The sequence below is a fragment of the Anarhichas minor genome, unplaced genomic scaffold (assembly GCF_050575085.1).
Source record: "Anarhichas minor isolate MPS153535 unplaced genomic scaffold, ASM5057508v1 ptg000011l, whole genome shotgun sequence".
NCBI classification, from domain to species: domain Eukaryota; kingdom Metazoa; phylum Chordata; class Actinopteri; order Perciformes; family Anarhichadidae; genus Anarhichas; species Anarhichas minor.
In genome coordinates, this window is record NW_027466457.1 from 3,290,725 (window position 1) to 3,431,802 (window position 141,078).

General features: G+C 41.5%; 11 protein-coding genes across 15 annotated transcripts in view; 6 read left to right on the forward strand and 5 right to left on the reverse strand.

The window, feature by feature from the left end:
- Nucleotides 1-2,472: 2,472 nt before the first annotated feature.
- On the reverse strand, nt 2,473-5,957 carry ube2na (ubiquitin-conjugating enzyme E2Na). The gene is made up of 4 exons (XM_076088897.1): nt 5,852-5,957; nt 3,268-3,514; nt 2,860-3,000; nt 2,473-2,676 (listed from the first exon to the last, which is right to left on the reverse strand). Exons 1-4 carry the CDS (start codon nt 5,879-5,881, stop codon nt 2,630-2,632), a joined length of 465 nt encoding a protein of 154 aa, XP_075945012.1. The 5' UTR covers nt 5,882-5,957; the 3' UTR covers nt 2,473-2,629.
- Nucleotides 5,958-8,656: 2,699 nt separating this feature from the next.
- Nucleotides 8,657-9,818, forward strand: c1qtnf13 (C1q and TNF related 13). The gene has a single exon (XM_076089852.1). It carries the CDS (start codon nt 8,690-8,692, stop codon nt 9,719-9,721), a length of 1,032 nt encoding a protein of 343 aa, XP_075945967.1. The 5' UTR covers nt 8,657-8,689; the 3' UTR covers nt 9,722-9,818.
- A 1,609-nt stretch (nt 9,819-11,427) lies between these two features.
- On the reverse strand, nt 11,428-22,171 carry nr1h4 (nuclear receptor subfamily 1, group H, member 4). Of its 2 annotated transcripts, none has more exons than XM_076089853.1 (9): nt 22,075-22,171; nt 18,288-18,665; nt 16,225-16,365; nt 15,143-15,285; nt 14,912-15,010; nt 14,486-14,585; nt 14,218-14,364; nt 11,769-11,882; nt 11,428-11,666 (listed from the first exon to the last, which is right to left on the reverse strand). In XM_076089853.1, the coding sequence occupies exons 1-9, from the start codon at nt 22,169-22,171 to the stop codon at nt 11,428-11,430; spliced, it is 1,458 nt and encodes a 485-aa protein (XP_075945968.1). The 2 variants fall into 2 exon arrangements, with proteins under 2 accessions (XP_075945968.1, XP_075945969.1); XM_076089854.1 differs by lacking the exon at nt 22,075-22,171 and adding an exon at nt 20,164-20,194.
- A 4,673-nt stretch (nt 22,172-26,844) lies between these two features.
- Nucleotides 26,845-36,163, reverse strand: slc17a8 (solute carrier family 17 member 8). The gene is made up of 12 exons (XM_076088898.1): nt 36,063-36,163; nt 33,599-33,854; nt 33,238-33,356; nt 31,917-32,031; nt 31,570-31,657; nt 30,790-30,876; nt 29,866-30,008; nt 29,308-29,457; nt 29,072-29,204; nt 28,601-28,711; nt 28,191-28,318; nt 26,845-27,174 (listed from the first exon to the last, which is right to left on the reverse strand). Exons 1-12 carry the CDS (start codon nt 36,161-36,163, stop codon nt 26,845-26,847), a joined length of 1,761 nt encoding a protein of 586 aa, XP_075945013.1.
- A 3,353-nt stretch (nt 36,164-39,516) lies between these two features.
- LOC142947870 (uncharacterized) lies at nt 39,517-47,526 on the reverse strand. The gene is made up of 4 exons (XM_076089739.1): nt 47,373-47,526; nt 45,550-46,685; nt 42,299-42,425; nt 39,517-41,611 (listed from the first exon to the last, which is right to left on the reverse strand). The coding sequence occupies exons 1-4, from the start codon at nt 47,524-47,526 to the stop codon at nt 40,719-40,721; spliced, it is 2,310 nt and encodes a 769-aa protein (XP_075945854.1). The 3' UTR covers nt 39,517-40,718.
- A 6,974-nt stretch (nt 47,527-54,500) lies between these two features.
- On the reverse strand, nt 54,501-66,304 carry LOC142947365 (uncharacterized). The gene is made up of 3 exons (XM_076088899.1): nt 66,097-66,304; nt 64,638-65,411; nt 54,501-54,964 (listed from the first exon to the last, which is right to left on the reverse strand). The coding sequence occupies exons 1-3, from the start codon at nt 66,248-66,250 to the stop codon at nt 54,786-54,788; spliced, it is 1,107 nt and encodes a 368-aa protein (XP_075945014.1). The 5' UTR covers nt 66,251-66,304; the 3' UTR covers nt 54,501-54,785.
- An 11,956-nt stretch (nt 66,305-78,260) lies between these two features.
- Nucleotides 78,261-91,089, forward strand: bmal2 (basic helix-loop-helix ARNT like 2). The gene is made up of 17 exons (XM_076088901.1): nt 78,261-78,604; nt 82,262-82,388; nt 82,486-82,545; nt 82,643-82,684; nt 82,877-83,034; nt 83,987-84,066; nt 84,372-84,464; nt 84,993-85,110; nt 85,201-85,350; nt 86,034-86,277; nt 86,523-86,629; nt 86,997-87,147; nt 87,257-87,327; nt 87,448-87,562; nt 87,759-87,849; nt 88,311-88,410; nt 88,514-91,089. Exons 1-17 carry the CDS (start codon nt 78,547-78,549, stop codon nt 88,669-88,671), a joined length of 1,923 nt encoding a protein of 640 aa, XP_075945016.1. The 5' UTR covers nt 78,261-78,546; the 3' UTR covers nt 88,672-91,089.
- A 943-nt stretch (nt 91,090-92,032) lies between these two features.
- LOC142948077 (guanylyl cyclase inhibitory protein) lies at nt 92,033-95,775 on the forward strand. The gene is made up of 5 exons (XM_076089957.1): nt 92,033-92,103; nt 92,739-92,871; nt 93,791-93,940; nt 94,030-94,135; nt 94,861-95,775. The coding sequence occupies exons 1-5, from the start codon at nt 92,033-92,035 to the stop codon at nt 94,995-94,997; spliced, it is 597 nt and encodes a 198-aa protein (XP_075946072.1). The 3' UTR covers nt 94,998-95,775.
- Nucleotides 95,776-96,308: 533 nt separating this feature from the next.
- Nucleotides 96,309-116,902, forward strand: ppfibp1b (PPFIA binding protein 1b). 3 transcript variants are annotated; one of them, XM_076088904.1, is made up of 26 exons: nt 96,309-96,513; nt 102,038-102,119; nt 102,738-102,943; nt 103,833-103,922; nt 104,010-104,123; nt 104,362-104,487; nt 105,257-105,349; nt 105,891-105,983; nt 106,695-106,812; nt 108,620-108,681; nt 108,756-108,840; nt 109,188-109,327; nt 109,809-109,900; nt 110,094-110,154; nt 110,569-110,734; nt 111,843-111,984; nt 112,142-112,273; nt 112,530-112,680; nt 112,821-112,932; nt 113,102-113,190; nt 113,512-113,634; nt 113,771-113,896; nt 113,985-114,173; nt 114,940-115,104; nt 115,419-115,484; nt 115,587-116,902. In XM_076088904.1, the coding sequence occupies exons 2-26, from the start codon at nt 102,056-102,058 to the stop codon at nt 115,668-115,670; spliced, it is 2,889 nt and encodes a 962-aa protein (XP_075945019.1). In that variant the 5' UTR covers nt 96,309-96,513; nt 102,038-102,055; the 3' UTR covers nt 115,671-116,902. The 3 variants fall into 3 exon arrangements, with proteins under 3 accessions (XP_075945019.1, XP_075945017.1, XP_075945018.1); XM_076088902.1 differs by lacking the exon at nt 105,891-105,983; XM_076088903.1 differs by lacking the exon at nt 105,891-105,983 and having other exon boundaries at nt 110,097-110,154.
- A 2,353-nt stretch (nt 116,903-119,255) lies between these two features.
- On the forward strand, nt 119,256-122,353 carry endouc (endonuclease, polyU-specific C). The gene is made up of 8 exons (XM_076089855.1): nt 119,256-119,374; nt 119,590-119,640; nt 119,740-119,839; nt 119,922-120,033; nt 120,121-120,242; nt 121,328-121,440; nt 121,615-121,765; nt 121,876-122,353. Exons 1-8 carry the CDS (start codon nt 119,364-119,366, stop codon nt 122,152-122,154), a joined length of 939 nt encoding a protein of 312 aa, XP_075945970.1. The 5' UTR covers nt 119,256-119,363; the 3' UTR covers nt 122,155-122,353.
- Nucleotides 122,354-122,942: 589 nt separating this feature from the next.
- polr3b (polymerase (RNA) III (DNA directed) polypeptide B) overlaps nt 122,943-141,078 on the forward strand; it is a 21,956-nt gene continuing 3,820 nt past the window's right edge. Inside the window, exons 1-23 of one of the 2 annotated variants that reach the window (XM_076088905.1) lie at nt 122,943-123,104; nt 123,439-123,471; nt 123,864-123,920; nt 124,004-124,068; nt 124,195-124,270; nt 124,731-124,831; nt 125,536-125,627; nt 125,709-125,826; nt 126,654-126,762; nt 127,568-127,690; nt 130,628-130,744; nt 130,828-130,962; nt 132,128-132,289; nt 132,918-133,118; nt 133,710-133,872; nt 135,276-135,429; nt 135,720-135,794; nt 135,913-136,011; nt 136,128-136,255; nt 137,733-137,942; nt 138,091-138,249; nt 138,813-138,930; nt 139,077-139,219. In XM_076088905.1, coding sequence (XP_075945020.1) covers nt 123,033-123,104; nt 123,439-123,471; nt 123,864-123,920; nt 124,004-124,068; nt 124,195-124,270; nt 124,731-124,831; nt 125,536-125,627; nt 125,709-125,826; nt 126,654-126,762; nt 127,568-127,690; nt 130,628-130,744; nt 130,828-130,962; nt 132,128-132,289; nt 132,918-133,118; nt 133,710-133,872; nt 135,276-135,429; nt 135,720-135,794; nt 135,913-136,011; nt 136,128-136,255; nt 137,733-137,942; nt 138,091-138,249; nt 138,813-138,930; nt 139,077-139,219 — 2,710 coding nt within the window. In that variant the 5' untranslated portion in view covers nt 122,943-123,032. Of the gene's footprint in view, nt 123,105-123,438; nt 123,472-123,863; nt 123,921-124,003; nt 124,069-124,194; nt 124,271-124,730; nt 124,832-125,535; nt 125,628-125,708; nt 125,827-126,653; nt 126,763-126,793; nt 127,165-127,567; nt 127,691-130,627; nt 130,745-130,827; nt 130,963-132,127; nt 132,290-132,917; nt 133,119-133,709; nt 133,873-135,275; nt 135,430-135,719; nt 135,795-135,912; nt 136,012-136,127; nt 136,256-137,732; nt 137,943-138,090; nt 138,250-138,812; nt 138,931-139,076; nt 139,220-141,078 lie in introns of those variants that run through there. The other variant, XM_076088906.1, reaches the window with a different exon arrangement.

Here is a 141,078-nt window from a genome sequence, read left to right on the forward strand (position 1 = left end):
ATAAATAGCATTATTTTTAAAGGGGGGAGTGAGTGGGTGGAAGGGGATCACTTATGTTCACAAAAAAAGGCTACATACACTCTAACACACACATACATATACTTACATACATACACACCCACATACAGTACATACACACACACACATACATACATACATATCCAAACCAAAACTCTACCCTTTGCAGTACATTTGCAGTACCTTCACTGAACGAGACAGTGCCGTTCCCTGCAGTTTAAAGTCAGGGTCAAATAAACAAAACAACGTTCAGTTCAGTGAGGCAGCCTGGTGGTAACATTCTCTGGTTGTTTACAGCAGCATTCCTCTGGAAGTGAAACTTGTAACGTAACTACTGCTGAGTATAAATGTACCAAAGCTCAAGGCTTCCCTCTAGTGGAGGTAGACTGTCTCTAAACCACAGGATGTGTTCAAGGGTGAAAATGTTTAGAGGCGTTATAAAGTGACAATGTCTGATTAGCAAGGTGTCGCAAAGGGACACTGATATCTGGCAGAAACCAGAACAGGAAAGTGTTGTTTTTTAAATGGACAAAAGTCTTGATGGTTATGGAATAAAAAAAGTATCCTGACCTAGAGCAGCACTGTGGCTCAAATGAGGATAAAAAGGTACCATTCCATGTTCTGCAGAGATAATTACTAAAATGTCAGGGGCATGGGAGCATGCAGGCTACATCTCCGGTATTATTTATCAAGTTTAGAGAACAGTATGACTTTGGTTCAATTTGCATTAAGTACTACACCACCATATATCATTTGTATAAAGATGTGTTTTGTTGTCCATGGAATAGACCAGGGTCCATAATGGACACCTCTAGTACCCAGCAGGACTTCAGACTGGGCACATTGCAAATCCCACACACTGATGAAGTAATAGTTCACTGGGAAAGAGGAAGGAATCAACAGATAAAATAAAATAAATGTCAGTAGCTAAATAGTCAGAATTACCAGAATTAATTAATGTTTAGTACAAACTTACATATTCTATAATGTACAGTCTTAAATAAAAGTACCTAAAAGTAAAGAATTGTTGGTGTAGTTCTCAGTGGTTGAAAGTAACATTTGAATCACTTTACTTGAGTATTCAAATTGTTTGCTACTTTCACAATTTCTTTCTCACAATAGATGGGAAATATTGTACTTGTTTTTAAAAACAACTATACTTTAGTTACTTGTTTCTTAAATGTATACAAAACTTAGAAAGACCTGCACACCCACACAGGTGTCATCACTTATCATGGCTGGTTAGACATCAAGTTAATGTTGAGCAATGATGGGAATTATGTGGTTATGAAATCCATGTACTAAATAGGTGATTAAGGTGTAATCTTCACCCAGACTTTTCCCGTCTGTATACACCAACACAATCCTGAAAAAAAAACATGACATGTGTGTCCCATAAAGAATTATACCAAGACAACAATTTATTAATCAACAGATTTTATTTACAGAACATAAAAGTATGCAGGTGGGCTGTTTCATAGCATTGTGAGAGCACGAAAGCATATCCTCCGCAGATTAACAGAAACAAATGAATACGGACTTTTCAGCAAAAAAAACAATCACGGCGGTTGAGAGTCAAAGCCTTCATTGACCTTTTGGAATCTCCTCTCATCAGTTCCTTTAACCCCCCCCCCCCCCCCATCCACCACACTCTTGCCTTCAAACATCTGACAGCTCAAATGTAACCACTGCGTTGTGAAATAAATGCCATTGGAAGAAGTAAACCACAGTTTTGCAGCAGTACTGTGATGACACACGGGGGGAAAGCAGAAAAGTCAGTACGGCATAGCAAGAAAGATTCACATATAAAAGACTGGATATGGTAATAAAACACATGCTAAAACGAAGGCAACGTCCGCAATATCCACCCTACCCTCCACAAGCCTACAGTTTACACTTAGCTGAAAACGTTAATGTGACAGTGCCAGGCTTAGTTTGGTTTTTTTAGTCATATTATTTTGTATTTAACAGCCAGACGTGACTTAAAGAAGATGCAGGGCTACCATAGTTTTAAGCATCCTGTTGGGCTATCTACACAGCACAAAACTCTATTCAGCCTCCAGGTAAGTGTCTACATATAGCGGGCTAGTAGTAGTTAGATGCTTCCAATACAATACACAAAACAGCGACACAAGAAAACTCAATTAAAAGAAATGTAAAAAGTATACACATCCAGCCAATCCCTCCTCCCCGTCTATTCCACTGCCCCAGTACCTCCAAACCCACCCACCCCCCTAACGTGTGAAATGTAGGACTCTTTTACCCCCCCCCCCCCCTCCCCTTCTCGTGCTTGTTAAAGCTTCAGTTGGCAAAACTTTCCAAAAATCAATGGGCAAAGAAAGCCTGGTGAGTAGATCTAAAAACCTCTGACCATGCATTTGAACAGTAGTGAGTTCGGACAAAGACGAGTCATTTCATCCCTTAGCGAGCATTTAAATCACCAATTATCAGCAGTTGTTTTTTTTCCTTTACAATATATTCATGTTTATTGTATAATATATATGCATGTATATTTAAGACTGTGTCCTTTAAATACAAATGAAGTCAGTAGAGGTCTTGGCAGAACATAAGGAGTTATGTTCACACTTGCATCTCCACTTGCTGGGCTGCTCTACACATCATTTTTGCTTCCAGCATAAAGCCTGGTCCATGACTTGGCTGGAAAGTAGAACAAAAAAAAAAAAAAACCACATAATGAACATGAGTCACGTATATGATACCTATATGGCACGTTTACAAAGACTGCATAAAGACGTGTGTATAATCTAAATGACAGAGGGGGAAGGGAGCACTAGGCAAGCGCTGGATGGAAAGTTTAATAAACCAGATCATAGCGCTCACCTGTTTCTATAGCTTCGACTTCACTGGACTTCCACTTCTCTGCAACGTCATTTGCAAGGGGATCATCAGGGTTGGGTGCACTAAGTAACGCCTGGATCGATAGCAGCACTGTGCGAATCTGGAGAGCTGGCGACCATTTATCTGATCAAAATGAAAACAGAGGGATTATTAAGAACAAAATCGAGAGGGACAATAGAGAGTTTTAGGCTGCAGGGGCAAAGAAGAGACGGTGCCGATATGAGGTAGTAGCGGCACAAAGCTCCAGTTAGGGGTCACAAGTGTTACGAACAAGGCCCTTGATCTTTTGAGCAAGATGAAATCGGCAAAGCCCTCACTTCATCCACAGGCCAAACATCAGAGGACACAATGCATGCAGGCTTTCATACAGTAACAAGAGTATTGACGTACCTTTCAAAATGTCTAGACATATTCTCCCCAGCTTGTCTACATTGGGATGATATATTTTGGTCATGAAGCGTACTTTAGGAGCTGCCATGGGATATTCCTCTGGTAAAAAGAGCTCGAGTTTAAATGTGCCCCCCTCGAAAGGAGAGTCCTGGGGTCCGGCAATGACCACGTGAAAGTAGCGGGCGTTGCATTCATCTGGCTCTGCCTTGATGCCTGGGACGGGCTCTGCAATCAAACGTTGAGTTTCCTGCCACAGAACAAGACAGAGAAATGTATTGACTTTGAATCTGGGTTGAAGTGGCAGGAGATGGGCTGCTTGGCTTTCATCCTCTAACACAGAAAGGAGGGTGGCTTTGACCGCAGTAGTGGCTTGATGCTGTCATTCTGAAGACTCTCTCACTTCTGTCTTTTAGAGGTGACGCCGACTCTGCACCACATCAGTCACTGCAGCAAGGCCTCTATTAATTCATAGTGGCAGCCAAGGGACCTACAGAAACATATTATATACTATGAAAGAGTCTAAAATCAGAGTAGTATCCTCTTGTGTCTATCTGAAACGCAGGCTTGAGTTATAGATGCAATATGCCGGACAACAAAAGGAACAATAAATAAATAGCAAGCATGGATGAATAATAGCATCAAATACAGCTTGCCAAGAGCCAGCACTTGTTTTTGTCGTTCTTTTCCTGAATGAAACCGAGAGGGAGATTCCTGAAATGTTTCAGATAACCCATAGACAAAACCATGCAGTGAAAACACAGACTGGGAGGGGGCTCCCAGTGCCAGTCACACGCTCTGAAGGCTCAAGGGCTCCGTGCGCTAAGTACTGTTCCCACCAATGCTAGTCTGTGGTCTGCTTACTCAAGCACCTGTGCCACCTTCTCCTGAACACCATTCCTGTTTCTGACGCTTTTATTATTGAAACCTTTACAAATCGTAAGCTGTAATTCCAAAGAATATGGTTAATACGACATATAATAATACACAGAATGCATGACTGTTATTTGCAAAATTACAGCGAGGGTACTGTACGGTTCCCAAAAGAAAAAGGAAAGAAAGAGTATGAGGCTCGTCTATTAAAACAGTATTAAAAAATAACTAAGAATCAAGTAGGTAGTGGCTGAAAATTATAAATTACATAAATGTGGAATTGTGGCTGCTGGTGAGACGGTGGAAACACATCACCCTGGTCTCTGGGAACGTAAAGTAGACATAGTATGCTCATTTCAGGGTTCATACTTGTATTTGGGGTTTTTACTAGAACATCTTTAAATGCTTTGATCTTGATACTGTGATATCACAAACGTACTGTAATCCTGACGCTCATTTAAAGGCACAGTTTCTGAAAATGGGCTGAGTAATTCTCCATGGATAGAGCGTTTCGATACTTTCACAGTATTTATAAAACACGTGGCTCTGCTTTATAATAATAAAGACATGAAAATCTCACTTTTTACAAGATTAAAAGGTCCAGTGATTAGGATCTAATTCACTGGCAGACATGGGATATAATATTCATACCAATCACATGAAACTATAAATGGTTGTGTTTCCGTTACATTAGAATGAGCCATTCATATTTACATAGAGGGACCGCTTCACGGTGTCCGCCATGTTTCTACAGAAGCCCACAACGGACAAACCAAACACTGGCTCTAGAGAGGGCCTTTCGTGTTTTTACATCACCTGAAGGCCACCATAGTTCTCCAACACTCTTGTAAAAAGAGAGGTGAGTGGAGGGATATTTTCTTTACATTTTAGGGGCCAAATGATGAGCAATTTAATTTATATTAAATAGTGAAAACATGAATAGGGATGTGCAGGAAATACAAGACAACTCTTCTTCAAAGGAAGAGACAGCTCCCAGGCAACAGTACTGTGTCATATTGTTGAAGGCAGCGGATGCAACCAATCAGCAGCATCTTTAGTATGCTGAGCAAAGCCTCTTTGGTTACTGATGTTGGCCCATAAAGTCAGGTTAAAATGTCTGCTAATCACAGCAGCAAACGTTTCATCCATACCACTTAACACTAGTTAGGTCACCACATTTATGACTAACGTTAAGGACAAACTTAAGAAACTTCAATGAAACTGTAAGAAAAGACTGCAAGGGGCAAGCATCCTACCTTAGCTAAATACACGTATGCCTAAATGAAAAGTACAACACTAGGAGTATTAGGCTACCAGGCTAGCTTTAGTTTATTCATGCGTTTCCATCACTCAAACACAAACAAAGCTAATAGACTAGCTGGGTTTAGCATTGTTAGCTAGCATTGTTATCTAACCATTTAGTCAGCATCATCACAATCTGATCAGTAGCGGTTTGAGAACACTATTGTGCTTGAAAAGTATATTTAGAAAATATAATCCAGGTACACAGCACATTTATCCGCCATTTCCTCAAAGCGTTGGTGTATTTCTAACCCGCCGTGTCTCTAGGCTCAGATAACGGAAGTTACTTTAGCGAGCTGGACGTGAAGCGGGTACCGTTAACTCGGAGCATTGGGAGTTTAGACGGTGGATGTAGAGTTTTGCCCGTGACAGGAAAGTGACATATGCTGCTGTTTAAAGTGTGAAATATTACCTTAGAGATCCTGCGGGGCAGTCCTGCCATCTTGTTTTAAATGCGGTGTTTTAGCTCTCAGCCTCCTCTCTGTCGCTAGCATTGACAGCAAACTCACGTCTTCCGGGTTGTCTACGTCATGACAGTGGATGCAGCAGATGATGGAGAAAAAGCTCGTTTTTAAAAAGACAAAGAAACAACACATGCACTAAGTATTGAAGGTAAAAAAAAATGCACTTATATATCATCAACTATTTTGAATGTGATGATAACAGTTTATGTACTATTGTCAAAACATCTTATTTGGGAAATGTCATACTCATAAAGCTTAATTTCCTAATTCAACACCATCTTTTAAGTTGTTTTTAATTGAAATTGAAATTTTGTAACAGATAAGAAATGCATGTCAGCCACTGACATTTACTCAGAGATTTTGTCTGAAGAAGTCTGTCAGAAGACTTATTTTTTCCATTGTTATAACTGTTATTGTTGTTATTGTTATCATTAATATTATTATTATAACCTTCTAATGTAGCTTATTTTCTTCCTCTGTTATTTGAAATGGTATGGTGGATTGTTTGCACATTCTTATAACTCAATAAAAAAATGATCTGATAGAGCGAGGCAGCAATTTACCTGATGCATATATTTTACATGTATTAATAGAGGATAGTCATTTACCAACAGATAAGTCAGATTATGCTCTTTGGCCCTGCAACTCCTCATGGTAACTTTGGCCATATTAATTGGAAATTAATTTGTGAAACAGTGAAATACATTTTAAGATGATACATTTAATTTACCTAACAAACTAATTTGTCGATATAAATTCCTATATATTAACAATTTTTCTGAATGCTCTGGATTTTGTGATATTGTCAAACAAACAATACATTGATTTTATGAATTCATTTCGGGGAAACGTTTTTGAACTTACAAGGAACATGTATTTGAACTGCTGTGCTGAAAAAAGATTTTTGGAGATTTAGGAGATTTTATGATATTGACAGTAGTCAATTAACATCTTCTCATTTTAAATACAAAGCTGTATATACACAGCTTTGACAGTGACAGTTTTGTGACAGTGACAGTTTTGACAGACAAAACAATCACAAAGCCTTCAAAACTAAAAAGTAATTTACAGTCCCTCGAAAACCTTTTTTAAGTTAATTTTTCTTTTTTTTTAACCAGCCAAACATCGTGTCCAGCTACTCTATCTGTCATAGACATAACAAAGCACGAATTAGACCTTCAACTTCCACTGGCCAATAAGCATACGGTACAGCTGTATTTTCACTTTTTTTTTGCTCTGCAGGGTGAACAGGAGCGATAGATTGGAGGGGACTTGGAGCCCCTCCTCCTGACATGTCTGTGGGGACAGACGCTTTGTCCCTTTGGGTGTCAGGTCTGTTACATGGGCATTATCAGTGTGGCAAACTAAGAGGAACTATATTTAAAAAGCTGTCTAAGAAAACGAAGTCCAGCATGCAATTTCTGCTCCACCATAGTCCAACAGGTGGGTTTGATATTTCTGTCGGTTTCTTTTTTGAGCATGAAGTCTGTGCGTAGAAACAAAAGTGGAAAAAGGAAATGTGTGTATTGATCTGTTTTTTATTTGTCTTAGTCAATTCTATTAGTCTCCGGATACTTTTTGTCATATGATTCTCTGCTATTGTTCATTGTTTTTAAGCTTTATTTATTGCTACACAAATGTGGATTCAACTCAACGATAATACATTATGTTACACTGTAGATTGTTTAGAAATGTTCAAATCTTATTTTTAAAAGTGTATTGCAACCTGAAGATAACAGTTTCTGATAGCTATTCTTTTGCCAACTCACGTACTTCCTGACACTGACCTTGGCTTTTCCACCACAGTTTAGGGCTAAATATCTATCATTAGTGTTTTGTAAAATGTGTATATTACAGGCAACAGGGGAAACAGCCAGGTGTCAAATCTGAGCCTTTAATTACTGTCTGACACCTTACAGGTGCAAGGTTTCCGCTAATTTTGTTGTGATCATGGAAGCTTCTCAGACTAATCAGAGCTCAATTACAGATTCTGTACATGCATGCAAGCATTGAAATATTCTGGTAATGATTTTGTTTAAGATAGGTGATACCTTCCTATCTGAATCTGAATAGGGCATGCTCACCAATGTATGTGAAGGTAAAATAGCTGGATTTCAGGAATGTAAACAAACAAAGTCCCAAAAGAGTATTCAAAAACTACAATTTTCATACATTTTCAGATAATAGTAATAATAACAACTGATATTCAGCAAATGATCTAAGGGGTTTAGCATTCTGCCCTGTCTGACCCAACCAATCCTCCAAAGTTTTCCATTGTTGAACACACACAGGAACAGATGAACCAGCAGCTAATCTAGACCTTTCTCTCAGTGCACAGAGAGAACAGACAGTATCAGCCACATTACAGGGGCTGATGCTCACACAGTGCCTGATTTGAGTGGCAAGATCTATCTTGACAGGGCTTAGCAAGACTTTCTTATCAACTTAGAGTATTTCATAGAGAGGCATTATGGGTGAAGCTTAGTTTGATACACGTCTCAAACTAAAAGAAATGTACTTTACTGTAATATTGAAAAAATACTTGTACTGTATTATTTTTGTAATTAACATCCTCTCAGATTTATCTTGTGACCCCTTTATGGATCCTGACCACCAGGTTGACAACTATAAGACTGTACTTTTATTTTGTACAGCAAAAACATCTAAAATATTTAACTCTCTAATACTTTAAATTACTTATGTTTGTCATCTGTAAATGTCATTTCTTTTGATTTTCTTTTTTAGCTCAATGGAGCACACGGTGCTACCTGGCGTGTGTATTCATCATGATCGCCTGCTGTGGACCAGCTTCACCTCTTCATGCCCCTCCAGTAACAACAGGTGTGCGCTCTGCTTTCTCTGCCACACGAACCAGCAGCGTAGTGGGAGGCAAGCAGAAGGCAGTGACCTTCAACAGGCTCATGGTCAACATTGGGGGGGATTTCAATCCAGACACCGGTCACTTCCGCTGCCGCATCCCTGGGGCTTACTACTTCTCTTTCTCCGTGGGTAAGTTTCCAAAGAAAATGCTTTCTGTGATACTGGTGAAGAATGGAGAGGAGGTGCAGGCTATAGCGTATGACGACTACCGCAAGAAAGGAAGGAAACTTCAAAGCCAAAGTGTAATGATCAGTTTGAAGGAAATGGACACAGTGTGGCTGCTTTTACAGCAGAGTCCCGAATATGCTTTGTACAGCAATGCCGGCCCTTACATCACCTTCTCTGGTTACCTTGTCTTTCCGGACATTTCCCCAAACGGCTACGTCAGCAACCACCTGTCCCCATCAGGGCTGTCCTACCCAAACTGCCCCCCTCAGTCTGACCCCTTGGCCAGAAGTCAGACGTCAGAGCAGCCACGGTCTGCGTTCTCTGTGGCACGGACCTCCACACTCATGGGTCAGAGCATCAGGCAGCAGGACAAGCCACCTCTGACCTTTGATGTGGAATACGTCAACATCGGGGGCCATTTCAACAAAACCTCAGGCGTGTTCACCTGCCACTTCCCAGGCGCTTACTTCTTCGCCTTCACCGTGGGGAAACATCCTCGTAAGGCTGTTTCTGTGAAGCTGATGACCGGGAAGGGCGAAGTGCAGGCGATGGTGTTTGATGAGGACACATCGAAGAGAAGGGAGATGCAAAGTCAGAGCTTGCTGCTGTCTCTCCGCCGGGGCGACAGTGTGTGGCTGTACAGTCAGCAGGATGAGCGTTATGCTGTCTACAGCAACCAGGGGAGGTACACTACCTTTTCTGGCTTCCTGGTTTATCTTGATGCAGAAACACTCCCACCTGCCACCACTCAGGACAGAACGCACCTCTGAATGTCTTAACCCTTCAAAGCACATATAACATTTCATAACATTGTAGAAAACCTGTAGAATTGTTCTGTGTTGATGGTGCAGACAAAAATATACGATGGTCAGCATAGTGTAACTACATTTAATGCTTTGTTTGTTTGCTTTTTGTTTATTTTATCCTCAGTAAATAGTGTAACTCCACATATAACATTTGTTGCCAAATTACTCCACTGGATGGTGCTATGATACAATTATGGACACTGACCAGCAACATGGTTATTTTTGTCCTTTAAGTGCAATTAGCTGTAAGAACTAAAAGAAATTCTGTTTGTATAAAAACTTGTCAGTTAAATTGGGGTTTGGTTCATAAATATATTTACCTTTAAAATAATTTGTATTTAGATATTGCATGCCAAGAAATATTATGTAAATGATGTATAGTTCATTAAAATCGACTTACTGTAAACATGATATTTAGAAACACATCATTGTGAGTGGTGATAGTCATGATATGGAATTTTTATATTGTAGATATATGTAATGTATCTCTTATGATGTTTTATGTGCATTTCAGGAAACTAAATAAATTCATATGCTTCAATGAATTTAAAAGGTCTTGTTTCTTCTAAGTCCAAAGCTAACAGTACATGCTGTTGAGTATAAATTCACTGTCAGTTAAATTGATGTTGTCTGAACTCAAATGCAAAGTTAGCTGTAACTGATGACGTCTTCATTCCTCTAACACAGTTCTCAAAACATGGATCCTAGTACTCCAGGTGTTGCTGCTCCAAATATAGAAGCTTCTGCTAGCTAAAGCATCATTGCTACTACAACTACCACAGTTAATAACATCTACAGCAATAATAGCAGCGTATGAAAGAAATATGGATAGAAGTCTGTGTTGGATGTTCTTTAATTATATAAAAATGGCTAAAACATACAAAAACACAGTTACGGTATTTGTTCTGATACCCCACTGAAATTAAATATTAGCGATTCAAAAAACGGTTAAATGTGGGCATAAATAACGCACGAGAAGTCATTTTTTGCAGGTCATATAGTGGAAGACAGCATTTCATCAGGAAAACCACTAGACATTCTTAATCTAATATTCAGTCAATTGCTGTTTTAGTAACATCTTTGGTTTAATTTATTGTGATAAAGTTTCAGAAAGATATTATTTTCAGATGTATCGCATGTTATGTCTGTATGTGAACTCCTAAAGAGGAATATAACAGGCATGAAAATAATCTGAAGAATGTTCCAACGTAAACCTTGTTTATTGAGACAGAAAGGATTTATAACTTTACATTTCTCATGAGCACCATCTTTGCTGTGAATAAGTTTCAATTTGTACTTGTTGGACTTCAAGATGTTTTACATGATGTAAATAGTAAAAAGAAGTTTCCTCTTTGCACTGAAAACCCTGTCATAACATCTCAACAGTGAGACAACGGTGAGTTGGCTGCATCACACAGTAAATACACATAAAGATGTTGTGACTGTGAGTCATACGATAAATGCATGAGCAGAATAAACACAAGCAATAATCTAAACCATTCACTGAATCATAACAAATGCCATCAACAGGTGGTGCAGGGATTTAATTCCACATCCTCACATCATTCAAAATAAATATGCACTGTAGTTGGGCCATGACTTTGTCTTGCAAGTTGAAATGTTCATGTTTTCATCCCTACGTTACTGCTTTCTCCGCCTCTCCTGGTGTGTCACTGCACGTCCCATATCTCACAGAGCAGTGGCGTAAATTTATGGTCGTTCGTTCTCCAGGATGTGAGCATCTCTGCGTGGTAGTGGCTGAGTGTTCTCAGCTCCGTCAGACGGCCCAGGAGACGAGCAAAGTACTGCAGCTCCTGTGGGTGCTGCAGGACACACAGCTTCCTCAGCACGACCAGCATGGACTCCTGAAGCCTCTCGACAGCCTGATGATCCTTGACGTAAGGCCGATCTGGAGAGAATGATACATTAGCATTTTCGAATACAAAAAAAAAATCATAGTGTTATTACAAAATACTTTTGGATCATCGAAAAGCTGTTGATGCTGGCTCACCTGGCGTCAGGATGGTTATGGCAGTGAGGATAGCCTGTTCCTCCTGCACCATGTGGAGTTCACCGATGCTTTTGTAAAAGTTGAACATGGGTGTCATGAATTCATTGGGCATACCTGCAGAGAGAAATGTATGTGATTTTCAAAACACATGTATGGTGAAGTGACACAATCAAGCTCCCCTTCAAAACATTATGATAAGGTAGAGTCAAACACAGACTTTGAATCAGTGATAACACAATGGGCTGTCTTTTAAGCCCTGGTTTAATTACTTACACTCGTTTCAGTACATCTACAGTACTTCATTAACAATTCCTTAGTCTGGATCAAAGTGGTTACGACAGAAACAACATAAAAAAGCAGGAGCAAAGTTGTTATATTCAGGGGCAACTTTTGTTGTTATTCACCATGAACTTTCTTTATAACATTCTCAAATTGTACCTTTCATGATATAAGGTGATCTGTATCTGTATGCAGATGATGTTAGTCTGTATATTGCTCATGTGATGAACTAATCTGATGCAAATTTTGTGTCACGGGCGGAGCAGGACAGAGATCAGCTAACACAGTCAAACCAATGCTAAGAACACGTGTAGTTTTATCTGGTAAAATATATGTAGCGAACAATACAGAATGAAGAGCACGAGAGAGAGTAGAAGGGGCTTGTCTTACATAACAGTCTGCACTTTGAGCCAGGACATTCAACCAACTGTCCTGCCTAATCTGTAGTATTCTATGCTATGATCACGAGGAAAATAAACTCAAGTCTGCACGAAAGGAAAGCAGCAAGTTTAATTCTCCAAGTAAAGTAAGTATTCTGTTATGATTGTTATGACAGGATACATTTCTGGTACACTGATCATTCAAACAGAACTGGAGAACAAGAGAGGAGGAAGACATGTAAGAAAAAGAGGATAAAGAGTGTTTATGAATATACTGTACAATTTATTTATGAACCTCAGTGATATCCAAATTTACACGATTTACTAAGATAAAAAGAAGAAAAGGAGTGCATTTTAGAGAGATAAAAGTCATTTAAATTGTAAAATCTTAACTGTAAAATGAGGGGTTGGATCAGTGTTGTACTGTACATTATTCCACAAGAATATTACAACTGAAATACTTTGATTTTGCATTGTGTCTTAACTCAGCTTTGATCATATATATCCTGGTCATACATTTGCACAAATTAAAATACAATAGTTGCAATTCAGTAGAAGGGGGATCCGCCTCATTTATCTCTAAAGTGGGACACATTTTGGGGAGACTGGGTGCCAAGGTAGATCCCCTGTTAGAGTGGGCTCTCACGTACCCAAGTTGAGTCCTTACTGCAGCAGCCGGGGTTTCGAATCCGACCCCTGGCAATTTGCTGCATGTCTTCCCCGCTCTCTCCCCCCTTTCTGGTCTGTCATGTAAATCCTTAAGTGCAAAATGGCCAAAATATAGATCTATATCATATAATAAAATATAAACTACTCTGCTTTTTTTCTTTAAATCATTACAAACTGCTTTGTAGATCATTTCAAATGTTTGCATCCAGTTTGCTCTTGCACACTGGCAACAGTTCCTACTTCCGATGCTCTTTATTCTAGCAGAGTGTGTGTGTCTGTCTGTTCGGACACATCATCAAGCATTCAGAAATGCCACTGGGGCTCGGAGGGAGAGAAGTGGACAATGGCACTCTTGATGTTTTGATAAGAGACAATGGTCTCTTCAGACAGCTTTGCTCCCTTATTCTCCCAGACTGGCCTTTAGTGTGAATGTCTCTTATCCCCACCATTCACACCAGAGCTGCACCGAGGGACCCAGAGACTCACACACACACACACTGCTGCCATCACTGTCTGTCTAACTGTCCAACCTGGTTGACATAATGACACCTCGCATACATATAAATGACTCCTTAAACCCACCAAGCTGGTAAACTATTTGATATGGGAGTTATGTGTAAACAGAGACTGCAAAAACAGACTTATATGTGTGTGTTTTAATAAATGTAACCCAGTGCCACTGAAGAACTGGGTTCCCTCGTCCTCACAGTGAAACTGTACACACTAAGGGTGTGTGTGCATGTGTAACCTACACCCAGCCAGAGATCAACAGGTCAGCACACATCTCCACGCTACATCAGACAGATCAGGCAGATCAATTATTAAAGGATGATCTGACTAAACCTGGCTGCTTGGCTGCAGGTGGAACTACAAATGTCACGATGCTGCATGTGCAGCCTGCTGGTAGAGCAAAGCACGAAAGAGTCTTGAAGGTTATCAATTCAGAGCAAAGATATTCTAGTTAAGACTATTTTGAAAAATGAAAGTGTAGAAGGAATTTCTTTTGAAACCACAAGGGTTTGTGGGGTTGCACCATTTACATTTTTGATGGGGCTGTTCAATCCAAAAGTACAGTATGTTGTACCAGAGAGTGCCTTATATTTCCACTTCAGTTGACTCACCACTCTTGCGTATCCTCTCCTCCAAAACGTCTGTGTGTCCGTTGGGCATCTTTCTGCTGAAAACCTGAGCTGAGCGTAGAAACATGGCCTCTACGGCCGAACCCTTCAGCAGAGCGATCTGATCCTCACGATCCAGAGAGAGAAAGCCTGCCACAAAACACTCATTACATCCAGCAAATAATGATACTATCAGTGTGGTATGTCATCATCCATAGTATATACTATGCAAGTCTATATTCTATAATACATGCAAACTAGGGAACAATACCTGGAATATTCTTTGTAAATTCCACCAAAACTTGAACTTGACTTGTTGCCATTTCTGTCAATAGAAGGAAGTTTTCCTCTGGGCTGTACTGCTCTTGCAGCTGGAGGGACGAAACAAGAGTAAACAGCACTGAAAAATATCAGATCAACAGAGAGAAGACCCACCAAGCTGCATAAACTCCACCAGCAGCAAACTACCTTGTTTAATAGGTATAGAAGCATCAGAGGTAGCATGTCATGTGAACTTCAGTATATCTGAAATGTAGATGTCAGCCAAATTGTCCGAGTGTGGCGTCCTTCTGTACTGGCTTTGTGTATTTGAGCTGCACTCTCTGATGCTAACTTCTGGAACTCCTCTATTGGATCTTTAAATGTCACTGGTTAAAGTAGTTAAAGAAAAGTAAAGTTTAATATATTGAGGATATACCAGTTTTTTGGCTACGTCTTGAGGAATTTGATGTCTGTTGTAAGCATCTACGATGGCTGTCATGAGAGCCCGCTGCTCTTTGGTGATTTCAACTTTTTCCTGAAGAGAAAACAGAACACATCATTAACTGGTGAGTGACATTTGATCTCTTACAGTTTAAGTGACAGACTCACAGAATCTTTGAGAAATAAATGAAGGAAATTTCCACGACACGGCTGAAGATGTGATTACCCTTGACAGTTTGGTGGTTGAGGAAACCTGTTTGTTATCTGTGTGGTCCGCCCCCTCTGTCTCGTCTCCGGTCGACTGTCCCGGGGAGGCCTTGGTGTTCTTCCGCAGCCTTTTAGACTTACACTGGATCTCTGTCAGCAGGCCTGCCAGTGGTGATGAAGGCTTCACTATGTGTGTTAAATACCTCACAGCTATTCAACAGCATTGGTAAATGTTTATTTACATCTATTATGAGCCCATAATGGCATTAGTTAGTACCAATACTGCATAATGAAGCGAGAATCTTAACTTAAATTCTAACATCATTGCTGTTGCAACTTACTACTTCTATTTGACTTTGTAAGAATTTCTCTCAAGTCTTGAAGGGAAAGTGAGTGAGTACAAAATCAGTTTCTCCAGTAAATTAACATCTGTCTTTTTTTAATTTAACATGTTTAATTTACCTCAAAAATTTGTCTTGAAAAGCTCTTATCCCTCCAACAGGTAGAGTCATGAATGTCTGCCACCCTGCAATGTTCATCACAACTTGCCTGCAGTATTTATGAGCAACCATCCTCCGGCTGTTTTCAACCGACAGCTCTTAATAGACCCAATAATTAATCATCAATACTCTGAAAGTACATGTTCATATATGCAAGTTCCATCTTCACATTAAGGTATGCTCAGCCTGTGTAAATACAGAAGACTAGATTCCCAAATAGAAAGGGGTTTTCCATAGAAAATTTCTTGCTTTGTAGGTGTCAATTTCTCTAAATTGATCTTAAGGTGTCTGTTTAACTGCTTCTATTCCTGTAACGGTAACAAAGGCTGGACTTTTCTATCGTGTGATTATGTTACACCCGATCCTCCAGTTAAATTCAACAGGCCATCTCAGAATGGAAAATGAGGGCTCGCCACAGCAACCTTTGACAGCCTGTCTTGACTCGACTAAATAGACAATACGCTGTGTGCATTTGGAGGGTGCAAATCAGTTTGACTTGATGGTTGATAGTAAACCGAAATGTGTCTACAATTCTTAAATTTCCCATCCCATCAATTGTTTCTGCATCCTGTCTGCATCAACGTTGACCAGTGATACTCACATTCAGCCAGCATGCCCATCTCCTTGCACTTTCTTAGCCGACACTCCTGGCATTTCCTGCGCATGTACATGTCCATTTCACAGTTTCCGCCACTCTTGCATTTGTACACAGCGTTCTTGGTTATGCTTCTTCTGAAGAAACCTGATTGATAAAACAAGTTGTTGGTGTGAGCCAGGCACAGAAGATGCAGATACAAAGCCATTTTGTACATAATGGACTACTGACGGTGTTTTCTGTTGGGCCACACTAAAGTACATTCATATAAGTACTCTTTTTGAGTTAATTCACGATGTGATTTCCATGTAATACTACTTTATACCTCTGCTCCAATACATTTCAGATTAATCTTTTAATTTATGTTTCTAACTACATTTAATGCCAGTTGTAGTTATTTGCATTTATTTTATAGACATGATGCAATCCAAATGTTCTCCATCTCAACCAACAGCAACAGTAAATGGCTTCTTACTCAAAAAATGTATAAGGTATAATAATAAAAAAATGCTAAATATATATTGTAATACAACTCTTTGAAAGAGCCCATTCTGCATGTCGAGTGCTGGTGATTTTGATACTTAAAGCAGCAGTGTGTAGGATTTAGGGGTATTTATTGGCAGAAATGGAATATAATTTTCATAACTAAGTTTTCATTAATGTATAATTTTTCACATACACATTGTCATTTAAGTCATTGTTAATAGGAAAATATTAACTAAACTGTAGCTGCTTTTAGAACATTTAGTAGATAACCTGAGTACTGTTTTGAATTTGAGGATTTTTTTTCATTGTGCTACATCTATTTTTTACATAATACGTAAAGAGTTTGATCTCCTTCTCTCTTTGCTCTGTATGTATTTTATGCATATTTCGGCTTAACTAATAGGAAGGATCATTGAAAATGTGATATAAATAATAGTTGTAGGTTACACACTGTTCTAATAATGTCACAGAGAGAATCCTGTGAACACGGCTGGCAATGTCCCAAACAGGCACACACACACACACACACACACACACACACACACACACACACACACACACACACACACACACACACACACACACACACACACACACAGAATAACTTTGGAACAGTTATTAGACATTCTGACATGGAACATTAAGCTGAATGACATGCACTAGCGTAACTGAGCTCAGGTTGCTCCTGCATTGTACAACAGAAAGCTGAGAGGGAACCCAATCTGGCAGCAGTACCGGCTAGACCTGAGCCTATTCTCTGAGCCACTGCACTCTTGGCATTGTCCTACCTCATAGTGTGGAATTACACTCATATCCATTCACCCAGTGGTTTGGCTGGAATCACAGAAAATTCACGGGGAAACAAGGGGAGGTGCAGCTTAAGGCCACGACCCCAATGTCTCAATGACATTTTACATGGAGAAGGGTTGTATAGTTACTGTAATATTTCCTCACACATTCTTTGCTCATATTGAATCAGCCTTGATCTTTTCTTCAGCTCAAGAAGTCGGAGCTGACCTTGAGGTACTGTATGATTGCATGGATTTACTGCCTTTCCCTTGCATGTAATCAACATTATAAACAGTGTACAGCAGTAGTAATAGTTGTAAAGTGTGGTTGAACAGCCCTTAATCTCATTTTATCAACAGCACACAAACCGTAAATTAGATGCAGCACTAAAGCGTATTACTGACAGTCTGTCTGTTAGGCCTAATAAGCACAAACCACACTACCAAGGCTCTATTAAATGCAAATGCTCATGTGTCAATAACTCTTCACCAGCTACTGTTTGGTCTGTAGATATGATCAACCATGTAATGGTATGTCATGGCCCCCAAAGGCAACAGCTAAAGACAATACAAAAACATAATTTTTGCTATATGGGACAAATGCCATTCTACACAACCGCATCCTTCGTATGTGCCTGGACATGTACTTTAAACAGTACAAACCCAGACACTCAGACTTAACATGTTGCAAGCAAATGCAGGGAAATCTGCTTGAACAGAGGAGATTTATAAAATCACTGTTTGTTTGTCAATAACTGGCTAAAATCCAGCGAACTTGTGTCACTACTTCCTCACCTTTACATCCCTCACAGGTGAGAGCATTATAGTGGTATCCAGATGCCTTGTCTCCACACACCACACACAGTTCCTCCCCTTTGACCCTTCCAGCCTGCGACATGTGCCGGGTCCTCTTGCACATGGCGGGCACCGCAGTGGACACCTCCTCCATCTCAACATCGTAGCCGACCTCCAGGGGTTCTTTCCTCAGTTCATATATCCCCGTGTGTGAGAACCATTCGTCTCCATGGTACTGTGGGTAGTAGTTCTGACTGGAGTAGTATGGTGTGGAAGACATGGTCGGCTCCATGGACGAATACTGCATGCTGGGATAGCCTGTGAAGGGTAAGATGTCGGGATCCTGCAGGAGAGGACTGCCTTGATCTGCCAGGATATCTAAGACAAATAGGAGAGGGATTATAAAACTGCTTAAAAACTGCATGTACAGAATCTTTAACTCAAGGTCCATTTACTTGTATTTTTCTTAGATTCTTGCTGTGTATCATGGACTATTTTAGTGAATAGAGATAGCTCAGTTGTCATAACATGGCGTAAATATCGAACCAAATATCAATAGCTGAAGACATCTCCATTTCAGTTGAGAAATCTCCGACGAAGATTATGACATAAGGTTGAAAGCTTTGTAAAAGCTTGCAAATGGACCTTGACTAAAGATATATACCCATTTAAAAGTCAAGAATACACTTTCACACATTGGACTAAGCTACAATGTCACAAAGCAGTCAAATCCCAAAGGAAGGTTGTTTGGAATAATGTCAAGTCAGTTTTTAGATCCCAAAATAAAGACAAGTTTGTTACAGTGTAACAAGTTGCAAACACAACATTCATAGTGACATATACTCACCTTAAGATTGTGATGTCTGGCCACCGGAAGAATGTAAGTCAAATATTCACAATATTTTAGCTGTTTTTGGTTTGGTCTTCACCGACTCCTGAGGGAACTATCTGGTGCTAACTGCTAAATACTCCACTTGCACCAGCTAGTTGCTAACTTTGTCTGCCGTTTGGTGCAGGGCAGGTATTTCACAGTGGGTTATCATAGCTTTTTTGCTGAAAACAGCTGCCTGCTACATCTGGGACGGACGCAAATAAGAATGATGAGAGTGAGACCAGAAATTCAAAACAATGAGCTGAAAGATGATAAAACACTCCATAGAACTGTGGGGTGCAGAGCCTGATGATAATTGTCTGTGGGATCATCACTACCAGAGACTCCTTTCACATTACAGGTAGTGACTTGACCCATCGTTAGTATGAAATATTGATTAGTGCAGCTTTAATAATTTGGACTGGTTCCTTGAATAACAATGATGAAGCTCAAGTGTCAGACGCAGTCAAATAGCTTCAAAGGAAATCCATTTTCATTAATGTCAAGTCGAGTTACTTTTATTTTTACACCCAGAAATAATGTATGTTGTCTCAGGGGCTTTACAGTCTGCAATATGATACCTTCTATAATAAAAGCCTCTCATAAACTCCACAAGATTATTTATTATTTCAAGTGCTTACCTGCAGAAGAATAGGCAGTGGCTCAGCGGTAGCCGGTAACCCTCACAACAGATATTATAAACCCATAAATGATTAACAACTCGCTTTCCCAGAGCACACTGTGTCTTTCAGAATGACTTGTAACCTCCACTCCAAACAAGTTGGCACTTTTGAAACAGATAAAAGGATAGTTAGCATGGTTACAGTGCTGTATCGTGACTACTGCTTTTGAGAACAAGTGTTGCATATGCACAACATAATATTCCCTTTTAAAACAGGAGTTGGTGTTGTCGAAAAGATAGTCCCTCAAATCAAATCTGTCATTAAAGCAAACATGACACACCAACACGAATGCAACAGCTGTAAAGTATATGTACACGCTGACCTCTTGAAGACTTGTTCTGGACCATGGCCATCTCCGTGCGACCAAACACACAAACTATTCAGAGACTTTACTCCCCGCTCCCAACAGTCCAGCTGTGTTTCGTAGATCGGTCCTTCCTGTGCCTCTAACTAACAAACTATCGTCCATTTATTTCTTTTGTTGGGAAACCTTCCTTTAAAGATGTGAGAACCGCAGCTCAAGTACTGAACTCCTTGGCGCTTGCTTGAAAAATCCCAAGGGGAGCAAAGGTGGCCACGGCTACTCATTAACCACACGGTTACATTTCTTTACACCTACAAGTAGCTGGCTAATGTGTGAAGTAATTTCCAGATCTGGACAATGGTCCCAGCTGACTGCCACTGTATGGTGAGATGGATGTGAGCTGGTTCATGCAGCTATAAGAAGAAATGTGCATCCATACATTTTTTGCAGGTGTTGGGTGATTATTGCATGCACTCAGTTGATTTTACATTTGTACTACTACCACTGTCACCCACAAGAGACGGCAGATGGACATTTCAGTTATTTTTCGCTTTCTTTGTCACTTTTCTTCTTGCTTGCTAACTAGTTTTCACTCACTCTCAAGTGCCGCACGTGGTGTTATGGTGGTGCAACTCACTCGGACAGGTTAGAGGTGTGTCTGGTGCAGTCAGCCTATAATAGCAGGTAGTTGATTGGTTGTTGCGACAGTAAATTTACAGATCAGCCTCACACCATACTAGTTGTAATCCTATCTACAACTCTCTAAAATACCTTTTACTGTGTTAGTTTTCTTGTTTCTTTCCCTTTTGTGATAACAGTTTGGGTATATTGTCCTTTTGTGTATCTTATTATTGTAATTAGCTAAATGCCAGTTGATGTGTGACATGTCATCATAGCTCACCTATGTATGTATACAGGGGTGCTCACACTTTCATCTTTACCTGAGGAAGATCATTTGTGGTGGAAATGTTGTCATGTCTATGTAGAATAAATTAATCGGGAACGAGACAGCTTTGCGCCGATATATTTTTGTTGGCCCCTGACTTTCATCTAGCACCATCAGGTCAACATTTCAATTTGTTCACTAGGTTGGTTTAGGAGCAAATACATGCAAACATAAACTTAATTAAGATAGAGAACATGGTAAACATTTTGCCTGCTAAACATCCAACTCAGTCTCACGGCAGTTTGTGAAATATTCACAAAATGTAATCTATTGATTCGTGAACATGGACACGAATTTTCCTTTTTTTTTGTGTCGCTCAGCACGACTTTCAAATTAATGTATTTCAATTGGTTTAGTCGGGATGACATTACGCATTGAAATGAACGTTAGGTTTAGGCCACAAAATCCCTTAGTTAGGTTTAGGAAAACATCATGGCTGGGCTTAAAATAAGTGCGTAAATTTAGAGTTCAGCAACAAAATGAACGTTAAGTTTAGACAACAAGGAAAAACATCATAGTTGGGCTTGAAATAAGTATGTTAATTTAGGCTTATAGGCAACAAATCCACTTAGTTAGGTTTAGGAAAAATGCCATGAACGCGTCCCTTAGTATCAACACTTTGGGATTCTTTGGGTACACTTTGGGTTGAAAGTCCTGTGTTGTGTTGTTTGGCCCATCCAACTCCCCCGCAGCCCACCATAGTCTTTCTCACACACAAGGTCACGTGGATGCATTTTATTTGTGTTCCCACCACAAAAAAGGATCCTAATTGACTTTCCATTGGTATTGTTTTTGTGTTGGTTGGCATGTAATGTATTAAAATGACGTAATGCATTGTTAACAGGTCGTAGCTTTTTCTCGTGTTTCTCGTGTTGTCACTGTGAGAATGTTAGCATACTGATGTTAGCATTTAGCTCAAAGCACCACTGTGTGGCGGTACACTCCAGTCTTTCTGTGAGCTGGCTCCTGCCAAGTTGACTTACCGAACAAGTGGGAGCTCTCTGAGATGGAGAATTCATCGCTGGGTGGGATTTGCAGCGGTCCCACCACATTGATGTCAGGGCCCACCCACTCATTCATTCAGAAGGGTCGTCAGGGACCAACTCAGAAAACTGACTTGGACTGGGTCGTGGTCGTCGTAAGCCTCTGTTTACTCCTGTAACAATCATAACAATAGAGTGATTTGTGATCCATTGAGAAGATCTCCTGAACACCCCTATAGGTTTGCAGAATCCTCTAAAACCTGCACCACCATGTAATTAAACATCAGCCTGGCGGTCTCTACATTAACACTCCTGACAGGTCTTCTCTCCCACTCAGGGATGAGATGTTCAGTAGAGCTCTGCCTGCATGGAGGTGGGGGATGAAGGTCAGGCCACAACAAGGCCGCCTGTAAAGCGAGTCTTTTCTTTCTACCTTTCGACATAGCCGTTATTATATTTCCTCTCACATCACATATTCAAGTACACATTCGTTAGGGCTCACTTGACAGGATCTGTCAGAAGATTCATGTTGTCTTTCTTAATGTTACTCTCACTAAACATAATGTATGCAAGCCTTTCAGTATTAGATAGAGGCTCATTTAACAAAATGGTAAAATAGCCTGAAGGTGTCTCGTAAATATCAGACATGTTTTTAAACTTGTCCATGGCCTTTCTTTCTGGTGTCAAGACCACACATGGTCACATTTCATAGACTTCATCCGCCACATTTCGTTTTTAATTAACTCAGTGAAATTTCCCCTGAGATCCAAGAGCAACCCACAATAATTCAGAAGCCCCCAGTCCACTTTAACAACCCACACAACATCCAAACATGCCTCACACACAGGGGCACGCAGTGGACTAATAAGGAGTCACCTGCTCACTATTGAGCATGATATATGATCAGACTCATTCTCAAAGTTCTTACCTTATCCCGGTCAGTTGATGTTAAATTCCTGCCTGCTAACTTTCCGCTTTTCCAGCCTTTTTTCTGACATCCACTCCGTGAGCTACAGCTCAATCAATATTTGCTAATGAACATTTAGCTGCTTGTGTCTGGACAGTGAGAGCATGTTTGACCAGTTGAGGTCAGGGAGAAATGGATGGTGGTTATTAATTAAACTGTCCATTCCTGTCCATGTCATCACCCCTCCAAACACACTATCTCTCCCCTCCCCCCCTGCCCTCGCCCAACCCCCCGCCAAACACACACACACCAAAAAAAAAAATCCATCTCACACCAAGACAAGAGGCGGCCTCATGAATTCTCCAGCAGACCAGAAATCTCCCCACATGGAACATATATCCAGTTATTAAGAAACAACTGATGTTAGTGCAGGCAAGCCAAGTAGAAGCGCTGCTATCACTCCAAAAGTTTATATTGTTTATCTTTGAATGCAAACAGAACATCATAGTGTGTCTTCTTTTCACTGCAACTGTTAGACACTGTAAATCATCTGTTACTGTCAACATAAATGGTACACACTGTATATACTGTATATAGACTTATTTACTTGTCCATGCTGTACATAATCATCCAGTCCCTGTATATCCATTTAGTATTTATTTCTTTGCTCTATTTGGATTGTTTACAACTTATAAAGTATTATACTTTTTAGACATTTTATATATTTTAGTCACTGTTGCTTTTTACATCTATTTTTTCACACCTTGTGTGAATAACAATCCTTTCTATTTTTTACCTTCATCTGTCAAGCTTTTTTTTCCTTGTCCCTAGCTATGTCTGTACATTGAGAGAGATATAAAATATATATAACAACTGAGTCCAATTCCTTGTCTGTGCACACGCGTTGTGAATGTTTTAGTAATAATTTTGCAGAAGCACAGATAGAGGTTTTCATAGAAAACCCCTGGAAGCAGACCGTAGCGATCGTTGCCATCCGACCTTGAACCAATCAAAGTCATTTTATCATGTCAGTCAACACCAGATTTGTTTATATTGGCACTTTCATACCTCAGCGTACCTGCCCTCTTGTTTTCTTCTCTCTAAGATGGACACGCACACTGGAAATCAAATTCTTCTTGTCATTATCATCCTTAATTTGTCCCAAAGAAAACAATTGTTTAATCATTGATGGGTTGTTGCTCCATCCAAAGAGGCCCTTCTGAGTCAACAGACAGTCTCTCTGAAATAAACAGAACCTTTGCCGTTGGCTGCCGGCTGTTTGTGGACTGTCTGTTCTGTGTTTAAGAGCATGTAGGGAATGAGCTGGCAGCGATGGCCTCGAGAAAAAGGACAGACAAAACGCCACTGATTATGTTAACAAGTTACATGTACAGCAGTCAAAGCGCTCACAAATATTGATGGGGTTGATTTAAACCTATTCCAAATACCTCTCCTAATGTGGTTTGATGAGGACGGGAAAAGATCCGTCTATTGCCTTTCACTCTGGTGTTTTGTTACTCATTCCAGACATTGTGAGTGACGTAGGCAGAAAGACAGATAAGACAGAGGATGTTTACCAAAGGGTGATGGGAAACAGAGCAGCCTTTGGAATATTTAAAAATGTCTAAATTGAGCTCTCTAACATAAACAGACAGCATTAAGGACAGTCTATTCTGTCAAGCAGTTACAGAAGATAATAAACATCTACAGGGCACATTGTGTCTTTATGAAGGCTTTATGTTTATGATTTGAATATAAAAACAATGAGCTTGACGCACAGCTAGATGACATTGTTGGTCGGTCAGTCAGCCCACCTCTTTGATCCAGACTGACATATCTCAACAACTATTGGATGCGCTACCATGACATTCATGGTTCCAAGAGGAGGAGGGCATCTGACTTTGGTGAGAAGCAGGTTTGGCATTTGTAGTTGTATGTAGATCTGTATGTATATGTATCTACAGTATGAGGAGCTAGGTCTTGTTTTGCATTAAACACTGTGTGGAATTTGGTTATTAATTATCTCCGCCAGGCAAAAACCTGGGGAAAGATTATGCGTTAAGTTGTTTATGTGCGTGTGTGTGTCCGGGACCGTTACTGTGTGAGTCCATGACTGAGTGAGTGTGCACCTCTGTGTCTGTCCACAGCTGATCTCGCATTCGGCTGAAGCAAACTCTGCAATATATTTGGTGGCAAGTCATGGCTGCATGTTTAAGGACCTCTTGTGGTTCTGTTGACTCACACTCTCTAAAAACACCTTTTATTACCGGTTTTATACCACCATTGACTGCCTGCTTACTCCTCACTCACTACTCTTAGCCAACCACAAGCTGCTACTCTGCGCTCAGAGACACAGTTAGGGAAAACAGTTTGCACACTGTTATTGTTTTGGACAATGTGTTTGGCTAACCGCTAACATCTATCGAAACTACCAGTACACACGGCTGTACCTCGCCACCACTCAGCCGCTGCTAAGTGTCTAGACAGCTTGATGAGTTTACCTTTATGTTTTGGCACGATTATATTAAGTGTAATATACGATGTCTTCAAGCCCATTGCTTGCAAAACGTTACATCGCTGCTTGTTTTTGAGTTTGAACGAAGTCTGTTTGACGACGCTTTACAGCACTGGTTGCATTCATTCAACCACACAATACAGCAGTGGTCATTGCAGACACACCTGGCGGAGATCTTTACTCTGCTGAGTGCACCTTTGTAGTTATTTTTATAAATTCTTTGAATATACAAAGTAACATGAATGTTAAATATCCGCATACAAGGTAATCAATAATTCAGAACCTTCACAAGATTTTATGTCTCTAAACAATCTTAATACAGAATAGAAATGCATTACATCTCCAGTGTGTTTAAATAAAGTGCAAATCAAATCAATGCTCTCTCAAACAATAAGATACTAATTTACAGTACAAAATCAATTTTCTCTTCTTTAGCAGTAATGATAAACAGCGAGTGTAAATTTCCCATACTCTTTTATGATTAAACATTACAGTACATTTTTTTTAGAAACAAACTGGGTTTCTACGGGTCAAACATTGACAAATTGCAAAAAAAAGACAAACACCAGGAGAATATATAGAGTTACACTAAATGCATCATGGAGTAACGTCATCACTGAACTCACCATCCATTACGTCCCATTATGAGCTCAGAAGAGCATAAATAATGAAGATGATATAATGCTGGAAGAAGTGCATCACAAACAGATGGGGAACTAAGACCTGCTCAGACAAGGAAAGCGGGCTAAGCGGTTCAAAGTGCAATCATTCGGCAACAGCAAATACATCCAAGCAAAAACGAAATAAGGCTCATAACATTAACACTGCTGTCTCTTTTCACGTTGCATAGCTGACACAAAACATTTCAGAAACTGTTCATGTGGTTCTAAGTAAGCTACATAAAGTTCAGTCAACGTTTGCCGACAGACGAAATATGATCAACGCAGTTTGCAGGAAAAGTCGGGTTTGAAAGTTGATGTGTGTTTCTGATGTTCTTTTAACACAACACTAGTTTGTTCACAAATGTTCAAGTCTAAACTACATTTATTATTCAAATCTGTTTTGTTGATATTTTTGTTTTTAAATTTTGCCCCAATGGATTTCTAACAAAAACTATGGTTGATTTTTAGCATTTTTGTGTTGTGTTTCCACATGATTATTGACATGACAGGACATCACAGTTAAACTGGAGTATTGACCAAAAAGGAAAGGTCTTGAGGTACATGTGATGCTGCTGCTCCTCGTCACTTTTCCAATGTTTTTTTTACATTTCCACAGGTTTGTAATCAAATTTCTCAGCCTCAACCAGACTTGAGTGTTGTGGAAGTCCTTTGCCCCACAGGGCATCTCACTGGTACTGGTCCTGGTGGTCGCCATTCCCAAAATGTTCTTCCTCCTCTTGCATGGTCACCCCTCTCTTCTTTTTCCAGCCCTGTTTTCCACCAGATAAATTGTCTGTGGTTCCGTAACTCTTTTTGGGAGCCACGGTGTTCTCCATGTTGAGCTCTGATTCTTCAGCCAGCTCGTCCTCATCAATAATGCCACATTTATCCTCGCTGGTGCTCTCAGGTTCGGCCCAGTCCTGCTGTTCTCCAGAAGCAAAGATAGCGTAGAAAATGACCCCTGAGTAATGCACCATGGACGCAATAACAAAGACATTTTGCCACTCCAGACGAGTCTGTGGGGAGAGGAATAGAGTGAATCAATTTCCTGTCTGAAGTAACGCTGTAAATCCACTGCCTTACTCATGGCACTGCACCGGAAAAACTATCAACTACAACGTGTATAATACATTTTATGGTGCTATAAATTATTAACACCAGCCATTGATAGGTGCAAGATTACATACAGCGATTCTGTGTTTGACTAAGAAGAAAACCTGATATGTTTTATATATGCCATGAGGGAAAGCCACAGTAAAGGACATTGCGTTTCCTGTTATGTTTTATAGACTCATAATTAAGAATAAAATAATTTCATCAGAATAAGAGTTTGAAGGACTGAAGGTAAAGACAAGATAACTGGAAAATATCTGAGATGTGGAACAGACTAGCCTTCTGGAAGGTACGTTTTAAAGCTGAGGGTTCTAACCATGACGAACACTTTTTAAAAAAGACTTCTATTGTGCAGCTGCCTTGAACGTCCTGTGGACGGTTAATATGAAAAAGCACCGACTGTGGAGCCAGATCTGGGTTTCCAAATATTGCATTGTTTGAAGTAAACAATATAAACTAAGACATTTAGTAAGCTTTCTACTACATGTACTAACTGATTTAAAAAAAAAAAAAATGTTTATCTTTGTCCTTTTTAGGGTTGTCATAGCCACTGCTGTTTGTATGCTGCGCTGCTATCTGTACTGTCATTTTTTACGACAGGCCGATCGTATCACTTTCACTAGCATCTGTGGCAATGTGGCATTAACATTGTTTTTAGACTGTTGTGTTGTGCGACTGTGTATTGAATAAACCTGATTTTTGTTAAGTAACTGGTGTTAAATAAATTGTCCATTGAGAGTCAACATCCTCGTCTCTGTATTGTTGTTACTCTATCTGTGGGGAACCCATGTCAACCTGTTAATCTAGTTTTACTGGGGATTCCAACCCCAGAGTTGTCTATCCTTGAGGCCCCAGTAGCCTCTTTACTTTGCCCCGGGTACATAATAAACGGTTACTGTTACAAAACAACTTGTTATACCTTGTTTTTAGTCAGGGCTCCAACAATCAGAGGACACACCATTCCTGATAGCGTTCCCACCCCGTTAGAAATGCCCATCAGGATGCTGGCATAGCGAGGCGCAATGTCCAAATGATTTACATTAAAACCTGAAGACACGGACCACACAATACATTTGGTTAAGTGGAGAGCGACACAATTACAAAATACATTCTGCCAAAGCGAACATGGCTTAGATGCACTTGAGCGTTTAGAGTTGTTGGTTGCCTTGAAAATAATCGAAAGAAAGAGAACACAAAGTAAAAGGCACAAAAGGAAAAGGCAACATCCTGAGCATTTCTACCAAAACTCCCATGTTTTAGGTTTAGTATATAGCCAAACCAAAAGTCTTATATCGGGTGAAACATGTTTCTTTGGTGCAGATGTAATACCTGAGATGGCAAAACCACTGAACCCTACAGCCAGAACTAGGAAGGTGATGGCAACCCCTCGAGTGTGAGAAAACCCAACAACCAACAGCAGAGTGGCCTCCATACCAAATCCTGTCAAAATACAGGACCAGAGAATGTGAGTCATTGGCTCATGTAAGAAACATTTTCAAATGTATGCCTGGGATCTGTAATGACTCAATTCATTGTCCTGCACAATACCTGCATCATTCTAACAGGACTTTTTGTACACTCCCATATTTTAAATACTTATTAGAAGCTCAAGAGCAATGGCTGATTGTAATATTGAACTATTTTAACGACGATTGACATTTTATCACTACTGCTGGCTAAAGCAAGAATGGTTTAGAACCATTATTGTGCACAATAACGGTAAAACCAGAGTGTCTCTTAGTTTCCAATATAACTATGACAAATGACAGAACATATTGCTTCTAGTTTACCACGACGTACCTCCACAGTTCATGATTTTTCTCACATTTGTGGTAGACATGATTTTGTTACTGCGTAAGTAGTCAGCCAGCTGTCCTCCAATAGGAACTACTATTGTCATCACCATGTGGGGGACAGCGGACAGGATCCCCACCTGTTGGAACATGATGCATTCAGGAAGCCATCATGTAAATCAGTCCTATGATGGATATTTGCCATTGCTCGTTGAATAGCTATAGTGAAACTGTGAGGCTAACCTTGCTGATGGGGAAGCCAAAGACTTCCTCAAAATACGCCGGCTGGCTGATGAGGAGCAGGTAGAAGGTCCAGCTGCGGCAGAAGTTGGCCACGATGATGGCATAGACGGGCATGGAGGTAAAGAAACGACGCCACGGTGTCTTGAATTTCTGTGATTGGGAGACAGAAGCCAGTGTATGTTGTTTATTGTGTGTGTGTGTGTGTGTGTGTGTGTACGTGTGTGTGTGTGTGTGTGGGCATGAGTTACTCATGTTGTGGGGACGTAAATCTGTTTTACACAGTCGCATTGTGGGGATTCTACTTCTTTTTGGGGATAACATAAATCATTACATTTTAGGGTGGAGACTTGGTTAAAGGTTAAGGTAGGTTAGGTTTTGCTTAAAGTTATGATTAGGCAATTATGGTTCGGGTAATTCTCCAGGAAATTAATGTAAGTCAATGTCCTTTAAAGTGATGGAAACACAACTGTGTGTGTGTGTGTCAGAATTTCAGTGAAATGATGTTAAACTGAATGCACTATGATAACCTGAATCTGGCAGCATATTGGGCAAACACACCTCAGTGACACTCAGTTGGCGCATTGTTTCACCGATGGTGGTCTCGATGTACATCCTCTCCTCGTCTGTGATTGTGGGATGTTCAGCAGGACTTCCATATGCCAGCAGCAGCCACATGACATACCACATGATCCCAAAAACACCTTTTCATGAAATAACAAAAATGATTGCATTACTTTATACATACATACTTAAAGATGTTTATATTTGTATTGAAGGCTTTGTAAGGGGCGGGATAGACTAATTACAACAAGCCCGAGCTATTCTGGACCACAAGAATTTTCATTATTAAAATTAAATGAACAAGGTATGAGTCACAGAGCCCAGACAGGAAAATGCTAATTCACTTCAATAAATCATGAGATTATATCACAGCACAACCAGAGTAGATTTTTATTAAAACACATTTGGCAAAGCATGAATTTTATGTCAATGTTAATCATTTTAATCAAACACTAAAGCAATTCAGATAGCGCTTATTGTGCAAAGCATACAAAGTACAACCGCCAGAGCAGTAGGCCATTCAGGGATTACAAAGACACTTTACATGTCACTAAACTGGCACCTCGTGTATAAAGTGGCTCAACACCTGTGAACATCCTATACGTATGTGTGTATATATATCTATATATATATACATAAATCTCATGTACTCTTATGTTATTTTTGTGCGCTTGCGTGGTTCAAGGGAGATTATATATTATATTTGTCCTTATCAAATAAATGACATGTTTCCAGTCTTTATGCTCACCTTAGCTAATCGGCTGCTGGCTGCAGCTGCATATTGAAAATGGTATTGATCTTCCCATCACACTTTCTGCAATATCTTCGTCTTATCTTTATCTTTACATGAACATATTTTGCTTATTGCTTATTGTTTTGTATATGAGATAGAGTGACTGAAGTGTTTGTTTTGAGTCTTACCATAGATATAGAAGATCGAAGGCCATCCAACGTATTGAACGAGCACTCCAGCTAAAGGCATGGCGATCACTGCTCCTGCGTAGGATCCTGGGAACAATTGGTGTAAAATTTCAGTGTCAGGTATGATGACACCAGCAGCAACATCGGGACTCAGTGATAAATAACTAAAAATATATCATATATAGCCCAACTTATCTTTTTTTAAATATTATACAAACGAAATAGTTAACTGCCTTCAGTTTTACACAAGCAACTACACCATATAGTGAAAATGTGTCTTAATAAAAACAAACACATCAAAGAAACACATTAGTTGCATTGAATAAATGGCGAGTCGTTGGCACTGCCGAGACAGAGAGCGTGTTTTAATGTGTTTTTCTATTATCAGACGGATTCATGAACACTGTTGTTTTGAATAGAGCAGGGAGCATGAGAGTGCTTTTGGACAGAAAGCAATGTGACGCTTCATGTAGGTGAATGGAGGGAGAAGCTCCCTGTGAGCACGCAGGTGAGCCATGTTCATTTACAGACAATGTCAAGAGGGTTTTGATGTGTGGGTTGTCATGGCACCAGTTTAAAGTGCAATGTGGTTATTTTAATTCGGGAGAGACAGCAGTGGACTAAATCTGCAAAACAAAATGACCTCTCTCATGTCCATTTACTGACCAGCCCCACTATGACTGACACGGTTGTGTAAACTGGTTTGGATCAATGAAAAGCTCTGTGTTGTGGTCAGTTTGGGAGTATTTTTGACAAGAGTGAATTAGAGGCATTGCTCACCACAGAATGAAGTTGTGGCCAGTCGACTCCGCTCAAGAGGTGGCGCCCATTTGGACCACATCCCATGACATGCTGGGTAGGTGACACCCTAGCAGGCACATGGTGTGGAAGATGTCAAAGGTCAAATATTGATCTAAGAGGAAACCTGGGATTCGTCTGTTAATTGTCTAACATTTTGGGAAATACACTTACTTGCTTTCTTGCTGAGAGTTAGATCTGATGTTTGATACAGCTTATCTAACTCTCAACAAGAAATCAAATAAGCATATTTCCCCAAGATGTCGAAGTATTGCTTTGTGTATGTGGATCATTTTCACTGGTTAAACCCCCACCGTGTTTTTTCTTACCTCCACTAAGCCCTGCAGGATGCGCACAAACATGACATAACCGTAGTGCACCCTCGCTGCTGATGGGATGAACATGTTGAGCACTGACGTCAGGAAAATGGCAGCCCCAAAAACCCTGTAGAAATACTGCAATGTCATCATATTGTGTGTGTGTGTGTGTGTCTGTGGCTAACGTGAGGAGACAGCAACTTCCATGTACCTGAAGCACTTACAGACATAAAATAATGGGGAAATACAGACACTGTTAAATTCTATACTTTCAATTGATTAATTGCTAATGTAACCAATGGTATTTTAGTCAGTGCACAGCTTGTCATGTGAAATCATCATTTACTTGACTTTAAATGGAGCAGTTCTGTCGAGGAATTTCCTATTTTGCCCATAATTAGCACCAAACTGCAAAATTATAGTCCGTGAAAACTACTAATATCTGTCTGTAACAGGTAAAAACACAACAAACACATGCTACCCAGTGTCTAAGAGCTGCTGTAGATGTCTAATATTGTCAGGCCGTATTTCTCTAAATATCTGACGGTCAAAGCATCTCAGTCAGCCTTATAATGAGACAGATCTCACGCCTCTGCCTTTCACACACTGAGATAAAGACATCCCATTCAATCTGCAAGTTTTTGCTTCATCACCACCTTAGCTCCCATATATTTTCTTCTTCACCCGATCCCTCCTTCCTCCTCTTTTTCCAAAACAGTGTGTAAGTGACACTTGTAATATTCCAGTGGCTGGTGTTTCAGAAAGAAATCAGAGGCAGGATCTTTCATTATTAACTCTGTCAGTGGCGTGTCCTCTTTTCCTGTGAAGCTTTTATTACAGGACTGCTATCTGCTCCATCAGCAACGCTCACCACAGCGTACAGCTTTAACCCTTTAACCACGCACGCTCTCCCCCGAACCTTTCTTTTCCTACCTTTTTCTTTCTTTCTTGTGATCCTTTCTTAACATACGTGATCATGGCCGCATTGACCATGAGCTCACCCTCAACTCGAGGAAAAACTTCAAAAAACAAAAAATATAATCCGTCTAAGCGCATCCCACATTGAACAGTTTCTCTCTCATGGGCCGCATCATCTGTTGTCTCTGCACTGTTTGGGCTGCAACTAATGACTCTGTTCTTATTGATTAATCCTTTGGTTTTTATTAAATTAAAGAGAAAGGTTAAAAGTGGCTCTCAAAAAACATCATCATCAAATTACTTTTCTTACCAAAAATCTAAAATCTAAATATATTCAATATTCAATATTCAATGACACAAAACAGAGATTACAGTGTCACAGTGGAACTATTAATAGTCATGAAGTGCATGTCACCTGTTGGCAAACAGCTTGTTGGAGATGAAACCACCAGGGATTTGAGTGACAATGTAGCCCCAGAAGAAGGAGCCGTGGATCAGCCCCACTGTCTCTGGGTCCCAGTTAAACTGAGCTTGCTGGAGAGAGAGAAAGAGAGAGAAACAAACCAACATTTACCACTAAACTGCATTCATTTGGTATAATCTACCTGGCTGCATTACAGATGCATCCCTTAAAGAGTTGATTGAAATGGTTATACTGCAATCTAGTTTTCTTCTGTAAGGCCAGACTATCTTCTGAGCAACAAGAAAATAGACATATTATACAAAGTCCTGCAACGTCAATATCCCAGGGGTCCTGTCTGATTTGATTCAGCTACCTGAAGCACAGGAGTCCCATTGATATAGACAGTGTTGTTGTTCACCATCTCCACAATGGCCACACCAAGGTTGCAACGGATGCCAAAGGAGATGCAGAAGCCCAGGCCGCTGAGGATGGCGATGATGTAGCGCTTGGGCAGACCGCCGCAGCTACAGTCCAGCAGGGGGGCAGTACGTGGAGCTGATGCCACCGGACGCCCATCCTCTGTCAGCTCAATGTGGTCCTCTTCTTCTACATTACTACCGTCTATTTTCCTATGACGCAAATAGCAGCAAAAGAAATCACAGTAAGAGCATGTGATCGTCAGCAGTGCTAGTTGTTATCTGTTCAGCTTGAAATACTTTTTATCCATATTCGTCCTTCTTCTTTATTTTTCCATCCACAATATACCAAAGTGTTGGCTACCTAGAATCAGATTTTTTTTTAAGTAAAAATTGTCTACAAGTCATATAAATATATACAGAATGTATATCATTTTACAGCCCTCCCACTTTTGTCTGTAAGTTTGTAAAAAAAACTGTGGCAACAGAAATAGCACAGTAACCCAAGTCTAGGGGAAGGCAAGACACACGACTAAAAAGGTAACAGCAGTGCTGTTATCAGGTTGCTTTCAGGTGCATCACTCTCCACACCTGTTTTACTACCCAGAATCCATCTCTGTCTCGCTGTCTCCCCGATCCCATGAACTGCTTTCATCTGCCTGCAGCAGATCTCTACTGCAGTTCTCTTCCAGCAAGACACAAATTAACCAGAAACTGGGATCCGCTTATGATATCAAGCACTCAAATTTTCCCTCATTTCTTTACAGTTGGAACACCTGGTTTGTCCTGTTATATTATGTATTACAAAATAATACACTGCTATGGAAAACAGCATATTTTATATTTATGTTTTTGTCGTAAAGTAAAAGTTAATAGTCTAATAGCAGACTCATTGTGGACATGTCATGTCATGAAAGAATAGTTGATACGGTTGGAATTCTGAACTGCATTAAGATACAAAAGCCACATTTCAAGTCCTTTTTACTGTTAATGTAATGCAACCAGTCTCAAATGTATAAGTTGCAAGATGACAACAAAGAAACAACAATAAATAACAAAGCATGGCTAAGAGTTCATGTCTGGTCACTAATTCCATAGATAAAATGTGGCAAAACATTTCCACTAACTCAAAGTAACTTTCCAAGTCCTGAATTGTGCAGCCCTCTATGGAAGTCTGATTCTCAAGGATTTTTTTAAAGAAAGGTGCACATCAAATGAATATGTTTGGTGTAACAGGACGACATAATCAAAAACGAATTAACATATTGTTGGAAAAACTTAAATAATGTTTTTGTTTAGCCACTGTAATCTAAGCAGCTGGTTCCATAAAGTCTGTGTTCTTGTATGAACCAATCTCCACACAAGCTTTCTCAGCCGTGTTCTTCATTAAGTGTCTTAGTTGTCTTTCTTAATGGCTATCTCATCTGTTTGTTTACTTATGACCGGGCGTCAAGGGAAGATAGTAAATCTGTTGTGATCCAAAGTGATGTTCCAGACGTTATGCAAATTACTCTGTGCGAGCGCGCTTGCCTGTTATCTTCAGTATATATATCAGAGACTCAGAGACAGACCTCTGTGCAGCCTTGATGCATATTCTGTATGTGAATCAACTCTGTCTCCTTCTTGCAAGAATAAATGTCCTGTTTAATGATTTTTACATCGGTCTCCAGTGAATTTTTCTAACACATATTGATTGACATTAACATTGGATTTGTTCATTCTTCAAAACTGGTATAAAATCCACCTGGAAATGTTATAGCAACAGGTCCTTAAGCCCAAACCTGAGAAAGTGTAGGTTTATTATAGTTAGCTACATCATGACCAAAATGTTATATGTGAACCCCCACGAATATATATCTATATAGATAGATAGATAGATAGATAGATAGAGTATGAATACAAATATCTTAAATTCCCATTTTCCACTTGATTGTAATGTCAGTCAAGGCATTGCTATTATACATGACAAAAATACATGCACATTAACCATACATTTTTCCAGGAAATTGCCTACTTGGCCATAATCTTCTTTACAGAATGGGGGCTCCAACACCCCACACACATCTCACTGTTAAGGATGTATCGGATATGAAATATATATTAAGGTCTTAAAATAAAATCTGTGATTACATCACTGGCATTGCCTGGCGGCAAGCAGAAGAATCAAATATTTATTTATCGTCAGGATCTCTGAGAACACGCTGGGCTTAATGTGTTTGCTTCCAGGCTCTCCACTACAGATGTATCCCTCTTAGTTACAGAGCAATATAAAAAATAAATCTCAACAATAAAACAATAAGAGTGACACGCTCATTCCATGCACTCCAATAACATCTAAAAAACTGTGGAATGTGGATTAAACACCCTGCACACACAGTTTTTATGCCTCCTTCCCACCTCTCTCCATACAAACCCTCTCACCTTTGCAGTTTTCCTAGAGAGTCCCCCACTGTGCTTTTCACTTCCTCCTTCCCAGGTTTAAGCACCTGTTCCTTCAAACCTGCTAACCCACCAAAAGGCATTTTTCTCTGTCTTTTTTTTCTTTCCAACGTTATCTGAAAACAGTGTCTTGATACCTCACTAACACACTCTGTGAGTAAAAAATAAATCCACTAGAAGCCGTTCATCATCCTGAGTTTGTGGCACCGGGGGTTGGCTCCACCGTTCAGTGGTGCCATGCACGGGTCCCTGAGAGGTAACACAGAATTTCCCTCTCCACTTCTCTCTGGTGTGAGGGTTCACTGTTGAAGTGGAGGGAGAGATGATATTAAAGTATTCCTCAATGTCCAAAGTACCGTTCAGCCAGAGCCTCTGAAACTATTTTCATCTTCTAAAGATCCAGTTAATGAAAGTGTAGAATCCAGGTTTTAGTCTCTGGGCATTGTGAGCCCGCTCTTGTCTGCAGCTGATCCGAACGAACTGCTTAGATCTCCTCTCCGTCTCATAACGCATCCATTCGTGGTGAGGAGGGGCAGGTGTAGCTGCTTTTCATAAACCCAGCCCCCTCGCTGAACACATCATCCTCATCTCCCCAGCTCCACCCCTTCAGCTAGTAAGGCTCATCTGATAGCAGGACGAGCAGTTAAATATGCATGAGCTTGACAAGTGGCATTGAGAAGAGACAGGATAAGCTAGACTACTGTGGTGTAAAATGGGAGCAGGTGAAACCTAAGACAGAGCCATCAAGTTCCAGGTTCAGACTCCCACTTTTCCATGAGTACTATTTTTCTGGGGGTGTGACAGAAATAACTGCTGCATGAAGCTGCATAGTTCATGGACTTACAAACAACACCAATCTCTTACCTTTTGACACAGATAGGCATCCCCTGAATAACTTGTTTTGCCAGCAGGGCTAAACTCGTCAGTTTTCACAGTGAGTTTCCTTCATTCTAGATAATCAAATATGCAGCAGTTAAGGGAGATTTTAAAGTTTAAACAGTAGAGCGGATGGTGCGGGCCTGAGCCCCAACAGTCTCTTTTAGCGATGGGCTGCTGCAGAGCAACTGCTCAGGGTGATGCTGGTTCTCCAGGTGTTTATGCACTGCATAAATGAACTGAGAGCTCAATCCCCAGTGGACACTCTTTCAATAAATAAGGTTCTTTGTGCCAGGAATATCACAGCTCCATTACAGACAACCTGAATGGAACTGCCTTCTTTTTTCGTACGGCATCAGATATATCAGAAATGATTGAAATTAGATGTACTGTATATTCATCTTGTATACTTAATCTATTTAACCATTTATTTAACAAGGAAGTCCCTTGAGACAAAAATCTCTGTTTCAAGGGAGACCTGGCCAAGATAACACAAGGTTACAAAAGTATGTACTTGTGTCAACTAAACAGATACTTTATGAGGTGTGTATTTACCAGCCACGACAGCAACGCTGGTATTGTTTTGTGAGTCTGTGTGTGAGTCATCATGTTAAAACGTGGACCTGGAGACACCTACTGTAGCAGGAACTACCACAGAGCTGGTTGTCAGTACTTTGCAGAGTGTTTAAATTGCTGTCTGTCTGCAGACAGATTTTGTAACCGCAATAGCGTCGCAACCGTATAAGATGCACTTTCAGAGGAAACGCTCAACTAAATGTATATCCAACCTGACAGTCTTCTTGTTTCTGTTCGACTCTGCTCTACTGCTTCCCAGGAATTGTAACATTACCACAATAATGTGATTACTCAATTTGGCAAACAGTTGGTTTAAAGTAACCGAATGCCTCCTGATGCAACATTATTTCTGAATGTAATATCTGAACATGAAGCCAAGGACGTTTTGAACATAGTCTCTATAGTCTTTCCTTTTCTGAGTGAGTCGTGTCTACCATCTAGTGTTTGGAGGAGAAAGTAGCACATGTGATCATCAGGTGATTCTGCAGAGAGACACATAGATCAATACACTGTACCTCAGTCATCTACCCACTGAGGAACTAAAACTAACTTGAGAAGAGATTAGGCTTTGGCAGCTTCAGATAGAAGAGAAGGGCTAAACGCACTAACAGTTACTGCACCAGCACATCTGTTTTCAGTCAGATGGAGACTGGCTCAGGCAGGACTCACTTGACTTTACATGAGAGTGGACGCCAAAGTTAATCCATCCAACTGTAACTGGTTTTCCACACAAGTGGGTTACCTCAGGCATGTCATCCTTGCTAAGGGGAGGGTGGCAGATCCTACTAAGATGGAGGTAGGTAGGTATTGATTGCAGTTAGATTGCAGTTACATGAGTTCTGCGTTTTGGTAAAACTCCCAGCATGCACTGAGGCAATAGATTCATGGACATAAGTCTCATTTTATGTTGTCCTGCATTTTCTCTGGTTCTACATTTTGCTCCACAATATTTCCACACTTTCATCACCGTTAAACATTGGATATTACCAGTTGATATGGTTAAACTACAAGTTATGCCAATGTATGATTGGTGCATGATTGTAATGGTGACTTTAAACTGATATGTGTCAGATTTAATAATAACATGAACACTGTTCAGGTATATGTTCTAAAAATGAGTTCAACTATGGGGTTCACATTAAATACTAAATTGATCATATTCCATATAACTATCAATAAGCCTTCACTTTTCTGGGCTTAAGGACTTGCTGCTAAAACAACATTTCAAGATGGATTGAAGACAGTTTTGAAAAACCAACAAATCCAAATTAATGTCAGATCTTTAGCAATCTAATCTGGATATTTCTGTTACCGTATCTATGCATGAAGAACAGAGCCCTGGTAGTGGGTTAAAACACTGTAAACACAACACCATGCATCTAAAAAGATTGATCAGTGAAAATCTATGATATTTTGAACAGAACAGACTTTATTTTGGACAATGGACTATTTCGGGTAGGCTCATCCAAGCTGGGAGTTGTGCGCGACTTTTCCCGTATATTACCGTATACTGGTTTACGGTATGTGATAGGAAAAGCACTGATACCACTCGAGGGATAGGTACCTACTGCTGGACAACAGCAGCATACCAACGGCCACTTTTCGATCTTGGCATCACTCCCTCAGACACTGAATTAAAATAGCATCAAGAACAGTGTAATAGAACTGCATCACAGTCTAGCTTGTTAACAGGTCTTATACACATTTATAGTTAGATTGATTCTAAATTCTTGTTAAACTTAAAACAATGATTATGAATTTGTAAATGAACATTTGGCAAAACCAACAACTTACTTTCTATTACTTGGTCACTACTGTGCACTCACTGTGAAACTTTTTTTCATGATTGTGAATCTTTTACTTTACCTAACGGCTGGCTCAGGAACTGTTCTCTATCTGACTCGTGGTGAGACACCACAGGATCTCACTAGGAACTCAGTAACGAACACCCACAGAACACAAGAGAGATTGGATTTTCTTCAGTTCACGCAGATTTATTTGCATCACAAAGTATCCAAGTAAACCGAGCTGTCCGGAGTCAACTCGCTTCACAATAGCATTGTACATTATTTTATACCTTCATTCTACCCCAAGTTCCCCCGGCACAGCGATCAGCTCCTGTTCTTCTCCTGTGTTATAAATCTTCACCCGGGCTCCAAGGCCGCTATACTAGTAGACTCCCTGTCTCAGAGACGTGAAGCACATATGACAATGATACAGGCCATTATCACAGGATGAATGTGAATATACATGGATAGATTTCAAATTATGGATTTGATTGGTTTTACACAAATATATTTCAAGACACAAATACATTTTTCTCCCACATGAAAGTACTGTCTGCACACAGAAATCTAAGTAAAAGTCATATGACAGAAAAACCTTTCACTAAGACATTGACATCTAAAACCTTTTACATTCAGTTACATAGATGTAGCTACTTTCATTGAGTTACCACGTCACCAAGAGTTTCAATTCTACGGTTTCTCTAGTTTTCACAGTAAACCACTAGAAATAAATCATCTCCCACATTCTTTGCAAATACAATGCTGCAAGGCCCTTATGTGATCTTACACACCTCGCTAAATGAGACCCATAAAAGTATCTCATCATGTGGACCACTGAGTCTGAAAGCTCTTCCACATGTTTTACACGCATGTGGGTTTCCACGTGGACTTTCAACTCACCTTTACATCCAAACTCTTGACCGTGTTTTGCATCAATTTAACTTCTCGCCTGTATGGCCTCTCATATGGATGTTAAATGCTGATGTTAGATTGAATCTTTTCCCGCAGGTATTGTCATCTTGCCTGCATTGTATCTGTGACCTTTGCTTTTGTGGTGTCTCTTCTGTGGTTTTGGCTCTACATTTTAGGTGATATTATCAACTATAACTAATGTCAACTTTTATTTCCTGTTAATGGATCTTTTAATCCGTCAATAAAAACCTACACATACTCTGTTCAGACATAATGTGATGTATGTGAATACAAAGATCTCCTGTATCAGTCCTTGTGACAGCGGAGCTGGATGAGTCTGTTGGAGAAAGTGCTGCGCTGCAGTAGGTGGTGGAGAGGGTGGTCCGGGTTATCCAATATGGATAATAGTTTCTTTAGTGTCCTCCTCTCCACCACTGTTTCCAGAGTGTCCAGTTTGCAGCCAATGATGGAGCCGGCCTTCTTAGTATTAAGGCACCTGGACGTGCGTGCTTTTGTTCATATTTTTTGTGACTCTAACTGGAACGTTTGTGCTGCAGTGATACAGCTTTTCACCTGTGTGTATCTTCATATGGTCGCTAAAGTTACTGCCAAATCTGAAATCTTTTCCACACGTTTTGCAAGTATACGGTATCTCACCTGTGTGTATCCTCATGTGGCTTTTCATGTCAGTACTACATCTGAAAGCTTTCCCACATGTTTTGCAAGTATACGGTTTCTCACCTGTGTGAATTCTCATGTGGACTTTTAAATAACTGTTATATTGGAAACTTTTCCCACATGTTTTACAAGTAAGCAGCTTCGTACATTTGTGTACTATCATGTGTCTCTGCAAATATGACTTATATTTAAAAGCTTTCTCACACATGTCACATTTGAATGTCTGAGTATGACAGTGAATCGTTTCCATAGCGGGATTGTTTGCGTGATGTTGATTCTGTTGTTCTGGCTCTGCATCAGTTGATCCTGAGTCTCCATTCTTGTCTCCTTCCTGATCTTGGCTCTCAGCTTCATGAGAGTTGTGAGAGAGGAGCTGCTGGTCACCACTTGGTTCTGATACCACAGAGCTTTTAACTGGGATGTTGCTGAAAGGCTGAGTTTCATCGACACTAAAGTTTGGTCTGGTCTGGTCTTCACTGGGGTCACTTTCCTCAGAAGCAGGAATCAACATAAAGACATCAGTCTTCTGCTTCAGGACAAGCTGCTCTCCCTCCTCACTGGTCCAGAGTTCATCCTGCTGCTCTTCAATCTGTGGAGGTTCTGGGTCCTCTTGGTCCAGACTGGAGTTCCTCTCCTGAACAAAGAGCTGCTGCTGGTCAGAGAGATGCTCGTCCTCCTCACAGACATGTTGTTGTGGGAGCTCTGGAGGGACAAAGGATGAAAGGAATCTGATACTACTGTGATGATAGAAACCGTTGTCAAATCAGCTGACACTAAAATGGTAGTGCACCCATATTCTGTCTTACTTTATTTTCTTAACTAGTTTAATTGATAAGAATGTAGGATAAACATATAGAAGCATTATGCTTCTGCCTGTGTCTTTTCAGTCATATTGTACACTAGATTGTATTTGGCTACACTTATTGTATTGTGTGCGATGGCTGAATACAAACACTACATTCATGGTAAACGCATTCAAACGGCCCACAGCAGGATTGAGGGAGCATAGATACAAAATGCATAATATGGAAATAAGATTAATTGAATTGGAAACAGATGATTTCTCAATATTTGAGGTGCTATTAATAAATAATTCTCAATAATTACAGAAAATGACTGATATTTTTATGTTCAAGACATCTCTGACATACTGAAAATAAAAGAATTTTACAATACTGATTGAGACATTTTACAAAATAAAAGCCTCAAATGTCCTCCTCACAGACATGTTGTTGTGGGAGCTCTGGGGGACAGAGGATGAATAGAATATGATACTGTGATGATAGAAAAACTGAAGATACAACACGTGACGTTATGGTGTCAGACATGCTCCTCTGTTGGCTTTCTAAAGACTATAAAGGTTTTACATACCTATCCTGTTTAACTTACCTTCCGCTTTCAAAACGATATCCAACAGTCTGCGCTGACGATCGATCTGTTTCTCGTGCTCGACGATAGTTTTCTCCAAAACTTCGAATATTTCTTCAGCAGCAGCAGTTAGTCGCTCGTTGACAAACTGTCTCAAAACCGGGACTACAGACATTATTGTTTTTTAATAATTACGATTAAAGTTATTGTCTTCACTACATCTACAACATCGTCTTCCAGCTAATTTGACACGCAGCTAAAACTACCAGCGCGTGTGTGTTATTTACTTCAACGGGCTGTCACGCTGTTAAGTTTCTTCAAACCTGCTAACCCACCAAAAGGCATTTTTCTCCGTGTCTTTTTTGTCTTTCTTTCACCATTATCTGAAAACAGTGTCTTGATACCTCACTAACACACTCTGTTCGGACAACGAGTAAAAAATAAATCCACTAGAAGCCGTTCATCATCCTGAGTTTGTGGCACCGGGGGTTGGCTCCACCGTTCAGTGGTGCCATGCACGGGTCCCTGAGAGGTAACACAGAATTTCCCTCTCCACTTCTCTCTGGTGTGAGGGTTCACTGTTGAAGTGGAGGGAGAGATGATATTAAAGTATTCCTCAATGTCCAAAGTACCGTTCAGCCAGAGCCTCTGAAACTATTTTCATCTTCTAAAGATCCAGTTAATGAAAGTGTAGAATCCAGGTTTTAGTCTCTGGGCATTGTGAGCCCGCTCCTGTCTGCAGCTGATCCGAACGAACTGCTTAGATCTCCTCTCCGTCTCATAACGCATCCATTCGTGGTGAGGAGGGGCAGGTGTAGCTGCTTTTCATAAACCCAGCCCCCTCGCTGAACACATCATCCTCATCTCCCCAGCTCCACCCCTTCAGCTAGTAAGGCTCATCTGATAGCAGGACGAGCAGTTAAACATGCATGAGCTTGACAAGTGGCATTGAGAAGAGACAGGATAAGCTAGACTGCTGTGGTGTAAAATGGGGGTGTGACAGAAATAACTGCTGCATGAAGCTGCATAGTTCATGGACTTACAAACAACACCAATCTCTTACCTTTTGACACAGATAGGCGTAAACCTGAATAACTTGTTTTGCCAGGACTTGTTTGCCAGCAGCAGTTAAGGGAGATTTTAAAGTTTAAACAGTAGAGCGGATGGTGCGGGCCTGAGCCCCAACAGTCTCTATTAGCTGTGTCAGAAATGAACGTTACCCATTCGGTGAATATATTAATATCTGTTAACTTGTTAGTTTCAAGGAAAATAATCAATGTGTGTTGAAAGAAAATCTATTAAAAATCCTCGTCTGATAGAAACATTAAATCACCAATCATGCCGTGCGGTTAAATTACCCTGAAGCCAGACCTCCATAGTGTCAGGTGAGTGGTCTAAACAATTTCACCATAAAATAACGGCAACTTACTGGCAGCAGGGACGCAGTAATTTACCGTTTTCTTACGGTGAAGCTACCGTAATTTACATTTACGGTATATTACCATATACTGGATTACAGTATGTGATGGGAAAAGTACCGGCATACCACTCGAGGGATAGGTACATACCACTGAACAATAGTGGCACACCCCAACGATAGGTACATACCGCTGAACAACATACCACTCGAGGGATAGGTACCTACTGCTGAACAACAGCAGCATACCAACGGCCACTTTTCGATCTTGGCATCACTCCCTCAGACACTGAATTAAAATAGCATTAAGAACAGTGTAATAGAACTGCATCACAGTCTAGCTTGTTAACAGGTCTTATACACATTCATAGTTAGATTGATTCTAAATTCTTGTTAAACTTAAAACAATGATTATGAATTTGTAAATGAACATTTGGCAAAACCAACAACTTACTTTCTATTACTTGGTCACTACTGTGCACTCACTGTGAAACTTTTTTTCATGATTGTGAATCTTTTACTTTACCTAACGGCTGGCTCAGGAACTGTTCTCTATCTGACTCGTGGTGAGACACCACAGGATCTCACTAGGAACTCAGTAACGAACACCCACAGAACACAAGAGAGATTGGATTTTCTTCAGTTCACGCAGATTTATTTGCATCACAAAGTATCCAAGTAAACCGAGCTGTCCGGAGTCAACTCGCTTCACAATAGCATTGTACATTATTTTATACCTTCATTCTACCCCAAGTTCCCCCGGCACAGCGATCAGCTCCTGTTCTTCTCCTGTGTTATAAATCTTCACCCGGGCTCCAAGGCCGCTATACTAGTAGACTCCCTGTCTCAGAGACGTGAAGAACATATGACAATGATACAGGCCATTATCACAGGATGAATGTGAATATACATGGATAGATTTCAAATTATGGATATGATTGGTTTTACACAAATATATTTCAAGACACAAATACATTTTTCTCCCACATGAAAGTACTGTCTGCATACAGAAATCTAAGTAAAAGTCATATGACAGAAAAACCTTTCACTAAGACATTGACATCTAAAACCTTTTACATTCAGTTACATAGATGTAGCTACTTTCATTGAGTTACCACGTCACCAAGAGTTTCAATTCTACGGTTTCTCTAGTTTTCACAGTAAACCACTAGAAATAAATCATCTCCCACATTCTTTGCAAATACAATGCTGCAAGGCCCTTATGTGATCTTACACACCTCGCTAAATGAGACCCATAAAAGTATCTCATCATGTGGACCACTGAGTCTGAAAGCTCTTCCACATGTTTTACACGCATGTGGGTTTCCACGTGGACGTTCAACTCACCTTTACATCCAAACTCTTGACCGTGTTTTGCATCAATTTAACTTCTCGCCTGTATGGCCTCTCATATGGATGTTAAATGCTGATGTTAGATTGAATCTTTTCCCGCAGGTATTGTCATCTTGCCTGCATTGTATCTGTGACCTTTGCTTTTGTGGTGTCTCTTCTGTGGTTTTGGCTCTACATTTTAGGTGATATTATGAACTATAACTAATGTCAACTTTTATTTCCTGTTAATGGATCTTTTAATCCGTCAATAAAAACCTACACATACTCTGTTCAGACATAATGTGATGTATGTGAATACAAAGATCTCCTGTATCAGTCCTTGTGACAGCGGAGCTGGATGAGTCTGTTGGAGAAAGTGCTGCGCTGCAGTAGGTGGTGGAGAGGGTGGTCCGGGTTATCCAATATGGATAATAGTTTCTTTAGTGTCCTCCTCTCCACCACCGTTTCCAGAGTGTCCAGTTTGCAGCCAATGATGGAGCCGGCCTTCTTAGTATTAAGGCACCTGGACGTGCGTGCTTTTGTTCATATTTTTTGTGACTCTAACTGGAACGTTTGTGCTGCAGTGATACAGCTTTTCACCTGTGTGTATCTTCATATGGTCGTTTAAGTTACTGCCAAATCTGAAATCTTTTCCACACGTTTTGCAAGTATACGGTCTCTCACCTGTGTGTATCCTCATATGGTCGTTTAAGTTACTGCCAAATCTGAAATCTTTTCCACACGTTTTGCAAGTATACGGTCTCTCACCTGTGTGGGTTCTCATGTGGATTTTCAAGTGACCGTTAAATCTGAAAGCTCTCTCACATATTTGGCAAGTATACGGTCTCTCAGCTGTGTGGATTCTCATGTGGATTTTCAATGATGAGTTGTCACGGAATGTTTTCCCGCATATCTTGCAAAGGTACGGCCTCTCACCTGTGTGTATCCTCATGTGGCTTTTCATGTCAGTACTACATCTGAAAGCTTTCTCACATGTTTTGCAAGTATATGGTTTCTCACCTGTGTGGATTCTCATGTGGACTTTTAAATAACTGTTATATTGGAAACTTTTCCCACATGTTTTACAAGTATGCGACTTCGTACATTTGTGTACTATCATGTGTCTCTGCAAATATGACTTACACTTAAAAGCTTTCTCACACATGTCACATTTGAATGTCTGAGTATGACAGTGAATCGTTGCCATAGCGGGATTGTTTGCGTGATGTTGATTCTGTTGTTCTGGCTCTGCATCAGTTGATCCTGAGTCTCCATTCTTGCCTCCTTCCTGATCTTGGCTCTCAGCTTCATGAGAGTTGTGAGAGAGGAGCTGCTGGTCACCACTTGGTTCTGATACCACAGAGCTTTTAACTGGGATGTTGCTGAAAGGCTGAGTTTCATCGACACTAAAGTTTGGTCTGGTCTGGTCTTCACTGGGGTCACTTTCCTCAGAAGCAGGAATCAACATAAAGACATCAGTCTTCTGCTTCAGGACAAGCTGCTCTCCCTCCTCACTGGTCCAGAGTTCATCCTGCTGCTCTTCAATCTGTGGAGGTTCTGGGTCCTCTTGGTCCAGACTGGAGTTCCTCTCCTGAACAAAGAGCTGCTGCTGGTCAGAGAGATGCTCGTCCTCCTCACAGACATGTTGTTGTGGGAGCTCTGGAGGGACAAAGGATGAAAGGAATCTGATCCTACTGTGATGATAGAAACCGTTGTCAAATCAGCTGACACTAAAATGGTAGTGCACCCATATTCTGTCTTACTTTATTTTCTTAACTAGTTTAATTGATAAGAATGTAGGATAAACATATAGAAGCATTATGCTTCTGCCTGTGTCTTTTCAGTCATATTGTACACTAGATTGTATTTGGCTACACTTAGTGTATTGTGTGTGATGGCTGAATACAAACACTACATTCATGGTAAACGCATTCAAACGGCCCACAGCAGGATTGAGGGAGCATAGATACAAAATGCATAATATGGAAATAAGATTAATTGGATTGAAAATAGCTAATTTCTCAATATTTGAGGTGCTATTAATAGACAATTCTCAATAATTCCAGAAAATGACTGATATTTTTATGTTCAAGACATCTCTGACATACTGTAAATAAAATAATTTTACAATACTGATTGAGACATTTTACAAAATAGAAGCCTCAAATGTCCTCCTCACAGACATGTTGTTGTGGGAGCTCTGGGGGACAGAGGATGAATAGAATATGATACTGTGATGATAGAAAAACTGAAGATACAACACGTGACGTTATGGTGTCAGACATGCTCCTCTGTTGGCTTTCTAAAGACTATAAAGGTTTTACATACCTATCCTGTTTAACTTACCTTCCGCTTTCAAAACGATATCCAACAGTCTGCGCTGACGATCGATCTGTTTCTCGTGCTCGACGATAGTTTTCTCCAAAACTTCGAATATTTCTTCAGCAGCAGCAGTTAGTCGCTCGTTGACAAACTGTCTCAAAAACGGGACTACAGACATTATTGCTGTTTAATAATTACGATTAAAGTTATTGTCTTCACTACATCTACAACATCGTCTTCCAGCTAATTTGACACGCAGCTAAAACTACCAGCGCGTGTGTGTTATTTACTTCAACGGGCTGTCACGCTGTTAAGTTTCTTCAAACCTGCTAACCCACCAAAAGGCATTTTTCTCCGTGTCTTTTTTGTCTTTCTTTCAACGTTATTTGAAAACAGTGTCTTGATACCTCACTAACACACTCTGTTCGGACAACGAGTAAAAAATAAATCCACTAGAAGCCGTTCATCATCCTGAGCTTGTGGCACCGGGGGTTGGCTCCACCGTTCAGTGGTGCCATGCACGGGTCCCTGAGAGGTAACACAGAATTTCCCTCTCCACTTCTCTCTGGTGTGAGGGTTCACTGTTGAAGTGGAGGGAGAGATGATATTTAAGTATTCCTCAATGTCCAAAGTACCGTTCAGCCAGAGCCTCTGAAACTATTTTCATCTTCTAAAGATCCAGTTAATGAAAGTGTAGAATCCAGGTTTTAGTCTCTGGGCATTGTGAGCCCGCTCCTGTCTGCAGCTGATCCGAACGAACTGCTTAGATCTCCTCTCCGTCTCATAACGCATCCATTCGTGGTGAGGAGGGGCAGGTGTAGCTGCTTTTCATAAACCCAGCCCCCTCGCTGAACACATCATCCTCATCTCCCCAGCTCCACCCCTTCAGCTAGTAAGGCTCATCTGATAGCAGGACGAGCAGTTAAACATGCATGAGCTTGACAAGTGGCATTGAGAAGAGACAGGATAAGCTAGACTGCTGTGGTGTAAAATGGGGGTGTGACAGAAATAACTGCTGCATGAAGCTGCATAGTTCATGGACTTACAAACAACACCAATCTCTTACCTTTTGACACAGATAGGCGTTCCTGAGCCCCAACAGTCTCTTTTAGCGATGGTCAGAAATGAATGTTTCCCATTCGGTGAATATATTAATATCTGTTAACTTGTTAGTTTCAAGGAAAATAATCAATGTGTGTTGAAAGAAAATCTATTAAAAATCCTCGTCTGATAGAAACATTAAATCACCAATCATGCCGTGCGGTTAAATTATCCTGAAGCCAGACCTCCATAGTGTCAGGTGAGTGGTCTAAACAATTTCACCATAAAATAACGGCAACTTACTGGCAGCAGGGACGCAGTAATTTACCGTTTTCTTACGGTGAAGCTACCGTAATTTACATTTACGGTATATTACCATATACTGGATTACAGTATGTGATGGGAAAAGTACCGGCATACCACTCGAGGGATAGGTACATACTACTGAACAATAGTGGCACACCCCAACGTTAGGTACATACCGCTGAACAACAGTGGCACACCAACGGCCACTTTTCGATCTTGGCATCACTCCCTCAGACACTGAATTAAAATAGTATCAAGAACAGTGTAATAGAACTGCATCACAGTCTAGCTTGTTAACAGGTCTTATACACATTTATAGTTAGATTGATTCTAAATTCTTGTTAAACTTAAAACAATGATTATGAATTTGTAAATGAACATTTGGCAAAACCAACAACTTACTTTCTATTACTTGGTCACTACTGTGCACTCACTGTGAAACTTTTTTTCATGATTGTGAATCTTTTACTTTACCTAACGGCTGGCTCAGGAACTGTTCTCTATCTGACTCGTGGTGAGACACCACAGGATCTCACTAGGAACTCAGTAACGAACACCCACAGAACACAAGAGAGATTGGATTTTCTTCAGTTCACGCAGATTTATTTGCATCACAAAGTATCCAAGTAAACCGAGCTGTCCGGAGTCAACTCGCTTCACAATAGCATTGTACATTATTTTATACCTTCATTCTACCCCAAGTTCCCCCGGCACAGCGATCAGCTCCTGTTCTTCTCCTGTGTTATAAATCTTCACCCGGGCTCCAAGGCCGCTATACTAGTAGACTCCCTGTCTCAGAGACGTGAAGAACATATGACAATGATACAGGCCATTATCACAGGATGAATGTGAATATACATGGATAGATTTCAAATTATGGATTTGATTGGTTTTACACAAATATATTTCAAGACACAAATACATTTTTCTCCCACATGAAAGTACTGTCTGCACACAGAAATCTAAGTAAAAGTCATATGACAGAAAAACCTTTCACTAAGACATTGACATCTAAAACCTTTTACATTCAGTTACATAGATGTAGCTACTTTCATTGAGTTACCACGTCACCAAGAGTTTCAATTCTACGGTTTCTCTAGTTTTCACAGTAAACCACTAGAAATAAATCATCTCCCACATTCTTTGCAAATACAATGCTGCAAGGCCCTTATGTGATCTTACACACCTCGCTAAATGAGACCCATAAAAGTATCTCATCATGTGGACCACTGAGTCTGAAAGCTCTTCCACATGTTTTACACGCATGTGGGTTTCCACGTGGACTTTCAACTCACCTTTACATCCAAACTCTTGACCGTGTTTTGCATAAATTTAACTTCTCGCCTGTATGGCCTCTCATATGGATGTTAAATGCTGATGTTAGATTGAATCTTTTCCCGCAGGTATTGTCATCTTGCCTGCATTGTATCTGTGACCTTTGCTTTTGTGGTGTCTCTTCTGTGGTTTTGGCTCTACATTTTAGGTGATATTATCAACTATAACTAATGTCAACTTTTATTTCCTGTAAATGGATCTTTTAATCCGTCAATAAAAACCTACACATATTCTGCATATTTACAAAACTCCTTCAAACTCCTTATCTCAAGACCTCTAACATCTAATCGTTTCATGATGATTCCTCAACACTGTGGACTCTTCACATAAACAGCAACAAGCCACTATTCATTCTGAAATCTCTTCCCTTTAATTTCCAAGTAAATGACTACTCACCTGTGTGGTTGTGACTACAACTGGAACCTTTGTGCTGCAGTGATGCAACTTTTAACCTGTGTGGGTTCTCATGTGGGTGTTCACGTTACTTCCACATCTGAAATCTTTCACACATATTTACACATGACCAATTATTTAATTACAAAAGCGATGCTATATTCAGTTTCCAATCTCGTTTCCTGTCCATCAAACTATCAAGCTGTCAGTCTTTTCAACAGTGCACACTGGAACTACTTACAGAAAACCCAGGATGCTGGTCTTTTTAAAAATGACGTTAGACAAATGCTCTTATGCACACACAACAATCGGTCAGCCACATCACACCATTAGTTTAACAGCCACTTCTGTGTGAAACAAAGGCTCACAAGACATCAAAGACTGTATGAGTTCTGAGAAATCCTGTTCAGACATAATGTGATGTATGTGAATACAAAGATCTCCTGTATCAGTCCTTGTGACAGCGGAGCTGGATGAGTCTGTTGGAGAAAGTGCTGCGCTGCAGTAGGTGGTGGAGAGGGTGGTCCGGGTTATCCAATATGGATAATAGTTTCTTTAGTGTCCTCCTCTCCACCACCGTTTCCAGAGTGTCCAGTTTGCAGCCAATGATGGAGCCGGCCTTCTTAGTATTAAGGCACCTGGATGTGCGTGCTTTTGTTCATATTTTTTGTGGCTCTAACTGGAACGTTTGTGCTGCAGTGATACAGCTTTTCACCTGTGTGTATCTTCATATGGTCGCTAAAGTTACTGCGAAATCTGAAATCTTTTCCACACGTTTTGCAAGTATACGGTCTCTCACCTGTGTGTATCCTCATATGGTCGTTTAAGTTACTGCCAAATCTGAAATCTTTTCCACACGTTTTGCAAGTATACGGTCTCTCACCTGTGTGGGTTCTCATGTGGATTTTCAATGATGAGTTCTCACGGAATGTTTTCCCGCATATCTTGCAAAGGTACGGTATCTCACCTGTGTGTATGCTCATGTGGCTTTTCATGTCAGTACTACATCTGAAACCTTTCCCACATGTTTTGCAAGTATATGGTTTCTCACCTGTGTGAATTCTCATGTGGACTTTTAAATAACTGTTATATTGGAAACTTTTCCCACATGTTTTACAAGTAAGCAGCTTCGTACATTTGTGTACTATCATGTGTCTCTGCAAATATGACTTATATTTAAAAGCTTTCTCACACATGTCACATTTGAATGTCTGAGTATGACAGTGAATCGTTGCCATAGCGGGATTGTTTGCGTGATGTTGATTCTGTTGTTCTGGCTCTGCATCAGTTGATCCTGAGTCTCCATTCTTGTCTCCTTCCTGATCTTGGCTCTCAGCTTCATGAGAGTTGTGAGAGAGGAGCTGCTGGTCACCACTTGGTTCTGATACCACAGAGCTTTTAACTGGGATGTTGCTGAAAGGCTGAGTTTCATCGACACTAAAGTTTGGTCTGGTCTGGTCTTCACTGGGGTCACTTTCCTCAGAAGTAGGAATCAACATAAAGACATCAGTCTTCTGCTTCAGGACAAGCTGCTCTCCCTCCTCACTGGTCCAGAGTTCATCCTGCTGCTCTTCAATCTGTGGAGGTTCTGGGTCCTCTTGGTCCAGACTGGAATTCCTCTCCTGAACAAAGAGCTGCTGCTGGTCAGAGAGATGCTCGTCCTCCTCACAGACATGTTGTTGTGGGAGCTCTGGGGGACAGAGGATGAATAGAATATGATACTGTGATGATAGAAAAACTGAAGATACAACACGTGACGTTATGGTGTCAGACATGCTCCTCTGTTGGCTTTCTAAAGACTATAAAGGTTTTACATACCTATCCTGTTTAACTTACCTTCCGCTTTCAAAACGATATCCAACAGTCTGCGCTGACGATCGATCTGTTTCTCGTGCTCGACGATAGTTTTCTCCAAAACTTCGAATATTTCTTCAGCAGCAGCAGTTAGTCGCTCATTGACAAACTGTCTCAAAAACGGGACTACAGACATTATTGTTGTTTAATAATTACGATTAAAGTTATTGTCTTCACTACATCTACAACATCGTCTTCCAGCTAATTTGACACGCAGCTAAAACTACCAGCGCGTGTGTGTTATTTACTTCAACGGGCTGTCACGCTGTTAAGTTTCTTCAAACCTGCTAACCCACCAAAAGGCATTTTTCTCCGTGTCTTTTTTGTCTTTCTTTCAATGTTATTTGAAAACAGTTCTTGATACCTCACTAATACACTCTGTTCGGACAACGAGTAAAAAATAAATCCACTAGAAGCCGTTCATCATCCTGAGTTTGTGGCACCGGGGGTTGGCTCCACCGTTCAGTGGTGCCATGCACGGGTCCCTGAGAGGTAACACAGAATTTCCCTCTCCACTTCTCTCTGGTGTGAGGGTTCACTGTTGAAGTGGAGGGAGAGATGATATTAAAGTATTCCTCAATGTCCAAAGTACCGTTCAGCCAGAGCCTCTGAAACTATTTTCATCTTCTAAAGATCCAGTTAATGAAAGTGTAGAATCCAGGTTTTAGTCTCTAGGCATTGTGAGCCCGCTCCTGTCTGCAGCTGATCCGAACGAACTGCTTAGATCTCCTCTCCGTCTCATAACGCATCCATTCGTGGTGAGGAGGGGCAGGTGTAGCTGCTTTTCATAAACCCAGCCCCCTCGCTGAACACATCATGCTCATCTCCCCAGCTCCACCCCTTCAGCTAGTAAGGCTCATCTGATAGCAGGACGAGCAGTTAAATATGCATGAGCTTGACAAGTGGCATTGAGAAGAGACAGGATAAGCTAGACTGCTGTGGTGTAAAATGGGGGTGTGACAGAAATAACTGCTGCATGAAGCTGCATAGTTCATGGACTTACAAACAACACTAATCTCTTACCTTTTGACACAGATAGGCGTTACCCTGAATAACTTGTTTTGCCAGGACTTGTTTGCCAGCAGCAGTTAAGGGAGATTTTAAAGTTTAAACAGTAGAGCGGATGGTGCGGGCCTGAGCCCCAACAGTCTCTATTAGCTGTTTCAGAAATGAATGTTTCCCATTCGGTGAATATATTAATATCTGTTAACTTGTTAGTTTCAAGGAAAATAATCAATGTGTGTTGAAAGAAAATCTATTAAAAATCCTCGTCTGATAGAAACATTAAATCACCAATCATGCCGTGCGGTTAAATTATCCTGAAGCCAGACCTCCATAGTGTCAGGTGAGTGGTCTAAACAATTTCACCATAAAATAACGGCAACTTACTGGCAGCAGGGACGCAGTAATTTACCGTTTTCTTACGGTGAAGCTACCGTAATTTACATTTACGGTATATTACCATATACTGGATTACAGTATGTGATGGGAAAAGTACCGGCATACCACTCGAGGGATAGGTACATACCACTGAACAATAGTGGCACACCCCAACGATAGGTACATAGTGCTGAACAACAGTAGCATACCAACGGCCACTTTTCGATCTCGGCGTCACTCCCTCAGACACTGAATTAAAATAGTATCAAGAACAGTGTAATAGAACTGCATCACAGTCTAGCTTGTTAACAGGTCTTATACACATTTATAGTTAGATTGATTCTAAATTCTTGTTAAACTTAAAACAATGATTATGAATTTGTAAATGAACATTTGGCAAAACCAACAACTTACTTTCTATTACTTGGTCACTACTGTGCACTCACTGTGAAACTTTTTTTCATGATTGTGAATCTTTTACTTTACCTAACGGCTGGCTCAGGAACTGTTCTCTATCTGACTCGTGGTGAGACACCACAGGATCTCACTAGGAACTCAGTAACGAACACCCACAGAACACAAGAGAGATTGGATTTTCTTCAGTTCACGCAGATTTATTTGCATCACAAAGTATCCAAGTAAACCGAGCTGTCCGGAGTCAACTCGCTTCACAATAGCATTGTACATTATTTTATACCTTCATTCTACCCCAAGTTCCCCCGGCACAGCGATCAGCTCCTGTTCTTGTCCTGTGTTATAAATCTTCACCCGGGCTCCAAGGCTGCTATACTAGTAGACTCCCTGTCTCAGAGACGTGAAGAACATATGACAATGATACAGGCCATTATCACAGGATGAATGTGAATATACATGGATAGATTTCAAATTATGGATATGATTGGTTTTACACAAATATATTTCAAGACACAAATACATTTTTCTCCCACATGAAAGTACTGTCTGCACACAGAAATCTAAGTAAAAGTCATATGACAGAAAAACCTTTCACTAAGACATTGACATCTAAAACCTTTTACATTCAGTTACATAGATGTAGCTACTTTCATTGAGTTACCACGTCACCAAGAGTTTAAATTCTACGGTTTCTCTAGTTTTCACAGTAAACCACTAGAAATAAATCATCTCCCACATTCTTTGCAAATACAATGCTGCAAGGCCCTTATGTGATCTTACACACCTCGCTAAATGAGACCCATAAAAGTATCTCATCATGTGGACCACTGAGTCTGAAAGCTCTTCCACATGTTTTACACGCATGTGGGTTTCCACGTGGACTTTCAACTCACCTTTACATCCAAACTCTTGACCGTGTTTTGCATAAATTTAACTTCTCGCCTGTATGGCCTCTCATATGGATGTTAAATGCTGATGTTAGATTGAATCTTTTCCCGCAGGTATTGTCATCTTGCATGCATTGTATCTGTGACCTTTGCTTTTGTGGTGTCTCTTCTGTGGTTTTGGCTCTACATTTTAGGTGATATTATCAACTATAACTAATGTCAACTTTTATTTCCTGTAAATGGATCTTTTAATCCGTCAATAAAAACCTACACATACTCTGCATATTTACAAAACTTCTTCAAACTCCTTATCTCAAGACCTCTAACATCTAATCGTTTCATGATGATTCCTCAACAGCAACAAGCCACTATTCATTCTGAAATCTCTTCCCTTTAATTTCCAAGTAAATGACTACTCACCTGTGTGGTTGTGACTACAACTGGAACCTTTGTGCTGCAGTGTTGTGGAATATTTCTTATGACTAGTCGGGAGAAGAAAGTTGAGGTTTTCTATCAATATAAAGTAAAACAGAGTTTTGATGAACGATCAAGGTTTGTAAAGTCAATTTATTTGCTTGCAAGCAAAGAGAACAGTCTCACAGACACATTGCAATGATCTGTATGAGTGCTCTACCCAACAGTCACAATGCATGGACATTTATGCTCAGACAGCTTCCTGTTATCTGCTTTAGCTAACAAGAATACACAAAGAACAGTTAAAGGCAGGTCATCCTTCGAGCCTTAGTATACTTCATTTTAAGGCAGTCAGGAAGATGCTTTATCTCCTGTTTGCAAATCCCTTTGTTCACAGTTTGCCTTACAATAATCAGTTTAAACTCACAACAGATGCTTCCTTTGAAGCCACTGTGACATCGTTAAAATGACCATTGCAGAGACAGAATAGACATTCTTTACCCTCACACATCATATCTGCATGCAAAGGTTTACGCCTTTACAACTTCAGATAACGCGTCACAAAGGAAGTCAAAAGTATTTCAAACAGAGGATCTCTGTTAATCAAGGCCTCTCTGTGTCTCTGTCTTACGAAGAAGAAAGAAACAGTGCACAATGATAACAGATAACAAGACACCTGGATACTAAACTAATTAAAGTCATCTACTGAAACTACAGTTTGGTGTCTGCTCTTTTAGGACTTACATTCTTTAAACCTTCACATGAGACTATGACATATTTTCCCATTACATTCCACTCTTTTGATTATACAGTAATCACACAATATAGTAAAAATATGTTATAAGACATTTCAATAACAACAGAAGTATTACCCCAAAATGTGAGATATCTGAAGAAAAACTGTTTTTGTGAGATAAAGGATCTCTGGTTGTTTGAAGCCAGCAATACAACTCAATAAACACAAAAGAATAAAAAGATAAAAACCCAAAAAAACAAAAAAAAACTGTCTTTAGACCTGAGCATCAAAATCATCATAATACAGAATAAAATGAAAACGAAACAAGCAATAATATGAATATAGCTATAATGAAAAAAAATGCGTTCTTCGTCCTTTTGTAGAGGACCTAACCGTGCTCCTTTTCTTGTGTTTGTTGGCATAAACACGTCGAGAGGGCTCTTCCAGCCGTCTTTCTTGCGTGGCATCTGCGTTGGGACAGTTAACACAGATCACGCAAGCGTCTGTCGGTCAACTGCCCGTTGTGATTCCGTCCGTGATCACTGCATCTCCTCTGTTGGTGGCTCCGTCTGTCCTTCCTCCCTCGGTGGTGCCTGTTGGCTGACACTTGTTGTAGGTGCGAGCTCACCTGAAGCTTCAGTTGGTGCGTCTCCTGGTTCTGGAACCTTCTTGCAGTGGGACGCGTGGACCCAAGTTGCCCTCTCAGCTACTTTGACAGCCGTCTGAGTGACGAGGAGGACTTGAAATGGACCCAGCCAGCGTCGTGAGTTCCAGTGCTTCCTTCTGAAGTCTTTCACCACCACGAAATCACCAGGTTTCAGCTTGTGGAGAGGTCCTTCAGCTGGCCTCGGGAGAGCGGCAATCACCTGTTGTCTTATGTTAGATAAAGCAGAGGACAATTGTGCACAATATGTTAACATTTCATGTTCGCATAAGGCGGTTGAGGGAAGTGGCGCCCCTGGTGCTTCAGTTCCTACATGAGGAGGAAAACCAAACAGTATCTCAAAAGGACTCAGATTGCTTCGTGTTCGTTTTCTCATTCTCATGTACATCAGAACTAGAGGCAGGGCTTTTGTCCAAGGCAGACCTGTGTCAGCACAACATTTTGCTAACTTGGTCTTAAGTGTACCATTTTCTCGTTCAACAGCACCACCACTGGCTGGATGGTAAGCACAGTGTGTTCTTAAGTCGATACCCAAGTATGCGCTTAGTTCTGTAATGGCCTGATTGACAAAATGAGAACCATTGTCACTTGATATTTTAGTAGGAATGCCCCAACGGGGAATGATTTCAGAAATCAGAGCCTTTACTACCGTTGCAGCAGTTTGTTTACTCGATGGAAAAACTTCAACCCACTTGGACCACATGTCTACCATCACTAGACAGTGTTTCTTACCTTCAGATGGAGATAGCTCAACAAAATCCATCATAATGTGCTCAAAAGGGCGTGTCGGAGGCGGATGTGCAGCCTGGCTGGACACTGCCACGGGCCTGCCTACATTGTGAGTAGAGCAGGTTACACATGCAGAACAGAATTTTTGTGCATATGCTGTGAATCCCTTTGTGAACCATGTCTCATTTAATGCACTCAACATTCCCCCTTTTGACACGTGGTCTAACCCATGTGTCAACTTAGCATAATGGCTGAAATAATGCTTAGGCAGACATGGTTTAGCATCAGGCCCTGACCACAGTCCATCAGTGTATGTGCAACCTGAAGCTGACCACAGCCTACGTTCTTCCGGAGTGGACAACGTCTGCATAGCTGTAAGAGAAGAGGGAGCTGAGACAAATGAGGACATGAGAGCAGAAGAAGTGGGGACAGGAAGTCGAGCAGCAGCTTTTGCAGCAGCGTCTGCACATGCATTTCCTGTTGAAATGACGTCAGTGTGTCCTGTATGAGCAGCACATTTGCAAACAGCAATTGCTGTTGGCAACAAAATGGCCTCTAACAGTTCAGCAATGAGAGTGTGATGCAAAACAGGTTTACCATCAGACTTAAGGAACTTTCTGTGTTTCCACAGACTACCAAAATCGTGGACGACGCCGAATGCATAACGAGAGTCAGTGTGAACTGTAACAGTTTTACCTTCAGCAAGTTTACATGCTTCGGTGAGCGCGATGAGCTCAGCTGCCTGGGCTGAGAGGTGACATGGCAGAGAACCTGAACACAGCACTTCTGAGTCCGAAACAACAGCAAAACCCACAAGATTAGTACCAGTATGATCGCGAGAGGCAGATCCATCCACATACATTACCATGTCGCTATTGGGCAGTGGAGTGTCCATCAAGTCAGGGCGAGGAGTGCACTGAGCTTGGAGCTCAGCTAAACAGTTGTGCTCCTCTCCGTCACCAGGAATAGGAAGTAATGATGCAGGGTTAAGATTAGTACAGCGTTTGACCGTTACGTTTGGCATGTCTAAGAGACATGTGTGATAACGCAAATATCGCGCTGCAGAAAGGTGAGACGATTTCTGTTCGAGGAGAATCAAAGACACCGAATGAGGAACGAGCAAAGTTAATGGAGCGTATCCTACTATGTCACGTGAGGCAGCGAGTGCCTTTTCAGCCGCGGCCACTGCACGCAAACATTGTGGCAAGCCTGAAGCGACAGGATCGAGTTTTGCGGAGAAATACGCAACTGGTCGTAGTTTATCACCATGTGATTGTAGCAACACAGAGGTCATGCAGCCCTGTCTTTCATCTACAGTCTGAGTGAACGGTTTGTTCGGATCTGGCAACCCAAGAGTTGGAGGTGTTTGCAAAGCACATTTCATTTGTGTGAAAGCCGAATGGCCTTCTTTTGTCCAAATTATTTTGTCATGTGCTGTGAGATTTTTACCGTGAATCAAACTTGATAATGGCTGCTCCATTTGTGAGTAATTAGGTATGAACGACTGACAGTATGAACACATGCCTAAAAATGACATCATCTGTTTTTTAGTGTTAGGTTTTGGTATCGACACGATTGAAGCGATTCTTTTAGGAGAGAGAGTTTTCCCTTCCCCTGAAATGTCATGACCTAAGAAATGTACATTTTGCATTACAAACTGTAATTTAGATAGGCTGGCCTTGTGGCCTTCTCGTGCTAAATGTTGTAGCAGTTTTATTGTGTATTTCTGACACTGTGCCTGAGTAGGAGCTGCGATTAAGCAATCATCTACATATTGCAGGAGTGCAGAGCCTGGTGAGAGAGTTAGACTTTCTAAGCTTTCTCTGAGTGCATCATTGTAGATGGTTGGAGACTCGGTGTAGCCTTGACACAGACGGGTGAAAGTGTATGGCTTACCGTTGAAGTTGAACGCGAACCAAAATTGGCTGTCCTTGTCGACCGGGACACTGAAAAAAGCATTTGACAGGTCAACCACAGAAAACCATTTAGCTGCAGGAGGAATCTGAGCTAGAATAGTGTAAGGATTAGGCACATTTGGTGCACGTGCATGAACTGCAGCATTTACTGCTTTCAGGTCTTGCACGAAACGCCATTCAACAGGCTTGCCTGCATCTCTGATCTTTTTAACAGGAAATATCGGTATCCTGACTGGAGAGTCTGGACAGGGAATAATCACACCTGCTTTCAGGAGTGAATCAAACACAGGTGTAATACCGTCAATGGCCTCTTGGCGCAGAGGGTACTGGTGCTTGTGAGGGGCGAAAATCAGAGCGCGGAGTGATAACGACAGGCTGACAGTTGTTGATCAGGCCCACGTCATATTTGTTCGCCGCCCAAAGTGTCTGTGGAACAAGAGTAAGGGCGGGAGAAATAGATGCAGGTTTAGTTAAAAATGTTTTAATTTCTTTGTTAAGCTCATGAAACACATAGACTGATCTGCAGGCTGGTGATAAGAGCACACAAAACGTTCTGTGGAAGCCTGTAGATTGTGATCGCAGGACAAATGGATCCAGCGTCTGTTCCCAGTCGGTAAGCGCCTCGCATTGTGCAACGAATGGACCCAAATCCCGCCACTCATCCTCGCGTCCTTTTGACAGCGAGATGTGTGGAGCTGAATCTGGAACATCAAACAGTTCTTTCTGTGATGGAGTCAGAGAAAGAGATACAACAGATCTATAAGTAGACCAAAACAGTGTGGAACAGGCAATTGCATCATTGAGGCCTTCAAAAAACTTGTCCTCATAGCAAACATCTTGTCCTCTAGAAATATATGAGGTGCAGTGTAGATGTTTGTAGTTCATGCGGTCGGCATGTGGTGAGACACGTGCGTCTACTGTGTGACAAAGTCGTTGTGCGTCATCAACAGGAAGCCACCATTGATAGGCAAAAAGTGACAGAGAGGGAGTCTGTATCATTTGGTGTACGACTCTACGCCTAAGCACTTTAAGGCCATCAGAGGATGACGTCAGTCCTATCCCATAAGCGCACATTAAGTCTCTGCCCATTAAGTTAATTGGACAAAGCGTCGATAGTAGAAACGAATGTTTCACTTTAATGTCAGGATCGTGGTCAGTCTGGTCGGAGTGTACACTCGTCATAGGTACAGTAAATTTTTCAGTTACAGTTACCCCAGAGGCCCCCTGTGAATATACAAAACGCCCACTCATCTTTTGATGAGGAAAATGTTTCTGTTGAATTACAGAGTGAGTAGCCCCAGAATCTACTAAAAATGTTAATTCTTTCCCTTCCACAATAACCTTTGTAGTTGGCATATTTTTGTATGACTCTGATGAAAACATTGAATAAGTGTGTGGTTGTGGTGTAGATGCATTCACTTGTTGTTGCTCTAAGTGTGAAATGACACTGAGGAGTATGGATTGTTGTTCTGCAGTGTGCGTGCGAGGAAGCGTGTGTGCGTTGCAGCAAATGTGCGCGTTGTGTGTGCGTACTGAGTCAGTGTGTGTGTGTGTGTGTGTACTTCTCTGTTCCGGAGTTGAGAGGGAGTCAGCCGTCTCCTGCCCACGTGCATTACCTCGCCTCCCCACATCGCGTCAGTCAGAAGTGCCAAATTGTTGATGAAAGTCACCCCCTCCGTCTCCTCCCTGCTGTCGGCCACGTGGCTGTCGTGATCCGCTGTGTGCATTACGATGTGGGCAATCTCTGATCCAATGTCCTGTTTCTCCACAGTAGAAGCATTCATTGTCTTGTGTCACACGTGAAACTCCTCTTTGGCGGCCATCTTGGAAACGCCCTCTTACATCTCCACGGTGTTGTCCTCTTCCACGCCCCCTTTGCTGACCCCGCCCAAAGTTGTTACGTGGTTGGGTGGGTTGTCTTTGGCCTCCCTCAACTCCTAGCGTCATCTGTTTGACAGCTTGAAGCATCGCAAGTTGAGCTCTTTCTCCAGTTTGTTTGGAGAGCTTCTCCTGTCTAGCTTGAGTGTCATTGTGCATTTTGCAGTTGTGTCGTGCGTGTTTTACCACTTCATCAAGTCTTGATGAAGTGGCCTCCAGGCCAATCACGGAGCGTTCGGTGGCTGTTTTGATGTCTGGCAGCAGCCCGTTCACGAAAGCATTCTTGAGATGTGTTTCCCACACTGACATTGCTGTTTTGTCAGCCGGTTCTTCAATACCGCTGTGTGTTTGGAATGCAGACATGAGTCGTTGGTGATATGATGTCACATCTTCAGTCCTACCTTGCTTGGTGCTATTAATCAATGCCATGTTAACTTTCGAGGGGAAAGCTGTTTCTATAGCCTCGCAGACTGCTGTGATGAAAGTGACATATGGACCGTTTTCCATTGCTGTCCAGACAAGCTTGATCTGGCGGGTGTCATGGCCAGCCCCTGTAACTGTGGCCCTGATTTTGCTAAAGTCAGTTGGGCCAACATGTTTTACCAGCAATCGATGCACTTCTGGGCCGGTCGGCATAAATTCTTTACAGAATATCAGGAAGTCTTTCGCGAAAGCTGCGCCATTCTGGATGCTTGGCAGATGTAGTGAGGCCTGCATAATGTCAGCTTGAGTCCAGGCTCTGAACACGAGACCCGGAGCACCATCAGCGGGTCCTGGAACCTGAATCATGGGCCCCTGGAAAGCTTCGGATGTGTCGAGGTTGAAGGCTGGTGTGGGTGTGTCGGGGTCGAGCCAGTTGACGACAGCGCCGGCTGCACCCCGCCAGCTATGCGGCTCTGTGTAGGACCATGGTGAGGTGGCAGGTGTCGATGTTGCAGCCGTCGGAGGAGAGACAACCGGGTTGTGGTGAGGTGAGGCTGGACTCTGTCGGAGCTTCTCGTTTGCCAGGCGAGCCTGTTCTTGCTGTTGAGTGTGGAGCCGGGTTGCTGGTCTGCCCACCAGTGGTGCTTCAGCGTATGGTGGAGGAGATGGTGGAGGTGGTGCTTGTGGTGGTGGTGGTGGTTGTTGTGGTACGCCATCCTGTGGGGAAGGTCGGCAACACGTGTCCAGGAGGGGGCCGCTCGCTCCTGTGAGACTCGGATACATAGCAGAGGGAGACAATAATGGATTATGTGTGTCTGGAATCTGTTTTTCTTCTTTTAAACACGTCAAAGATTTCATAAGTTGTTTTCTGTCCCTAGTTTCACACTCATTTTCCCACTGTGTCAAACACATCTGGTTTTTCTCTAACATTTCCAAGTCTTTAACTTTGACTTTCTTGCCATTTTTCATCTGTTTCAATTTACCTTCTAAATCCCCTCGTAACATTTTGAGCTTAGCGGCGCTCAATGAGCCGTTTTCAGGAAACCCAAACTCTCTTGACCAGTACGTGAGGCATTCTAAACACCCATCTCCGTGTTTCTGTCGCATCATATCCACTATCGGACCCGAGGGTTCCCTGCTTTTACTCTGCTTACCACCCATCTTTCAGGCATGGACACGTTAACGTTATCTTAAAAACAATATAGTCGTCACTATAAAGCGTAAGTTTCTTTACCGAAGGAAAAAACTATTGCTAAAACCTTATTTGAAGTTCACGTTAAGTTAGTTTATCACGATTCTTATCCTATCAGTTTCGTTAGTAGAATTCACGTATTGGATAATTTAACAACGATCTTACATCAAACCTATAACAATTGTAGTCAAGCGATCTGTGTTACGATCTCAAAATGTTTTTATTCTGAGTTAAATCATCACCGTATAACACAATCCTGCCGACAACGCCAAGTTGTTGTGGAATATTTCTTATGACTAGTCGGGAGAAGAAAGTTGAGGTTTTCTATCAATATAAAGTAAAACAGAGTTTTGATGAACGATCAAGGTTTGTAAAGTCAATTTATTTGCTTGCAAGCAAAGAGAACAGTCTCACAGACACATTGCAGTGATCTGTATGAGTGCTCTGCATAACAGTCTCAATGCATGGACATTTATACTCAGACAGCTTCCTGTTATCTGCTTTAGCTAACAAGAATACACAAAGAACACAGTTAAAGGCAGGTCATCCTTCAAGCCTTAGTATACTTCATTTAAGACAGTCAGGAAGATGCTTTATCTCCTGTTTGCAAATCCCTTTGTTCACAGTTTGCCTTACAATAATCAGTTTAAACTCACAACAGATGCTTCCTTTGAAGCCACTGTGACATCGTTAAAATGACCATTGCAGAGACAGAATAGACATTCTTTACCCTCACACATCATATCTGCATGCAAAGGTTTACGCCTTTACAACTTCAGATAACGCGTCACAAAGGAAGTCAAAAGTATTTCAAACAGAGGATCTCTGTTAATCAAGGCCTCTCTGTGTCTCTGTCTTACGAAGAAGAAAGAAACAGTGCACAATGATAACAGATAACAAGACACCTGGATACTAAACTAATTAAAGTCATCTACTGAAACTACAGTTTGGTGTCTGCTCTTTTAGGACTTACATTCTTTAAACCTTCACATGAGACTATGACATATTTTCCCATTACAGCAGTGATGCAACTTTTAACCTGTGTGGGTTCTCATGTGGGTGTTCACGTTACTTCCACATCTGAAATCTTTCACACATATTTACACATGACCAATTATTTAATTACAAAAGCGATGCTATATTCAGTTTCCAATCTCGTTTCCTGTCCATCAAACTATCAAGCTGTCAGTCTTTTCAACAGTGCACACTGGAACTACTTACAGAAAACCCAGGATGCTGGTCTTTTTAAAAATGACGTTAGACAAATGCTCTTATGCACACACAACAATCGGTCAGCCACATCACACCATTAGTTTAACAGCCACTTCTGTGTGAAACAAAGGCTCACAAGACATCAAAGACTGTATGAGTTCTGAGAAATCCTGTTCAGACATAATGTGATGTATGTGAATACAAAGATCTCCTGTATCAGTCCTTGTGACAGCGGAGCTGGATGAGTCTGTTGGAGAAAGTGCTGCGCTGCAGTAGGTGGTGGAGAGGGTGGTCCGGGTTATCCAATATGGATAATATTTCTTTAGTGTCCTCCTCTCCACCACCGTTTCCAGAGTGTCCAGTTTGCAGCCAATGATGGAGCCGGCCTTCTTAGTATTAAGGAACCTGGATGTGCGTGCTTTTGTTCATATTTTTTGTGGCTCTAACTGGAACGTTTGTGCTGCAGTGATACAGCTTTTCACCTGTGTGTATCTTCATATGGTCGCTAAAGTTACTGCGAAATCTGAAATCTTTTCCACACGTTTTGCAAGTATACGGTCTCTCACCTGTGTGTATCCTCATATGGTCGTTTAAGTTACTGCCAAATCTGAAATCTTTTCCACACGTTTTGCAAGTATACGGTCTCTCACCTGTGTGGATTCTCATGTGGACTTTTAAATAACTGTTATATTGGAAACTTTTCCCACATGTTTTACAAGTAAGCAGCTTCGTACATTTGTGTACTATCATGTGTCTCTGCAAATATGGCTTACACTTAAAAGCTTTCTCACACATGTCACATTTGAATGTCTGAGTATGACAGTGAATCGTTGCCATAGCGGGATTGTTTGCGTGATGTTGATTCTGTTGTTCTGGCTCTGCATCAGTTGATCCTGAGTCTCCATTCTTGCCTCCTTCCTGATCTTGGCTCTCAGCTTCATGAGAGTTGTGAGAGAGGAGCTGCTGGTCACCACTTGGTTCTGATACCACAGAGCTTTTAACTGGGATGTTGCTGAAAGGCTGAGTTTCATCGACACTAAAGTTTGGTCTGGTCTGGTCTTCACTGGGGTCACTTTCCTCAGAAGTAGGAATCAACATAAAGACATCAGTCTCCTGCTTCAGGACAAGCTGCTCTCCCTCCTCACTGGTCCAGAGTTCATCCTGCTGCTCTTCAATCTGTGGAGGTTCTGGGTCCTCTTGGTCCAGACTGGAGTTCCTCTCCTGAACAAAGAGCTGCTGCTGGTCAGAGAGATGCTCGTCCTCCTCACAGACATGTTGTTGTGGGAGCTCTGGAGGGACAAAGGATGAAAGGAATCTGATACTACTGTGATGATAGAAACCGTTGTCAAATCAGCTGACACTAAAATGGTAGTGCACCCATATTCTGTCTTACTTTATTTTCTTAACTAGCTTAATTGATAAGAATGTAGGATAAACATATAGAAGCATTATGCTTCTGCCTGTCTTTTCAGTCATATTGTACACTAGATTGTATTTGGCTACACTAATTGTATTGTGTGTGATGGCTGAATACAAACACTACATTCATGGTAAACGCATTCAAATGGCCCACAGCAGGATTGAGGGAGCATAGATACAAAATGCATAATATGGAAATAAGATGAATTGAATTGGAAATAGATGATTTCTCAATATTTGAGGTCCTATTAATAAATAATTCTCAATAATTCCATAAAATGACTGATATTTTTATGTTCAAGACATCTCTGACATACTGAAAATAAAAGAATTTTAGAATACTGATTGAGACATTTTACAAAATAAAAGCCTCAAATGTCCTCCTCACAGACATGTTGTTGTGGGAGCTCTGGGGGACAGAGGATGAATAGAATATGATACTGTGATGATAGAAAAACTGAAGATACAACACGTGACGTTATGGTGTCAGACATGCTCATCTGTTGGCTTTCTAAAGACTATAAAGGTTTTACATACCTATCCTGTTTAACTTACCTTCCGCTTTCAAAACGATATCCAACAGTCTGCGCTGACGATCGATCTGTTTCTCGTGCTCGACGATAGTTTTCTCCAAAACTTCGAATATTTCTTCAGCAGCAGCAGTTAGTCGCTCGTTGACAAACTGTCTCAAAAACGGGACTACAGACATTATTGTTGTTTAATAATTACGATTAAAGTTATTGTCTTCACTACATCTACAACATCGTCTTCCAGCTAATTTGACACGCAGCTAAAACTACCAGCGCGCGTGTGTGTTATTTACTTCAACGGGCTGTCACGCTGTTAAGTTTCTTCAAACCTGCTAACCCACCAAAAGGCATTTTTCTCCGTGTCTTTTTTGTCTTTCTTTCAATGTTATTTGAAAACAGTGTCTTGATACCTCACTAACACACTCTGTTCGGACAACGAGTAAAAAATAAATCCACTAGAAGCCGTTCATCATCCTGAGTTTGTGGCACCGGGGGTTGGCTCCACCGTTCAGTGGTGCCATGCACGGGTCCCTGAGAGGTAACACAGAATTTCCCTCTCCACTTCTCTCTGGTGTGAGGGTTCACTGTTGAAGTGAAGGGAGAGATGATATTAAAGTATTCCTCAATGTCCAAAGTACCGTTCAGCCAAAGCCTCTGAAACTATTTTCATCTTCTAAAGATCCAGTTAATGAAAGTGTAGAATCCAGGTTTTAGTCTCTAGGCATTGTGAGCCCGCTCCTGTCTGCAGCTGATCCGAACGAACTCCTCTCCGTCTCATAACGCATCCATTCGTGGTGAGGAGGGGCAGGTGTAGCTGCTTTTCATAAACCCAGCCCCCTCGCTGAACACATCATCCTCATCTCCCCAGCTCCACCCCTTCAGCTAGTAAGGCTCATCTGATAGCAGGACGAGCAGTTAAATATGCATGAGCTTGACAAGTGGCATTGAGAAGAGACAGGATAAGCTAGACTGCTGTGGTGTAAAATGGGGGTGTGACAGAAATAACTGCTGCATGAAGCTGCATAGTTCATGGACTTACAAACAACACCAATCTCTTACCTTTTGACACAGATAGGCGTAACCCTGAATAACTTGTTTTGCCAGGACTTGTTTGCCAGCAGCAGTTAAGGGAGATTTTAAAGTTTAAACAGTAGAGCGGATGGTGCGGGCCTGAGCCCCAACAGTCTCTATTAGCTGTGTCAGAAATGAATGTTCAAAACAACCCTAATGATGAGCAGCCCACGGACTACAGTGACCTCGCCCAGACCAGGGAAACCGGGGCACCCTCCCGGAGCCAGACCCAGGAGGGGAGCTCGTAGGCGAGCGTCTGGTGGCCGGGCCTTTGCCCATGGGGCCCGGTCGGGCTCAGCCCGAATAAACATCATGGAGCAGCCACCCTGTGGACCCACCACCCGCAGGGACACGCATTGGGGTCGGGTGCTATGCAGACCGGGCGGTAGGTCGGGCGGGAGGCCCGGGCATGCCGATCGCCGGCGACATAGACTAGCTCTAGGGACGTGGAACGTCACCTCGCTAGCGGGGAAAGAGCCGGAGCTGGTGCAGGAGGTGGAGCGATACCAGCTAGAAATAGTTGGACTCACCTCCACACACAGCGTTGGCTCTGGAACCAAGCTCCTGGAGAGGGGTTGGACTTTGTCCTTTTCCGGAGTTGCCCAGGGTGAGAGGCGCCGGGCGGGAGTGGGGATACTCACGAGCCCCCGGCTGAGCGCCGCTGTGTTGGAGTTCTCCCCGGAGAGCGAGAGGGTCGCCTCCATGCGCCTACGGGTTGCGGGGAGCAAAGCTCTGACTGTGGTTTGTGCTTATGCACCAAACAGCAGTTCGGAGTATCTGGCCTTCTTGGAGTCGGTGGGAGGGGTCCTGGAAAGGGCGCCGCCTACCGACTCCATAGTTCTCCTGGGGGACTTCAACGCTCACGTGGGCAATGACGGAGAAACCTGGCGGGGGGTGATTGGGAGGAACGGCTTGCCCGATCTGAACCAGAATGGTGTTTCGTTATTGGACTTCTGTGCTTGCCACGGTTTGGCCATAACGAACACTATGTTCGAACATAAGGTGGCTCATAAGTGTACCTGGTACCAGAACACCTTAGGCCGGAGATCAATGATCGACTTTGTAATCGTATCATTTGATTTGCGGCCGTATGTTTTGGACACTCGGGTGAAGAGAGGAGCAGAGCTGTCAACTGATCACCACCTGGTGGTGAGTTGGATCAGATGGCAGGGGAACCGGTTGGAAAGACCCGGTAAACCCAAACGTGTAGTGAGGGTAAACTGGGAACGTCTGGCGGAGGACCCTGTCCGGGAGGTCTTTAACTCCCACCTCCGGAAGAACTTCTCACACATCCCGAGGGAGGTTGGGGACACGGAATCCGAGTGGACCATTTTCAAAGCCTCTATTGTGGACGCGGCCGCTAGGAGCTGTGGCCGGAAGGTCATCGGTGCCTGTCGTGGCGGCAACCCGAGAACCTGGTGGTGGACACCGGAGGTGAGGGAAGCCGTCAAGCTGAAGAAGGAGACCTTCAAGGCCTGGTTGGCCCAGGGGTCTCCTGAAGCAGCTGACAGGTATCGGCAGGCCAGAAGGGCTGCAGCTGCGGTGGTCGAGAATGCTAAAACTCGGGCATGGGAGGAGTTCGGGGAGGCCATGGAGAAGGACTTTCGGTTGGCCTCAAGGAGGTTCTGGCAAACCATCCGACGGCTCAGGAAGGGAAAGCAGGGCTTACCCCAGGCTGTTCTCAGCAGGGGGGGGGAACTGCTAACCCGGACGGAGGACATCGTCGGGCGGTGGAAAGAGCACTTTGAGGAACTCCTAAACCCGACCAACATGTCCTCTGCAGAGGAGGCAGCGCCTGAGGACCTAGGGGGAGGCTCACCCATATCCCTGGCAGAGGTCGCTGAGGTAGTTAAAAAGCTCCTTGGTGGCAAGGCGCCGGGGGTGGATGAGATCCGCCCTGAGATGCTGAAGGCGCTGGACATAGTTGGGCTGTCCTGGCTGACACGCCTCTTCAATGTCGCATGGGGGTCAGGATCAGTGCCCATGGAATGGCAGACCGGGGTGGTGGTTCCCATCTTCAAAAAGGGGGACCGGAGAGTGTGCTCGAATTACCGGGGTATCACACTACTCAGCCTCCCGGGGAAGGCTTATGCCAGGGTGCTGGAAAGGAGGCTCCGACCGCTTGTCGAACCTCAGTTTCAAGAGGAGCAGTGCGGATTCCGTCCCGGCCGTGGAACAGTGGACCAGCTCTTTACCCTCGCAAGACTACTGGAGGGGCTCTGGGAGTTTGCCCAACCAGTCTACATGTGCTTTGTGGACTTGGAGAAGGCTTTCGACCGGGTCCCTCGGGGGATCTTGTGGGGGGTGCTGCGGGAGTATGGGGTGCCGGACCCGTTACAACGGGCGATCCGGTCTCTGTACGACTGCAGTAGGAGCTGTGTCCGCATTCTCGGCAATAAGTCAGACACGTTCCCGGTGGGTGTTGGCCTCCGCCCTTTTGTTGCCCTTTTGTCACCGGTCCTGTTCGTGATTTTCATGGACAGGATATCTAGGCGCAGCCTGGGGGCGGAGAACGTCAGTTTCGGGGGTCTCGGGATCGCCTCTCTGCTATTTGCAGATGATGTGGTCCTGTTAGCCTCCTCGGATCGTGACCTCCAGCATTCACTGGGACGGTTTGCAGCCGAGTGTGAAGCGGCGGGGATGAGAGTTAGCACCTCCAAATCTGAGGCCATGGTGCTCTGCCGGAAACCGGTGGATTGCTCCCTCCAGGTGGGGACGGAGTGCCTACCTCAAGCGAAGGAGTTCAAGTATCTCGGGGTCTTGTTCACGAGTGAGGGTAAGATGGAGCGGGAGATCGACAGACGGATCGGTGCAGCTGCAACAGTAAAGCAGGCGCTGCACCGGACCGTCTTGGTGAAGAGGGAGCTGAGCCGGAAGGCAAAGCTCTCAATTTACCACTCGGTCTACGTTCCTACCCTCACCTATGGTCACGAACTCTGGGTCGTGACCGAAAGGACAAGGTCGCGGCTACAAGCGGCCGAAATGAGTTTCCTCCGTAGGGTGGCCGGGCTCAGCCTTAGAGATAGGATAAGGAGCTCGGTCATCAGGAGGGAGCTTGGAGTCGAGCCGCTACTCCTTCGCGTCGAAAGGAGTCAGCTGAGGTGGTTCGGGCATCTAATTAGGATGCCTCCTCGACGCCTCCCACTGGAGGTTTTCCAGGCACGTCCAACTGGGAAGAGACCCCGGGGAAGACCCAGAACACGCTGGAGAGATTACATCTCCCAGCTGGCCTGGGAACGCCTCGGGATCCCCCAGAATGAGCTGGAACATGTTGCCGGTGAGAGGGAGGTCTGGGTCGGCCTGCTTGCCCTGCTGCCACCGCGACCCGACCCCGGATAAGCGGTGGAAAATGGATGGATGGATGGAAATGAATGTTTCCCATTCGGTGAATATATTAATATCTGTTAACTTGTTAGTTTCAAGGAAAATAATCAATGTGTGTTGAAAGAAAATCTATTAGAAATCCTCGTCTGATAGAAACATTAAATCACCAATCATGCCGTGCGGTTAAATTATCCTGAAGCCAGACCTCCATAGTGTCAGGTGAGTGGTCTAAACAATTTCACCATAAAATAACGGCAACTTACTGGCAGCAGGGACGCCAGTAATTTACCGTTTTCTTACGGTGAAGCTACCGTAATTTACTTTTACGGTATATTACCTTATACTGGATTATAGTATGTGAAAGGAAAAGTACCGGCATACCACTCGAGGGATAGGTACATACCGCTGAACAACAGTGGCACACCCCAACGATAGGTACATAGTGCTGAACAACAGTGGCACACCCCAACGATAGGTACATACCACTGAACAACAGTGGTACACCCCAACGTGTGGTACATAGTGCTGAACAACAGTGGCACACCCCAACGTGAGGTACATAGTGCTGAACAACAGTGGCACACCCCAAGGATAGGTACTGTGAGGAATTTAAGTTTTGAACCTCCTAATTATGGATATTATGTGATAAAGTGTATTTACTTGTAAAGGTTTTGAATCAAGGAGTGTTTTCATTTCATGCATTGAGTGAAAGAGGGGGGTTTGAGGAATGTGCTGGGGGGGGGGGGGGGGGGGTTTGTGTGAAAGTGGCTGGATGAGGTGTGAAGATCAAAACAATGGATCAACGGCCCAGGAGGGGCTTGTTGGACTTCAGCCAATCATTGAGCTGATCGATATGTAATGTCAGACTTTTCAGAGACTTTGGGGGAAAAAGGAGATGTGAATCCAGGAGAGATTCAGACCTCCTCGGTACCATGGGGCGGATACACCAATCTGTCGTGTTGTGTGGACGGGGCCTCAATTTCATGGAATTTATGTTTGTTTTGTTATTGGTAGTGTGATTCGGTTTCTAACTTTTTGTATCTGTTTTTATGCTTCTTGGATAATAAATCCATTTGATTTTGACTTAAACCTGCTGTTGTGTTTTGGAGGCGATTGAGAGCACATGGCTGCAGGAAGGGGGGGGGCGATTTCTCCCTGTGTTCAAAAGTTTTGGCCATAACAGTACACACCGCTGAACAACAGTGGCATACCCCAACGATAGGTACACACCGCTGAACAACAGTGGCATGCCATCGTACCCTTTTCGATCTCGGCTGATTCAGTGATTCAGCCACTGCAGAGCAACTGCTCAGGGTGATGCTGGTTCTCCAGCTGTTTATGCACTGCATAAATGAACTGAGAGCTCAATCCCCAGTGGACACTCTTTCAATAAATAAGGTTCTTTGTGCCAGGAATATCACAGCTCCATTACAGACAACCTGAATGGAACTGCCTTCTTTTTTCGTACGGCATCAGATACATCAGAAATGATTGAAATTAGATGTACTGTATATTCATCTCGTATACTTAATCTATTTAACCATTTATTTAACAAGGAAGTCCCTTGAGACAAAAATATCTGTTTCAAGGGAGACCCGGCCAAGATAACAAACCATTACAAGGTTACAAAAGTATGTACTTGTGTCAACTAAACAGATACTTTATGAGGTGTGTATTTACCAGCCACGACAGCAACACTGGTATTGTTTTGTGAGTCTGTGTGTGAGTCATCATGTTAAAACGTGGTCCTGGAGACACCTACTGTAGCAGGAACTACCACAGAGCTGGTTGTCAGTACTTTGCAGAGCGTTTAAATTGCTGTCTGTCTGCAGACAGATTTTGTAACCGCAATAGCGTCGCAACCGTATAAGATGCACTTTCAGAGGAAACGCTCAACTAAATGTATATCCAACCTGACAGTCTTCTTGTTTCTGTTCGACTCTGCTCTACTGCTTCCCAGGAATTGTAACATTACCACAATAATGTGATTAATGAATTTGGCAAACAGTTGGTTTAAAGTAACCGAATGCCTCCTGATGCAACATTATTTCTGAATGTAATATCTGAACATGAAGCCAAGGACGTTTTGAACATAGTCTCAATAGTCTTTCCTTTTCTGAGTGAGTCGTGTTTGGAGGAGAAAGTAGCACATGTGATCATCAGGTGATTCTGCAGAGAGACACATAGATCAATACACTGTACCTCAGTCATCTACCCACTGAGGAACTAAAACTAACTTGAGAAGAGATTAGGCTTTGGCAGCTTCAGATAGAAGAGAAGGGATAAACGCAATAACAGTTACTGCACCAGCACATCTGTTTTCAGTCAGATGGAGACTGGCTCAGGCAGGACTCACTTGACTTTACATGAGAGTGGACGCCAAAGTTAATCCATCCAACTGTAACTGGTTTTCCACACAAGTGGGTTACCTCGGGCATGTCATCCTTGCTAAGGGGAGGATGGCAGATCCTACTAAGATGGAGGTAGGTAGGTATTGATTGCAGTTACATGAGTTCTGCGTTTTGGTAAAACTTCCAGCATGCACTGAGGCAATAGATTCATGGACATAAGTCTCATTTTATATTTTATGTTGTCCTGCATTTTTTCTGGTTCTACATTTTGCAACAACATTGGATATTACCAGTTGATAAGGTTAAACTACAAGTTATGCCAATGTATGATTGGTGCATGATTGTAATGGTGACTTTATAGTCACAGACCATATTTTTTGTCTTTTGCAAAACACAATATATTATTACCTATCATGATTCTAGTATCTATTTTTTTGAGAATCTTTACAGTCATATTTTACACAATATTAGTCTGTGTACATAAATGTTTTTTAATTTTCTATTTTTGTATTTTAATTTAAATTTTTGTCATTATTTTGATAATCAAGAGTTCTTATTAAATTTCTATTCATTTTACAAATTCAATTCATCTTCCAAATTTTCATTTGTTTTCATTTCAATGATTGACAAGCATTCAGAGAACCATCCATTCGCTCTCTTTACCTCTCAGTCAATATGAGTTATCACAGTTCACATTAGGCGTAGTGTCATCATTCTAGTTTGTCCTGTATAAATGAGAGGAGGTGAGATGCGTTGAAGGTTGAAGAGGGACTGTCGCAGTTTGCAGGCACAGTTCAGCAGTTCAGAACAGCATTTGGGAGACATTGCACGTATTCCCATGTGAATAAGTACACCCACGCCGATGGTAATGCCAACATGCAATCCTACTTTCAGTAGACCTTTACCACACCAACGCCACAAACTTCTGGTCTGAGCCTCAGTCGCTGGAGCCGTCAGGAGGCTCTCCTCAGGTGTAGCGTCTTTCAGATGAGAGATTGATTGTTCCAAATCGCTTCTTAGGTTGTAGAGTTCCTGTATCTCTTCCTTCTTATAACCAATTTCCCTGGCTTGTTTAGTTATAATCTCATTATTAATGCAGATGTGTTGCTCATTCTCCGCCGCTTGGTTCATAAGTACTTGCACAGTTGTCTTCAGTGTTATATTCTCGTCATTTTGTTTAGCCATCAGAGACTCATTACCGATGCTTTCACTCTGCTCTCTCAGAAAGATTTCCTTTTTCTGAAGATCCAGTGCTAATTCTATGATCTCTGACAGATATTCACTGGTCCGTTTCTGTAGGTGTATTACCTCATCTTTATACCTGTTGGCTCCGTGACCTCCTCTTGCTAGTTGACACTGAAGGTCACGCTCTGTTGACGACAAACATTTAACGTTTCCTTGTTTTTCCAGAAGATTCTCTCTTTCCTCGTAATCCTGCAATGTTGCCGAAAGGTTTTTGATCTTTGACTTCATTGTCTCTTGCCGGTGTTTAAGTTGGGCCAACTTCTCATAATAGTCTCGCTGATCCTCCTCTACACGCTGCTCAAGGTCATAAACAGTTTCCCTCAGACTGTTAATCTCGGTTTGGTTTGTATTCTTCAGACATTCAAGTTGGGTTATCTCAGCAGTCATATTTTCATTCTTCCCACGAAATCCCAACTTCTCTTCTTCCATCTTTTCCCACTCTTCCTCGGATTTATAGATCTGGGAGTGAAGCAATTCTGTTTTAAGCGTCCTAACTTTGGGTTGGGCATCCTCCTTCTCATGAGGCTCCTGTGCTCCCAGAGCAGCGGGTAAATTATCTTGAGACATATTTGTCTTTCTTCCTTCCTTCCGCTTTCCTCGTTTCTCTTTGACGTCTGCAAACACTTCCACCTGGCTGAAAGAAATTCTGGTGTATAGAGTTTGTTTCTGAATTGATGTCATTGGAATTATTGCATCTTTGTTCTTTGTGTGACATCACTGCCATTCTATTCTAACACATTTTTACAGACTGGCTGTCATCGTGATGTCATCGCTTTTCTGTTTTATTTTTATTTTGTTGATTTTACTAAATTATTTTACTATATATATATATATATATATATATATATATATACATATATATATATATATTAAATATATATATTAAATACAATTAATATATATATTATTATTTAAAATTGTATTTATTTCTTAGTTTATTTGTATCGTATCGACGAGCTTTCTGATATTGTTATTATTGCCTTACTTTTGCTGCTTTGTCTGTCAAAGCACTTTGTAAACACTGTTTTTAAAGGTGCTATATAAATAAAGTTATTATTATTGTTATTATTATGCACCATAGAGTGTTTTATCTAAAAACTGCTGTGTTTAGACTACTGGGTATCAGGTTGAGTTGGGTGGGTTGACCTAACATTAGATTAAAAATAGTGACCCAGAGCAATGAGTCAAGTGTGACACGAAATCGAGCCTCATCATTCTTTGCAGTCAACCATTTTTATGAAGATGGTGGGCTGACCTGGCATTCAACTGTCTTTGCCCCAGCATATAACGATAAAATAATTAAACTGTGGCTATGGAGATTTCTACATTGTGCTGTAGTACCGAACGTTATGCCAGCTACACAGGCCGATGATTAATTTTGCTGTCAACGTGAACTGATAGAGGCTGTTACATTAAATTAGCTATCTGGTCAACCGGTAGCGTCAGCTAGCTAGCGCCAGCTATTGTGTAAAATGTGTGTGGTGCAACTCTTCCTAACATTACATTATGATTTCTGAATAGATAAGCTGGCCAGCTATGGCCATTGCTGCTAAGTGAGCAAACTAACGTCACCGATAGTTTGACAACACTGGTATATTCTGTGTGGAAATTGTATTCCCGCGCTAGTTAGATAGCTTGCAATGTCCTGGGTAAAGTTGGCGAGCAAGCTAACTAGCTAGCTAGCTCACTGATAAAGTTTCCATAGAGACTAGAATAATGTTGGCCGCTAGCAACTAACGTTAACAGTTACTACAGTTAGTTGTTGCACCCGGTGTGAGTAGGGATGTTGCGTGGTGTTAATGCTACTATTTTGGTCAAGATATCTTGTGAAATATAGTGTTAAGCCCATAGAACAATCCATATGTGCACAATCATATGTGCCTTGAAAATGTTTCTGTTTATTTCTGTAAGACGGACAGGTCTGTGAAGAAGAAACTTGAATTTGAACCTGAGGTAGACTGGCTGAGTTGCGCCATTTGAAGGTATGCTAACAACAGATAGGATTAAAACAAATGAATTAATGAAACATTAATGAGTAAATAAAAGTGCCTAAGTTAAATACAATGTAACTAGCTTTATACACACTTATATTAATAACTCCACAACAATAGAGAAGGTTCACATATGTATTACTGATGCACACCAAAATATTTCTTGCTTTAAATATATGTAATAGAAATAGCCAAATTATGGAATATTGTGATCACATTAAATCATACCCACGGGCCGATGCTTACGTAATTGATCATAAACGAAGAAGTCGTTTATGACGATGCAGTGAAGTCCACAAAGGACAAGCAGTTTTTGTTTTTTTACAATTACAGACAATGCTAAGTATTTTTGTGGAGAGTCATATTTAAAAACAAGAAATACATTTCAGTATCCTTCTGTGCGCATTCATCAATATTGAGACCCATCTGATTACATAAAGTACTGTCAGTTTTGGGAACAAATAAAGGTCTTATTATGTTTTGCAGCTGAGTAATTAACAGCTTTTTTACTCCTGGATGGAAAAAAGAAGGAAGACATCACACTGAGGGGATTATTTTAGCCTTTTCTGCAGATTCAGTTAGGATTTAGCAAGCGCTTATCTGTCAGCTAGTTGCTCTATCGCTGACTCAACTAAATTGTTTTGTTAAACATTTAATTTTAGGGTTAATGCTGGTTCTGTTTTTTCCTAATGTATTTTTTATTCTTTTCTGTTTACTTTCTAAACTTTAGGATGCATGGTTCGCCCCAGGACAGGGTCTCTGGAGTAGGGATGCACTAATACCAATACCGGTATCTGATTCGATACTGTGCTCATTTACTCATACTCGCACTCACAAAACAACCGCACCCGATACTACTACGGCAAAGTGACATTGACCTTTCCTCTGTTCAGCCTAATAAGCTGCCCAGCTGCAACAATAACCTGATGTACAAAGAGGTTAAATTCAGCAAAACAGGCATACAGTCCCCACTTCATTTATCTTGGAGAAAAAGCCCCAAGATTGCATTCATTGTTGTGGACACATGCAGTCACTTTAGTCACTTTAGTGTTTTAATGACTGTTTTTAATGTTTCAATCAATGTTCTTAATTGTTTTTAAATCTCCTTTTCTTTTGCCTATATGTTTTGATGTTTTTAATGGTTTTATGTGAAGCACTTTGAATTGCCTTGTTGTTGAAATGTGCTATACAAATAAACTTGCCTTGCCTTTAGTCTCCACTGCGTCAATTAGTTTAGCTGTGAACATGTCAGATGTCTCCGCCTGGCATGCTTTGTCAGGGTTTCCGCAAGTGTATTGCAAGCCAGACTTAACGTTATTCACTGTCCGGTTGTGAGAGAAAGCCTGTGAATGGCTGTGAGTATAAAGTTAGCAGTAACGTCACAGCTGTGAATGTAGCATTGCAGTTTGTGTATACAGTTTTTTTGTTGGTGAATAAATACAGCTCCTCAAGACCTGTGAGGTCACCCATCCGAGCCAAGTTCCTGTGTCTTGCTTTTCAGCCAGCTGCTGATTAAAGTGAACTTTGGCTGCTCCGGCACACTTAAAGTGGGCTGACCCACTATATTCTTCTTAGTGACAAAAGTGAGTTTTGTTGTTTTTTATTTTTAATATTTCTTTTAACTGTTTAGCTGATATCAAGGTTAAACTGTTAATTATTAACATCCCTATACTGCGAGGAGCTATGTTTTGTTTGTATCAGGAAAACATTATTTATGTAATAGGATGTCAGCAACAGCATCAGGTTGTATATACAATTTGCTACAGTCAGAAGCTGAGGAGCATCTGATGAAAGTAAAACATGTTTGTAAAGCACCGATACTCATATCGGTGCTCGGTATCGGCAAGCACTCAAATGTAATTGCTTGTATTTGGTCTGAACAAAAGTGGTGTCAGTGCATCCCCTCTCTGGAGAGGCGCCTCTGCAATGTCTCAAAAAGGCCCTGCCACAGCAGGCGGGTTTAATTGACAAGAGACAGTCTCTTTATTTTAATTTTGAATTATAAGAATACATTTGATGACGGTGAATAACTTTATTTTGCTTACCTACTCATTTATTTTACGTTGTTGTTCTCATTTTCTTTTCTTTATTATTAGAATTAGTGCATTTTTCAGACCCCGATGCATACTTCATACCAGTTGGTGGCGGTAATGCACCACTAAGTTGTTTGCCAACTGACATAAAACGTAAAGAGGAAGAAGGAGAGATTCTATGGAGCTGCGGCGGTGATTTTGTTGTGGCTATATAGGAGGAGACTATTTCCTGTTTTCCCCAGTTCTCTGCTCTGCCTTGATTGCACCGCATACGACCTCGTCGGGGCTCCCTCTTCTTTTCTGCATATAGAGAATATAAGGCAGTTGTGCAACATTCTGCCGCCGTCTCGACCCCACAATATGTCCTATTAACACAGCAACATCCCGGAGTAACGTCAGTCGACTATCTCATCCATGCATTGGAGTCCTGGGCCCCAGCGCTCCGGCTCCGGCTCCAGCCATGTCGGCCTGGAATACAGCGGCTGGCGGCGGTGACAGTTCGGGAGTTGAACCGGCAGGTAATTAAAACGCTACTTAAGCTGGTCACCAGTTTGAATATTGACGCTGGGTGAGACAACGTATGCGCGGCATTGAGATGTATCAGACGAGAGAGAAGCGCAGTGGTGTGTTTATGTTTTTGACTGTAACTCCGCGCTACTCCAAAACTAGGTCAGTAGATCAGTAGAGCAAACTCTCCATCAGCGCCATTTATATAACACTGCGCGATGTTTATCATGTCAACCGCGTATTGTGCATAACATGGACGTTGCATCTCGACTTGTTATCAATGACAACATGAATGACATGTAGCCTACATTATAGACTGTTAGTCTTAACCTAAACGACTGAAACACGCATGGTAGCTTAGCCATGGTAGCAAGACCTGTTTACCAAGTCCGTCAGAGGCAGGCCATGGTAATTGTCACTGTATGTTCTTCTTGCGCATGCTTTCATACATACACAGTCCATGTTTCCGACACAGACTAGTGTCAAACAATAGCATTAGTGCTTAGTGCATGCAATTGTCCTTGTTACACAGCGACTGTAATACGTCTCTTCTTGTCAACATACATTGAGCTGCCATTTAATTACAATGACTGAAATCAGTAAGGCCAAGATCAACTTCATTTCACCTGTAGAAATAAACACAAGCTATAGTTGTAAACATAAATCTATGGTAAACTGTCGAAGCACCATCCTATATTTATGACGACGTGTCAGACTTCAGGTTAACACAGAAATCAAACTGAGCGAAGCTTTGGGCTGAAGGTTTTCAATGTCCTGTGATCACGTTCAGCAATCTTATCCATTGTGCATATTTTAGACATGCATGTTACATTTATGAGATGTATTCAATGTTACAATATTCGTCCTGGAGAAAAAGGCTAAGATACTGTATTTTGCATTAGGACAATGATTATAGGCTTAATGGTATTGCATGGTAGTTACAAATGTGTAGATCGAACAACAGGATCATTAACTTTAATTTGATAATTGCTGAGATGGTCCATTTTTATAAACTACCGCCAATTGATTTTTTTTTTTAAACCCTGACTGGCTAAAAAAAGCTAGAATCAATAGTGGATAATGTTTTTTTTTAATGGTCAATGTGCGTGAATTTATGGTTAAGGAGTTAAACTACGTATTTTTGTAAACTACAAAACAAAACATCATTTTTGTTACTTGACAAAATATTAGTCTTGATGGACTAATTGTTTTTGTCAAAGGTAGAGACCAGTTACTACACATAACATTCTGGTTAAGGTTAGGCTACTCATTAAAACCAATTTTGATTACTGGTCTATCATCAGAGAGATAAATAAAGTATTCGTGCTTAACAATATGTTTACTGAAAAGAAGAATCTAGTCGATTCTCCCACTAATTGGTATTAACTAAGCATGAAGTTAACTGTGTGTTACAATAGCGTAAATGTGTCATGGTGACTTGAGTGTTATAGAATCAAGCTATTGTGGTGGCAACCATGAAACACGGTGGACTTACTGGGCCGATCCCAGATGTTTGTGTGTATATTTAACCGTGGCTCATTGGGCAGAGAGGGTAGTCCGGCAACAACAAGGTCGGCGGTTCGATCCTCGGCAGCTGTCCTGTCAAGACACTAAAGACACTAAACCCCCAACCGCTCCCCGGGCAGCAGTAAGCTACGGATGGGTTAAACGCAGAAGTTACATTTAATGTATGTACCAAATGTGTATATATATATATGCCGACTGTGATAAAATTTAATTTAATTTAAAAAAAATAATTTTCTGTGCATCTTTGCCTGGAAGTGTGCACACTTGTCTGAATAAAATAAATATATTTATATATTGAATGATATATATAAATAACTTGAAATTTGAACATGGTTCAACGAAAAATCAGCCTTTTTCTTGTCATGCTGTTACTGTGTGACACATACAGCTCATGGGTTTATTCAAGTGCAGCAAGTTAATTAACACGTGAGAACAGGAGAGAAGGATTATGGGTGGGAGTTGGCAGAGGGGTGTCCAGCCATCTAGTTGCCTTCACGGTAAAGCTTAGTTTATACTCGCCGTAGTGAAGGCTTGTGGGGCATGTAGGCTCCGCAAGTGGTTGTGGTGCGCACGATCACGTGACTGTCTCAAATAGTTCACTGGTAAAAACACTATTTACATGTTATGTGATTATACAAAACAGGCCAATACGTTTTGAGATGCTTTAGAAACAGGAGGAGCCAAATCAAATTGTTACAGGATATTGAACCTTCTTCTCGTTCTAATACTACGTGACTTGTTTATTTACAGATAATTACAATCCCTCCTCGGCATTGTGGAGGTTGATTTATGGCTTTTGGTCGGTTACACCAACAGTCTATGGCCATATCTATGGGTTACACTCGTTGTCTTTTTGATTGCTCACTGTTCATTTTGTTTGTACGTATTGCAGCGCATAGAGTATAAATGCTTCCGTTCATGCTCGGAGCTCACGCGCCGTCTGCGGAGGCTCGCGCTACAGCACCACGCGCGAGTGTAAACAAATCTTAACCCTCTAATCCAACAGATTTTGACAGGGGAAGGGGGGGATTAAAAATCAGGTTGTTGCTGATCTGTTAATGGCTATTTGGGTCACAGGGTCTGTAGAGCAGAGAAAATAGGTGCCATTGGAATCAGCTGTATTTGGTCCGTCTTGTGCCGTTCTCTCGAGTTTCTCTCCCAACCATTCGTCTGCGGCCATGACTAAATCACAGTCGCGGCAGCTCCACATTAATCAGAATATACACTAGGCTGCAGTAAGGGAGGCAGTAGAGCTGCAATGTCAGTTGATAACGCATTACACCTGTGGGAGTTGGACAGTACTGTATGTATGACTGATTTATGAGACACAAGTAAGAAGTGCTAATAAACAGCCTATTACTACAGCTTTGTTACTGTTGATGTGCGGAGCAGTGTTCTTGGATTTTGAGGTCGGGTTTAGTCAGGTTTTTCTGACCTTCTGAGTCGGATATCTGACTTCAGGCTTTGTTTCAGTTGAAATTTCCGATTGGTTACTCTAAAACTGTGACTTAACAGTTCAAATGCAATGCAGCATTAGGCTTCATATCTCATGTGATGGGGGGACAGGGACATAACATGAACGAGATTTAAAAGTATGCACACAGAAAACTTGCATATAGTTAAATAATACCTTAAGAAATCTTGTGCAAAATACATTATATAGAGCCAATATCAGTGTTTAAAAAGCTGTCTATGCAAGTTACGCTTCGCTAAACGCAACAAAAATGGACTTGAAGCATAAAAAAAACGTGTGAGAAGCTCACTCTCTCGCTCAACCAAACAATTGCTAAGAGACGAGCAACTGAAAACAGTTTTTTCTCCAGAAGCCCTTGAACACAGCACGGAACACACACTGTATGCACTCCTGTCACTTTCACCTGAAAAACATTGCAGCGATGACGGCCATGAACTTTAACCCCACCTCTTTTGCAGAGCAACGGGATGTTACACGGCTATACCAGAACAACATGTTATGTCCATGGAATTGCTGATCATGTGTGCTTGGGCTCAATAAGCTGATTAGAATTCCCTACTTTCCCCCCAAGGGTGCTTTGATGGTAGTTATAAGAAGGAAGGATTGTTGCACATTTACTTGCAAATCAAATCGAGTCCTACAGTTCATTGTGTCTTGTGTGTTTCAGAAGAGGTGCTGGTTAAAGAAAACCAAAGTTCTGTTTCTCTGCCCAGCGCGATGACCCCATCCTCAGCTGTTGATATGTCCTTTAGCACGGAGATGCCCCGGAAGCGCAAGGGCTGCATGGACAACCAGTAAGTAGTGCGATTGCTTTATTTTGGCTCACAGAAAATCTCTTGAATCAGGTGACCTAAATTGTTGCAAGTTGCCATTGATGAATTTTCTTCCTAGGGATACAAAATCTGTTTCTATGGAGATGGATATGGAAGATATGGAAGATGAGCAAAACGGGTACTGTGTGCTAATATCGGGGTTTCAGAGCTGACCTGTTTATTTTGGGCTTTTGTTCTTCAAATACATTTCAAATGTGTGTTTTTCTGCGCTACAGGTCAGATGGAGAGGACCGACATGGCAAAATGAAATGCTTCAGGTCGGTTAAATTTGACACCATCACATTTATAACATTCCCATGTTCTTCTAATATTATCATCAATCTTAAAAGATGATATCTTTATATGTATTTATATAATATCATGCAATATTTCACAGGTTAAGATAGTCTGTGAATTGAAAGGAGACATTATTAATTGTCTGAATTATTTCTTATTTAATGTTTCTGCAGAGAGCCGCATAGCCAAATTGAGAAAAGGAGACGGGACAAAATGAACAATCTCATTGACAAACTGTCAGCCATGATCCCTTCTTGTAACCCCATGTCCCGTAAACTGGACAAACTCACTGTGCTCAGAATGGCAGTGCAGCACTTCAAATCTCTCAAAGGTACCAAGAATGTTTTACATTTGTTTTTATGTGGATTGTCCCATCAGTGCTGATGATAAATGTCGGTTATTGTAAAAAAGTGAATTCCCCTGTGCGTACTATATTCACCTTATGCTGCCTTGCCTATTTTTTTTCCCTTCTGGTTCGAATGCATTTGTGTTTGTTCCAGTTGAGCGCTTATAGCGGTTTAGACAATGTTGATATTTGGGAACATTCAGCAGCTACAAAGCGGCAATCAGATGGTTTTAAAGTACCACATCCATCAGCGACTAGGAAGATGAAACATGAAAATGGCCTGAAATCACATATGAGGACATTTTTAATTACTCTGTTGTGTCTCTTGGTGTAGATGCGAGCAGCCTTCCCCTTGGCTATCCAAGTCAGCCAAAACATTACAACATGTTGACCAGACAGGCGCATTTCAGAAGCAGCCCAAAAGCGGCTTTCCGCTCTGCTTTGCTAAAAGCGCTATTTCAGAGTCCAGAAACATTTACAGTAGCGCCGAAAACTGTAAGCAACATGTGCCTGAGGTTAGCAGAACAAGCCTGGTCCGCTTCTACAGCGAGAGAGAGAGTGAGTGTTGTGTATAAGCCGAGGATGGTGTGTCAGCTTTGCTTCACCGTTTTAGGTATATGTATGGAACACTCGGTTAGTTTATAAACAAACATAATATCATGGCAATCACATTGTCGTTTTGCTTATTATTAATGCAGACAGTATAAGTCGGATTTATCGCCGTGACGTTGTCTGCACAGGTTGCTAATATTGGCAACTTTTTAATTTGCCAAAATATGTCATAGTGACAGATGCCGATTCAGCTAGTTTGGGTAAAATTAAACCGGTTGAAGTTCTTAGACTTGACTGTTGTAATAAAGTTATACCTAATGCCGAACTGTTGTATCGTGATCTCGCCTTTGAACTGGCCGTGTAACAATTATTTCCATGTTTTCAGGTTCAACAAGTTCTTTTTCTGAAGCCAGCTACAAGCCTTCATTCCTCCCCGACGAGGAGCTCAAACACCTGGTCCTCAAGGTAAACACCATCAGGCTTTAATGTCATGCTAGCAACAACACCCCTGCTTTACTGTGGGTTCTGTTCATCTGATACCAAAAAGTATATAACATGCATTACATTTTTTATTTGAATCACTGTGTAGACTTTTGTCTTTATAATTGATGCGCTGATTTTTCATGATAAGAATTTTAAATGATTCTGTTTAGTTTTTTATAGAATATATATAAATAGAACAGAAATCTACTCGATGGCCTCTTACATTTGTCTTGACCATGTCATCGCATTGGATCCCCTTATTTTCTCTCATGTTTTCTGTTGTGCAGGCTGCAGATGGGTTCCTGTTTGTAGTGGGCTGTGATCGTGGGAAAATAGTTTTTGTCTCAGAGTCCGTCACGAAGATGTTAAATTATAGTCGGGTAATGCTTTTACATTTGTTACTGTATCAGCAACATCTTTGTTTATGTGAAACCCCGGACACACCAGATGGGTTGTGTTGTCGTGGCACCACTGTTAACGGACTAGAACCCACCAGGGTTATAATCATAAACTAATACCACCTACACGTGCATGGGCCTGTAGCACCACATTTAGCATTGTGTGAAAGTAACCCTCAGCAGACACACCCGGCTCCTTTGATGATGAAAAACAAAGACGTTGGGCACAAGAGCACAGTGTATACACCATATTTTTGATTACTTAAGGACATTCATATGCCGTCCTTCAGGAAAGCTTTGAGTGAGCTGTTGTATTTTCTCCCTCAATCTTACCTAAATCTAAATCCGCTACACACACTATCTGGTGTGCTCCGGGGTCAACAGTCCTCAATCAAATATTTTGTTCAATTTTTTGTTTGTCAGCGGGAAATACCTTGCATGCAGAATGGTTTTGACATTTATTTTCATGAGCATGGGCACAATGTTTAGGGCTGTTTGTTCTTCCAACAGGTGGAGCTGATTGGACAGAGCCTGTTTGATTACATACACCCAAAGGACATGGAAAAAGTGAAGGAGCAGCTGTCAGCTTCTGAATTATACCCTCGGGAACGCCTGATAGATGCTAAAAGTAAAGCAATTATTTCTTCTGTCTGTGTTTGTGAGAGAGAGAGAGAGAGAGAGAGAGAGCGCACATGTAACTCTCCTGTCGTGTCTCCAGCGGGCCTGCAGGTCCAGGCTGACCTCCCAGTCGGTGCAGTGCGGCTGTATTCAGGTGCACGCCGCTCATTCTTCTGCCGCATGAAGTACAACAAGATTTCTGTCAAAGTGGAGGAGAAGGAATTCCAAGCAAGCACCTCCAAAAAGAAAGGTGGGGAAATGATGCAGTGGTCTATTCAGCAGATCACTTTTGTACAGTCAATGTATTTGGTTTCGTGTGTAGCTGCTAATATGATATTTATCAGGTACACTTCTATTCACGAGAAGTATTGGTGTAAAGCAGAGGTCTTCGAACTGTGAGGCAGAGGTTTAGAGGAGGGAGCAGAGGGAGAGATGTGAGGCAAAGATAATTGACTTCACTTTCCAAAGTGAATTGCACAATTTGAGTCAAAAATCTGACAACTCCTCAGTCATTAGTCACTTGGATCGAATCTTTATACACTGCGATGTCCATTGTGAATAAACGTCCAGGAAATCCGCATAGAAAAATATGCTCTATGGCTCCTGAACTTACCTGAGAATCATCATATTTTGAAGTGATCTTCAGTTTCAAAGTAGTTTGCTGATTACAAAGATGAGCTGCTAATAGCTCATTCAGGATACTTTTAATGAGGCCAATTTGCCAAAATGTGAACAAATACAGTGTCTTCCTCAATCCAGGGCAACATTATATTTCCTGTTAACGTCTTCCACAGCATTATGGGAACTGTAGTTCCAAAATCTAGAGTATGATTATTCCACTTAATAGAATAAGTCAAAAAAAACAACGGTGTGTATATATATATATATATATATATATATATATATATACTGTATTGTGATTTGTGCCTACAGAGTTGCAGAAGTACTGCACGGTCCACTGCACAGGCTACATGCGCAGCTGGCCTACCAGTCAGGTTGGAGCGGAGGGGGAGGGCGAGGCAGACAAGCAGGATAGCTCCCACTTCAGCTGCCTGGTGGCGATGGGACGCGTGCACTCCCACTCATCTCCCCAGATTAATGGAGAAGTCTGCGTTAAACCCACGGAGTTCTTCACACGCTATGCTATGGATGGCAAATTCACCTTTGTCGATCAAAGGTAGAGTTTAATTTCAATGAGGGGGTTGTAGAGGGTTGTAATGGCTTTGAGAACATGCACAATCATTGAGGCATTTTAAATATCTTCCATTTACATTTCTAAATTTCTTTGATACTGATGTCAATACGAAAACAATTTGAGTGTATTTGAGTATTTTAGATAATACAGTTTAAAAGCAATTCATACTAGCATAAAATGCTTGTATGCTCTTTTAACACTTACATTTTATTTTTTTTCTTCTGCAGAGCCACAACCATTCTTGGTTATCTTCCCCAAGAATTGCTTGGGACATCATGCTATGAGTACTTCCATCAAGACGACTTACCGCATTTGGCTGACAAGCATCGAAAAGGCAAATAACACTTCATTGACCTCATACCGTTTATCTTCTTTGTAATTGTCTCGGATCCTTTATTATTATTTTTAAATGTCTGCCAAGATGATACCTACACTCTTCAATTATCTAGGTCTATTTAGGTCAAATGTTCATTTACAATTAAGCTGATGTGTTGATGAAGATGCAAATCACCTATTGAATTTCTGCACATCTGACGTTTACTCCAGTAGGTCAGTATGCTGCTAAATTGTGACGGGTTCCCCATATTTCTGTCCGCTGGTCCTTTTGCTTTTGGTGTTCTCTGCCTTAAACGGATCATACTGATGCTTCACTTTCTGTTTAGTCCTCTAACTCGCCCTCTCATTGTTTTCTTTCACAACAGTGCTGCGGAGTAAAGACAAAATAGAGACAAACTGCTATAAGTTCAAAACAAAAAATGGCTCTTTCGTCACTCTGCAAAGTCAGTGGTTTAGTTTTGTAAATCCCTGGACCAAAGAAGTAGAATACATAGTTTCAACTAACACGGTTAAATCGTGAGTATACGCTTCAGTCCCTTTGTGCATTACCGAGATATCTTTGTTCCCAAGATGGATACATTGTACATTAATCGGCACTTCACCTGTGTTTTCGTCCCACGACAAGGTGCGATCACAGTCGAACCCATCGTTCAGGAAACGAGTCTGAACAGTCGAGCGATTACAAGACTTCCGACGGTCAGTTAAAATGAAGAAAGATCTTATGCCCTGTGATAGTTGAAAATACAGATTGTGAAGCCATTGCACACTGTAAAGCACAAGTCTGCTCACTTTACTCTTAACTGTCTTTTCTGCTAGAAGTAGGCCAGAAGTCCCTTCCAGTTATACCAGGCATCTCCACCACACCTGGAGCTATGATTTATGCTGGGAGCATTGGGACCCAGATTGCCAATGAGCTGCTGGATTACAACAGGTGTGGCCTCGCAAGAGAGCAAGTCTTCTTTACATTTTCTTACAGCGATAGAGATAAGTAAATCTGACAATTACAAAGAGAGTAGTTCAGTAAGTCTTTTTTTTTTTGCCACAATTGCTCTGCTTCTAAGTTGTTGACGATGTTACTTCTGTTACTACTGCAGTTTTTAAGTGGATTTGTGTCCGTGTTTCTTTAGGATGAACTCGTCACCTTCCAGTGGTAGCGTCAGCCCGTTCAGTCTACCACGCGATAAGTGTCCTCAAACTCACAATCAAATCAGCAACAATGTAATTTCATGTACAAGCATATCTGTATTTGGTGCATCTCTCTCGAATGTGTCGTAGAATGGGTAGTAATTTGCACGACGTGCCAAACATTTCATATGAAATGCAGAAATATAATCTTAAACCCCTCCAATGATTTACACCTATCTTTTTTTTTTTCTTTTTTTTTATATATATATTTAATAAAACTAAGCAGAAAAACACGTTTCAAGTTGGCAGTCTGGCTAAAGAAACTCCGTCTGGTTTTGGTGTTTAAACATCTCACAGTAAGATTTCCTTAGAAAAACCATAAACTAATACAATTACCGCTGTATGTACTGGGGAATTATGGTGAATTTCCTACAAAGGTTGGAAGGCATAATTGGGCCGGCACAGAATTGAGTTTTTCCTCTTTTTTTACATCATGACATCACTTCTGCCATGTTGCTGCTAGGGCTAAAATTTGCTCTTCTTTTGGTCGTAAGGTGCCAAATGGAGAGGCAACAGATATAGAGATTCCAGGAAAGTCCAGCTCAGAGGATGAGCCCCAGGGAGCTGCATTCTCAGGGGCAGAATCACTCATGGGTACTCTCACTGCTCCAGTTCATGACCTTATTTATACATTTTAGTTATCTCCTCTTATAAATCAATTCATTTTCTTCCTTTCTTTCACCCTATCTTACCTCAGAAGAGAACTCCCAGCAGGATTTGGACGGCGTGGTTGGACCGGGGCTTAGTAGCCTGAGCAATGACGACGCAGCCATGGCAGTGTTCATGAGCCTCCTGGAGAAGGACACAAACGTGGGCGAGGCTGTGGACTTCGAAGAGATGCATTGGTCTTTATAGAATCTGCTCTTACAGTGTGATGCTGTAGCACCGCGTAAAACACCCGGACATCATTTTTGTGATGGGAAATGCTTCAATGCTTTTCTGTAACACAGCATTCCTTTTTGTCGATGGGCTTTTTTCATTTATAACCTTTTTCCACCTAAGCTGTGTAGTCTTCGTGTGGCTGCTCTAACAGGGAGCGGGATCGACAACAACAAGAGACACCTTGTTGTCGGAAGGAGGATGTGCCTCTAAAGCCTTACAGCGGTTTGCCTGCCCTGAAACACTGTTGTTCACTGCTCTCCTCACATCTACTGGCATCCTCTGTTTAACTGAGGAGGCCTCATAAGGTTGAAGAACCCATGAACACAAATGACAGTGGCATGACGGGACTCTCTCCTCCACCTACAATTGAACGGGTTAGGAGTGATGATGCAAAAAAAAAAAAAAAAACACCAAACAATTGCACTGAATTGATTTCATGTTTTTTTTAAAAGGTTGTATTTTGATTTGACCTGGCCCATCTCTGTTACCCCTCAGGATCCAAGCCGTTGGTAGCCAGTGTGTACCACGGCAGACCACACTTCCATAACCTCTAACTTTGAGTCGCCTAACGGTGTGCCGCTCAGAGATTTTCTCTTGTCAGTATCTGAACATTCTCCATGAAAACAATCCAGAAACCTCTTACCTTGTACACTGACTTGAAAAAAACTATATATGTGTGGATTTGGTTGCAAACACCATGCCTTCAAACTATATCTGTCCGAAAGGGATAGTTTGTGTGAAAATAATATTTTAGTATGTACCCTTGTATAGATATTAATCCCTCAATGTTGGCTGCCCTTGATTGGATTTGTCCTAGCTCTGAACATTAAATATTTATCGGCAGAGATGATCCACCTACATACATTTGTCAGAGAGCAGCCAGTGTTGATGGTTGACCATTCATGAATCAATAGGGCTTTCTGAGCACTACAGTAATACTTCATGTAAAGTCAAACCTTAGAGGTGCTATGCTAAAATGGAGGTTTGGCATCAAACCCCCATTCACATTTTAGACATTTTATCGAAACGTGTTTGAGGTTGATCTCTGAGTCCGATGGTAGAAGTGTTAACTCAGGGAGTGATGGAAACAGAGCCGCCCTGTTTAAACGTACAATGACACAGTTCGGAGTAACTGTAACAGTATGTTGTCCTCCATTTCAAAGTTTTACATACTTACCTCAAACTATATATTGTTAAAGAGTCTGTACTTGTTCACCTGTGTTCTTACACTTATTGTCAGCTTTATAATCTTGCAGGTAAGCCATAACTTTAGCTGTTTATTTTCCTTTATATTATGTACTGACCATTTATAAAAAGACATGGTCCTTTTTAGTTGCTTTCTAACTCCATGCAATTGTCCCTCCCATATCATGCATGACTCTAAAACTCCAGAAGGCAGAAGATTATACTGCTGACTTGAAATATATCAAATTTGGTGATTCACTGAGTTGTGTGGATCCCTTTTGCAATTTACCTCATGCAGAATTGGTTTGTTTGCTCATTTTTACAATTGTACATCTTTTTTTTTTTTTTTTTTTTTTACTAACAAAACATTGACAGTCATCATGTCATGATTAATGTTAGTGACCCATTGTTGAGAGTCATGTGGTAGCCAGATGGCCTTATGGGTGAATATAAGGTACAAATGAAGAATTACCCAAGTATGTCAAACTGTCACATCAGCCTTGCTGATGCCAAATAATACTAACATTATATACATAGTTTCAGTTGAAGAAAATTGTTGTATTGGTTTGTTTAAAACTATTTGATTATGGGCTTATTTGATACCCGTTTGACTGTTTGTTACATTTATCACATTTCTTTTACCTGAATGATTTTGAGTGTTGTAGATTCCTGGAGTCTCAGTGGGAATGTACTGAAAAAAACATGTAAGCTTCATTTTGAGATTTTGTAAAAAGTGTTTCAACCACATACCTAAACCAGTCAGTCAAAAATATATGTTGTATTGCTACCCAAATATACAATACATGGAACTGTGTAGCTTTCATGCCATCATTCATATTGGTGTCTCGGGAAACGATTTATAGTCACCTCATGAGGACTGTTTAGACTTTTCCAACAAGAACTCTTGAAGACATTGTTGTGAATTAAAGAAAACTGTCTTTTCTTTATCTAATGCTTGAGTAATGAGCCAGTGGATGGACCAGCTGAGCTCACAAGGACCCTCCTGCCTGTGTCTGAAGTGCCTTTGGACATGTCTGCTCGGACACTCGATGAACCTGTGTTGCTTATGGAGACCGCCTCGCACCTGGCAACCTCCGCAGACTGAAAGGAGGGCTAAAATGTATCATTGGATTGACTTGACGCATACTGTGCTCATCGTGAATGAAGCGGAAGCCTGTTGACGGATAAAACAGGAATTGTATTGTACACGTTGGCGTCAGAGCACTCTCACTACCTAACCAAACAAGCAGAGCTACGGAGTCGTGCCATAGACACAGCCTGGTCTTTTTAAAGGCAACAAGTTCATTTCGTATTGTTATTTTGGTCCCTGTTCCTCTAGTTTAATCATTTTACTGTATTGGTTGTAATTTCCCCCTGAAATCTAAAACATTGCTTCCACTTCAGCTTAATTGGTGGTGACAGAGATAATAAACCTTGCTGAGAGGTCACATATTGTTCCCTTCTCTCTGTTTGAAATACAACAGAGTTTTTAAGAAAGGGAACATTATGTTTTGAATTGATGCCCGGCTTTGTTACTAGTTGCATGACCATTTTTGTACAATTTATTATTTGCATCAATAGAAATGGAAAGTGATGACATAGGCAACTCTCGCTGCACAGGAGGAAGGGCATTAATCCTATTTTGGGCTGTTGGCAGCTTGTTACTGCCTCCATTGCACCACTTCCTGTCACTCTAAATTTATTCTGGTTTGATTTTTGGGCCCCAGAGGAAGCACTTACTGTATATGTCTATAGCTGCTGTGCTATCAACATGTCTGGACTTTCTTGTTGTCATGTTATTAATAAATATTAGTTTAACAAACCATCAACAGGAACTTGGGGCATATTTTCAGATACATATATTTGAAATTGAACAGAAAGACGGCACACTTTGTGAGCAGCCTCACTGAATCCAAAACATGAGGCCAATTGAGAAGCAGCAGTCTGCTTTAAGAGTAATCACATTTGCCTTACACTGAACCCACTTACAGCCTTGCTTTCTGTTCCCCCCTCTGAGGAGATTAGCTTGGAGTAATTTAACAAATGTGGTACGGCATTGGTTGGTGCAATTAAGAAAGCATGGCATAAGCTGGGATTTGTTATGTATATAAAGTCAGTGGTGAATACAAAGCTGTTGCTCCTTTACAGAATGGGCCAAGCTGCTACTCTGCCTGGTAGGAGAGGGGGGTCTTATGTCACTGAGCTGTACGAGTGGTCCAGGTAAGATGTTCATTTGGCTTTTAGAATTGCCTCGCTGTTAATGAAGTGTGTATTCAGGTAGAAGATGCCTGTTGAAGTAAATGAAAGTTTGGAGAGAGGGGAGACGTGGCTCCCCTCTGAGCGGTGAAACGTTGTAACATGCGTAGCTACAACTACAGATGCAGCTTTAACTGCAGATTTTTGAAGCAACATTCAAAAAGCATACTACTAGGTCTCCTTTTGTTGTGTAGAATACAGTATTTTCCAGACAAATCTACAAAGCACATCCTTTGCCTTTTGTTTATTTCGTTCTTTTTTTTTTGTTTCTCTACTCAGTTGAGGAATAGTTTCTCTAGCCCTACTTTATATCCGTGACTACACACTGCTGATTTGCTTCACTTTGCCATGTTGTAGTGAAGTGGTTCAAAATCATTTGGCCAAATTATCTTAGCACTCTAGTCCCAGGGTGTAAGCAAGCTTTCAAAGACGTGTAATCTCCACAGAGGTTGACCTTAATTCTCTCAATATCAAAGGACATGTTTCTACAGATCCGACCTTTTATCCAAACTGCCCCATGCTTTTTTTGTGTATTACAGCAACTGACATTGTTCTTCTCTCTTTATGAAACAAATGTGTTGTTTGTCTTTTTGTTTTAGAAAGTTTATTAATGAATGTCCAAGTGGGCTGATCACTCTTCACGAGTTCCAAAGGCATTTCTGCAATGGAACAGTGGGCAGGGAGTCAGCTGAGTATGCAGAAGAGATATTCCGCACATTGGACAATAACGGGGTGAGCGAACTACACTGCATGACTTTTGTGGAGGGTTGAATCTTCCCCACCGAGAGAAGGCCGGAGAGCACGCTCCACTGTTATTTTACAGTAGAGTTGCTTCTTAATAAATCTACCATAAACTGGTTTACAATTAAAAGTATTTAATCCTACTGAAGCTAATACAATTACAGAATGAAGTACACTACTAACAAAATATATAATAATATGATCCGCGCGGAAAAGCTATTCACTCGCGACTCAGCCTGAAAACACAGATGCTTCCACGCTGAGAGCCGAGTAACAAGAGAGTGAATACCTTTCCAGCACTTCCTCTTACAGTTTGAAATCCCCTCCCTTTTGGCCATCTTAATTCCTATTGGCTAATTTCGGTTGCCTCCTCCTGGCGTCAGGCTTCCGAAAACCCTCGCGCGGGCACAACCTGCAAATGTCTGTCTAGAAGTCTGACTTTCCCTTGGCTATTCTTCACAGTTTAATACATTCAATGACTGTCTTTTATGGCTTAACACTTCTTTGGTAAACATTCTATATAAAGATTAGGATTTGCAACTTTTGGCAAAAACCTTCACAAGTTTCACAAGCAAATATTAAGGTGCTACAATTCTACTAAGATACACTTCTAACTACAAATTCTAAAACACTTCTAATTATGAATCTTCTAATTATGTATTCCAACATACTTCTAATTATGATTTCTTAATTATGAATCATTAAACACTTCTATTATAATTTCTTAAAACACACTTCTAAACCCCAAATTTCCTACACTTTACACTGTATATCATGCGAGTCTGGAGGGAATACTACAGCTGGAACAGGACAATAATAAATGCTGTATCGTAGTAATGCGACATAACGTGACAACAATCGGGAAGAATGAATAGCAAACAAAGATGTTAATGGGGGCGCTTCTCTGCAGGACGGGGTGGTTGATTTCAGGGAGTATGTCGTGGCCATCAGCATGCTGATCGAGGGCTCGGCTGTAGAGAAGCTGCGGTGGTCATTCAAGCTCTATGACAAAGACAGAGATGGAGCCATTACAAGGGAAGAAATGCTTGACATCATGCAGGTGCATACACTACTACTCTTACTGATCACGAGATGGTACCACAGATGCATCTTTCTGTCCCACTGGTGTGTGTTTCCTTTTGTTCACAGGCTGTGTATAAGATGAGCGTGACAGCTGCTTTAACCAAACCCAACCCTCTTACAGCTGAGGAGTGTACCAACAGGATATTTGTGCGGTTAGATAAAGACAATAATGGTGAAGAAATCATTTTCCCTTTCTCATGTGTTATTTTAGTATGGAACCAAATTAACTTTGTATGTTTTTTTTCTCTCAATAAGCTAAACTCATAAAGATAATGTCTATGTTAAATATACCTTAAAAATACCCCAAACACTCCATTATGAAACAATAGAAACTCTGAAACTCCAAATTCTGTGATGCAAGCCTAAAAATAAACTTTTACTAGTTGGGACTAGTCTAAGATTCGAAGATAGTTATTCAATGACGGAGTTAAAAAGATAAAGCAAGCACATACCTAAAGCTGAGATAATGCATCTAATTGAGGATAAAACACATCATGTGTAATGTTAAATAATGCTGAATCTACTAAACATATGTGAGATGAATCCTGAACCTAAAAGTTATTGAGTTCAAAACATTTAGCATGTATGCTAAAGCGCAGTGAGGGCCTCAGAATGGTGCTTTTTTCTCTCCTGTAGAGGATACAGTTTAGGTTGTAAATGGTGTAAATATGCCTCCACATACTGCTTACATTTAGAAAAATGTTAAAGACAACTAATATTCATCATACACACGTATATAATAATAATTATGTATACTTTGGTAGGCACCAACATTAAAAACATTAAGTTCTTGCTCACTTATATTAAATATTAAGTAGGGAAGTGAACCAAATGATACTGATAGTCTGTCCTCTGCTCTTTGTCTGTAATCACTGTCTGTCCTTGTTATGTCTGTAGCCGTCATCAGTCTGGAGGAGTTCATAGAGGGAGCGCTGGATGATAATTGGATCAGGGAGATGCTGGAATGTGACCCCAGCACAGTGAAGGTGGAGAGGCCCCTGAGGAGTGACACCACTTTGGTGGCCCATGAGTGACCCGGAGTGGGTTATTCTATTCGCTGGAAGCAGAGGAATTACCCAGTCGATGTTTGGATTTCGAGGAATCGTTACAGCATCACATCTTCTATTCCCTCTGGCAGATTACATCACAATAACTTAGAGATGGAGTTGAGGAGCGCTAGACATTTTAGATGTTGTCTTGTTAAGTTATCACAATATAAAAAGCATTCATTTCTGCCTTGTTTTATTTTATATTATTTTTTTACTGTAGTTTGGATCAATGTTTTGTTTTGTTCTTTTGTTGTTGTTTTATTTGCTGCATGATTTGATTGTAGTTTTCATAATTTCTATGTCTCACCATCTCTCTTATCGAGTAAGTCATGAACATCACGTGACAATGAAATTGTACTTGTGTTTCTCATTTTATATTATTACATATCCATTCTGCACATGTGGCCAGATTACTTTCACAAAGACCCTAAAATCAATTCTAAGTAAACATATTGTAATGTTTACTGCGCCTCTCAGTTTACCTTGACTGCCCTTTAACATCTGCCCTGCATAGACTCAACACAAGTCTGCAGTAATTATCATTTCAGATGGAAATATTGTGCTTTTTACTCCAACACATTTACCAGATAGCTATAGTTACTAATTACTTTGCAGACTAACAATTTACTAACATACCACCAGATAAAAAGAATATGATACGATGTTCATAAAATGTAAGTTCTTAAAACTAGCTCTACCTTGATTAAATTTAGATGAATGCATCAGAAACAATAATCCAGTAATATACTATGTAACATTACATTCTGCATATTAAATACATGTTGCTGTTAATGCTTCTGTACTTTTATTCAAATACAACTTTTAATTGGTAACTTCTACTTGTATTGAACTGTTTTTGCACAGTACAGGATAAAGGATATTATTCCCCCTCTGACACTAAAGACCACTTGATGTCGCCGGTGCTTCTTTTAAAGCTGAGACACAACAGGCTCCTCCCACACTTTGAGGAATATGCCGCTTTCAGGTTTCAGCAAAAACATGGAAAGTTTCCCCAATTATTGAGCGCAACACGTTTAGAGCCGTCAAGTGACTGTTGATTGTGATTGTTCCTGGTATATATTATAATTGTCTCCCTGTGATAAACGGACAAATAAAGATGAATCGCTTTTTAGATAATCTTCGCGCCCTGTGCATTACTAATGTCAACAGTGAGCGGTTGTATACCGCTAGAGTCTCTAATTTCCCATTTTCCCCATGCAACTGAGAAGGCACCATAACTCCCATCATGCGTTACATTCCTGCTCCAGAGCCAATCCACGCTGCAGCGGGGCGGGATGTTCCTGCCACGACGTCCCAAGTTTTCCAACTTCCATCTCCAACAATCCCGTCACCTCGGTACACCATGGCGTAGCAATGTGGACGGACGTGGAAAGTACTGGCCGCCACGGAGAAGTTCAGAAACCAAGTTACGTTATCGTGGAAGTATTGTAAACAATCAACAAACTCACGGGAATCTCACATCTCTTCGAGCAGACTTTCGGTGAGTCTTTGGCTGTGATTCATTATTTACATTAACTTCGGTTTAGTGGCTAACGTTTAACTTAGCTAGTCGGAACAAACTCCTGTACTACCAGGGTCCTGGGACAAGTTATCTGGCTCACCGTTAACGCTGGTTAACTGTTGTGTTAATTTTACATTTTAGCATCACTTGTTGCATAAAAACCGTTGGCGCGTAACGCTGAATGTTGTTGTGTCTTCACCTAATTTAGCCAACGTGAACCAGGTTTACTAGTGTTCACTGTAACGTCTCAGCCTAACTTTACAGTGATAGTAGTTTCATCTGGAGGTAACGTTTCATTTACACCAAAATATGAACCCATCACAACGTTAAAGGTTTCTGACGTGAGAGAGTCAGTCTATTGGTTTATGAGCATTGCTCATTAGTAACGCTCACAGCCTGAGGCCACCTCTTCACAGACTAATCTGATCTGATTTATTGTGGCCTTCAGGTGGTGCTGACTGAGGTAAACCTACTTTGGGACATAAATAATGGAGTTATCCGAGGTGGATTGACTCAGACTGTACATTTGGCGACGTTTACTGTCTGTGTTTCTGATCAGCTGTTGCATTGCCCTCCAGTTGACTTTTTTAAACTGTTTGGCCTCCCTTCTGAAATGCTTTCCAAAACAAATTAATTGTGTGAAAACCAAATACTAGATAATTACTGTGCCGCAGAACTCTCATATACCCACCAGTCTAATACTGTTGATCTAATGTTAGGCCTTAGTTTATGAAGTTGTGTTGTGTTAAACTGTGTAATTTCACTCTGGGGTTTTCCTTCAAAATGTTAATTATTGTTCAGATTGTGTGCGTGTGTGTGTGTGTGTGTGTGTGTGTGTGTGTGTGTGTGTGCGTGCACGTGCACCTTTAAATGTTTGTATTTACATAACCTAACCCTCTGTACCACATGTGCACTGTTCAGTGTTGTATTTCTTTTTGGCATAATGTTAAAGACGAATAACTTCTTCGCCAAATGGAGGTAGAAGCAGTGCAGCCATGAGTAATATGAAAAGAATGTGTGCTGCTGTCCAGCATACATTAATTGCAGCTTTGCTCTTTTGCATACATACTTGCAGGAAAAAAAATCTTGAAGATTTTAATCACATGGTTTATTTAAAAAAAACTGAATTTCCATCTTGTGTTGAGCGTGTAAACCCTGCATCGCTCAGATACCTGGTTGGTTTCTTACTTTTAGTTCCAGCGGGTCTAAAGACGGAGAAAAGGCTCCTTCAGATTGGCACCCACTCCAGGTTTTCATATAAGCCACGTAGTTTGCTGGTATAAAATTAGTGATGATGTATTCTGCCTGCTCACTCGGGTTGTAAATAGCTGCAGGTTATACGAGAGCAGCGCCCTGCCGGCGGCGGGTGCATCGGTCGGACACGCAGCCTGCTCTACTACCACTCGTGCACCCTTAAACTTGAAGACAATAACGTAAGCTCTGTCACGACAGGAAATCACAGCAGGCAGGTTCGCTCGCACTATAACTATTTTAAGCATGTTTTTTTTATGGTGTGGCACAACACCCTACATGGTTAGTGCCCAAACACACTTGGATGACGTTTAAAGAAAAGCTGAGTTCCACAGTTCAGAGCTGAATAGAGCGTTCATCCAGCTTTTCTCATGGAAACATTGTGGGAAGGTAAAGACTGAGTCAAGGCCTGCATGACTCAAGATGTGGAAAGTGTCCTGATGTGGTGATACTTGGATCCATCCCCTTATGCCCACACCTTTCTTTATGTTACCCGGGTATAAAAAGAACAAGTAAAGCAAACGGCTGTATGATTTATGCCTGGATTGTAAATTCTTCTTATTTACCACCAGTAGTACAATACTAGCTGTGAGAGCCAGTTGCTTGGCTGCTGTAAACACTTTCTCCCGTCAGAGACAAGTGGCCCGGAGGCTGATATTTTGTTTTCTATTTTCTGTGTGCGTGCAAGCGTATAGTTCATGGTCATTCATGACTGAGGAATTACAAGATCTTCTCTTTCTGTAGTGTTTGGTGAGGATGGGGTATGGTTCTCCCTGCCTGAAGGGACCAGAACTCAAGGATATGAAAAGCCATTATTGTGGTGCCCCCCCCCCCCCCCCCCCCCCCCCCCCCCCTTATGTCTCAATGAATTATATGGCTGCTTTCACCAAAGGGCAAGATTGCTTTTTGCTGGGTTTTTTTCTTCTTTTTTCTGGTTTTTGTTTTGAGGCGCTGAGGTCTGTCTGAAAGGAGTATGCAGGCAGGTGCTGTTGCAAATGCAGTGTGTACTGTAGCGGAGCATAGCATCCCCCCCCCCCCCCCATGTTTTTGTCCTCTCATGCCTCTCAGTCAAAGTACCTCGCTACCATGAACAAAAGCCCTCTCTGTGTGTCTTATGGTTGGTGTAAGTGGTGCTCGTAGAGGAGCGGACAGTGACACTTTGTTTTTGAGACTGATGCTTGCTTGTTGGAGATGTCTCCTTGGATAGCAAGCTTGAACTGATGAAACACGGGTGCAGATAGTTCCTCTATAATGCATTCTTAACTCAGCAAAGATTGAAATGCACTTAAATGATTAGTGGATTGACAGGAAATGTATCATCTGCTATAACTGTCTTGGTGATCAATGAATCGCTTTCCAAGCAAAATGCCCAACACTGAGGATTTTAAATGGTTAACTCAATATATATATATATATATATATATATATATATATATATTAGTTTTTTTCAGAACAAGCAATGTGAAGATACCCCTTTGTGCTGTCGTAAAACATGATCTGCAATTTTTTTTCACTGTTTTCTGACATTTTATAGACAAACAATTAATGGATTCATTAAGAAAAATAATCATTTGTTTCAGCCCGAAAACACACTCTGATCCACTTCTTTTGTTTAGTGTAGACCAAATGGGCAAAGTCCCCCTGCTGCTTGCTAGACAACCCTCCTTTGTTTTGACTAACATACCATGGAGGCATCCCAGGACCCGAGGACACGGTGCACTTCTGTAATGAGGCATTCTTTTTGCTCAGATCTTATGTCCACTGAATCCAGGAAGTGCTCACAGACGGCCTTTACGCTTGTTTAGCATTGATTGACACACGGATGGCGAGTCTCTGAGCGGCATGTTTGGTCTTGACCTGATGCGTTTGAAGTCTTGTCTGCTGCTGAAAGCCACGTGTTAACCGTACCCATATTTGCCTCTCTGCAGTAAGAGAAGAGCTGACTCAGGTTTTTTTTAGATGCCATGCAGGCCTTCATTCCACTTTGAGTCATAGTGATCCAAACTCTGTCTATGCCGCTACAGACTGACTTTCTGCTGTGCATTTGTCGTTGAAGTCGAGTGAGTTTTTAAATCTTCTTCTCATTACCAACGGTGACCGCGACGCTGCAGTTTCAGGCTTAGATGATACGTTAGAGATCCCTAAAAAAAGGCTAAGTGCGAGAACACATGACTGTAAAGCTTCCCTCAAAAACATGAACCTTGCAAAGATTAGGGCTGACCAGGAGGGTGAGCTTGAAAAGGACATGGATGAGGACATCTGGAACCGTGTGAGGGAATGACAATTAAAATACAATTTAAAAACCAAGCTTAAGTGGTCCAAAGCAAGACTAACTCAAATTCACCCTGAAACAGACGCAAGTTGCGACGGATGTCGTAATACCCCCGCCAATTTAACCCATATGTTTTGGTCATGCTCTGCTCTTGCAGCTTGCTGGTCGGTGATCTTTAACACGGAGGCACTTAATACTGATTTCCAACCCAATGCAGCAGCAGCAGCAGCAGCCATATCTGCTATCACAGATAGAAACAGTTGCATACAATACGAAAAAGCACTTTTTACGACACTGCTTGCGCGTAGAAGAATATTATTACACAGGACATCAACACATCCTCCTAAAGTGTCCATGTGCTTGAGTGACCTGATGCAAAGACAGCATAAAATAGTCACATAAGGGGTTAAGAGACAAATTCTTCTCCCTATGGGATTCAGCTTTGACTTATTAAGGTAGACTTATGGTGCACTTATTTTCCTGTTTTCCTTCTTTATTTCTGCCTAATGTGTGTATTTCTGGTAAGATACCATGTGGGACTGCACTCTGCTTCTCTCATTTGTATAAGTGACACAAGCAGTCACTGTAGGCAGCCTATAAGAGGAGCATTTTTACCCTCATTCAGGGTTTTACTGTTGGAAACCACTCAGCAGTTTACTGTGGAGCTGACTGGTGGCATGCTGGTTCCTCTCATCTCTTCTCAGCCTTGTGTGTGTGTGTGTGTGTGTGTGTGTGTGTGTGTGTGTGTGTGTGTGTGTGTGTGTGTGTGTGTGTGTGTGTGTGTGTGTGTGTGTGTGTGTGTGTGTGTGTGTGTGTGTGTGTGTGTGTGTGTGTGTGTGTGTGTGTGTGTGTGTGTGTGTGTGTGTGTGTGTGTGTGTGTGTGCGTGCAGGCGGGCGGGGTGATTCTTGTGTTTTAGTGCATGCTTATTTTACACATAATGGAAAATGTGCCCACAGAAATACTGAAATAACAGTGTTAGGTCTGTGGGTGGTTTCCATAAAGTTTGTAAATGGTGGTACGTCCCAGTGACGGGCACTCCCAGGATATGAGGCAGCTGATTAAAGGTGTGTGTGTGTGTGTGTGTGTGTGTGTGTGTGTGTGTGTGTGTGTGTGTGTGTGTGTGTGTGTGTGTGTGTGTGTGTGTGTGTGTGTGTGTGTGTGTGTGTGTGTGTGTGTGTGTGTGTGTGTGTGTGTGTGTGTGTGTGCAGATGAGTGCCTCTGCGTGCATGTTTAAGCATGCCTGAACATACAGCAGAGCCTTTTGATTAGACGATAATGGGTCTGTTGTGCCGCTGGGGCAGATGTCCAAGACTGGGACACTAAAATGTAACTCTGATCCAAACAGAGTGTCCAGTGTCCTATTAGCAGGACCGTCATTCTGCTTATATTTTAGGTAAATGGCCTGATTGATATTCTGAAATTATTCATCACCTGCTCAGGAAACAGAGGCCAAATCAGCTGACATATATCATTTTTTTTTTTTTTTTTTTTTGCTTTTCTGTAATTTTGCTCAAAACCGTCACATCCATCTCACAAACATGGTATTTTAGCGGGTAATGTCCCTTTTTTAGGCATAGAGGCTTGTTGAGGATGTACTGCAGTCACAGCCTAATTCCTGGGTGGGAACCTTTTATAATCACACGCTTTACTGCGCATTGTGCCTGGAGAGCTCAACACCACTGTTTGCCGCATACGTGGTCCTCTTTCTGCACTGTTGATATTCAGATCTCGAGCACACAGTACAGCTGTCATAATTGTTTTATTCCATAGACTAAACTGTACTGATCGCTGCTCTGGGTGAATTGTCACAATAATCGTGGATGTTTTCATTGTAAATTCCTCTCAGTTTAATGTGAGATTCCTTGTTGTCGTTTTATGTGTTACATAATGCAAGTGTGGAGGTTTTTATGAAGCTTCTCTACAAAAGATGATATTAAAATGCACTGGGTTTTTTTCACATGGTATCGTTGTCTTTCCAGGTTCATCAGTGACTAAAGATGATGGCGGATGCCAGCGACATGTTGGCAGCTGCTCTAGAGCAGATGGATGGCATTATAGCAGGTATAGTCATCCTATTACATTACGCATCAACATCATATCTTACAAATTTGAGCAGTCATTTCAACAAAGTCTCTATATCACACTTCCAGGTTGAGTAAACATTGATAACACTTTATCTGGTGTAGTGGTTTGTTGCAGAGCTGACAGTTTAAATAGACATCACGTAATGTGTGAAAGGCTTCAGCATTCATTCTGTGCTCATTCAGGCTGGGTGTCTTGTAACTATGTTCACCAGTGGAAACACCAACGTGTGCTCAACAGTGACCGTTGCCATTTACAACCAGTTTGAGAAAATGGCAACCAGCCTGACTTAACAAATAGGGACACAAAACAGCAAATGTACCCCAAAGTAAAGGAAGGAAATGTGTAGTAGCGAACAACACAAACTACAAAGAATTTAGCTTTTTTTTTTTGTTGCATTATGATGATTAAGCTGACATAACTGCATAGTATCCTAATTGCTCAAAGTATAAGGTGACAAATGGCAACCATACTTTCAGTTTTGACGACACAAAGCGTGCCATGCCTGGTTGCCAGCCTGGCAATCACTTTTAAAAGTGAGTGTTGAGCTCTGATTGTGTCTCAATGGACCATTTGATTTCTCTCTCCTTATCTCAGGCTCCAAGGCCCTGGACTACTCCAACGGGATGTATGACTGTCAGTCACCCACCTCTCCTTTCATGGGCAGCCTGCGGGCGCTTCACCTTTTGGAAGACCTCAGGAGCGTCCTGGAGTTGATGGACACGGAGGAAAGGGAGAGTCTACGCTGCCAGATCCCCGACTCCACGGCGGACAGTCTGGTCGAGTGGCTCCACGGTCACTTGGTAAGATGTAGACCCATACAAGCTACGAGGGACTCTAAGATCTGTAAAAGAGATATTACACAGATACCGTAATCGTCATCAGTTGAGAGCAACAATGCTTCTTTTAGTTTAATAACTGGAACTGAAGATCATAAAAGTATAGTCACATTTACTTCTTCTCCTCATCAGGATACTGTAGCCTCGGGTCAGATCAGTTTCACATAACTGCTTTATCTGAACATAGAAGATGTAGAACTGAAGGAAGGAACACTTCCCCTGTCTGAATCCGTTTACGTTGTGCCACCATGGAGCAGGTTTAGTCTGTGATGGGAGGACAGAGTGTGCTGTGAGCAAGCTTTAGCACATCTGGTTTGCTTCTGATTGTGCTCACTCTGTGTGCTGCATTAAAACTCTATGAATGCAAACAAGCGTGGGCAAACAGTCCTGCGTGAAAGTAGACGACAGACTTGTTTGCCAAGCGAATACACGGGTGTCCTCTGCCGAGTTCACTGGGAATACACGATGAAATGCTGGTGTGTGTGTGTGTGTGTGTGTGTGTGCTGCAAGAAGCAGGCTGACTTCTTGGGAACCAGAGTGGTGTTTGGGAGAGAGCGATGGGCTGCAGGCCAGATAAACGCCAGGGTTTTTGTACAGTGCTGTAAGTCACTCTGTGCACAGCAGTCTGAACGTGAGCCTTCCTCTCAGCCATGTACGGTTTGGTTAGTGCAGTGCAGCCCGTCACACTTTGATGTGAAGCATTTCATCTGAGATCATTATTCGGTGCAGGTTTTTTTAAGATCAGCGGAATAAATAAGTTACCTGTGCCGCTTACCCATGTCTGCACTTCAACAGGTCAAAGATCAGTTCCTCTCCTTTTGTCTAATCCATATTTTGTCTTCTGTCCGTGCAGTCCAACGGGCACATCTCTCTGAGCGGGGCTGACCACTACCAGGAAAGGCTGTCTCGAATAGAATGTGACAAGGAGTCACTGGTTCTTCAGGTATCCATCCGGCCATTCTTAAATAATCGTACCAGTTTCACAAGAGATGAAATCTCCTTCTAAAAGAGACTTCTTGGTTCCTCGCAGGTGAGCGTGCTGACGGACCAGGTGGAGGCTCAGGGGGAGAAGATTCGAGACCTGGACTTGTGCTTGGATGAGCACAGGGACAAACTCAACGCCACTGAGGAGATGCTACAACAGGTGTGTGTGTGTGTGTGTGTGTTTACTTGTGTGCTTGTGTTGGATGTAGCAGGGGCTTCTCTTGTGCAGCTACTGGAATAATGCAGTCTAATTTCCATGTCTACCTTGAGCATGAACCACTGAATAATCGCTATTATTATTTTTAATATTTACAACAACAAGAATGCCTATACTGCCAATATTGACCACACAGCAACCAACCTTTCTTTTGTAACGTTCCCTTCTTTTATCATTGTAGGAGCTTCTGTGCAGGAGTGCACTGGAGACCCAGAAGCTAGATCTGATTTCTGAAGTGTCCAAGCTGAAGCTGAACAACGTGGAGAAGGACAGACTTGATTTTGATGATAGATTTAGGGATAGTGAGGTATGTGAGCTGATTCTCAGGACAGGAATTCTCTTTGTTTCTGCCTTTTGTCCTTTCTCTCTCACCTCAATACACACACACACACACACACACACACACACACACACACACACACACACACACACACACACACACACACACACACACACACACACACACACACACACACACACACACACACACACACACACACACACACACAGCAAACTAGCCCTCATTCATGTTGTGGGGGTGGGACATCTCATTTTATTTACTGCCCTCCGGTCAAGCTTTACAAACATTAAGATGCCAATTGGTGTTTGTTTTCTGCTCCCAGAGGAACTACTTGGAAAGCTTTCAAACGCATCATGCTGTTGTTGTAGCAGCGCTGTCGTCTCTTCTCCCCCCCCCCCAGGAACTAAAAGCTGCTGTCGATGTTCCGCCTCACGGCACATAAATCACTTCTCATCTACAAGCAGCTTTCTCTGAAGCATTCAGTCCCTTCAAACGTATCTAGAGTTACTTTATGCTTAATTTAACTTTTAACTAAAATGAATTTGAGCCCTGCCATAGTGAAATTCACTCTGGAAGATCAACAGCCTATTGAAGAGAATAAAGTATTACTAGTGTATCTGTTCTTTCATGGCATCAACCTGCTATGGACTGGAGATGAAATTTAGCCTGTATAGCTAAATCTGGCTCATCGTCGCTTCTTAAATCAAATAAACATATTTCAAAGGTCTGCTTGCTATTCTACTACAATTCTGTGATCTGCACTTTCTATTTTCAGGATTTCATTCTTGAAATTAATGAACTGCGGTACAGATTGACTGAGCTGGAGAGTGAAAAACAACAGTATGAGAAGAAGCTTAGATCCACAAAGGTGAGTTGTCACAGGAAAGTTTTATAAAAAAGAACTCTTCATGGCTTGCATCTCATTATTTCCCAGCTGTTCATGTATCCTCAGGAGTGGTCTCCTCCAGCTAAATCATTCTACAGTGAACTCCCACTGCTGTTGTTATAGTTAAAACTGTGTTTTCGCAAGATAACCTGAAAGAAGGTTGACGGTCTAGTGAACTAGTTAAAATATCCTCCCGCTTCTGTAAACGGCTCCCAGTATGATTTATTCATCTTATTTACATTTTTTCTGGTTTAGAGATTTTAGTGGCTGCTTTCTTTGAATATAAAGGTGTTGTATTTTCTGTCTTATCTTGGGTGAGACCTCAGGAGAAATTGCACCTTTTGCAGTTTCAGAGCTTTACGGTTTCTCTCTGTTGGTCAGCTGTGTCTGTTTTTGAATGTCCTTTCTTCTGTAAATGTCTTGGTTTGAATCTTGGGTATTCCATCTTCTTGACCTCTTCTCTCTTTCACATCTTGCATCTCTATATTCCCTCTCTTCCTTTGGCTTGTCTCTCGACTGCCAGTCGCTAATGGCCAAGCTTTCTAGCCTGAAAATCAATGTGGGCCAGATGCAGTATGAGAAACAGAGGAAGGAGCTCAAACTCCAGGCTATGCAGGTTGGCTTTTGTCAGGACGACTGTTTTGCTTGCTGTATGATTATGGTTTCTGACCTCTCCCTTTGGCTCCTCTTCTGTTTTTATTTTTGAGGGTAAAAATCATTATATCTGGTTTGCAGTATTATTTTAAGCACAATGATGTCACGTTTTGTAAACGGTGAAATCACTTGATTTACTAAACCATGCAGCACAGTAGAATGTATAAAGTCAGGGTTAGTCAGAAACGCCACTTATTTAACTCTGCATCTACAGGGGACCACGTAAAGCAAACATTCACATTTTTCAAACCACAGGCATGCTTTCATTTTGGGGGTTTTCTTTCGAGAGTTGGCAGCGTTCTACTTCTCTGCGTCTTTCCTCATCCCTCATTGCACTAATTTCTTTTTTTCTGATCCTCTTCATTAAAACCTCTTACAGTTTATTTTGTCCGTCTCTAAGCTTGCTTCCTATTGTGGTCACTTAAACATGTCTTTTTTTTATTTATTTTTATAATGGCCTGTATTTTTTAATGCCTCAGCCCTCCCAGTCATAAGTGCTTACCCACCCACCTCACACATGTCACCCTCCAGAGCAGGTGTGCCCTGCGTGCCTGTACGCCACGTCAGCATCTTTGAAACTCTGTGTTGTGGTTTGTTTGTAGCGTGGAGTTGGGGGGTGGGGTAGGTTGTGTGTGTGGAGGAAATACCCTCACTGTTGTCCTCTGTTGGACAGGAGGAGCTAGCCATACTGAGGAGGCACCTGGAGGGCAAAGACGGAGAGATGAGGAGACTGCAGGATGAGACGGGCTTCAAAGCCGTCGCCTCGAGCAGCTCAGATCCCACAGAGAGAGGTGGGAAAACCAGCTACTGAAGATGAAGCATGCATGACGTTTAAACTCCTGGTCATATGATTGAGTGGTAATATCGAGGGATAATTAGCAAAGCAGTAGGCTAAGTTTTTGTTTCATAATTCTTTGTCCTGTTTAGTCTCTCATCCAGATGAAACTCTTAGAAAGAGGCTGAAAGAAAAACGTAAGGGGGGTTTTTCTACTTATTTTTATTATTGCACTTTATTACTGCACACCTCTCAACCCCTGTTTGCATGAACGGGCATGAGCCATCTGAACTCAGCTTGTCCATTATAACCCATTGGAGTGCTAATACCAGACCACAAAGCATCACATCACCAATCTGTTAATCTGTTGAACTGAAGACCAAAGTCATCCATAAGCTGTGTGTTTTGTAATGTCCACCCTGGAACAGCAACAAGGAATGTCTGCTTTGTGTTTTCAACAGGAATGAGGAATGAATTGTGTTGTTTGTCATAACCATTCAGGCTGCTCACTCATCCTCCTGCCTCATGTTCTCCAACAATAATCACCTCCTCTACCCGTCCATATCTCTCCTGTAAACCTCCCCTCGCTCACACCAACAACCAGTGTGTGTCCTGCTAACCTGTCATGTTGTTGTCAAGCTGTTGTGTGACAGTTCATTATCACAAGTGCTGTCTTTATATATGGCCTTACCCCATCAGTGGTCTTTCACTTGCGTAGGACAATTTCATTTTTTGCGCATATGTGACTCAGATCCGGGGTTTTTATTCGTGCTAGTGTGAACAACACACATCACATGGAATCTGACCTTTTCAATTTTGATCTTTTTGCAATTTGACCTCAGTCATATCGGAATTCTTGCGACTTTTATGTCACTCTACATCGACATTTGTCACAATTCTGCACTTGTCACTTTGCGAATGCAAACAAGGAAGAGAGGCGCTGACAGATCTGGCTCAGACTCTGCATCGACACACACACTCATACAGAAGTAGCAGCCATTGCTCCACAAAAGGCCATAATTAAGAATACGGCTCTCTATCCTCTCATCATCTCCCTCGTCATCATCTGCTCAAAAATTGTCTGTCTTGCACTCAACTTATAAATGAAACCGTAAACGCTGACATCAGCGGCCTCCATGTTTACTTCCGTACAACAGCGTGCTGCATGTGACGTCCTTGTTACAGTTCTTCTGCACATGCGGGTCAGTTCAGGAGGGTGACTCGTTCACACTGGGATCTGATATTGGCTACATTTAAAAAAAACAGCCAAACAAAAAGATCATAATAAGGCTTTCAGTGTGACCGAAGAGTTCTTAATCAACACTACTTTTAATACTTTTTGAAGATGAGTGGGATATAAAATATCCGATTAATATTTCATGTCCCACGCATCTTCAAACAAGTTTGAAAGCGCTGACCTGTGTGTTAGTTTCTTGTTAGATATCACATTGAAGTACCTTTGTTGTCGAATTACTTAAAAATAAAAAACGCTAAAGTTGAGGTGCGCGTGTGTGTGTGTGTGTGTGTGTGTGTGTGTGTGTGTGTGTGTGTGTGTGTGTGTGTGTTCTCTGAGTAGCGAAAATGTTCTACCAAAGTGAAAAATCTGCTCACACAAGGATACGATTAATTAATCTGACAAACTCTGGAAAAACAAAGAATGCGGCTATGATGTTACTGGAATGACGGTCAGCTGATTGTGTTGAGTCCTCTAATGTCACCCTGTGTGTTCAGGTTCATTGTCCATATCCTCTTTGTGCCCTCCTTCAACGTCACCCTGTCAACGCTACAGTTCTCTGTCTGTAATGATTGTCTCTCCTCACTAGATGTGGAAGTGCAGAGAATGAAAAAGGCAGTTGAGTCGTTGATGGCGGCCAATGAGGAGAAGGTACAGTTGACCCGTTGTAAAGTGATTCAGCTCTCCTGGAACATTTGTGGTTTTAATTGTCTTTGACTTTGCAGGATCGTAAGATTGATGAACTAAAGCAGTCGCTGCTGCGGTATAAGAAGGTTCAAGAGATGGTGATGTCAGTGCAAGGGAAGAAAGGTGAGATGAATGATATTTATGTGATGTCTGAGATTAAGATCTGCCTCAAAAGCTATGATGCTATGTAGTTGATTTTGCATGGTTTAGCCCATTAACTGCATTTTATGTACACTTAACTTTACTGTAAGTGCTGCTTTCTGATACACTCGTTCGATCATCTTTCTGCAACACATTTCATTTCAGCTGTCTAGAGATAATAGACGAGGTTAGTCTTCTCAGATAGACTTTTTTTCTGTTCAGAGGTTTGATCGATGCTAAATAACACTGCTGATTCTGAAATTGCACATTTGTACAATTTTGCACATTGTACAATTTTCATGTGCATCTTCATCGAATGTCTACTCCAGAGAAAAGCAAAGATACCGAGCACATCGAGAGTCATGGTGATGAATCCATTGCATTCTTTTCAACCGACGCTGTGTTTGCGGAGTCAGAAAAGTATGAAGTTACAGATGTTGACCAACTGAACAGGAGGAGCCCAGATGAGGTTTGTGTGCCATAATGTGTGTGTCACAAATACTAGCATCTAAAAATCTATCTTAACAGTTGCTAGAGTATTTAAACAGTATAGCAAATTAGATACTTTAAACCATAAAATCACAAGAAATGTCATTGTTGATGTCGAGATGTAAACCTCAGATTATTGTAGGTTGTGTTATCTTTCTAATTTATTGATAATGAATGCTATTGACTCTATTGATCAAATGTTTTCCCCTCAATAACCTTCATGCTCAATAAAACAGCAATAGCTCACATAGATTTCACACTTGTTAAATGAGTGTTGACGAGTTCGACAACCAATTAAATGAATAACATCGGCTGTCAGTTCTCTAAGCATGTGTGGAGATTAATAGACTGCTGTAGTCTCATGGCCGCAGAAGAATATGCAAGTTCATTTTTTAAGACTTTGATTTTAAAAAGGGTATTTTCTTGTGTATATTTCTGTCCTTGCTCTGATCTGTGTCTAGTTGGAGATCCTCAATGGACTGAATGAAGAGCCTTCACCCACACCTTCAGATCCAGAAGCAGCATCAGAGTCGGCACCAACAGATGTGGAAAGGTTAAATATAATTGCTTCAGTCATACAGAGTGTGAGAAAGTGTCTCAGTAGCGTTCTTTAAGTTCCACACGATGAGAAGATTTGTGTAACAGCAGTTCGTATCCTGTAGCCCCAGACTGCTGCTGCTAATGACTCACTATCTCCACTGCACTGCCATGAGTTAAGTGTGCATTGTTATGGTTTGGCATTTCAGCAGCCGAGATGCTACAAAGACTGTCAGCCAGGACCAGCTGGATAGGAGCAATAATCAAAAGGTAAAAGGTACTCATTTAAAAGTGGGGGGGTATGTTTGATTATAAAAAATGAAAAAAAACTTTGGCAAAAATGTTAATGCGTACCATTACTTCCCAGGAAGTTGTTTTGTAACAAATACAAGTAGCCTTTCACCTTCACTAAAACGTCTCTTTGTTACACGTCTCACTCATTCGCTCTCTCGTCTTCTCTTTGCCTCATACTGTTTATAGTTTGTAAAATGCATCGTAGTGTTTGTAGCCTTTTAGAATATCCTACATGTTGTGTGCAGTCCACATTCTTCTCTTTCTTTACAGTAAAAGTTACACTATTTTAATATTTGGCTACAAGTGTAGCATGTTAGACTTGACCAGTACTTGTAGGCCAGTATGTATGAACATGACCGTCATGTAGGAGTAATGTTTTATGTCCTCAAGAATGCCAGGGAAGAGATCAGTGCAAAGCCGCCCATGAGTCCCTCGGCCACCTCGCCTGCCACCACAGAGGAAGACAGCTTTGGCTCGAGAAAGGCTCGTTCATCCTTCGGAAAGGGCTTCTTCAAGATCCGTGGGGGCAAGAAGACAGCCAGTACCCCTAACCTCGGTAATGATTTAGCAGCCAGACGAGTCCTAAAGGTGACTCGCTCTGTATTTGATGCCATTTCGACATTAAGATGGCAGCCGTGCAAAATTTGAGCGACTGTTCACTAGAGAGTGAGATTTTCTTCCACCACGAACGGCTTTTTTATTTTCCCAAGCCACACCCATGGAGCATACTATATGGACCAAGACCGTAATTTGCAGCCCACACAAACTGTGGTCCCCATTTAATTATGGAAGTCTGTTTCTGTGCTGGTGCATACCCTTCCTTCTGTCTGGGTGTTTTGTGTGTGTGTGTATTGTACACATGCATGTCTGCGTTCGTTCCACCTCTACAGTCCTGTTCTCATTTCAATCATAATGTCTGCCCTTTGTCCTGTTCTTTTTCTGTCGGACCCTGTCGTGTGTTGTGTGTGCTTTGTAACACATGAAGACCGCAACCGGAGTGCAAGTGCGCCTATGCTAGGTACAGTATAGACCACAGCTCGTGGAAGGGTTGAAGACCGCAAAGGAAACAGCTGATTACATCCTATATTGCTGTACACCTTTTGCCCTTTCTAAACTCATCCATCCAGCTGACATCTTTTTATCGTCCCGTCTCGGTGCTTCAACAGCCACGCCCTCGTCACTACCCATTGTTGCACAAATGTCCAGCACACAGAGAGTCTGTTGTTCATTTGCCTGTGTGCCTGCATGTATTTGTTTACACTCTTCTTTTTCCGTCAAACCCTTCCCCAAACACACGTCTGTTTCAAGATCCAGATTATCAGATCAAATGATTTATTTGGATCTTGAAGTCCTCCCACAAAAAAATCTAAACCAAAACTAACGAGCCTCCTTTTTTTTATCTAATAAAATACGACTATTTTATTCCAGACTTAGTCAGACATCAGCTGTGTCTGATGCATGCACACTAGTGAAGGTATTGCTTTTGATGCCCACCGCCATAACCTCTCATTCTGTCTAGGTCTAGGAGACATCGTGTGTCCGTCTGTGGTTTCTGGGTCTCTACACTGACCCTGTGCAGCAGCTCCGTCTCCGCTGATCCGTGCACGTCTCCCACACTGATTCTCAAGATGCTGATTATTTTCTGTGGGCATTTGTTTGTACAGCTGAAACGGAGCGACAGGGCACGGACCATCTGGATCTGGCCGGGCTGCCACAGAGGTCGGCTAACAGCGACAGCACCAACACACTGTCTACGACCCCAGAGAGCAGGAAGAAATCCAAAGGAATAAAGAAACTCTTTGGGAAGTGAGTAGATAATAACACATAGAAAGTTACATATAGGATCTGAAGCTTTCAGATTCAGTTAGAAATATGAAAAAATGTGCAAAGAATTTAATCACAAAGGCCATAATTTGATTGTGGGGATGTTTTAACATGTGGAATTGACTGTCATATTTTTAAGGCTAAAAAGGAGTCAGTCTACCACGTTTAACCTGGATGACAACCTACCAGAAGGTGACTTCAAGAGAGGTGGAGTGCGAGCCACAGCAGGACCCAGATTGGGTTGGTCTCGTGACCTCAAAAGAGAAAACAAGTAAGTCTGTGCATTCAGCCTGAATGAAGAGACTCAGTGTGTGGTCTGCTTGCTTTGAACCTCTGGTGTACAATGAAGTTCAGAAACCATGAGAGGATTTTTGATAAAGCAGTTTTTGTTTGCATAACAAAATGCATATTCTATACTCAAAATTTAATCTTGTATTTGTTTGTTTCTTTTTTTATACCACTACAAGGGTGTCCCTGCATACCTTTGTGAAAGTTTTGACTTTCTGTTCATTTACTTCTTTCATTAGCGATGTTGATGCTCCTTTTGCACGCTGGTCAAAGGATCAGGTGTGCGACTGGCTGCAGGACCAGGGTCTCGGCCTTTATGTGAACATGGCTCGTGTGTGGATCTCCTCCGGACAGACGCTGCTGCAGGCCTCACAGCATGACCTGGAGAGGGTGAGATGAAGCAGAAGAATTTAATAAGTTTAGCCAAGCTGGCAGACTGGCCAAGCATTCTTGTTGTTGAACTTACTACAGAACGGAGTACCTCAGATGATGTCTGTGTAATCTTTACTTGTCTTCTTGTGGATGTTTAGGAGCTGGGCATCAAACACCCGCTGCACAGAAAGAAGCTGCAGCTGGCTCTGCAGGCCCTGGGCTCAGAGGAGGAGGATAATAAGGGAAAGCTGGACTACAACTGGGTGACGAGTGAGTACCAGCGAGTTATCAATGATCTGCTGGTCAGAGGAACTCTGAAGCCATTTTGGGGCCAATTTTCTTTGTTTTTCTTCTTCTTGACCAATTGTACTCAGAGTTATATTTAACTGTTAACTTGACTTTTTCCTTATGACATTTTGCTCTTTCTGTTCACTGTCAGGATGGCTGGATGACATTGGTCTGCCTCAGTATAAAACCCAATTTGATGAGGGGAGGGTGGATGGTCGCATGCTGCACTACATGACAGTGGTGAGTGTTGGCGAGACACATGGGCTCTCTGCACAGACCTCGCAGAGAAGGTCTGACGACTCCAGTGCCATCTCGCATTAGGAGTATTGCATACAGAGTCAGACGAGCTCCACCGGGGATTGCCTGGTCTCACCCTCCCTATTTGGGACAATGCTGAAGTCACACCACAGTATATACCTCTAGTTTCAGGGAAGGTTCATTTTTACGGCAAAAGTCTATAACGTGCTTTTAAAATATATACTTTGTCACAGCTTCAACTGAACTTTGCTTTTATTGTTTGAATTTTACATTAAGTCATTGATGTCTTACGTTGTTCCTCAGGATGACCTGCTTTCTCTGAAAGTGGGGAGTGTCCTGCATCACCTCAGTATCAAGAGAGCTATCCAAGTGCTCCGACTCAACAACTACGAGCCCAACTGCTTGCGTCGTAGGCCGTCTGACGAGGTGCCTTCACTTTAACATCACCTGAGTAATAAGCAACCTGTTTCAAATTGCACAGCTGTGTGTGTGTGTGTGAGATCATAATCCGTTTCTAATTAGTGTTTGTTTGCATTCTTTTTTCTGTGAATTGTATCCGCAGAACAATATTTCTCCAGCAGAGATTTCCCAGTGGACCAACCATAGGGTTATGGAGTGGCTGCGGTCTGCAGACCTTGCTGAATACGCTCCCAACCTGAGAGGCAGCGGCGTGCACGGAGGCCTGATGGTGAGAGAGTCTGGCGCTCCAGTCTTCCTGAGGAACAGAGGTTCTCTTCTGGAAGTATCCACTCCTAATACATTTCCTCTCTCTTCAGGTTCTGGAGCCACGGTTCAACGCGGAGACCATGGCTTTGCTGCTGAACATCCCCCCCAACAAGACGTTGCTACGCCGTCACCTCGCCACACATTACAACCTGCTCATTGGCTCAGAGGCCCAGCAGCTCAAACAGGAGTGTCTAGAAAACCCAGACTACACTCTGCTAACTGCCACCACGAAGGTCAAGGTAACGCAAGACTTCTCGAGGATAGACCGACTGCGCTTCAAAATAGTACCGCTAGAACTTCTCTAACAGTGGTTACAAGGGTTACCTTGTAATACTGAATAACTAAGAAAATCTAAACTTTGTATTTTACATAATGATTTAACATTTTTGACATTTTATTAACGGTAAATTAGTCTGACTCTTTAAACTCTTAACCTATCTAAACAACGTTGGATTAGTGGATGTCCGATCAGTTTTGATGGGACAACAGAACTTCCTCGTTCGCTCGGCTTGTATCGCAAACTAGCTACAGTAGGTCTCCAACAGCAACAATGGCATGCCAAAATATGAGTGCAGAAGATGTTATGGAGGATACATTTTACAGGGTTTTGGCTGACTCAGATATTCAGCTGAGTTTGAGCCAGATTATGCGGCTGAAGAAATGCATGCGAGAGCTAGTTGGATGCCGGGACCCCTCTTGGTACGTGTAGGCACTGCCGGCACGAGAACTCCGATTTCTCCGTCAATATAGCGCGCACTAGCAAGAATTAATATGTATTATATATTTAAAATCAACACTGATTGGACATGCATATAAAAGGTGGCACATTTTCCCTTTTAAATTTTTAAAGTTTGTTTACATTATACTGCAATTGGGTATTCACAAGAACCTGGTAACAAGTTATTGAAAGGTTTAAGATTTGAAAACATTCCTGCATATCTAAGGGTAGCTTTATAAAACGTATATACTTTATTTCCTTGTCTTCTCTCTCCTCGTTCATACCAGCCAAGAAAACTGTCATTTGGTAACTTTGGCAGTCTGAGGAGGAAAAAGCAGGAAGAGACGGAGGAGTACGTGTGTCCGATGGATGTGGAGATGCCAAAGGGACGAAGCTTTCAGAAAGGCTTCGAGCTCCAAATCTACGAGGACGACATGGACCGGCTAGAACAGGTGAGCTAGTTCTTCAAAGGGACTGTTAACTGATGATTTTATTTATACCCAACAATCATACAACTTAAATCTATGTGAAAGATATTTATTGTGTGCATTATATGGAGAGGAAAAAAAACACTCCCAATTTTAATGAGGTTTGGTCTTATGTCGTTTTTTTTATTGTGTGTAAATTGTCACCAGTGTTGCTTAGAAGATGGGGTTTGTTTTCCCTGAAGATCTTTACTCGGTAGTAGAGTCTGTACATCTTAAGTTTCCATACTCTATTGGGGGTTTCAGTTATTTGAGTTTGAAAGCTGCTTCCTGTTTCACAGATGGAGGACTCTGAGGGAACTGTGAGACAGATTGGAGCTTTCTCTGAGGGTATTCAAAACCTGACGGTAAGAATTTCATTTTGACCAGGACTCTTAGCACGCTGTACTCATTGATAATATTGTTTCACAAGCTTATTATATTGTTTTCTATATTGTGCCTTTTATCAGAGCATGCTGAAAGATGATGAGTTCTTCAACGAGGCGTCAAATTCACCAAACCCCAGTGTAACGGACGAGGACTCCACCGCATGAGAGCGTCGGCACCATGAGACCGGGTCCTGCTGTGAATGAAACTCTGTGCCAATCCTCTCCACTCGCACAGACTTGTCTCGACAAACCCCAACAATGCTCCCACATTTCTTCTTAGTGTTACATCAAAGATGAGCCAAAAGTATTAGTGTTTTTTTCTTTATTGTTTAGTTTTAAACGATGGTGTTGTGACAGCCTACAGTCCAGTAGCCACTATATCACTCCTGAACTTTGTCTCCGTTACTGTCGTCTGATGACAGCTCGGGAACCTTTAGGGCAACACCACTGCTTGCCTACCAGCTGGTTTCTGGAGATATTTTGTACTCGGTTGTGTACTGGCACATTTCTATTTATGATAGAACGGAAGTGTCAACCAGCAGAAAAAGTATGCCAATATAGATTTTAATATATGTCTTTTAAATTCCTTCCTGACTGAAAAAAGAAGTGATATGCTGAGAAGATTTTCCCATTTTTAGAAGTTGGTGTAAAGTAATAACTCCGAAACAGCTGCTATGTTTTCTACAGAACTAAACCCTGCTAATAACACAGGAATTGTCATATATTTTATTTTACAGGTTTTCACTCAACAGTAATATTCTACATGTATTTGCACCAATGCATATCATACAACACAATGCCTAATGAATAATCATTGCATGGTATTGGAATTCAACACATTTACAGTATATAAATTCTTGTTTTTAATTTTTTTTTAATTTTCTACTATAAATAGATTTTTAATGGAACCCGTATTTTGGACAGCGTTGTTGCATATTCAGATTTGTGAGCTAACATAATGTCTGATTTATTCGAAATAATGTTATAATGCAACCCTTGGCCATACATGTTTTGTTTTTTTACGTTTATTCATTTCTTAGATCAATAAAGTTATTTAAATCATTTGGGATTTTCGTCAAAAGTCCAGCTGCAAAAAGTTGCCGGTTGGTGTTTTGTTTCAGAGAAATTGTCGAGTGAAAGTGGAAATCTTCTGATTATCAAACAGATTGTTTTTGTTTAAATGAAGATCTAAATGATGAACCTGGGGACAAAACGCAGCAGGCGTGGAATCATCAGGTCCTTCCTGAAAGCATGTCTAATCTCAAAATGCATTGAGTCCAGATCAACCAATGCCATGTTTTAGTCTTTGGCAATTTAATTAAAAACAGCTTTTTGGGGAATATCCAGCATGTGAGCACATTTGCAAAAATAATAAAAATCTCAAAGTTGGATTTTGACTCAAGGTCTCATGACATGTTTGTACAGTTAGCAAATAAATTCATAGATGTGCAAAGTTCAACCAGTACCATGCAGAAGACACTGCCCATATAGGTCATCCACCACAAATAGGGAAATGTGAATAGTATAGAAGTGCGTGTAGTACGTGCTTTGAGGGTGACCCTAATTAGAGTGACAGCCTGCTGTCTTACAGTGTTTCTCCATTGGTTTGATCCATTTAACGAGAGCTCGAGTTAAAGTCGTAAACGTTGGACCTCCCTGCATTTAATTCATTGACCAAGGAACGAGATGGAGAACCCATGCTTTCTATGTTACAGCGGTGCAAGAAAGCTTGTGTAAAAACAAGATCATTCGCTTCTATCTTGTTAAAGTTGTGATCTCTGCGTCACCATCAGTCGCCTACATTTGTAGTTGATTAAAACCAGTGGTGTATAGTAACGAAGTAGAAATACTTCGTTACTGTACTTAAGTCGTTTTTTTTGGGATATCTGTACTTTACTATTTATATTTCTTTTACTTTTACTTCACTACATTTTGCAAAGAAAACTGATACTTTTACTCCGATACATTTCCCCTGAAACCTTCGTTACTCGCTACAAAATCAAATCTATCTTTAGAAACAAAATGAATCATGAGACCAAAGTCGGGGACTGTGGTGGAACAGAGACTGCAAGCAAGCAGGTTTGGTGAATCAGTGGTCCTAGCTTGCAAGTTAAATCATTGGTTAATCACGTTAATGCGCAAAACAAGTGCTCTCAAAGCCGCGGTGTTTAGATTCCCAGTGATGCCCAGGATGCTACATGCTATAGCTAGCGAGCGACAACACGAGTATAATTCCACACAGGACGGTGGGATGAGGAGAGGTGGATGGGTCAAACAAACACTGGTGTTTCCTCCAGGAGGCCGCAGTTTGTGGCGTGTGTGAAACGAGAAGCCAATGTTGATTTATTTGTGACGTGACTTCCGTACTTAAGCAACCCCACTTCCGTAGATATTTTAACGCAAACCACGATTTTTTCCTAAACCTAACTAAGTAGTTTCATCGCCTAAACCTTAGTTGTTTCCTGTGAGGATGGAAGTTTACTTTGAAAAGACAGTATGCATGTAACAAGCGAAAACTGACTCATGTTGCTGGACTTTTGCAGGAAAAACGCACGAAAAATGAGGAGTAACTTTTAGTAAGATATCAATAAAACGGGGATGAATTTATATCATTGTATAAAGAGAGTGACATGAGAAGATCAATCTCATGTCTGTAAGTTAAATCGGCTATAATCACTATTTTAAAGTGATTAGTGACTCGTCTAAAACATTTAAAAAAGGAATAACTTCAATAGAATCATTCTATACACTGTAGCTTCTTTACATTCTAATAGAATGTAAAGAAGTTACAATGTAGCTTCTTTACATTCTAATATAATGTAGCTTCTTTACATAGAATGTAAAGAAGCTACATTGTAGTAGAATTGTCTTTTGAAGATGAACAGGACATTTTTCAGTTTCCAGTAATGACTGGGTTGTTACTTTCGGTGCTGCTTTAGTATTGATCATGTTTTGGTATTTGAGTCATTTTGTGGATGATCAGATGGAGTTATGATGGTAGCAGTCGCCCAATTGCAGATTCAGCTTGAGCAAAACCTTTGCCTATTGTGTTCAAATCAGGCCCATAGGAGTTTACAAGGCAGGTGTCCTTTCTCAAAACACTGACCTGATGCATCAAGTGGATATTTTTTGCTGAACACAACATTATACATTTGGCCTCTACATCCTCTAGTCGGAATGAGCATACTTATAAACGCACTGTTACAACTCCTTCATAGTGTCATATTGCTTTTAGGAGAATTATGATGATAAGTTCATAGTAGATGCAAAAGTATACTTATGTACAATATATTATGTTGAACATTGTTGCTCCTGGATGGATCACAGCCAACCCAATTATTTTCAACACAGCTCCATGTCCTTGGTCATGGTGCCACAGCACTTAAAAGAATAAACTTCATAATTCTCAAAATTCTGACCCTTTGCTTTTTTATTAACAGCATTTATTTGTACTTTTACTTTCAATACTTAAGTACATTTAATATCAGAAAATTACTTTTGATACTTAAGTACAATAAATATCAGATACTTTAAGACTTTTACTCAAGTAGTATTCTAATAGGTGACTTTTACTTTTACTGGAGTAATTTTCCAGTAAGGTATCTTTACTTTTACTCAAGTATGGCTTTTGGGTACTTTATACACCACTGATTATAACACATTTGGCAGAAGAGATAGAGCGCCCCCTGATGGCTATACAGTCAAAACGTAAACATCAGCGCGAGTTGGTTCACAGTCGCCCATGCGCAATTAATGGACACGGACAAGCCCTGCAGGATATGAAGAGCGGGTTGAGACTGGACTGGAAACAGACACGAGAGCACTCTGCAGTCTGAGCTATCGGAGTGAAGGAGCATCATGGCTGCAAGGTGTGTACTTTTTATTTATTTTTACCAATTGCTAATGAAATTAATTTCATCTCTGTAGTCAAGTTAAGTTTCTTAAGTTAGTTTATGACTGTAGAACAACAACAGGTATTTTTTTTTTCATAATGCTCTCGGCAATTCTTTTTATTCTAATAGTGTTCTTTTATTCCCACTCTTTGATGTATTTATAGAGAATGTGTTTAACGTGTGATGTACAGGTTCTGTGGACTCCTCGCCCTTCTGTGTCTCAGTGGACTGGATGCATCGAGGTACAGTAGACGATCGGAACGTTTCTCACGACTTACTGCGTTTATTCAGTTTGACAGTATTCCTCAGTTTTTCTCTCATACCTGACTTTGTGTAAACAGACCAGCTGTAAACCAGGAACTGTCCACTATTTTCAATGAGCTGTGGGTGTTGGATGTGAACCGCATGACGCCTGCGACGGACTACACGATCTCTGTTCAGGTACGAAGCACATTCTTATTCTGACAACACTCGGGCTGTCTCCTGTTTTCACAAAGGTACATTCTGTGTTTGGACTCTCCAGGGTAGAGCCAGTTTTGTAAACCAAGGCAGCCATGTTGTACGGGATCACGCTTCACAGCCTCTGTTCTCCAATGTTAACGAGACCAAACTAACGAACACAACCACCTACTCCCGTAAGTGTCTCTGTAACAGACACAATAATCCAGCTCATTTGCAGACTTCACTGTGATAAATTCAACTTTTTTTTCTTTCCCCTGCAGTGTTCATAAATCTCCTGGACAACTTTGAGCGGTCCACAGGTGTGGCTGAACGAGTCACAACAGAGGAGCTGACAGAGATTAATCTCTTCCTGGATGCTGTCTTAGAGACAGAAGTCATGAAGGTACAGTTGACATGTTACAACCAGTTGCATCTACCCAGCCATGTGTTTTGACAACTCTGTTACTATAGTTTCTGTTGCACAACACCTCATTCCTTGCCCCTTTTTGTTTGGATGTCTTCCCAGAGTAGGAAGATGACTTATATAATACATTCAAAGTTGTTGTTGTTCCAGTTTATTGTTTCCTCACGTTTTGGGGTTTTGAGAGTGCAGATGAACTCCAGGAAGAGTTTTTTCCGTTACCAGCCACACTGCAGCACTGAACTCATTACTTCAGGATGTTGGAGAGAGAAAAACATCCATGTGCAGCTGTGGAATGCTTAGTTGGCCTCTGTTGGTCTCCCCAAAGAGGATCGGTTGGGAAGAACATGCAGTACTTGTTAGATGGACCTGATGGCTGTAGTTGACGTCAGGACTTAAGTTTTTTGCAGAGGACAATAACATCTTTTAGTATTTTGTTCCCTCTTGTTAATCAAGCTTCTTATAAGATCTTCCCACACCAACAATGTTTGTTACATACACAATCATGGACAGTACAGTTTGCAGTGGAGTGCTTAGTAACAATCTCTGTAGACTGTGTATAACGCAGGCGTAAGCAAAGAGAGAAAAAGATATGTATAACATGTACAAACATTTTTAAGAGAACATTTAAGAAAATAAAAAAAGATAATGGACATACAGTAAATATACAAATTTTGAAGTAAAGTGATAATAGCTCTGGGAATTATCAAAGGGCTGTATATAGTAGAGTAGTACTGTGTCTAAATACTGTTAAATATACTCTGAAGTATTTCCTCGGTGAGTGTCAGTAAGTCTGTTTCTTTTACATTGAATAAGTCTTTCCACAAATACTGAAGTTCAATACATTCTATATCATGTTACCATGTTAACACTAAAAGGCCTCTTTTAATTTTAACTGTTTTAAAAAGATTTGAGAAGAGATAAGTTAAAACGTGTATCTCAAGGTTAAAAACAATTAAATATAAGAATACATCTGAATGTGGATTATGTTTTTCCTCATGCCTGCTTGTTCTCTGTATTGGGTCAGCTCAACAGAGCTGTACGTCATCATTGTGATTTGTCCACAGAGGGCTCATCGGTACCTGGTGAGCAAAGCACAGTCCAGCGCTGACCTGAGGCACTTTAAGAGTCAGCTGCATTTGATCTGGTTCCACCTCTACCACAGGCGTAGGAACACAGGGTGAGATGCCCAAACAGCTGCAGATGATCGTGTCCGATTGTTGAATTCATCAGAGAATCTGTGTGTGCACCGAAAGCAATCGAGGGATTTTCTCTGATTGTGTAAAAAGTTATGTAATTGTTTCTAAGTAATATTTTATTTTGTTTGGTATCTCTAAACTAAAACATTCACCAGCCTGGACTCCTGTGGATTCGAGCATGTGTTCGTTGGAGAGACGAAATCTGGGACAGAAATCATCGGTTTTCACAACTGGATCCAGTTCTACCTGCAAGAAAAAAACTTGCACTTGGACTACAAAGGATACAAGGCCAGGGATTATGACTTAGTGAGTATGACAATGTGTAACTTCGTGAGCCTTTCTTTCTGTAGCAGCTTGAATGGTTTTCTTTATTCCTTTATTCTACTAAAGTAACGTTCATGTGTTTCTGCCCTCAGCCCGATCAAGACGACCACGTTCTGAACCTCCAGTTCAGCTGGCACGGGTTGGTGAAGCCCGTTGGCAGCGCCTTCATCGGGACAAGCCCTGAGTTTGAGATGGCGCTCTTCACCATCGTCTTCCTCATGAACACAGAGAGGAGCACCACAGTGCTGGTCAACATCGACCAGTGTCGGATGGAGCTGGTGGTCATCAGGCATGGACGCTCCCTCGGGACGGCGTACCCAAAACTGCTCAGCAGCAACGGCAGACATCTTAGGCAGCAGCACTCACACTGATGTGGAGTATCTACTGACCCAAAGTGACACTCATATTATAATGTTCATGCCCAACAAGCTGAGGCACAAATGTACTGTGGTTTAGTTTAGATGCCACAGACCTTCTTAGTATATGACATGTGTAAACATCTGTAATTTTTATCAAGACAACTGTAAACTTGATTAATTTGTCATAAAAAAGCTATTTCAATAAAGTTAATTGATGGTTTTGAAAGTCAACTATTTGGTGTATTTATGAAATGTCCTTTATGCTTTGAGTTTATATAAAGTTAAGTATCAAGTAAGTCAAATTCAAGTCCAGCTCTGATTGAGTTTCTGGAGAAGTGCAGTGACAGCAGAAGTTTCCCCAATCTGGACAAATCAAACGAAGTGAGAAATATATTTCATTTCATTTTGTTTAAATGTTTTTGTATTTACTAATTCTCTCAATTGGCTAGTATTTGGCCATTTTCAGTAGTAGTAATAAACGAAAACATTACCACAAATCGAAATACACACAAGTAAAGCACCAGTACTTTGAATCCACAATACCTGTCTATATGTATACCTCCTAGGCACATTTGGCAACTCAAATTTGTTTGTGCGATGAGTTAATGCTGATGTTCACAAACACTTGCCAGATAACTATACCTACAAACATGCATACATTGATCTCTATACTATAATCTCTCTAATTATTGCAAAAGATCGCACGACTTTTTTCAGGTGAAGAAAAAGACGAAAGGCGGAACACTTTCTTCTGTTCCGCCCACACGGACGTTTTACAGTGGAACACATAAGAGTTCGCATGCTGCAGCGACTTCCGACGACACAGTTATATCAACATTGACAGTATGAGCAGAGTCGTGTGTGTTTGCTGTTGAACAGTGGAGATAACCATGGAGGTACTCGGAGGAGAGTTTAGTGACATGACTCCTCAGGAGCTGGCGGCTCCTGTCAACACTATAGCGGTGAGTCGGGAGGAAATAAAGACCGAAAGTTCCACACCACGAGTGGAGAAGCTAACGTTAGCATGGTGGCTATCACGACAGACAAAACATAACAAACAGCTTGTGGAGAGCTAACGCTATATGAACCGAAACCACAGACAGGGTGTCAGTTGTAGAGTCGCACGTATTCATATTGTTTTCGGGGGAATTGTCAGTTTGCAAATTGAAGATATTTTGATAACTTTAACTTGCGGTTGCAGAATATAAAAGTGTTTCAAGAAATGTGCTCTCACTGCTGGTTAATGACAAGAGTCCAGTAAAACCTGACGTGTTGTTTTATGTCTTTTTTTTACAGGAAAAATGGAAACTGTTACCGGCCTTTCTAAAGGTAACAGACCAACCTTCATCCACCTGCTGTTTACCCCAAATATCCCCTGCTGAATGTTATCCTACACGTAGTCTATAAATCCTCTATCATGGTATATGTTGGATGAAATGATCAGAGGGTAGTCTGTCTGTCTTTAATCTAGTGAATGAAATGCTTCACGTTAATGCAGTAATTACACTATAATCATGGATTTGCAACCTTGCCTACAATAGCCCGACACACTCGGAAATATTATAGGGGTAGATGCTAATAATCTGCAATTAAATGGTTTTATTTCCATCTTTTCTGGTCACAAGAAGGTACTTGATAAACTAATCAGACTAATTATTTCAGCACTACATGCATCACAAACTGACATTTTTACATTTTGACTTGTTCAATCCGTTCTCCAGGTGAAAGGGCTGGTGAAGCAGCACATCGACTCCTTTAACTATTTTATCAATGTTGAGGTAAAACACAACTCCAACTTGAATGTGTGTACAGCTGTATCTTTTTGTATATATGTTGATGTTGTTTATGTCTGGTTTTCCAGATAAAGAAAATAATGAAAGCAAACGAGAAGATCACAAGTGATGCTGATCCAATGTGGTACCTCAAGTGAGTCCCGTGAACATCATCGTTTGGGTTAACCGACAGTAATCTAACACTGCAGACATACATGAAGCGGCTTGTATTGAGAATATTGAATGATGTTATTAATATTTATGAATGTTTTCTTTGCAGATACCTCAATATCTACGTTGGCATGCCTGATGTTGAAGAAAGCTTCAACGTAACCAGACCAGTATCTCCTCATGAAGTAAGTTTAGTTTGTTGTGTAATGTTATGAACCTTTGTTGGCAGGTGTAGCTGCAGTTTAACATCTTAGTTTTGTGCTAATTAGAGCCAATTTGCCAATTTACAGATAACTGAGGGTCAACAATTTTTATAATTGCAAAAATGTCAAATATTTGCAGCTTGCAGCTTCTCAAATGTGAGAATGTTCTCTGTTTCGCTTTATTATTAACAAATTGTTTGTTTTTGTACATTTGATCAGACCAAAAAGTAATGTAATGACAAATATATGGGTTCTAGAAACCTAAAGTACGATGCACATTTTTCACTATGTTTTGATATTTCATAGATTAAGCGATGAATCGATCATTTAAAAACCAACATTAGTTCTAGCCCTGATAAAGATATTTGGTAATTATGCAAACACATCTCTGATGACATCAAATGTCAGAACATTTCACTCATTGTTGCTGTTGTTTTTACAGTGTCGTCTCAGAGACATGACCTATTCAGCTCCCATCACAGTGGACATAGAGTACACTCGTGGCAGTCAGAGAATCATCCGCAATGCACTGCCCATTGGAAGGTATCGTAGTGTCACATCCTGCCCAGATTTAATTTATGACTGGATACAACATCTTTTACTCACCGTTAATACTGCTCTCCTTTTTAATTGATCTTAAATGTATACTTCCACTCCCAAAATGACCATTTCATATATCAATTACTCACCCTGTGTTCCCTGAGTTTTATTTCGCCTGCCTTCACAGTGAACAAAGAGTCAAAAAACTGAGAAAAGTCTTGATGAATTCCTCGTTAGTGCGAGGAGAGCACCTGCACAAGCCTGACCCTGTTTGTGCGGAAATGTTTTAAAATGCATGTGTTTGAGAAGTAGTGAGAATACGACTAGATAAATGAGACTTTGATTATACTGCATGTGTTGTTTGAGAGTTTGAAAACCGATGTTTTAGTATAGTTTTGCTGTTGTTGAACACGGTCCCCATTTACTTCGATTCATCAAGACTTATCTCGTTTGTTTGGGGCATGCAACACATTTTCTTTGAGGTAATACAGGGCGGGTATTTGATGGTAGTTTTGGTGGTGAAGTATTCCTATAACTCTTCCACCTGCTCTGTTTGATAATGTTAAGCTGTTATTTCACAGTTTTTGTCCATAAAGGATACAAAATAATCTACAAACATATACACTATAATATAATAATATATAAATGCTAGTATAAAGTCATTCATAGGCTCTTGGTATTAATGTATTTAACTCTGCTTTTCTCAGGATGCCAATCATGCTGCGAAGCTCGAACTGTGTTCTCACAGGAAAGACGCACATCGAGGTTTCTAAACTCAATGAATGTCCTCTGGATCCAGGTACACAAAGGATGACACAGAATGAGAGCAGTAACGCACCCTCACATTTATTAATACGCTCCATGTGGTATTGCTTCACAGGGGGTTATTTCATTGTAAAAGGTCAGGAGAAAGTCATTCTGATCCAGGAACAGCTGTCTAAGAACCGAATCATTGTGGAGCAGGACAGGAAGGGGGCAGTTGGAGCCTCCGTTACCAGGTACTGTAACAACTTCTCCCCTAATCATCCATTCAGTGCAGTGACAGAGTTCAAACTAATTGCATTGCCATTGATAATAGTTGCACAGATTGCAGGATTTATAGGCAACTGCTTGTGAAACACACAAAACCTCTACAGACAAATAAAACGTCAACAGACAATCAGACTCAAATGCCAAATCATTTCTTGAAATGTGGTCATTCATTCTTACCCGTTGCTCCATTTTCATTCCCAATAATCTACATTCAAAAAGTCTCTATAAACGTTAACAGAACTCAAACAGAGTAGATCTTTTACATTCCAAGAGGTAGAATGTGTGAGTTGTGTTGCTTTACCTTCAAAAAATAAATAGTTATGCTTAAAGTTGAACTTTTACCAATTTTACGTTGTTTTTATGTCTTTATTTGCATTTATCATCAAGAAGTCTCCTCGTGTTATTCTGAGCTTTTAGTTAGAAGCTAAATGAAAAGCCTGGAACAGCAAAGTGATTCTTCTGACCTGTTAAAATGGTTTGTTACTTTGCGTTGCGTTGAAGTCTAGTGATCGATTATGTCAGTGGTCAGGCTGTTTTGATCTAATTCTTTGAGGTTTACCTGCAGCCGTGCAGCGTCGGTTACCCTAGTGATCTTAAATCTCAAATACTCCACGAAACACCTTTTTAATACCGAACACTGCCACTTGTTGCAGTTACAAGAAAGACGGAATTACATATGTTACCTTTGTTTCCATAAGTTTCCATTTCTTATGTTATTGTGAAATATTTCGCTTTCTTTGTCAAACCTTCTGGTTCTTCATCTGCTCTGATTTTATCTCGTCTTCAATTTCAGCTCTACTCATGAGAAGAAGAGCAGAACTAATATGATCGTCAAACAAGGCCGATTCTACCTGAGACACAACACGCTGTCGGAGGACGCCCCCATTGCCATCATTTTCAAGGTGAAAGAGTTGTTGATGATTAAAATGACACAGCAGAGTGCTACTAGACCTCCAGTAGGGGGCGCTACGAGACAGCTCCGTGAGTTGTTTTTACTGAGGCCAAAAACTTCAGTTTGTTTCCAAAGAAACTTTATCAGATGGAATAACGTTTTATAGTTCGCTCTGTTTCACTGCAGCCTGAGTTATCTGCAATAGATGATTTCACACCGCATTAATAATGCATATCGCATTTTGTGATTTTTGTTGCAGGTTAGTGCAGTTAGAAGTCAGCAGTTTCAGTAACTCTTCATCAGATTCATTTTCATGTGTCGCATTTTGCCCTCAATGAAAATGTCAGTTAGACAGCTGCCGTCATTAACTCCTTTCCCCACTGAGGACAAATCTCTCCAAACACGTCGACCCGTGAGTGTTGAGTCATTATCCGCAGGACGCAGTTTGCATGCTCGCTCTGTTTGCAGTGCACTTGTATATCCTGGGTGACTTGTTCCCCGTCCCTCCCCGTTGTTTGGCTGCAGAAACAACCTTCGATAAAGTGTGGGACAGACGGATCAGTTCCCATAGCTTCACATTTCCATAAACAAATGTCAGACAACCTCATGACTCCCAGTTCACTCTTCCCTCCGTGTACAAACACAGCTCCTCCTTATGCCTCCTGACTCACCTCTTCTTCCAGTTACTAGTTGTAGAATGTCTACTTTGTGTACATTTCACCTCATTTCTAAGGTCTTTATGTAGTCGCATAAATGAAATATTTATCCTCTAATCTCACTTCCCATCACACACTCTCTGCTGGTCGTTCACACAGGGTATGGGCGTAGAGAGTGACCAGGAGATAGTGCAGATGATCGGTACGGAGGAGCACGTCATGGCCAGCTTTGCCCCGAGCCTGGAGGAGTGTCAGAAGGCCCAGATCTTCACACAGACTCAGGTACCTCAGTGGTCCATGCGTGGTTGAAATAATTATCATAACATTATAGGAATACTCCACTGATTTTACACTTAATAGTCAGTTTACTAGTTAGAAGGAATCCTACTTTGCCTTAAATTCTCTTTTTATTTAGATTTACAAAGCTAACAAAACATACAGACATGATTGTTTAAAAAGCAAACATGAACAAATGATGAAATTACAACTGCTAATTCTAATAGATAATAATGCATAAATAGTAAAAGTACATAGAAATAAGAAGACAAAAAAGAGAGCCCATAAAAAAGAAGTACAAAAATTGAAAGTGCATGATTAAATAAAGTAGAAGCAGAAGTTTAAGGTTTACCTCGATTATATTCAGTTCACTAAAGAAAAAAAAATCACAAACAAATCTGAAAAATAACTGATGTTATCAAGGTTTTTCCTCAGCCTGAACTTGATAAGTTAACAGATCCTCTGCGCTACAAACTGTGGGTGTGGAGTTTGAGGGGTGTGTGCATAACCAGGCAGGATGGTCAAGTAAATGGATGCAATTTGTTGCATTATGGGAAATGTAGGAGATGTTTGACACATTGGGAAATACACTTATTCGTTAGATGAAAAGATTGATAGCACTCATGTCTGTGCTGTAAATATACATGTACAGCAGATTCATTTAGCTTTACATAATGGCTGGAAACAGAGCTAGCCTGGCTCTCCCCAACGATTAGAAAACCAGCCTAGCGGCTCCTCTAATGCTGAGTTCACACTACAAGCAACAAAACGAAGTGTGGAGAGCGACATTGTCGGTGAGTCGCTGTTAAAGTGTCGCTCGAGTGCTCTTTGACGTAGTTAAATAGCACAGGACAAGTTTAAAGACAATATGCGATCGACTGACGTTTCACCGCATCATTGAAAAAAAGTTAAGACCAGCTCAACTTTGATCTGTAGCCCGTCACACACCGACAAGTGTCGGCCGTCCGTTTGTCGCTTCATGTCAATGGCTTCCATTAATAATGACTTGTAGCCTGTTGTTTTGTCGCTCTAGTAAAGTGTGAGCTCAGCATAAAGCTTACTAATTGGAGTCTCTGCAGGTTGCCTGGCAAACTCACAGAGACAACAAGACTCGGGAAGTCACATTAACCCCCCAATAAATCCACTACTTGACGCTCTCACTCTTTGGTATTTGTATTAATCTATAAACCAGACGTAGTGTGTTAATTAGTGAGCTTTAGATGTGTTGGTAGGCAGAATGTTACCTTTGGACAGAGCCGGGCTAGCTGTCCCCCCCCCAGTCTTTGTGCTAACCTAAGCTAACCGCCTTCATGTTTAGCATACAGACATAACGGTGGTCATCTTATCATCCGACTCTCAGCAAGAAAGTGAATAAGCATATTTCTGAAAATGTCAAAATATTGAGGATAATTATTTTTTTTTTAACTCAGTGGATGACATCACTACAGTATGATTAAGATGGAAGTCAGTAAGCGGCGTTATTGAATTATCAGCCAGCCCTAATATGCTCGTTACCTCCGTCTGAAGAGGAGGATGTGTGTCTGTTGACAGAAGGTATTTTCTTTGTCTCTCTGTGATCAGGTGACGGAGGTTTTGTCTTACCAGCCAGTCAAGTAATGCTTCGGGTGGTTTATTCAGCAGGCCCGCATGTTTTCTTTGACATCTACAGATGAACGCAATCGACCAATTTGTTTTTCATAAAGATTATGTTGTTCGAGGAATGATGCATTGATGAGGCCATATTTGCTTCCTAGCAACCAGCCTCCGTAGCTCTCATGTTCCTCTGTCTGCCAGCCTCCACGATGTCTGTTCACGGTATTCATTGGGTCATTGTAATGTGCACAATGAGGCCTAAATCTATATAATTAAAGGCAGACGAGGCTTAAGAAACATTGTTATCAGATTATGATAAGTAATCTGCTTAAACTATATTTGTCTGTCATCTTTTTTTCTACTGATCTATACTTTGATATATCTGAAGATTCCATCAATTAATAAATATGAATATATGATATTACAATATGTATATATATGTATATATATTCATATATAAATAATCTTTTATTTCTCTAAATTAGACAATAACTTTTTTTCACACGGTATTTATGTGTACATACTAAATATATATATATATATATATATATATATATATATATATATATATATATATAGATATATATATATAGATATAGATATATAGATATATATATATATATATAGATAGAGAGAGAGAAAGAAATGTATCTAATGCAGGTTGGGTGGTCTTGCAAAAGGTCTTAAGTCTCATTATCCTCTGACCTTTTCTATAGTTCAGTAGAGGGCTCCAGAGGTGTGTGTGCGTGTGTTGCTTGACCTCCCACATGTGTTTTCTGCGCGCTTTTTCTTGAAAATTCCACACATGTTAATCATTTTACAATCAGCCTCAAACACACTTCCACCAAATGCCTTTTAAATACAGAACTATTGACCAGTTCTGGGTAAAGCCTGATCAGGATCATAGGATTCTCTCTAATTCTTTCTTTGATCCAATATTTCTTGAAATAAATCTAATTTCAGCATTTTGTTTAACACTGATGCATGTTGTGTCTAGAACGTTTAGCCCCTTCTAGTTTTAATCTATGTCAAGGATGGCTGATCATCCCACATCCTCTTCCTTTCCCTCGTGGTTACGTTTTAATTTGATTGTTTTTTAATTGATTTACTTATTAGTTATCTTTTTGTCAAGGTCTTATAGCCAAGAGGTTGGATTGGTTGGGAGGGCAGGTGTGTGGGTAGATGACGTTATATGTTTGTTTTTTTGCAAATGTTAAACATTTTAGATAAAGTTTGTTAAAAAAAACAACTTTATATCGCTACGGTATGTTTTTTTGGGTATCGCATCCGTACCAACATCATCACTCGGCTCTCCCTGACCTCGGCTGTATCTGCTGCTCTGTGTTTCAGGCTCTCCGGTACCTCGGGAATAAAGTGCGGAGACAGCGCATGTGGGGAGGCCCCAAGAAGACCAAGATGGAGGAGGCCAGAGAGCTTTTGGCGTCTCTTATCCTCACACATGTGCCCGTATGTTGGTTAACAGACGGACAAGAATCACAGTACACTCGGTGTATTCCACAGAGTGTAATCATTGGGTATTCTGTCTGCAGGTCAAAGAGTTTAACTTTCGGGCAAAGTGTATTTACCTGGCTGTGATGGTTCGGAGGGTGATCCTGGCTCAAGGGGGCAACAAGGTGGACGACAGAGATTACTATGGCAACAAACGTCTGGAGTTGGCCGGACAGGTAAGCCTCGATGCTCCATGTGCTCTCATTTACTGCTGGTGTAATGCCATAATTAATCCGCCAGCCAGACAAAGACATGCAGGTCCATTTAGTTCATTTTATTTGTTAATTTGTCGACGGATCAACAGGAAGTCGGTTCTGACATTAACAGGCACCCTGTTGAACGGGGTGTTTTATAACTGAAAGGTGTTTTCTACCTTTTCTTTACTCGCAAGAAAACAAAACGGGCTTTATTCTGATTCATAACGTGTGGACAAGAACAAATGTCCCTCACGTGCTTTAGTGTGAATGGGTCACAGCACTGGACCAGATGACAGCGGCTGCTCCAGCCCTGATCTCTCACCTGCATCTTTGTTCCTGCCGCCTTCTCTTTTCATATGACTCTCATTATTTCTATTCGGCTTTGTTTTTCCCTGTTTTGTTTTCAACCCTCCCCCTGTATTTCAGCCTGGCTTTGTCAGGAGAGAGATATGCAGTGGCACCAAAATCCAGAGGCAGTGGCAGCATGGGGATTTTTCAGCACTGTGACAATAGAATTGCTGCCTTGACTGGAGCGATTGAGCTAATCCGCAGGCCCGGCTCTGATAATGTAATTACTGCTGTCTTAAGGCCTTTAATTTCCCCCCCAACCTGCTCTGTATAAGGAGCAGGAGATGGAGGAGAGGGGGGGGGGCACAGACCCCTCTTTCAATAGGGGGCTTACACACTAACAACGCCAGCAATCTCTCCTCACTCTCCAATTATGGTTCCCTGACATTCAACTAATTGGCCTGGCTGCGCAATGGAAGCTTAATTTCTTTATTAATTTTAAGCAGCGCTGCCTGTTTGTTTTTGATGTATGCTAATGCACAGGGTGGGTGGGGGGGTGGTGGGGGGGGTTGAGAGAGGTTGCCTCCTGTAGGCCTGGCGGAGGAGGACAGGGACCTGGGACGGAGGCCAGGTCAGGCTTATCGGTGAGCCGGCACACCTGGTTATTAAATCTGACTGTAAACACACCTCGGTACTGATTAAAGGCAGGAACATATGCGAGGTGCCAGTAGATCTGAGAGTGTGACTATGAAGATACAATGACAACTCTCTGAAATGACTGTTCTTACCCAACGTCCGGGCCGGAGATGTGACAAGTGAATAATATCAATGATGATTGTCTCTCTCTCTGTCTCAGCTGCTGTCTCTGCTGTTTGAGGATCTGTTTAAGAAGTTCAATTCTGAGCTGAAGAAAATCGCTGACCAGATCATCCCCAAGCAGAGAGCCGCTCAGTTTGATGTGGTGAAGCACATGCGGCAGGATCAGATCACCAACGGCATGGTCAACGCCATATCCACTGTGAGTGTAAATAGAAAGGACGCACCTCACCCCCGCATGAACCAGATTTAAAACCTTATGCCAACAAACATCCGGCCTACTGAGGAGTCTTTAAGCAACAGAGTCCCTGTCTGCTCTGTCTTTGTGAATACTCAACGCTCAGACTGCTATCTCGGTAATTAATTAACGATAAATGTGTTTTTATGTGAACAGTCCTTAGTTACTTTCACAAACCATAACTTTTAAATTATCTTTTACTTTAATGTAAAGTGCTATAAAATGTCTAAATTAAAGGTGTACTTACTTAGATATTCTAAGAGCTTTCAGGCACATCCCATGGTCTTCTTCAGAACTAAGATTTTGAAATTGCTAAGTATATACATTGAGTATAGCTGTTACAAAAAATACAAATATAGTGCATACTTCAGATTCACCAAATAAACAAAACATTTTTCCACCATTTGAACGATGATACACTTTACATTTCTCTCATGAGCTCCTCTTAGATAAAGAATGAAGTCGTAACTTTAGTAGCAGGTAGAAGTAAAGCAAACAGTTTGAATTGCAGAGTCACTCCAGCACTACCTGTGTTCATGAAAAATGTATTAATAGGCAGGTTAGTTAATAATAGTGAATTTTCTGTCCACAGGGCAACTGGTCTCTGAAGAGATTCAAGATGGACCGCCAGGGTGTCACCCAGGTCTTGTCTCGTCTCTCTTTTATTTCGGCTCTCGGCATGATGACGAGGATCTCCTCCCAGTTTGAGAAGACCAGGAAGGTCAGCGGGCCGCGCTCCCTGCAGCCGTCGCAGTGGGGCATGCTGTGTCCGTCTGACACGCCCGAGGGAGAGGTGAGTGAGCTGCAGCGGCCACACCTCACCTGTTCCTGCAGGTCCAGTGACGAGGTTATTCTAACAGTGCTCCGTGTTGAAATCAGAGTTAAGAGTATGCATGGAACATGCAGAGCAGAGATGAGCCGCAAGGTTACAGTATCACAGCTCTTGTTCTGGAGGACAGCCTTTTGAAAACAGGATTAGAGGTCCACTAAATATTGTTGTAGATTGATCTGGTGTTGTTTTCACAAAGATGCGTGGCTCAGTATTGTTGTTTTGTGCGTAACATGTCAATTAATGATGAAAATTGTGAAGAAATTATATATCGAGATATTGTGATACACAATCTCGTTCTCTTTATTGAAAATAACGAGCACATACTAAAATTTCTCAGAAAATCTGATTATTTTGCATTTAATGAGAAAATACTTTTCATTTGTCAAGTAAGAGTAGACAAATCATGTGTTTATTTCATATGGGCTTTCTGACCCATATCGTGACAGAACATTTTTGCAATATCGCCCGTCCCTAGTGTAAATACAAAGAAACGTAACCTTCTATATAATATAGTAACTGTTCGTGGTTCACGTCATTGTTTTTGGTTTGCAGGCCTGTGGTCTGGTGAAGAACTTGGCTCTGATGACCCACATCACCACCGACATGGAGGACGGTCCGATCATCAAACTGGCCTTCAATCTGGGAGTAGAAGACGTCAACCTGCTGTGCGGAGAGGAGCTCTCCTACCCGAGCGTCTTCCTCGTCTTCCTCAATGGTAAAGCCTAATGCATCAATAATAAACACAAAGAGAACCAACAGTGGAAGCTGTTGCTTTAGATCACTTGAAAAGAAAGCTTACAGAAAGCAATTTTTAATTTTGCAGGGAGGCTGATAAGTCATTAATTTTATGCCAGCGGTAGGTATTATTCTTGAGTCACAACTTGGCCCCTTAATTACTGTATATGTTTGTCTCGCCACTGATAACTGTCAAATTATATTAGCTGCCATACCATTTAATTAGTTGGTAGCAGCAGGTGTCAAAGTCCTTCAGAGTGTGTTCACTGCAAATGTGCCGTCACACAGAGGCAGAGCACAGTGTCTCCTCTGTTCTCCACTCGTTTGTCTGTCAGGCTTGATATGAGCAAACCCCTGCAGGCAGCCTGAGCTCTGCTTTCACCAGCCGTGGAGGTTCAGAGTACACTACTGTATACACATGCTGTGTCTCTTTTTCTTTCCATTTAAAGTTTGCGAACGGGAGTTTTTGACTCAGAATTTAACCCATAAGTAGAATTTGCTCACTGCGCGTTACTCCGATAGTAACATCGGTTATCTGCTGCAACTTTTTGACTTATGTTTTTCTTTTCTTAGACTGGAGCTAAAATCAAGCAGTCGATCGAAAGAAAAATGATTTCTGTAATTTAGAAACATTTTTTTTTAGTCTTATTACAAACATTTCTGTGTTCCAGCTTTTCTTACTTTGATCTGATGTCAAACAATATATTTGCATTTCACACCGTTGCTTGGACAAAACGTAATTTGAAGACGTCACATTGGTTTCTGAGTTATTTTGATGGCATTTCCCCCCATTTTCTGACATGTTATAGACAGGATGATTAATTGAGAAAATAATGCGGTGCGTGACAGTTACCTCGCTGAAGTGCTGCAACTCGCACGCGTGTGATGTTCACACAGACGGCTTCTTCTGCTGCAGCGCTGCTGCTGCCGCCAGCCCTTCCTTTCTTTAGATTGTTAGCCTCCCGTGATGGCCAACAAGAATAGAATGTTCATTTATAAATGTTAGTTTTACTTGATTTTAGATTAAGGTTAAAGAAGAGTGTGCTCATTTGTAAGTAATGATTTTAACAATTAAAAGGCGGCACTCTACTAATTTATGGAACCGTGCAAGTCATTATATTTCCACAAACTGTCCTGCAAATAATTCAGAATAAAAGCTTTGTGTTAACAACTGAAGGGATTCTGTCCACAGAAAAACGCTAGAGCTTTTACTTTGAAATAGAAACAGGAGTTACTCACTTGCAGGTTGCAGGACAAAAAATATCTTCATGTCCAAGACTGATACCAGGATTATGTTAAAAGGCGATGGTGGGGAACGGGACTTGAGTGTTTGTGTAGTTAAAGTATGTGCATTATCTCTGTCTGTCTGTATTATGTCGACAGGTAACATTCTCGGTGTGATTCGAGATCATCACAAGCTGATCAACACCTTCAGACTGATGCGCAGGGCGGGTTTTATCAACGAGTTTGTGTCAATCTCCACCAACTTGACCGACCGCTGCGTCTACATCTCTTCTGACGGAGGACGTCTCTGCAGGTGGTTTAAACCTGGACTGATACACAAGGCATTAAAAAAAGCATAAAAAATACACACTATGGGATGCATTCTGTAATACACAATTAGTCTCCATCAGCCAGGCCTTTGTACAACACAGTCACATTTACTTACAAGTTTGAATTCTTTGCTTAATTTAAAGTGGCAAAATGTATTCGCCTTTCATAATTTGTCCTCCCAATGTGTTGGTGTTTAATAACAAAGAATATGTAAAACTTCTCTTCTTAGTAGTTTGACAGCTTTCTGCTCCGTTCTGTGTTGTTCTCCATCAGGCCGTACATCATCGTGAAGAGGGGACAGCCCATGGTGAAAAACAAACACATTGAAGACATGTCACAGGGCTACAGGTGAGGCTGGGTGTCAGGAGCTTTTAAGAGCCTATTTGTTTGCAGATAATCATAAATATTTAAAGAGCAGATTGTTTTTTTTTTTAATATAACTTAAACACACTTTTCTTGCCCACAGAACCTTTGAAGACTTTCTGCACGAGGGCCTGGTGGAGTACCTGGATGTCAATGAGGAGAATGACTGTCACATCGCCCTTTATGAACACATGATTAGCAAGTGAGCAGCACCTGATTCTGGGGGAAAGAAATGTGAAAAGGCTCTCCTGATTTGTTTCTGTCATTCAACGCACTGGTCTGACTGCCTCCTCTGTTTTGTTTCTTTTTTTTCTGCAGGGTCACGACACACTTGGAGATCGAGCCCTTCACGTTGCTCGGGGTGTGCGCCGGCCTCATCCCCTACCCGCACCACAACCAGTCACCCAGGAACACATACCAGTGTGCTATGGGCAAGCAGGCCATGGGTAAGACTCAGCTGAGCAGGTAGCTTCAGTCAGCAGGCAGGTCTTTAAACTGTAAAGATCTCAAATCCTTTCTCGTACATCCTCCACACAGCGACAGTGTTTACTTCTGTGCATGCATACACACAAGCACAGATACTGATGGTAATCTAATCTCACATCAAGACCATTCTTCAGCCTCCTAAATCTGCTGGTTCAGAGTTTAAAGTTTTATTTGCACAAGTTAAAATCGTTCAAAAGGACATTAGAATAACAAACAGTATAGATACAAGCTGGTTCGTCTCCCCCAAAACTCCGCTCCTGCTCTACTTCTTGTCAGAATACATTTGTATGTGTGATTGAGTGTTTGTCTTATGTGTGTATGTATGTGTGTGTCAGTGTGTGTGTGTATGCGCATGGACATCAAACATGGGGCGCTTGCGTAGGTCCTCCATTGTACTGTGTGTGTGTGCGGAGGCCCTTTCCCTGCCAGTCACCCAGAGTGTCATTAGCAATTCATTGTGTCTGCTCTGGCTGTGCTCAGGGGGTCAGTGTGCTCAGCTGCGAAAGACCACAGAGTGCGCACCCACAGCTCCTTGGTAACCAAAACTTCCCCAAACGGCCCTGCTAACATTCGTAAGAGCTGCGGTCACCCCCACCCCGCCGCTTTACCTCCGTCCGCCACCTCCTCCCTTCCCCCCCCCCCCCGTTATTACAAAAACACAGACTGGAACTATATTTGGCCCAATATCCTCTGCCTTGTCTGTTTTGTGTGGACAGCCCTATACATGTGCAAATCTGGTTGTGTGGCTCGGGCCTATTATCACAGACTGTGCTTGTAGCCTGATTGTGAAGTAATAGCATCTGACAAATGTCAAGGCCTCCAGGGAGGCCAGGCTTTATTCCATGACACAGCCCGCTCCTCCACTCCGCTGCTCTGAGACGGTGCTAACCAGGCCCAGCCCCGACCCACCCAACAGGAGGACTTAACACATATTATCCACTCATAATTGATTCATAGACAGTTACTAATTGTGTGCATTGACATAGCGCTGGGCCAGTTTCTTCTACCACAATACAGGTCGTATCGTATCTCGATAACGATATATATCACTACATAGCAAGTTTTCTGGTAATACAATAAATTGTCAGTATTAAATTCACACAAGACCATGTGGTGATTTCATATAGACTAATGAAAGGTACAGAGTATTTTCTCATTTAATTGTAAACTTTAGTGCAAAATAATCCGATTTTCGGGGAACTTTTTGTTCGTATGTGCTCGTTATTATCAATTTAGACGACGTAATTGTGTGTCACGATATCTCGATATATGATTTAATCACAACATGGTTCCATTTAATGACGATAAATTATCATATTGGATTATTGCCTAGCCCTACGTTGACACAGGGACTTTAAAAATCATGATACATATGCAGTAAACGCTAACAAGATAGCTCCATATACCCATAAACATCTCCTTGTCCCCTCTCCTCAGGTACTATTGGCTACAACCAGAGGAACCGTATCGACACTCTGATGTACCTGCTGGCGTACCCTCAGAAACCCATGGTCAAAACAAGAACCATCGAGCTGATTGACTTTGAGAAGCTGCCTGCTGGTCAGAACGCCACTGTGGCCGTGATGAGCTACAGCGGCTACGACATTGAGGACGCTCTGATCCTCAACAAAGCCTCGCTTGACAGAGGTGACGGTGCATGTTGGCAGTTTCACAGGATTTTAGCTTTTTTATCTAAACGTATTTTACTATAAAAAGTCCTCTATTACAATATATTTGTGTTAACAACAAGTTGTTCAGGTCACAGACACTCAGTAATACTAATGTTTCCCTCCAGGATTTGGCCGGTGCCTCGTCTATAAAAACGCTAAGTGCACGCTGCGGCGTTACACCAACCAGACCTTTGACAAGGTGATGGGGCCCATGCTGGATGCTACCACACGAAAGCCAATCTGGAAGCACAGCATCCTGGATGCTGACGGCATCTGCTCCCCCGGTGAGTACCAGCAGGACTGGAAGAGACCCAGGATGCCTTGCTGCTCTATTCCAGGCTCCACTGCTCCAATACTGTGATTGACTGTATTATGAATACAACAGGATTCATCTGTAGTCTTTTACAGGATTTCTATTTTGCTGGCATTGGCTTGTTACTGATGTTTTACTCAGCAAGTTATTTTTTAAGTGTTTAAGGCCTCATGAAAGTCTAACGTTACTTAATGTTTTGTAATTGCTGTTGAAACATGTTGGGGTGGGACATAATTGATCAATCAATCAAAGGGATATGGGAAAGAAATGTTCAATTTCATTTTCATTGTTAAAAGAGATTAATAAACAGGCTACAAATAATTAAAAAATAAAAGTAATGCACATGTAGCTGCATGTCTGTTCTTCTTGTCATTCACAACTTGATCTAGATTTTAGACTGTGATTGTTTTCGTTTCAGAGAGTTATTAAAAGGAGTGCTGGGTAAGAGTCGCATCATATAAGCGCATGTAATGGCCTGTGCAGGCCCTCATAACCCTGTGATGAACCGTGTGATGTGTCTTGTGTGGGGCACAGGTGAGAAAGTGGAGAACAAGCAGGTGTTGGTGAACAAGTCCATGCCAACTGTCACCCAGACACCACTGGAGGGCAGTACCCAGCCAGGCCAGCCCCAATACAGAGACGTGCCCATCAGGTGAGTGTGCTTCTTCCCCCAACATCACACCCACCTCTTCAGCTTCTGTATGTCCAGAAGAAACCGCGCAACTTTCTTTTTTGATTTCTTGCAAATCCTGCTGTAAAGAAAATCACTTCGGCCATTCTTCCTCTTTCTTTCTGCAGCTACAAGGGCACAACAGACTCGTACGTCGAGAAGGTCATGATTTCATCCAACGCTGAAGATGCTTTCCTCATCAAGATCCTCCTCAGGCAGACCAGGAGGCCAGAGATAGGAGACAAATTCTCCAGTCGACACGGACAAAAAGGTGCCAACCTCAGCGCTGTCGGACCGTATTCTCTCTAAAAAGGGCTCAAACCTAAATGTGCAGAATAAAGAGCACTGCGCTAATATCCACCACTTAAAGCCCCCAATTTGAACCTGTCATGAGAGATTGTAAATGACTGGGGGAAAAAAACTTTGGTCGTCTCTGTGCCGGAGCATTTGTTGAGTCAAGTCTCAGTAGCTGTTGCTCTGTCACTGCCCCCCTGTCCTCATCTTTCAAGAGCTCTTTTCAATTAATTGGCTCTTTGTCCTGTGCCAGACTATGCAAATTTATTACACCCCAGCAGTATTCTGCTGCTGCTGGAGAAAAAGTGTTTACAACCTCCATTGTTTTGCAGCACCTCCCCTATTGAGGGCTTGTATGATGTTTTAATCAAAAAGCTAACTGGCGCCATGCATAATTTACTCTCCTCATTAACGCAGTGGCCACTGGGCGGTCAGCTCGGGGTGGGACAATGTCTTCTGTCTCAGATAGTGACGAAGAGAGAGGGGTCGCCGGGGGGTTAGCTGGAGAAACTCCCAGATGTGCAACTGATGTACGGCTAGTCGGGTTAATCAGAGCTCCATGCAGTCATGTGGAGGTGTTCACGGACACTTTAGGAAATGCTCGGCATACTTTGCTCCAGTGGGCTTGTATTTGTATGTAGAATTTACCACGTCAATATTTTAAACTGAATCCCAAATCAAGGTTTTATTATTTTATTAGAATTTAACTGCAGCAATAGATCTTACAGCTACTCATGACTAGTCTCATAAGTCCTGGTCAGCAGAGCAGAATAAGTTAATTATTTACACACACACACACACACACACACACAGCTGTGGAGGTGGGGGTGGAGGGGTTGTCAGTAGTTGGGGCCCATTGTGCGAGCCGCCAGCGTGGGGCTGTATGAGCTGTGATGGAGGGCTCTGGACCCTTGCTGTTGTCTTGCCTTTCTCTGCTGATTTCATGCCTCTTTTATCATTCACTTTCACACAAAACAAACAACACCGAGGATGTCTGCTATGGGAACTAGTGTCTCTCGCTCCTCTGAATCTTTCTAATCACCTTTTCCTCCATTTTCCACTTTCTTTCCTCCTGCTCTCTTTCCTCTTTTATCCTACTTTTACCCTGATATTCAAACTTTTCTTTTTACTGCCTTTTCTTTCTTTCTTCTTTTCCCCTTTTACCTTTTCTTCTGGCTCAGCCATACTCGCCTTTTCTCTCTTTTCCTTTTCACCTTCTTCCTGCTCTTGGATGACTTTCCAGCAAATTGCCGTACTTGTTCCCGGTCAACATCCTGCTACTACATCCTGTATGGCATCAACAGTCTGCTGTGTTGCCGACTGCTCGGCTAATAGTGAATTTTTCCCACGTGCACGGATTCAATTTCTCCTCTCCAGTTGATCCCCTCCACTTCCTCGGAGTTAAACTGAAAGTCATGGAAGTGTGATCCCGGTCTCCCTGTCAAGCTAAGCACCTTTCTCCACTTCCTGCTCTCCTTCTCTTCTCCCCTTCTTCTCTTTTTTACATTTGCAAATGGGCCTACAATCTGTTTACCCTGGCCAGGGAAGAGTGCCTCGGCCCCTCAGCAAACATTTGCACTCGCACTTAAACTCCTGGCTACCAGAGCGCTTGTCCCCCACAGCATGTGAATCAAAAGAGGACCCCGTCCGTCCACATGAGTATGGAAATGTCATTCTGACAGAGGTCCACACCAGCAAATAGTTTAACTACAAGTTGTCTTCTATTTTTTAATCAATACAGTTTGGTCCGTTAGGCAAAGCTGGTTTGACTTTTTGGTTACAATTGAAGATAGTACAGTTATATTTCTGACTTCATATTGATTATTTTTCAGATTT

Excerpts from the sequence above, each read along its gene's own strand:
- LOC142947365 (XM_076088899.1), bottom strand. The coding sequence starts at position 66,250 with ATGTCTGTAGTCCCGTTTTTGAGACAGTTTGTCAACGAGCGACTAACT. Across the intron at positions 65,412-66,096 it reads TATCGTTTTGAAAGCGGAAG|AGCTCCCACAACAACATGTC; the intron begins GTAAGTTAAACA and ends TTGTCCCTCCAG. Across the intron at positions 54,965-64,637 it reads AAAAGATTTCAGATTTCGCA|GTGAGTTGAAAGTCCACGTG; the intron begins GTAACTTTAGCG and ends TTGGATGTAAAG.
- ube2na (XM_076088897.1), bottom strand. The coding sequence starts at position 5,881 with ATGGCAGGACTGCCCCGCAGGATCTCTAAG. Across the intron at positions 3,515-5,851 it reads TGCCCCGCAGGATCTCTAAG|GAAACTCAACGTTTGATTGC; the intron begins GTAATATTTCAC and ends GTTCTGTGGCAG. Across the intron at positions 2,677-2,859 it reads AGTCGAAGCTATAGAAACAG|CCAAGTCATGGACCAGGCTT; the intron begins GTGAGCGCTATG and ends TCTACTTTCCAG.
- LOC142947870 (XM_076089739.1), bottom strand. The coding sequence starts at position 47,526 with ATGTCTGTAGTCCCGTTTTTGAGACAGTTTGTCAACGAGCGACTAACT. Across the intron at positions 46,686-47,372 it reads TATCGTTTTGAAAGCGGAAG|AGCTCCCACAACAACATGTC; the intron begins GTAAGTTAAACA and ends TTGTCCCTCCAG. Across the intron at positions 41,612-42,298 it reads TATCGTTTTGAAAGCGGAAG|AGCTCCCACAACAACATGTC; the intron begins GTAAGTTAAACA and ends TTGTCCCTCCAG.
- nr1h4 (XM_076089853.1), bottom strand. The coding sequence starts at position 22,171 with ATGAATGAGTGGGTGGGCCCTGACATCAATGTGGTGGGACCGCTGCAA. Across the intron at positions 15,286-16,224 it reads GATGGGCATGCTGGCTGAAT|GCCTGCTGACAGAGATCCAG; the intron begins GTGAGTATCACT and ends CACCACTGGCAG. Across the intron at positions 15,011-15,142 it reads CAACCACCAAACTGTCAAGG|GAAAAAGTTGAAATCACCAA; the intron begins GTAATCACATCT and ends TTTTCTCTTCAG.
- c1qtnf13 (XM_076089852.1), top strand. The coding sequence starts at position 8,690 with ATGATCGCCTGCTGTGGACCAGCTTCACCTCTTCATGCCCCTCCAGTA.
- LOC142948077 (XM_076089957.1), top strand. The coding sequence starts at position 92,033 with ATGGGCCAAGCTGCTACTCTGCCTGGTAGGAGAGGGGGGTCTTATGTC. Across the intron at positions 93,941-94,029 it reads AAATGCTTGACATCATGCAG|GCTGTGTATAAGATGAGCGT; the intron begins GTGCATACACTA and ends TTTTGTTCACAG. Across the intron at positions 94,136-94,860 it reads GTTAGATAAAGACAATAATG|CCGTCATCAGTCTGGAGGAG; the intron begins GTGAAGAAATCA and ends TTATGTCTGTAG.
- ppfibp1b (XM_076088904.1), top strand. The coding sequence starts at position 102,056 with ATGATGGCGGATGCCAGCGACATGTTGGCAGCTGCTCTAGAGCAGATG. Across the intron at positions 103,923-104,009 it reads AGGAGTCACTGGTTCTTCAG|GTGAGCGTGCTGACGGACCA; the intron begins GTATCCATCCGG and ends GGTTCCTCGCAG. Across the intron at positions 111,985-112,141 it reads ATAAAGAAACTCTTTGGGAA|GCTAAAAAGGAGTCAGTCTA; the intron begins GTGAGTAGATAA and ends CATATTTTTAAG.
- endouc (XM_076089855.1), top strand. Across the intron at positions 120,034-120,120 it reads GAACACAACCACCTACTCCC|TGTTCATAAATCTCCTGGAC; the intron begins GTAAGTGTCTCT and ends TTTCCCCTGCAG. Across the intron at positions 120,243-121,327 it reads TAGAGACAGAAGTCATGAAG|AGGGCTCATCGGTACCTGGT; the intron begins GTACAGTTGACA and ends ATTTGTCCACAG.
- bmal2 (XM_076088901.1), top strand. The coding sequence starts at position 78,547 with ATGTCGGCCTGGAATACAGCGGCTGGCGGCGGTGACAGTTCGGGAGTT. Across the intron at positions 82,389-82,485 it reads AAGGGCTGCATGGACAACCA|GGATACAAAATCTGTTTCTA; the intron begins GTAAGTAGTGCG and ends TTTTCTTCCTAG. Across the intron at positions 87,148-87,256 it reads TCAACTAACACGGTTAAATC|GTGCGATCACAGTCGAACCC; the intron begins GTGAGTATACGC and ends TCCCACGACAAG.
- slc17a8 (XM_076088898.1), bottom strand. The coding sequence starts at position 36,163 with ATGCCTTTTGGTGGGTTAGCAGGTTTGAAGGAACAGGTGCTTAAACCT. Across the intron at positions 30,009-30,789 it reads TTCGATCTTCTATATCTATG|GTGTTTTTGGGATCATGTGG; the intron begins GTAAGACTCAAA and ends TTTCATGAAAAG. Across the intron at positions 28,712-29,071 it reads AAAAATCATGAACTGTGGAG|GATTTGGTATGGAGGCCACT; the intron begins GTACGTCGTGGT and ends GTATTTTGACAG.